The sequence below is a fragment of the Dipodomys merriami genome, unplaced genomic scaffold (assembly GCF_024711535.1).
Source record: "Dipodomys merriami isolate MVZ:Mamm:240054 unplaced genomic scaffold, mDipMer1.0.p SCAF_508, whole genome shotgun sequence".
In the NCBI taxonomy this organism is placed as follows: Eukaryota; Metazoa; Chordata; class Mammalia; order Rodentia; family Heteromyidae; genus Dipodomys; species Dipodomys merriami.
In genome coordinates, this window is record NW_027206078.1 from 286,856 (window position 1) to 392,740 (window position 105,885).

The window sequence follows — 105,885 nt, forward strand, 5'->3', positions numbered from 1 at the left end:
CTTGGCCAGGCCTCCTCCCCGTCTGTGCCGGCCATCCAGGCTGGACACCTCATCCCCCAGGAATGGCCTAGAAGCCTCTTCTTCCCCTGGGAGGTGGAGAAGCACAGCCCAGCTGATAAGGCACCTCCGTCCACCTGGGGGACGAGGTCAGATGGGTGGGCCTCTCTCTCCTGGGAGGGGGTGGGGAGAGCCGTGGGAGCCCAGACAAAGGCAGGGGCTGGCCTCCATTGCTGGGCCTCTGTGTAAGCAGAGGGGCAGGCAGGAGGAGTGGGTTCAAGCCAGCACCCTGCCTGGTGCACATGCGTCTGTGCACACACGCGCAGTCAAGCGTGCCCTACACCCATGGGCACAACTGCACGCACAGACCCACCCCCCTGCACATCCACATCCACACCTGTGGACACGTCCCAACCACACAGACACACGGACACGGACACATGTGCACGTGCTCACAGATCCAAAAACCCATCTGGACGCACAGGCGCGCGCCAAAGGGGACCGGGCCTACACACGGCCACCAGCGAAGGCCAGGTGTCCAGAGAGGTCTCCTGGACGAGGGGCTGTGCCCCCCACCCCTCACCCCCACCCGGGGTGGAGCGGGCCGGGCTGTGCCCCCCACCCCTCACCCCCACCCGGGGTGGAGCGGGCCGGGCTGTGCCCAGTGGCTGGCCCTGCTGTTCCAACTGGCCCAGGCAGCGACACTGGACCCAGCTGCCTTCGGCTGCCCTCGTCTGGGAGGAGCTGCTCCATTCACACCTCCTGTCCACTCGGCAGAGCCAGAGGCGGCCCAAGGAGCCCTCCCCTGCCTGCCTCTGCTCCTGTTCCTTTCCACTCCCTTTCCTCCATCCTTCCTTCTCCCGGTCCTCCTCCAACCTTCTTTACTCCACAGGCCCCCTGCCCCTCCTCTACCCAGAACCCCCCACGCCTCCTCCACAGGCCCCCCTGTCCCTCCTCTACCCAGAACCCCCCACGCCTCCTCCACAGGTCCCCCTGCCCCTCCTCCTCTACCCAGAACCCCCCACGCCTCCTCCACAGGTCCCCCTGTCCCTCCTCCTCTACCCAGAACCCCCCACGCCTCCTCCACAGGCCCCCCTGCCCCTCCTCTACCCAGAACCCCCCACGCCTCCTCCACAGGTCCCCCTGTCCCTCCTCCTCTACCCAGAACCCCCCACGCCTCCTCCACAGGTCCCCCTGTCCCTCCTCCTCTACCCAGAACCCCCCACGCCTCCTCCACAGGACCCCTGCCCCTCCTCTACCCAGAACCCCCACGCCTCCTCCACAGGCCCCCCTGCCCCTCCTCCTCTACCCAGAACCTCCCCCCCCCCGGCTTTTCCTGTCTCTTCCCACCAGGACCCTCCCTCCTCTTCCTCTGGTTCAGGCCCTTCGGCACCTCCAACCCTTCTGTCCTGCCTCCTTCTCCTCTCTTTCTCTCCACATTCTCCTCTCCCCTCCTCTCTTTCCAGGACCCCCAGAACCCCTGTGGAAGCAGCAGACTGAGGCTGGCTATAATTTAAAATACATTTATTTAGTGTTTCCATTTGTCTTGGGTTGTTATACAAAGCTGTTAAATAAATACATTCTCCGCAGTCACTCAGGTACACACCTACTTGCTACACAGATGAGGTAGAGAAATCAATCGGTTCACACAAGACTCCACACCAAGATGGCCCCCTCCTGTGTCTCACCCCGTGCTGCACGGCCCCATGGCCAGGGCCGCTGCCGGGGAGGCGGCCGGGCTGGCCGGCCCACAGCCTGCCCTCTGCTCTGCCCCACAGAAAAGCAGGAGAAAGAGAGGTCCAGCACGTGGGAGCGGCTGCTTCACTGAGCAAGACATTCTAACATACAGTTATATAGAAACAAACCAGCCAGCAGACATTTTCAGTCTGCCTTGTTAAAAAAAATACTTTTCTGAATATTCAGGACATAGAGCTAAGTGTTCCTATTTGATTTTTTAAAAATCCTTCCTTTGACCCAACACCCTTTCCCAGAGCCAACGGTGGCTGAGCTCCTCTTGGGAGAACGGGGGGAGGGCAGGTGGGGTGCTGCTCCCCTCACCCCCCGCCCCCCCCCCGCCTGTGCTGTCACACGCGGCCGCCCACACTCGCTCCGGGACAGGGCACTGACTGGGCTGTCATCTGAACCACAGGAGAATAAACTTTGCTATTTACACTATCCAAGAGGGACCAGGGATCCACATCCACATAAATATGTTTTCTTTTCAAACAGTCCCCCTTCTGCTTCCTGGACCCTGGAGTTCGGGGGGTCCTGCTCCTTTCTCAGTAGTTTCCTGCATCCATTCCTGCCTGCTGCCTTCCCAGACCCCAGCACACCCCCCCCCAGGACACCCATCTGAACAAGTCCAAGTCCAGAGTCTCAGGAGCCAAAGAGCCGCCGTACGGGGCCCTGTGAAGGGGCACGCTGGCTGTGCCAGCACCGCATGCACAGCGTACACACACTCACACTTGCGCGTGCACGCACACATGCGTGCACACACACACACACACATGCACATTCACACCAAACCAGGCCAGTGTAGGCACCCTCCCCCTGGAGAGACCGGCGCACAGCCAGAAAGAGCACGCTGTCTGCCTGGTCCCTGTGTGGCCCTCGGGGGAGGGCTTCCGGGGCTGGCCCCAGGAAATGCACTCCATGGCCCAGACGCGGGGCCGTCCGTCCATGGGGAGCAGAACAGGCGGGAAAAAGGGCTTCCACAAGCCTCAGGCTGTGGCTAGGCTTGCTCCTCATTCCTTCCCCAACATCACCTTGATCTAGTGGTTTCCAAGAGCCAGCAGGGAAGCAGGGAGTGTGGAGGGGTCAAGAGGGGGAGCCTCCCCAGTCAGCTCTGCTCAGCTGGGGTGAGTCCGAGGGGTTGCGGCAGCCTGGGGCAGCAGGGGCGGAAGGCATAATAATTACTATATTAAATAACAATAATTTAAAGGTCACTGTTACTCCAAAGAGAAGTGCTCCACCGAGAGGCGGGGCCTCCACGCCTGGGAACCTGGCGCGCACTCTCCTAGTGGTTTGGCTCTCTGAAGACGGTGCTGTGCGGGTGCGGGCCGGCACCCCACGGGCAGCCGTGGGGCTGTGAAGGTGCACTTTCCCCCAAGCTTCAGGAGGAGCCTGGGGGGGAGGGGCAAGCGACAGACCGGGGTCCTGGCCAGGGCCCACTCCAGGGACAACCTAGAAAGCATTGCTGCAATACTCTCGGGTCAGGAAGGAAGCTCAGGTCCGGGACACAAGCAGAGTGTCCGGGGCCAGACAGGTCCCAGCCTACGCCCGAGCAGGACCTCTGAGCTTTGAGAGGGGGCAGGGCCGACTCAGCTGGCCGGGGAGGCCCCCAGGCCTCGCGGTCTAGATCCTGTGTACTGCGCACAATCCTCCATCCCATAAAGCAGGGCTGGTCGGACCTCGGGGCTCAGCCCTCCCGGTGGGAGATCCTTTGTACTGTGTGCAACACCTATAACCCATTCCGTGGAGCTGGCCAGGCCTGGGGCTCAGCCCTCGCAGGTACAGACCCCTTGTGCCGTGTGCAATGCCTACACCTCCGGCGGAGGGGACTGTAGTCTCGCAGGCTAGGCCTCTCCCGCGGTGCGCCGTGCCTACGCCCCACGCGGCAGAGCTGCGGCTCTGGGGCTCAGCCCTTGCAGGTGTACACCTCTTCTCGCTGTGTGCACTGCCTGCACTCCACGTAGCAGCACCAGCGCACCTGGCACTGGCACGGCCTCGTCACCACCCGGCTCTGTGTGTTGTGGCCTCGGCCACAGCAAATACTCTCACAGTTCTTCTCGCGGTGGCACCTGCGGCCTGCAGTGCCTGGGGAGAAGCGGCCGGCCAGACAGAAGCTGGGGGAGTCGTCCAGGTGGACGAGCTCCGGCGTGTGAGGCAGGGGATCGCCCCCGCCCGCCCCCAGGGCCCGCGCCCGGGGCGGGGAGATGGCGCCCGCCTCGCCCGTGGCCTCGTTGGTGGTGCTGCCCACCTTCAGTGCCGTCTCGTACTTGTGCTTCAAGTGCTTGCCCACCTCATGGAAGGGCGCCAGCTGCCTCCAGCAGGTCCGCACGGTGCAGGAGCCAGACACGCCGTGGCACTTGCAGGTGGTCTCCACTCCGGCCTTGATCACCTGCGGGCGGGGCAGGGAGGCCGTGAGCGGCAGGCCTGGAGGCCCGGCCTGCAGATGGCCAGGGGAGGCTGGAGCTACCGCCCATCTGGCACCAGACCCAGACTCAGCCCCGGGCCAAGTCACCAACGACACACACACACACACACACACACACACACACACACACACACACACACACACACACACACGAAGCCCCAGGACCCTGGCTCCCTCCCTAAGGCCAGGGCTGGGCTCATCTTCCTGATATCCTGATATCCTCACCCACCATCCCAGTCCCACGGGGTCTCCCATGTCTGGTCTCCACACACTGTTCACTGGACAGGCAAAGACAAACATGACCTTCAGCTCTGGCTGGCGTCCTGACGGACAACCTCCTTACCCAAGTATTAAGACCAGCGGAGGTGTAACCTAAGCCAGAGCCGGCCAGGACCCCAGTGCGGGGAACACAGACATGCAGAAGGGCAGACTCGCACCTCCCAGAGAGAGTAACTCCAAGGGAGGACCGTCTGAAAGTGCTACCCCAGGAGAGCTCCCAGGCCAGTCCCATGGGTAGGCACAGAAACTCCAGCTATGGCAAGCTGTCGGGCATCGGAATCCTTCCCTTCCCCAAGCGGGAGTCCCACCTGCTCCCACAGGCCAGCTTTCCCCAGGGACCTCCTGACGCCCACTCCTGGGGTTCGTGAGGCTGCGGGGCTGAAGCAGGTCAGGAGGCCTCTTTCCAGGCAGGCCTGAGCCAGGCTGCTAAGCTCTTATACGCTCCCAGGAGGGCCCAGCTGGAGTGGGATTAAGAAATGCAACCCCCCCCACCTTCCTGCTGCAACTGAAGAGTCCCACTTATTAAAGATGTTTTGCTGAGAAACCTCGGACAAATTTAATTAAAACCTGGCTGCCTCAGGCCCAGCAGTCCACCGGAGCACTCTAGCACATTCTGACTTTTCATTAATACCTCACAAAAGGGCAAGGGGGGGAGGGAGGAGTCGCTGGGAAGAAGAGAGCCGCCAGGCCTCAGGGATTTGATCTGCCCTGGCGGGCCCACTCTGCCTGCCAGCCTTTGCCCAGGGAGGCAGAGGGAGACAGCATAGGATTGGTCAGAAAGGCGGAGTCCAGTCTCTAATAAGTGGGGGATCCCACTAAAGAGGAGCTCAGGGCAGGACTGGCTCTAATTACATCCCTTTTGTTCCCGGACTAGGGGTCCACAGCCCAGCAGGGACAGGAGAGGAAAGGCCCTCTGCTCTGGAGAGAGGCTCTGGCACTGCCCTTCTGTAGCCCTTTCTGACTGAGTCTGGGACCAGTGTGTGGTGGTTTGCGTTGTTCAGGGATGGTCTGGAGGTGCTGGCGCCAGGGTTAGGGAACTAATGTTCCTTCCCAGCCCCATGGGTCTGGGAGCTTTGTGGCTGAAAGTGGCACTGAAAAAAGCCAGGGCTCAGAACTTCCAAGGGCCTACTGGAGAGCCGAGGGAGCTGGGTATCTGTCCCCAGAACAGTCTCTACAAGAGACAGAGGCAAGGCAGGGGAGACCTGACTTGGGCGAATAGGTTCCCCCCCTCCCCCCCACATACACACCAACCGCTCCTCTGGGATCTCCTTCTGGCCACACTAGGGGCCACCCTGACTTAGGTCTTCAGTGACAAGAAGGCATGGTATCCTGGAATACAGACCACCAGCCCTCACATTAGACTGTCCAACTGAGAAGGCCCTCTGGGGGCCTTGGTAACCAGGGACAGAGGCACGGCAGCCACAGCTTACTGTGGCTCATCTCCAGGAGGAGATGGGGGCGACCAAGGCCCCTCCAGGACTAGTGAAATCCACTGCAAGCAGGACGCCAGGACCCGGGCTAGCACTGCACGGTAGCCTGTCCCTAGACGATGCCCAGGCCCCCTGCGCCCCGCCCACCCCGCTGCGCCCCCACCCCTGCGCCCCGCCCACCCCACTGGGCCCCCACCCCTGCGCCCCGCCCACCCCGCTGCGCCCCATCCCTGCGCCCCGCCCACCCCACTGCGCCCCCACCCCTGCGCCCCGCCCACCCCGCTGCGCCCCCACCCCTGCGCCCCGCCCACCCCGCTGCGCCCCCACCCCTGCGCCCCGCCCACCCCGCTGCGCCCCCACCCCTGCGCCCCGCCCACCCCGCTGCGCCCCATCCCTGCGCCCCGCCCACCCCGCTGTGCCCCCACCCCTGCGCCCCGCCCACCCTGCTGCGCCCCCACCCCTGCGCCCCGCCCACCCCGCTGCGCCCCCACCCCTGCGCCCCGCCCACCCCGCTGCGCCCCATCCCTGCGCCCCGCCCACCCCGCTGTGCCCCCACCCCTGCGCCCCGCCCACCCCGCTGCGCCCCCACCCCTGCGCCCCGCCCACCCCGCTGCGCCCCATCCCTGTGCCCCGCCCACCCCGCTGCGCCCCATCCCTGTGCCCCGCCCACCCCGCTGCGCCCCCACCCCTGCGCCCCGCCCACCCCGCTGCGCCCCACCCCTGCGCCCCGCCCACCCCACTGCGCCCCCACCCCTGCGCCCCGCCCACCCCGCTGCGCCCCATCCCTGTGCCCCGCCCACCCCGCTGCGCCCCATCCCTGTGCCCCGCCCACCCCGCTGCGCCCCACCCCTGCACCCCGCCCACCCCGCTGCGCCCCCACCCCTGCGCCCCGCCCACCCCGCTGCGCCCCCACCCCTGCGCCCCGCCCACCCCGCTGCGCCCCATCCCTGTGCCCCGCCCACCCCGCTGCGCCCCATCCCTGTGCCCCGCCCACCCCTGCACCCCTGCACCCCGCCCACCCCGCTGCACCCCCAACCCTCCAGTCCCCCACCGGCCCCGCCCACTCCTCCAGGCCCCGCCCCTCCAGGCCTTGCCCACCCTTCAGGCCCTGCCCCAGCCCCGCCCTCCCCTTCAGGCCCCGCCCACCCCTCCAGGCCCTGCCCCGGCCCCGCCTACCCCTCCAGACCCCTCCCTCCCGGCCCCGCCCACCCTCCTGGCCCCTCCCTTCCGGCCCCGCCCACCCCAGACCCCTCCCTCCCGGCCCCGCCCACCCCTCCAGACCCCTCCCTCCCGGCCCCGCCCCTCCCTCCAGGCCCCGCCCACCATCCAGGCCCCCTCCCTCCCGGCCCCGCCCACCCCTCCAGACCCCTCCCTCCAGGCCCCGCCCCTCCCTCCAGGCCCCGCCCCTCCCTCCAGGCCCCGCCCCTCCCTCCAGGCCCCGCTTGCCTTCACACCCACGAGGTTGTTGTGGAAGTCCACCCGCGCTCGCAGATCCTTGCTGGACCGCCGGCCCAGGAACTCCTTGACGAACTTGCTGCTGTACTTGAGGTTGTCCCCGCAGCCGCCCCACTGCCAGGCCTCCCTGTTCTCCAGGTCGGGCGCCTCGTCGCAGGTGCAGCGCTCCATGCGCCCGGCGCTGCAGGCCTTGGCCAGCGCGTGCGTCAGGCCGGCCGAGGAGATGGCGTACAGGAAGGCGGTCTCCTTGAAGCCTGCGGGACGGGGCGGGCGGGCCGGTCAGCGGGGGCAGCGGGGGCCTCGCCCCCCCCCCCCCCCGGCGGGGACATCTGTGCGGACACCGGGCACCGGGGAGCGCAGGGCGCGGGGCAATCGGAGCCCACGGGGGCCGCCAGCCACGGATGGCGCTGAGCCCCCCAGACCTCCAGACATGGGCCCGGCCTGAGCCCTGGCCCTGGGCTCCCTCTCCCTCCGGCCTCAGGCCTACCAGCTCCGGCCAACACCCAACTACACCTGACCCCTCGGGCCTACCAGCTCCGGCCCTCCCCAGCTGGCTAACACGCCACCACAAACTACACCTCACCTCTCAGGCCTCCAATTTGTCTGGGGGAGGGGGGCAGTACTGGGGTTTGAACTCAGGGCTTGGATTGTGTGTGTGTGTGTGCACATGACTCTGTTCTTGAACTTTAAGGCTATTAATCTACTACTTTGGCCACATCTCTTCTTTCAGCTTTTTTTCCTTGTTGGCTGAGGGCTTGAGCTCAAGGCCTGGGCACTGTCCCTACGCTTTTTCCATTCAAGGCTAGCACTCTACCACTTTGAGCCCCAGCACCATTTCCAGTTTTGATTAATTGGAGATACGACTCAGCCCCAGAGGCACCAGTGGCTCACGCCTGTCATCCTAGCTACTCAGGAGGCTGAGATCTGAGGGTCACGGTTCAAAGCCAGCCTGGGCAGGAACATCTGTGAGACTCTTATCTCCAATTAACCACCAGAAAACCAGAAGTGGCACTGTGGCTCAAGTGGTAGAGCGCTAGCTTTGAGCTGAAGAGCTCAGGGACAGCATCCAGACCCATAGTTTAAGACCCATGACTGACAAATGTTCTTTAATTTTTTAAACAATTTACTGTGTTTTTTGTTTATCTGGATAACTTTCTTAATGATCAATAAAAAAAGGTATCACCTTCCCTCTCCCCTGGCAGTTTTATAGAACTGTATTAAGAGTTTTTTATGTACAACTTTCTAAGAGTACAATTACAAATGATGCTTTTTTTTTTTTCCAAAAAAAAAAGTCTCACAGACTTTCCTGCCCAGGCTGGCTTTGAACCATGATCCTCAGATCTCAGCCTCCTGAATAGCTAGGATGACAGGCATGTGCTTGGCTTTTTTACACAAGGCTAGAGCACTACTACTTGAGCCACACCTCCACCTGGGGCTTTTTGCTAATTGGAAAATACGAGTCTCATGGGACTTTTCTGCCCCCAAAAACTATGATGCTCCGATCTTCAGATCTCAGCCTCCTGAGTAGCTACGGTTACAGATGTGAACCAAAGTCTCCGGTTTTTAAGCCGTCTGTGCAAAGTTCCGAGGTGGCTGCCCTTGGCCGCCTGGCGTGAGTCAGGGCGGGGCCCTGGGCCTGTCGGAGGCCCGGCACTCACCTCGCCTGAGCAGGCTGGCCCGGTAGCGGCCCTCCAGGGTGCAGTTCCAGCGCTCGAAGCGGAACTGGTACTGGCACTCCAGGGCGCTCATGCTCACGGCCTCCACCAGGGTCTCCGCCACGCCCGGGTCCCGACGGCACATGCGCCGCTGCTTGCGCTCCAGCTTCAGCCGGTCACAGGCCTTGTAGTGGGCCTGGGCCACCGCTTCCGGCTCCAGGGTCAGCGGGAGGATGGTCAGGGGCTCGCTGCCGGTCAGCCTGGGAAGAGCCGGGAGTGAGCCCTGGCCCCGGAGGAGGGGCTGGGCGGGTCCCAGGTCAGGGACCCGGGCAGGACCCTCACTGGCCCCCACTGCCCACACACTGCCCTCCTGGCTCCTGGACCATGAACATGGCCTCCACACGGCTGTCTTTGCTTCTATCCTGTCCCTGAGGGCTTCAGGGAGCCTGGCCACCACCCGCCCAGGAGAATAAAGACCCCATCCCAACACAGCTCTCCACGGGGAGCACAACCGGTGCCCTCTGCGAAAGGGGCCGAGCGGGGCCCAGCTGGGCCTCACCGCTGTCGCCGGCCGGTGCTGTGCCCTCGGCCGGTGCTGTGCCCTCGGGAGCGGGCCTGGCCTGCTCCCCTCTCCAGCCCCCTGCGTCCTGAGCAGGGAAGGGTGCAGGGGACAAGAGAAGGACGGTCCCCAGATAACCGCCCACAGGCTGGGCCCAGCGGACCCCAACGTTCCTATCAGGCCCAGAGCTCTAGTTACAGCTCCAGGCCTCAGCTTCTGCACCCTCTAGACACGGGCCCTCCCCCAGGCCCAGGCATCAAAATAACACCCTCCCCTGTCTGAGGAACACTCCCGTCCCAGACAGGCCCCTCAGGGTCTCCGCTTTAACCCCCACTTCCATGACACCAGCCCCAGCTCCTAGCCGAGGGACAGTCTTCTTGCCATTCCTCACATCCCTGCTCCACCCCACAACTCACAATCTGAGTTCTGGAAACCATGCTTTCACCCCAGGCCACACAACCCCAGACAGAGAGACTGGACATCCAGGCCCTAGACATGTCCACCCTCAGCCAAATATTCCTAAGCCTTGAGCCCTGCAGTCAGAACGGCACCAGCAAGTGAGCATCACTGGAGATCATCTGTCTGGCCCTAACCTCCTCTGCAAACACCTTGAAGTAGAACTTTAGCAGAGCTCCATGCAGGGGCCTCTACATGGGAACATGCAGAGGTGAGTGGAGGGGACTCAGGGATGCAGAGGGGAGTGGACAGGACTCAGGGATGCGGAGGTGAGTGGACAGGACTCAGGGATGCAGAGGGGAGTGGAGGGGACTCAGGGATGCAGAGGGGAGTGGACGGGACTCAGGGATGCAGAGGGGAGTGGAGGGGACTCAGGGATGCAGAGGGGAGTGGACGGGACTCAGGGATGCAGAGGGGAGTGGAGGGGACTCAGGGATGCAGAGGGGAGTGGACAGGACTCAGGGATGCGGAGGTGAGTGGACAGGACTCAGGGATGCAGAGGGGAGTGGAGGGGACTCAGGGATGCGGAGGGGAGTGGACAGGACTCAGGGATGCAGAGGGGAGTGGAGGGGACTCAGGGATGCAGAGGGGAGTGGAGGGGACTCAGGGATGCGGAGGTGAGTGGAGGGGACTCAGGGATGCAGAGGGGAGTGGACAGGACTCAGGGATGCAGAGGGGAGTGGAGGGGACTCAGGGATGCAGAGGTGAGTGGAGGGGACTCAGGGATGCAGAGGGGAGTGGACAGGACTCAGGGATGCAGAGGTGAGTGGAGGGGACTCAGGGATGCAGAGGGGAGTGGAGGGGACTCAGGGATGCGGAGGTGAGTGGAGGGGACTCAGGGATGCAGAGGGGAGTGGAGGGGACTCAGGGATGCAGAGGGGAGTGGACAGGACTCAGGGATGCAGAGGGGAGTGGAGGAGACTCAGGGATGCAGAGGGGAGTGGAGGGGACTCAGGGATGCGGAGGTGAGTGGAGGGGACTCAGGGATGCAGAGGGGAGTGGAGGGGACTCAGGGATGCAGAGGGGAGTGGAGGGGACTCAGGGATGCGGAGGTGAGTGGAGGGGACTCAGGGATGCAGAGGGGAGTGGAGGGGACTCAGGGATGCAGAGGGGAGTGGACAGGACTCAGGGATGCAGAGGGGAGTGGACAGGACTCAGGGATGCGGAGGGGAGTGGAGGGGACTCAGGGATGCGGAGGGGAGTGGACAGGACTCAGGGATGCGGAGGTGAGTGGAGGGGACTCGGATGCAGAGGGGAGTGGACAGGACTCAGGGATGCATTGGGGAGTGGACAGGACTCAGGGATGCAGAGGGGAGTGGAGGGGACTCAGGGATGCAGAGGTGAGTGGAGGGGACTCAGGGATGCAGAGGGGAGTGGAGGGGACTCAGGGATGCGGAGGTGAGTGGAGGGGACTCAGGGATGCGGAGGTGAGTGGAGGGGACTCAGGGATGCAGAGGGGAGTGGAGGGGACTCAGGGATGCAGAGGGGAGTGGACAGGACTCAGGGATGCGGAGGGGAGTGGAGGGGACTCAGGGATGCGGAGGGGAGTGGACGGGACTCAGGGATGCAGAGGGGAGTGGAGGGGACTCAGGGATGCGGAGGGGAGTGGACAGGACTCAGGGATGCGGAGGTGAGTGGAGGGGACTCAGGGATGCAGAGGGGAGTGGAGGGGACTCAGGGATGCATTGGGGAGTGGACAGGACTCAGGGATGCAGAGGGGAATGGAGGGGACTCAGGGATGCAGAGGTGAGTGGAGGGGACTCAGGGATGCAGAGGGGAGTGGAGGAGACTCAGGGATGCGGAGGTGAGAGGAGGGGACTCAGGGATGCGGAGGTGAGTGGAGGGGACTCAGGGATGCAGAGGGGAGTGGAGGGGACTCAGGGATGCAGAGGGGAGTGGAGGGGACTCAGGGATGCAGAGGGCAGTAGAGGGGACTCAGGGATGCAGAGGGGAGTGGAGGGGACTCAGGGATGCAGAGGTGAGTGGAGGGGACTCAGGGATGCAGAGGGGAGTGGAGGGGACTCAGGGATGCGGAGGTGAGTGGAGGGGACTCAGGGATGCAGAGGGGAGTGGACAGGACTCAGGGATGCAGAGGGGAGTGGAGGGGACTCAGGGATGCAGAGGTGAGTGGAGGGGACTCAGGGATGCAGAGGGGAGTGGACAGGACTCAGGGATGCAGAGGTGAGTGGAGGGGACTCAGGGATGCAGAGGGGAGTGGAGGGGACTCAGGGATGCGGAGGTGAGTGGAGGGGACTCAGGGATGCAGAGGGGAGTGGAGGGGACTCAGGGATGCAGAGGGGAGTGGACAGGACTCAGGGATGCAGAGGGGAGTGGAGGAGACTCAGGGATGCAGAGGGGAGTGGAGGGGACTCAGGGATGCGGAGGTGAGTGGAGGGGACTCAGGGATGCAGAGGGGAGTGGAGGGGACTCAGGGATGCAGAGGGGAGTGGAGGGGACTCAGGGATGCGGAGGTGAGTGGAGGGGACTCAGGGATGCAGAGGGGAGTGGAGGGGACTCAGGGATGCAGAGGGGAGTGGACAGGACTCAGGGATGCAGAGGGGAGTGGACAGGACTCAGGGATGCGGAGGGGAGTGGAGGGGACTCAGGGATGCGGAGGGGAGTGGACAGGACTCAGGGATGCGGAGGTGAGTGGAGGGGACTCGGATGCAGAGGGGAGTGGACAGGACTCAGGGATGCATTGGGGAGTGGACAGGACTCAGGGATGCAGAGGGGAATGGAGGGGACTCAGGGATGCAGAGGTGAGTGGAGGGGACTCAGGGATGCAGAGGGGAGTGGAGGGGACTCAGGGATGCGGAGGTGAGTGGAGGGGACTCAGGGATGCAGAGGGGAGTGGAGGGGACTCAGGGATGCAGAGGGGAGTGGACAGGACTCAGGGATGCAGAGGGGAGTGGACAGGACTCAGGGATGCGGAGGGGAGTGGAGGGGACTCAGGGATGCGGAGGGGAGTGGACGGGACTCAGGGATGCAGAGGGGAGTGGAGGGGACTCAGGGATGCGGAGGGGAGTGGACAGGACTCAGGGATGCAGAGGTGAGTGGAGGGGACTCAGGGATGCAGAGGGGAGTGGAGGGGACTCAGGGATGCATTGGGGAGTGGACAGGACTCAGGGATGCAGAGGGGAGTGGAGGGGACTCAGGGATGCAGAGGTGAGTGGAGGGGACTCAGGGATGCAGAGGGGAGTGGAGGAGACTCAGGGATGCGGAGGTGAGAGGAGGGGACTCAGGGATGCGGAGGTGAGTGGAGGGGACTCAGGGATGCAGAGGGGAGTGGAGGGGACTCAGGGATGCAGAGGGGAGTGGAGGGGACTCAGGGATGCAGAGGGCAGTAGAGGGGACTCAGGGATGCAGAGGGGAGTGGAGGGGACTCAGGGATGCAGAGGTGAGTGGAGGGGACTCAGGGATGCAGAGGGGAGTGGAGGGGACTCAGGGATGTAGAGGGGAGTGGAGGGGACTCAGGGATGCAGAGGTGAGTGGAGGGGACTCAGGGATGCAGAGGGGAGTGGAGGGGACTCAGGGATGCAGAGGTGAGTGGACAGGACTCAGGGATGCAGAGGGGAGTGGAGGGGACTCAGGGATGTAGAGGGGAGTGGAGGGGACTCAGGGATGCAGAGGGGAGTGGAGGGGACTCAGGGATGCAGAGGTGAGTGGACAGGACTCAGGGATGCAGAGGGGAGTGGAGGGGACTCAGGGATGCAGGTGAGTGGAGGGGACTCAGGGATGCGGAGGTGAGTAGACAGGGACTCAGGGCTGTAGATGAAGCATCAGGGCCATGGCAGGAAGGCCCGTGTGAGTCGGGAGGTCTCAGGATGTTAAGACCTTCACACAGGTGCTCAGGGACTCTCAGAAGGAGCTGGGCGTGGGTCAAAGGCCACATAGTGGACATCCAGGCCTGTCCGGTGACTGAGCTCGCCACAGAAGTCTCCAAGCCTTGGAGACCACAGGCCAACTGCCCACCAAGAGCGGGGCCATGGGAGAGCTGGGGAGGGAGACCCAAGCTCAGTGTGGCTCACGGGGCGGAGACTGTTCCCTACGAGGAACTGCACTCAAAAGACAGAGAAGGGCGGGCGGCAGCCTCCCGCTCCATGGGCCAGGCGGCCGGGCATCTAAGACAGCTCCGTATGGCCAAGGCGCTTGACCGGGGGCCAGGGACCAAGTGCAGCTGAGGCTGTGGCCAGGAAGAAGGGCAGAGGAGACAGGCAGAGGAGAAGAAGGCAGGGGAGAGGGGCAGTGAGGGCAGATTCCCTCCAACCCCCTGGCAAGTGCGTCAACTTCAGCATGGGGTGTGGGGCAGAAAACCCCAGGACAGCCAGCTCGTGTCCCAGGACCCTGTCACTGGGGTAAATTCGGGGTGCAGGGCTCTAGGAAGCTCTCATCCCACGGCAGAGTAACAACACACCAACGTGTGGGACCCAGATGGGGCTCGGGGGGTTGGGGAGCACCATGCAGAGGTCCCAGGCCGTCCCAGGCCCTGGGGGGTTCCGGCCATCCCGAGTGATGCGATAGTACGTGGGCCTCTGGGAGGAGCTCCAGACTACGGGGGAGCCCTTGTGACAGGGACCTCGGCTCCCTCCAGGCGAGGGCCCGGGGGAGGCGGCCAGAGCCAGGCCGCAGCCACCTCTAGTCTCAGAATCTGGGGCTTCCAACATGGACATCTGGGAGTGACATGCTCCTGAGATTCGCGACAGTGGTCCGAGCAGGCTGCGGCTGCCGCTTCTCTCTAGAAACACAGCCACAGCCAGGCGTGGCGGCTCAGTGTGGGGTGAGCCAGAGCCACCACAAATGCCAGGGAGATGTTTGCCTGGGCTACACAGCGAGTCCAGGGCCAGCCAGGGTGCGAGGAGGGCCCTGCTCCAAGACCAGCAACAACACCAGCCGTGAACGGGTCCCGTCCGCACCGATGGGAATACGGTAGAAGCTACTCTTTTGACTTTTGTTTCTTTTTTTTTTTCTTTCTTTTTTTGGGGGGTCCGGTCGTGGGGCCTGAACTCTGGGCCTGGGCGCTGTCCCTCAACTCTTCAGCTCAAGGCTAGCGCTCTACCACTTGAGCCACAGCGCCACTTCTGGGTTTTTCTGCTTATGTGGTGCTGAGGAATTGAACCCAGGGCCTCAGGCATGCAAGGCAAGCGCTCTACCACTGAGCCACCTTCCCAGCACCTGACTTTTGTTTCTTTTCCTGTCCCTGGGCCGACGCCACCCGGGATGGTCTTCCTTGGGGTTCAGGGCTAGCACTGGGGCTAACCGGCCGCGATCCTCAGCAAACCAGCTGGTGCTGCAATGAGCTTCGCTGCCGGTGTTCTGAGGCAGTCACCCAAGCTACCGCTTAATACTCTTTTTTTTTTTTTGGTCGGTTGTGGGGCTTAAGCTCTGGGCCTGGACACTGTCCCTCAGCTCTTCAGCTCAAGGCAAGCACTCTAGCACGAGCCACAGCGCCACTTCCGGTTCTCTGATGGTTTATTGGAGATAAGTCTTACAGACTTTCCTGCCCAGGCTGGCTTTGAACTGTGATCCTCAGATCTCAGCCTCCTGAGTAGCTAGGATGACAGGCATGAGCCACTGGCGCCCAGCTTGCTCAATACGCTTTAAATCAGCTGTGGGGCTGATCTGCCCACTGCCAGCCAACGTGAGTGCTGGGGCGTGTGTGAGCTCCAGGGCGGGGCTGTACGGCTCAGCTGTGGGGTGTGCCCGGGTGCTCGACGGGTTCACCTGGATACCGGCTCAGGCTGAGTCCACGGACATCCAGGGCTTGTACCTCAGATCACAGAAGCCAGGAGGAGAGGCCTGGATCTAAGATCCAGCCACCCACAGGACGGGAGGCGGGTGGCAACCCGTACAGTCGAGGGCACGCCCACCTCTCGAGCGCTCCACGAACGAGCCAACGAGGATGGGGGTGAAGTCCCCGGGAGGCACCCCGGGCAGGGGTCACCCAAAGCCAGCAGGGGGCGCGGGCCCGCCCCCATCCTCTCGCCTGCCCGGCCTTGCTGGCTGGCCTGGGGCGGCCAGCGTTCCCCCACACCACCAGACAGTGACGGCGGGTGGGCAGCCCGGGCAAGGCCCCGCCCGCTGGGCAGCTGCCCGCCTGGCCCTCGGGGGCGTCTGGCCTGAGGCACTGCGGCTCCACACAGCCGCCAGGCCGGGCACCAGCCTTCCGGGCAAGCAGCTCATCCTGGACAGAGACCTTCCACTCACTCCCTGCTACCTGTGCGACAGAACACGTGGCCAGGCCGTATTCCAACTTCCATTCCAGGGGGCTTCTCACCTCACAGCAGACACAGATCACCTCCAAAGGGCTGAAGACCGAACTGTAAATCCTGTAACTCCGAAGCAACTAGAAGCACGGGGTGATGCTTCCCAACACTAATCTCAACGGTGGCTTTTTTGGACATAATCTCAAACTCATACGTGATACGGAAAGTGGGCTTGCATCAAGCTAAAATGCTTCTGTGAAGCAAAGGAAACACAACAGAGTGAAGAGACAGCCCACAGAATAGAAAACCACTTCAGAAAGGGGATACTATCCAAAAACGACCTCACACCGGGAGCCTATCTAGAGGAATTCAATCATTGTTCACTGTGGCACTGCTCACAATAGCCAATGTAATGGAAGCAACCTCGGTGTCCACCCACTGATACGCAGATAAACAATAGTACAAAGTCACTGTGGAATACCATACAGCCTTCAAAAAGAGGAAATCCTGTCACAGTGACCACATGGATGGAACTAGAAATCATTATGCTGCATTTAATATCATAAGCCAAATACAGAAAGACAAGTACCACATGATCCCACTCCTAGTTGGAAGAATGAAACCGTTCAACTCTGAGGTAGAGAGAAAATGGTGATCATGAGGGGTTACAGAGATGCTGGTCAAGCTCTTGCTCTTCTTCTCTTGCTCTTGCTGCTCTTTTCTTGCTCTCTCTGTTCTATTCTAGCTCTCTCTCTGTTCTTTTCTTGCTCTCTCTCTTTCCCAGCCACGTGGAATGCCAACCTTGCCTGGTCCCAGCAGGTCTACCCCTTACCTGAATACCACGTGAGTGCTACTGTTCTTACCCCTCTCTCTGCTCTTTTCTGGCTCTTTTTTTCTCTCATTCCCAGGCCTTTCCCAGCCACGTGGAGTGCCAACCTTGCCTGGTCCCAGAGATGCTGGTCAAAAGATACATTCGTCCAGGTGAGTCGGGTACCAGGGCTCATGTTTACAATCCCAGCTGCTCAAGAGGCTGAGATCTGGAGGACTGCAGACTTCTTTGTTTTCACATCTCCCCTTCGCATTGTTCTTGGCTCCCCAGGGCAACGCGAGCCTTCAGCTCAGCACCTCAGCCGCTCGGCCCGACCCCCATGCTGCCAGCCCCTGGGGCCCGTGTGCTCACCCCAAGTCAAGATGACCTGCGCTCGCCCAGCTCCCTGCCCCAAGCTCCAGAGTCTGGCAGCCAGACACAGCCTGCCAATGTGGTGACCCCAAAGGAGGAAAGAGGGGAGAGTTGGGGTGGGTACCACGGAGCGAGACTTCAGGCCACTCCAGGAGGGAGACAGCGGCCATGGAAACAGCTAGCCACCCGATGCTTAGAAGGCCAGTGCAGTGCCTGTGTCAGGCTCGGACCTGGAGGAGGCTAGCTCCCGATGGCTATGCAGAACTGGACATCGGGGCCAGGTTAAAGTCGTCCTCCGGGGCTGTGTGCTCAGAATCTTTCACACTCATTGGTGGGTGCTGACATTGTCAACCGGCAAACTCAACTTGGTCAGGACCTCTCTGCCCCTCCTACCGCTGGCATCCCCGGGAATACCTTGCCTGCAGCTGTCACCTGTGTGCTTTTAGCTCTCTTCGCTTGTGTTCTTTCTGCTGGCCTCTGGCACCTTGTGAGTGTTCTATCTGAAGCGTTGGTATCAGGTAAGAATCATGGCCTCTTCACTATTTGGAAAAATCCAACAGAAACCGTCTAGAGCTGAGCTTTTCTTGGTGGAACAATGTCCATGCCAACCGAATCTTCCCCTCTTCCTTCTCAGTCCTTTTATTGAGATCTGAGTTATATGCCATAAAACCCTCCCACATCCACAGACACACAGAGCTGTCACGCTTCCACTGCCTCGTACGACAAGCCTCACACCTCCCGGGCCCCGTGACCGAAGCTCTGCTTCCGACACGGTGCACTGGCCTACTCTGGGTGCATCGTGAGTGGAGTAGCACAGGGGCTGTCCTTCTGTGACGGGCAATATCCCTCAGCCTCCTCCTCCAGGTTCATCCGCTTGTAGCAAAAGCCCAAACTCGTGTCCTTTCTAAGGTAAACGCAGGCCACTCGCTAGTGGATGCACTGGAGGGTGGTGTCCACTCTGCAATTACGTACTTGTGTGCACACTTTCAAGAGATGTGGAACTGAAGGGTCAAAGGGAGCAGTTATGTTTAAGCCTTTGAGGAGCTGCCAGCATTCACTTTCTTAAAGCCTTAGGAGACAATTTCCTCGGGCATTTCCCAGACGTCCTTAGGGAAAGCTGCCGCCTCCTCTGACTCTGCGTCTGGGCCCGTGTCTCTCTCTGTCTCTCTCTGCCCCGTCTTCCTTCAACTCCTCCGCACCAGGCTGACGTGCTTCCCCTGCGTCTCCCAGGGATTCTCTTTCTTTGCAGAACTGGGATTTGAACTCACTAGGCTGGTGAGTGACCGCTTGAACCAGGCTCCTGATAGCAGTTTTCTCAGTGCTCAGGCCTCACTAAAACATATTCAGTGATGCCGGATTCCCAACCTCAGGTGGCCGCACTGAGCCCGAGTCGCTGTTCCGCTCGCGGCTTCCTCCAGATTCTCATTCCGCCTCAGCCCTGGGTCGGCGTGCCCCATCCTTGCTGTGTCTACGCCCTGATGGGCATCTCGCCCGGAACCCTTCTTACAGCATGTGCCTGAGTGACACCCCAAGCAACCCGGCCTCATCCATCTAGGGCGTGGGGTACTGTTCCATTTCATCCAGTCTGCTGAGCACACTGGCCCTTTGGGGTTCCTCCTTCTGACCATTTTTAGGGGATTTTACATAAAGTCTTCTCTCTCTGCCTGCAGCTTAGCAGGCCTCCCCCTGCCCCGTCCCCGCCCCCGCGAATGGTCTCGCTCCCACAGCACTATGGAGGAGGCTGCCACTTGCCGTGTCTGATATCAGTCTGTCCTTTCTTGTCTGGGTCACTGGTGAATTATATGGGGTTACCTTTTGCGGTCCGTGCTGGGGGCTCAGCAAGGGCTCACCTGCGCCTCTGACACGGGACCCTCTCCCCTGCATGAGGGCCAGTCTTGCTTCCCCTGGCCCCGCCCACTGGTCGCCCTTAGGGTGCTGACTTCAGTGTTCTGTCCTTCTACTATGTTAGATTCCTGCACAGATGTATTTCCACTCTGCCTCGGAAGACCCGAGATAGCTGACTCTTCTTTACAGCTTTACCCAGGCCTGTCCGGCTCTCTCCCCAGACTTCCAGGGCCTTCCCGGGGCTAGATGTTTTCATCTGTCCACCTCTCCACACTGTACTCCGCATAATTTCTTCTGACCAGTCTTCCGGTTTGCTAATTCCCTTCAGCTGTTTCCAATCTACTTTTCTATGAATGTCTATTACTGACATTCTCTCCCTAGTTCTGTCTGGTGTTTCCAAACTTGCTGGGTCAGTTTTTGTGGTTTCTCCTTTACAGATATTCCAAACCTATCTGCTTCTGTTGTCATTCTTTCCTCGTTAAATTCGTCTTTCTGTTTTAAAACAGGCTTCCTTCAAGCACAGGGCATGCGATGCTTGCCTAACTGGGTCTCAGCCCCATTACTACACATGCCTAGTTATCCCTGACCAAGCTTCTATATTTGAGAAACTGTTGACAAAAATAATTTAAAGCATGGGGCTGGGAAGGTGGCTCAGTGGTAGAGCACTTGCCTTGCATGCATGAGGCCCTGGGTTCGATTCCTCAGCACCACATAAGAAAAAAGCCGGAAGTGGAGCTGTGGCTCAAGTGGTACAGCGCTAGCCTTTAGCTAAAGAGCTGAGGGACAGCGCCCAGGCCCAGAGTTCAGGCCCCACGACCAGACCCCCCCCCCAAAAAAGAAAAAGAAAACAACACACAAAAAAATAATTTAAGCCGGGCGCCGGTGGCTCACGCCTGTAATCCTAGCTACTCAGGAGGCTGAGAGCTGAGAATTGCGGTTCAAAGCCAGCCCGGGTAGTAAAGACCGTGAGACTCCTATCTCCAATAAACCACTAGAAAACCGGAAGTGGCGCTGTAGCTCAAGTGGTAGAGCGCTCGCCTTGAGCTGAAGAGCTGAGGGACGGCGCCCAGGCCCAGAGTTCAAGCCCCATGACCGACAAAAAAAAAAAATAATAATAATAATTTAAAGCAGAGGATAAAACACTTTAGTGGGACAAAATATACATAGTGGAAAACAAAATGCATGCCTACCCAGAACCAGGGGAAGGACTCTTACACTCTTATTTGAATGAGGGTGTTTGCAAGTCTAACCAAGGTAAGAAAGTTAAGGCAGAGTCATCCTGACAGGGTAAACCACTAAAAGGAAAAGATGCTGGGGGATAGAACCGAAGCCCCCAGAGAAAGGGCTGCAGAGACCCCACAACAGCCTATTAGCAAGACTTCCAGGGCTGGACGCAAATCGGAAGGAGGCGGATGCCACGTGGGAAGGAGCAGCCCGCGTGTGGGGACACGCCACAGAAGATCCTGGATGAGTCCTTATGTGAGCCAGTGAGCTCCTGCAGACACACCAGCCCCTGACACAGAGACCCCAAGACCAAGCGGGGTGTTGAACCATACAAGCAACTAGGTTATTGGCTACGTGTGGCTAGAACCTTCTTCAAGACCCTGCCTCCCCCTAGGGGCTTGAGACGCTGCCGGTCTCACAGCTGAGTGAGGCCTCCACCCCATCTCCAAACCACACTCACAGTTCCTCACTCAGCATCTATGCTTATTTCATCAAAGTTAAGGACATATATCCAGACTCACATACGTACACTCAGATACACATTCATGTCTGTCCATCCAGACACATATACGTAGGAACGTGCGCATACCCATGAACCCATGTGCAAACCAACACACTAGGATTCAGGCACACACACATAACTTGCAAATGCACATACACATGCATACATAGCCAAAGAGCCCATCATAAAATCTTGGAGACACATATACACACTCATGCATACACAAGTGCAGATGGGCGCACACAAATATGCATGTGCATACACACACACGTATGCACAAGCAAGTGCAGCTTTAGTTCCAGCAAGAGGACTGAGTTGAGTGGGGGACACTATCACTGCACCTGCAAACGTCCCCACAGATCTTCATGTCCTCTTGCACAACCTGGCAGGGTGTTGGTGTCCACACGCGGGGGAGACTGAGGTCAGGGCCTTCGGTGGTAGGGCCAGGGCTGGATCCCACGAGGGAAAAGTCAGGACAGGCCCAGCCCCTCTCCTGTGGAAGTGCCTCCAGTCCGCCGCAGCCCCTACCCAGCCATGGTGCTGACTCAAGGTGTGGCCCAACGGATTCCCATGCCCGCAGCACCCCAGGCTCCATCCCTTTCCTACGTTCAAGGTGCAGCCTTCCTAGAAGACGGAGGCCCACTGGAAGGAGCTGGCCGGGGCTGCCAGCTCCATTCTGCAAAGTCCTGCTGAGGCTCTGGTCTCTGCTCGGGGAAGCAGCACAGGGAGGGGCTACAGAACCACCTCCCTGACCTCTGGAGCTGGCCGTGGGGTCAGCACTGGCCCCGATGGAGCTGTGCTGACAGGCAGGTGACCAGAAGCCCCAGCCCTAGACTGACCTAAGAGCAAATCTGACTTACAGGGAGTCTGGAGGCCACACAGTCAGAGCAAAGCCGGGACACCACTCCTGGTTCCTCGGGCCAGGCCTCAGGCGCCACTCTGTGGCTGCCTAGTGACCAAGGAACCTCCTCTGTGCTCCAGCAAGGTGATTCTCTCCCTCAGGCAGGCGCTGGAGAGTTACAAGGCCCCAACGGTCCAGATTGGTTCACCCCAGGGCCACCCTGCCCAGGCTGTCACCTGAGCCACGGGCTCCGGCGGGACCTGCGAGCCCCATGGAGGCTCGCCAGGGCCCCAGCCGCCTCCCACAGCCCTTTCTCCTGCCAGTAGGTCTTGTCGTACTCGGCCACCCTGCTCGGGAACCCGTGCGCTCGGGGCCAGGGCGGAGGGAGCCAAGGGTGCAGTTCCAGCAGCCGCAGTGCCCTGAAGAGGAAACCTCAGCCCCGCCAGACAGCGTTTAATTTCTGTGTGAAACAAAATCAAAACAAATTCCAGCACTGAGAGACCAGAGCTGAGATTAACCCTCTGTCCTCCCCACGGTCTGAATCTCCACCCTGCGCGAGTCCACCTTCCAACCCGAGCGCATCCATGTGTCCCTGAGGGCTGAGCCACCGTCCGGTGCCAGACCTGCCCAGCACGAGGCGGGGGGCTGTGCAAAGAGAGCACCGACCGCAGGGTCCAGGACTCGGGAGGGCACAGGCCAGCTCCCTCGCCCACCTGCCCGCTGCTCACCCATTCTCTGCCCCGGGGACCAGCTGGACAGAGGAAGACAAACCACAGGCAGCCACTACCCCAAGAACCAAGGCACTGCCTAACAGGAATGTCCCCGTGTACCACAGAGAGGAGCTCATGTGTCCCCTCAACAGCCTGTGCACCCCAAGAGAGTGCCCTGGACCCCAGGGAGCAGCTGGGGCAGATGCCTGCGGGAGGCCTGCCTCCGTGCCCGGCCACCGAGGCCATGGCTCACAGAGGGCTGCTGACGGAGACAGGCAGCGCAGACAGAGCTGGAGACAGAGCTGCGTCGCCCCGTGCCGCAACCAGGAGCGGGATCCCCGCCCGCCAGGTGCCACATCAGCTGTGGCCAGGACACTGTGACCATGGGCCCAGCCCCCACCTCCCCATCTGCCAGAGAGGGCCACGAGCTCCTGGCAGCGTCTTGTCCTGGGCCAGACCTCCAGCCCACTTCCCCTGGCCGCCCGACCTCAGGTATCGCAAAGAAAAACAAACGCAGCTTGCGGCTTGCTTTTTCCACGGCCTTGTCCGCTGCTGGGCCACGGTGCTGAGCTGCCAGCTGGGAGGCTGGCTTTCCCCCTGTGTGGAGGCCCAGGCCAGCCGGGACCTCGCCAGGAGGGGCCGGGTGCCTCATCACGGGGCACATCGGCAGGTACATGGGCAGGCACGGCCAGGTGTCCCCAGCCCCGCCCCTGGGCTGCCGGGGCGTCCCTCACGCGGGGCCACGCATGCACGCACGCACCTGACCCTGCTCACCCCCCCCCCCCCGCCGTGGTGGTGAGTGTGCTCGCGCGCGCGGCCTGGCAGTGTGGGGTGGAGGGTGATAGCCACAGACGGCCGAAGTCAGGGGCCCGGCCCGACAGGCGCGGCACACTGGCCTGTGAGGTGACGAATTGGCAGAGGACCCCGAGGTTCAGACTGCAAGAGCCTTCAGCGGGGGTACACGGCACAACTCGGAGGAAACCCAAGGGGAGACCCTCTTCTGCCCCAGAGCTGCGCTGCTAGGGCCACGCTGGTATGTCTGGGCAGCGGTTATGAGGCTTCCCAGAGGGGAGCAACCAGGGAGAGCCGTAGGTAAGGCACGGATAGGTAGCACCGTCTACTTCACCCTGATGCCACATTTTGATTCCTAGCCAGAGAGACACCCCCTTTCCCCTCCCCCAAAGTAGGCCACCTCGGGTGCTTTGAAGGGCCTGGCTTCACCCAGCCACCAGGGAGCTCATGCCAAAGCCACCCACTGCCCCCAGACAGCCACGCCTCCTCTCCGCGTGCAGCAGCCTGCCGGGCACCAGAGGGCCCCCACCAGCACAATGCACAAAGGCGGCCGTGCCAGTGCGGGACTGTCAACAGGTGTCATTCGTCCTCTGCCTGCAAGGCGGGGCTGTGCGCCCCTCCCCCACCCCATCGCCTCCTCACTCCCGGGGTTCAGGGTTACGGCCTCCGTGGGAGAATCTGCGCTTGCACATCCTTCCCTAGGGTAAAAACTACCCACAGGCCTCGCTCGCGGGGCCAAACCCTGGGAACTGGCAACGGGCAGGGGCACGGCAGGGTCCCCCGGCAGCGGGGCCTCCAGAGGCGGTGTGGCACCCACCGAGGTCTGCCCGGCGTGGGCACCCACGCAGGCAGCAAGAGGCAGAGTGTGTGACACGGACAGTGAGATTAGGCCAGCTGTCTCCCTGTCCAGACAGCCGCCGGCTGTGCACAGGACATCTGCTCACACAGCTGAGGGGTACCAGGTGGTGGCCGCTTCCTCCTCACCTCAGATCCCAGCAGAGAGAGCTGCTGAACGCTACTCCCCATCCCCCCGGGAGCCCACAGACCCCGGCCCTGGCGTCTGGCTCCGGGCTGTGTTGGCAGCTAGGACACCACGTCAGGGGCCTAGGGACAGAGACAGGGCGTGCGCAGGCTGTGGTGAAGATGCCAGTACAGAGCGGAGAGGGGCGCCCACCTCTCCCACCTGCCGCTCACGCCTGCACGCACGGCCCCGTGCCGGGAGCAGCTGGGCCCCACACAAGGAGAGGCCAGGTGCCAGACCTGCGCTGCTCACCTCCAGTGTTCCCGGGAGTCTCAGAAGCTGTGGCCCACCCGATCCTCCCAAAGCCTGCAAGCCTCCTCCTCCACCCCCCGTCTTCCCTACCCACGGCGGGGTCTCACCTGCAAGGCCAATTCCAAGAGGCCTCCCCACTAGGTCTGGCCCTGCTCTCTAATGCCCTACGGCTTCCTGGGGTGTCTGGAGCTGGGGGACCCATGCAGAGCAGCTGCCCACAACTTCCAGTCTGTGACTTCCTCAACTCCTGCCCACAACTATTAACTCAGGAAGGACCTGACCCTCGGCTAAGCCCTTCCCAGCATGGACTGTCCCCAGAACACGTTTGTGTCAAGCCACCATTCAGCCCAGCCGTCTGCACCTTCAGACCTCCTGTCCTGCAACTTTTTCTGGCCTTCTCTGACCCCAGCAAGGGCAAGCTAAATGTTCCTGTCAGACAGGGGTACAAGGATCAAGCACCGGGGCCCAAGATCACACACAGGGACAAGGGGTAGGCTAGTCCCCTGGCCTGCTCACCTAAGCAGTCTCCCTCAGGAAGTTCCCTGAATACCCACAAAGGCTCTTGCAGACAGGAACGAACACACACACACACACACACACACACACACACACACACACACACACACACACACACACACACACACACACACACACACACACACACACACACACACCTAAGCAGTCTCCCTCAGGAAGTTCCCTGAATACCCACAAAGGCTCTTGCAGACAGGAACAGGAACACACACACACACACACACACACACACACACACACATACACACACACACACCAGAAGCTAGGCACAAGACAGGTACCTGAAATTGTCACTTCTGTGTGTGTGGAAATGAGAGTGCATCTGTATACTGAATAAGAGATAAAAGTTCTCTAGGGACAGATCCAGACTATTTAAAGTGCTCTTGCAATTTAATAACAAAAGACAATCTGACTAAAAATACAGGCAAAGAAATGGAATACATGCTTCTCTAAAAGCCACAAATAGCAAAGCTGCAAATAATAATTAAATAAAGCTACAAATAGCAAATAGCTATTTGTATTGCTACAAATAGAAAAAAGCCCACAAAATAATATTCAACATCATCAATCATCAGGTAAGTGTAAATCAAAACCACAACGAGATACCTCATCAAACCCACCATGAGGAGTAGAATTAAACTGGTGATAATATGGAGAAACTGGAACCCTGCACACTCCTGGTGGAAATGTAACATGGTATGGTTACTTGGGGAAAGAGTGTGCGAGCCCCTCAAAAGGTTAAACATGGACTTACCACAGGACCTAGCACTTCATCTCTAGGCATGTACACCCAACGGACTGGAAGTATACTTTCACACAAGGGGAAAAAAACAGTCACCAAATGTTCACAGCAACATTTGAAAAAATAAAAAGCAAACAGTGGAAACAGCCTATCAACTGATGAGCATTTTTCTGAGCCTGTAGAACAGTCATCCAATCGAGTGCAATCCAGGCACAAAAAGGAGTGAAACGTTGCTTTGCAGTACAGCATGGATAAAGCTAAAAAATATGACTCCAAGTGAAGAAAGCCAGACACAAAAGGCCACATAGTATGATTCCACTTATATGAAATGTCCAGAGTAGGAAAGTCCGCAGAGACAGAAAGGTTGGCGGTTGCCAGGGGCTGGAGGAAGGAGTGGGGAGTGGCGGCTTAGTGGGTATGAGGTTTCTGGGCTGGGGAAACTATTCTGGAATTAGATAGTGGGGATGGCTGTACAGTCTGTGAACACACCAAAAACCACGGCGCGGAGGGAATTTCCCGGGAGTAAGTTATATGCAGAACAAAAAGAGGGCCAGAATATTACCAAGAACCCCCCCCCCCCCCCCGGGTCCGGAGTCCGAGCCACCGCGGAGACCTGGCTGGAGCAGCCTGCAAGGACGGAAGCCCGGGTCCCAGCCCGGTCCCCGGGGGGCTCTGCGGGGTGGGGGGCCCGGTCCCCGGGGGGCTCTGCGGGGTGGGGAGCCCGGTCCCCCGGGGGGCTCTGCGGGGTGGGGAGCCCGGTCCCCCGGGGGGCTCTGCGGGGTGGGGAGCCCCGGTCCCAGCCCGGTCCCCGGGGGGCTCTGCGGGGTGGGGGGCCCGGTCCCCCGGGGTCTCTGCGGGGTGGGGAGCCCGGTCCCCGGGGGGCTCTGCGGGGTGGGGGGCCCGGTCCCCCGGGGTCTCTGCGGGGTGGGGAGCCAGGTCCCCCCGGGGGGCTCTGCGGGGTGGGGATTCCTGGGGACGGGCGCGGGGCGGGCGCAGCTCCCTCCGGGCTCCCGCCTGCGGCTCCTTCACACCGGGGCAGAGATGCGAGGCCGGCGGCCTGCCCCGCTAGCCCCCGCGCCAGGCCCGGGACGCAGCGGTCAGCAGCGCGGAGCTCCAGATGGAAGGGCCACCTGCTGACCAAGCCCGGCGCGGCCGCGGGGGTCCGGGCGGGCGGGGTGGCCGGAGGCCTCCGGAGGGAGGGGCGCGGCCGGGTTGGGTTGCAACGGGGGGGAGGGCTCCTGCCGCCACGTGACCTCCCCGGGGCCAGCTCTCCGCTCGGGCTCCCGGGCTGTAACCGGAGCCGCGTTCCTGCCGGGAGCCTCCGTGCCAGGCAGGGCCTCGGGCGGGGGAGGGGAGGGCCCTCCGGCCGGGCGGAGGCCGCCCGCACCCGCCGAGCGCCCGGCCCCAGCTCCCGCTCGGGCCCTGGCTGCCTCTCCGGACTCGGGGGCTTGCGCCCGGACACGGAGAAGCCCGGGGGCTCCCCCCCGCCGCGCCCGGAGACCAGCCGGGGACAAACACCACGGCCCCGGCCCGGCCTCTCCGCGGGGCGCGGACCCAGTACCTGCCAAGGCGCGAGGCAGCCCCGCTCCCCCGCCACCCGCCGGGCCCGGGAGCGGAGCCCCGCGGGCGGGCGGGCAGAGGGGCGCAGCCTCACGGGGACCGGCCCGGCCCTGCCCGGCGGGGCTGGGGCGCAGGACCGCCCCGGGGCGGGGGGGGGGGGCCGGGGCCGGGGCGGGGCCGCGCTCCGTGGGGAGCGGGCGGGGCGGGGCGGGCCTGGCGGGACAGCCCGGGCGTGGGCAGCGGGAGCGGGGAGGACACACACAAAGGGGCGCCCGCCCGGAGAACAGGATACACCTGCAGGCTCCGGTGCCCGGCCGCCCCGCCCCGCCCCGGCCCCGCCTCTCCCCGCCGCCCGGCCGCATTCCTGGGCCGACGGGGCCCTCTGCCGGCCGGGCGCCGCGCCGGCCCGGCCGGAGCACGGAACAGGTGACAGGGAGCGGCCGGGGCGGCGGGCCCGGGGCGGCGGGCGGGCACCGGGGACGGCGGGGCGCTGCCCCGCTCGGGGCCACCCCGCGCCCAGCGTGCCCGGCGCGGCGAGGGTCGCCCCTAACTGTCGGTACGGTGCGGGGGGGGGGGCACCGAGGCCGCGGGAGCCGCCGGGCAGGGCGGGCGGCCGGGCTCCCGTCCGCGCTCCCAGGCCCGGCCCCGCCGCCCCGGGCGCGACACAAACAACGTCCCCGCCGCGGAGCCCCGCCCGCCCCGTCGGGTGGCTCGGGGCGGCGGGCGCGGGGAACCTCCCCGGGGGCGCGGGCCGGTGGCAGGCCCGGCGGCTCCGACGCGGGACGGCCCGCCCGGCGCCCCGGGGGTCACGCCGCGCCCCGCGCCCCGGCGGGCGCTGCCCGGGGACCCCGCGCCGCCCCGGCCGCCGCGGCACCTACCCGAAGTAGGCGGACGAGGGGCGCAGCGCGGCGAGCAGCAGCGTCAGCCCGAAGGCGGCGGGCAGCCAGCGCGCCGGCAGGGGCCCATCCGGCATCTTGCCGCGCCGCGGCGGCCGACCATCGCGCTCCCGGCTCCGCGCAGGGCGCGCCGCGGCCGCCGCCCTCTTATAGCGCCCGCGGCGGCGGCCGCGCGCCGGCCGGCCCGGCCCGATCCGCCCCGCGCCGGGGGCGGGGCCACGCCGGCGCCGGGGCGGGCCGAAACCCGAGCCGCGCGCCGCTCCCGGGCGGGCCCGCGGGGCCGGAGGGCGGGGACGGCGGGGCGCGCGCGGCCGTGGGGACCCGCGCCAGTGGGGGTCCCGGATCCCCGCCGGGGGGAACGGGCAGCGGCCGCCCGGGGCCGGAGCGCGGGGGACGGGGACGGGGAGGGCGGAGCCCGGCGCGGGGGCGGGGAAACGGGGGCGACGCGGGCGGGCGGGACGGGGAGGGGGCGGGGCGTGGGAGAAGGGGCGGGGCGACATAGAGGGCGGGGCGGGGAGAGGCGGGGCGGGGCTACGTACAGGGCGGGGGGCGGGGCGATGGGAGGGCGGGGCGTGGGAGAAGGGGCGGGGCGGGGGCACGGTGGAGGGGCGGGGCACGGAGAGGCGGGGCGGGGCTACGTACAGGGCGGGGGATGGGCGGGGGCGGGGCGGTGGGAGGAGGGGTGGGGCGACATAGAGGGCGGGGCGTGGGGCCGGGGAGGGGCGGGGCGCGGAGAGGTGGGGCGGGGCTACGTACAGGGCGGGGGCGGGGCGATGGGAGGAGGGGCGACATAGAGGGCGGGGCGTGGGGCCGGGGAGGGGCGGGGCGCGGAGAGGTGGGGCGGGGCTACGTACAGGGCGGGGAATGGGCGGAGGGCGGGGCGCGGGAGGGCGGGGCGCGGAGGAGCCCGCGGGTGTCACCGCGGGGACATCTGCGGGACGGGGAGCTGGGCAGCCCGGCCAGGAGGGCTCGGAGCGAGCGTGGAGGGCGCCGGCGTGGGGCTCCCGGACCCGCGTTCCCAGCGCCGCCCGTGACCACCCCGGCCCCCGCGTGGTGTCACCCCGTCACTCGGGGACCCAGGCCGAGGACGCGTGGCCGGGCGCTGGGCCGCTGCGAGTCCGCCAGGCCCGGCCCGGAGCCCTGGCCGCCCCGCGCCGCGCTGAGACGGAGCCGCGAAAATCCACGGCCGCCACCGCACGGGAGGGCGGAGGAAGACGACGAGCGCCGCGACCCGCGTGCGCGCCACCCGCGACCCCGCGTGCGCGCCACCCGCGACCCCGCGTGCGCGCCACCCGCGACCCCGCGACCCCGCGTGCGCGCCACCCGCGACCCCGCGTGCGCGCCACCCGCGACCCCGCGACCCCGCGTGCGTGCCACCCGTGACCCCGCATGCGCGCCACCCGTGACCCCGCGACCCCGCGTGCGCGCCACCCGCGACCCCGCGACCCGCGTGCGCGCCACCCGCGACCCCGCGACCCCGCGTGCGTGCCACCCGTGACCCCGCATGCGCGCCACCCGTGACCCCGCGACCCCGCATGCATGCCACCCGCGACCCCGCGACCCGCGTGCGCGCCACCCGCGACCCCGCATGCGCGCCACCCGCGACCCCGCGACCCCGCATGCGCGCCACCCGCGACCCCGCATGCGCGCCACCCGTGACCCCGCGACCCGCGTGCGCGCCACCCGTGACCCCGCGACCCGCATGCGCGCCACCCGCGACCCCGCGTGCGCGCCACCCGTGACCCCGCATGCGCGCCACCCGTGACCCCGCATGCGCGCCACCCGTGACCCCGCGACCCGCGTGCGCGCCACCCGTGACCCCGCGACCCGCGTGCGCGCCACCCGTGACACCCCGCGCCGCCCGTGAGAGACCCAAGCTGCTGTTCGGGGTGAGCCAGGGAGGAGACGCCCGGGACAGTCACTTCCTGTTAGGGCTTTGGTTTCCCACCTGGAATCCACCCAGCTCCAGCCGCGGTCCTCCTGCTGCTGTGCTGGTCTCCTGTTCCAGCCGCGGTCCTCCTGCTGGTGTGCTGGTCTCCTGTTCCAGCCGCGGTCCTCCTGCTGGTGTGCTGGTCTCCTGTTCCAGCCGCGGTCCTCCTGCTGGTGTGCTGGTCTCCTGTTCCAGCCGCGGTCCTCCTGCTGCTGTGCTGGTCTCCTGTTCCAGCCGCGGTCCTCCTGCTGGTGTGCTGGTCTCCTGTGGTGCTCCAGCCGCGGTCCTCCTGCTGGTGTGCTGGTCTCCTGTTCCAGCCGCGGTCCTCCTGCTGCTGTGCTGGTCTCCTGTTCCAGCCGCGGTCCTCCTGCTGGTGTGCTGGTCTCCTGTGGTGTTCCAGCCGCGGTCCTCCTGCTGGTGTGCTGTGGTGCTCCAGCCGCGGTCCTCCTGCTGGTGTGCTGGTCTCCTGTTCCAGCCACGGTCCTCACTCCTGCTGGTGTGCTGGTCTCCTGTGGTGCTCCAGCCGAGGTCCTCCTGCTGGTCTCCTGTGGTGTTCCAGCCGCGGTCCTCCCTCCTTTTGGTGTGACCAGTCTCATGTCATTCTCCATTTCCAAATCCCCTGTGATGTCCTTTTCTTCTCACATCTTGTTCAGCCACTTCATGGGGCTCCTGCCACAAAAGGACACTGGAGGGGCCTTGGTGTGGCCCCAGAGACTTCCAACTGCAGGCTTGGCCCCTACTCCAGGAGAAGCGGCAGGAAAGGGATGGAGGAGGCAGGGAATGGGAGACCCAGAGCAATGGTTAAAGATCCCCCCCAAGGAAAATGGTATGTGAGATTGTAAACGTGTGCCACGGGGCACCGCAGGGCTGCCATCCAGGGAGAGTGGAACTCCATCACCTCAGCCACCCAGGGAGTCCTGAGGACGGAGCCAGCCAGCTGAGGATCAGAGCTGTGGTCCAGCCCCCTCAGGCTGCAGGCTAGTCGTGGTGGCCTACCAGCCACAGGCTCAGGAATGGTTGTGCTTTCTTTTCCTCGAGGTATATCATGTCCTAACAAGGGGGTAGGAGCAGCCTAGCTCTCAGCAACCCTGGGGAGTTTGTGAGTGCCCTGAACCTGGGAAGATGTCAGCTGATGAAGGCCACTAACCAGTTCTCCCTCCTTGAAGTGGATCTCAGGAGACAACACTCCCTCTGCTGCAAGTCTTCAGCGCATGCCCCACGGTGCCTGAATTCCTCCCCTAGGAAGTGGGTGACCGTCCTTCAAAGCATGAAAAATAGCAGGAGAACAATGCCTGACAAGAAATGGACTCATTACCTTCCTAATGTGCCTGTAGCCTTTGTACAGCATCTTTGAGAGAAAGTAATTTTTTAAAAAAGTGTGGAGAGGCCAGATGCTAGGGGCTCACACCTGTATCCTAGCTTCTCGGGAGACTGACATCTGTGGATTGCAGTTCAAAGCCAGCCTGGCAGGAAGGTCCATCAGACTCTGTTGTTGCTGTTGTTAATTGTTTTGTCCATCATGGGGCTTTGAACTCAGGATCTGGGCTCTGTCCCAGAGCGTATTCGCTCCAGGCTAGCACTGTACCACTTTGAGCCATAGCACCACTTTTCTTTTTTCTTTTGCCGGTCATGGGGCTTGAACTCTGGGCCTGGGCACTCTCCCTCAGCTCTTCAGCTCACGGCAAGCACTCTACCACTCGAGCCACAGCGCCATTTCTGGTTTTCTGGTGGTTAATTGGAGATAATAGTCTCACGGACTTTCCTGCCCTGGCTGGCTTTGAACTGTGATCTCAGATCTCAGCCTCCTGAGTAGCTAGGATTAAGGTGTGAGCCACCCGGGCATCTGTGAAATTCTTTATCTCCAGGAGTGTAGCTGTGCCTCAGGTGGTAGAGCATTGGAGCACAAAAGCTCTGGGAAAGCGCCCAGACCCTGAGTTCCACCTCGAGTTCCGCACGTGCACACACGCACACACAGAGCACGGAGAGGCCCTCGAGTTACCTGTGAGCCAAGTGGGGTGAAGGATGCGAGGCGCCTGCCCTCTCACTGAAACACCCGCTCCCGCTCCCACTCACCCGCAGGCACCTTCTAGCAAGGGCTCTCCTCCCCAGACTGCCACCATCAGCCCATCACCAGGGTGGGCAAAGGGCACTTGCTCCACAGCACGCACCTCTGTACCCCTTTCCTGTGCCTTGGATGAAAGTAGATGCGGAAGAGACAAACTCTGAGAGAAGGGCTTAGGATGGATGGAACAAGAGAGAGGAGAGGGAGGAAAACATTGCTGGACGATACGATGCCCACAGAAGCCACCAAGCACCAAGCAAATGGAAGGTGGGTTATCTTCAGAGAATTCGTGCACACACTGGCTAGGCCCCCTTCCTGTATGGAAGCTGGTACCACTCAAGGGAAGCAGCTTTTTTCCCCTAGCTTTTCTCAGCCAAGCCCGATGCAGGTGATTGGGCCTTGCATGTAGCGTGAGGAGGCTGACACTTCATGCTCCTTGAGTACACGCTGCTCTGGCCAGTGGGCAAGCAGTCTCCATGGGGCTTTCTTGGCCTGAAGGTTTGTCATTCGCACTGCAGCCACGCAGCCTGTGATGCCATCTGAATGGGGGGGGGGTCACGGTTAGGGGCCTTATACCAGGGTAACCATCCACTGGGAGCAGGTAACAATCAGATCTCTTGTGAACACTGGGCTCTGGCTCTGAACTGACATTCATTCCCAGAGAATCGAAGTGTCGCTGTGGCTCTCCTGGTAGAGCCGGCCTCCCCATCCATCTTGCTGCCGTTCACCCAGAGTGGGAGTAGACACCCTCAACCCCACGGGAAGTGCCACCCCGCCGCCCACCCAGCATTTGGAGACTGGGAATGAGCAGTGCTTCCCAAGGGACAAGCCAGGCATAGCTCAAGGAGGGCAACACCAGGGCAGGGGAGGGTACATATACTGAAATGAACCCCACTCCAGGAAGGAAAACCAAAACAAAAAGCCAGCGGTGTGAGTGTCTCACATCCAGTTCTGAAGTCTGAAGTCCGTCCATACAGCTGCAGGGACTTGCGCGTGCTGAGGCACATGGGGACGGGGAGGCTGTGGTGGATCAGAACTTTGCGTGAGCCCCTGCAGCAGCCGAGGGGAGGGGATGGTCCCCAGGACTCCAGGCCTGGCAAAACCAACCTCCCTCCCAGCTCAGGTCCACACCAGTGTCTCCTTCAGGCCTTGGCTGGATTCTGAATGCCTCGGGGAGTGGGGAGCTCTAGGCTTCTTCCTCCTCAGCTCGGACCCTTCTGAATCATGGCTGTCTCCATCGTATAGTACCAATAGGTTGGATTCACTCCACACGTGACAAGGGCTTGGACCCTGAGGCCCTCACAGAGGAAGCACATTGCTTGCAGGGTGCCCTAGAGTCCCTCCTGCTGCCCAACCCCAGTGCCTGACAAAGACCGTGCTATGCACAGTGCCCAGGATCAGCATTAGCTCCTACTCTTCCTCCCTTCCACCAGTCCAATGATGTGATCATCTCAGGCTCCTGCTGCCCAGCCAGAGGCAGAAACAGATGCAGAATCAGAGAATGAGGGCTGGGAAGGTGGCTCAGAGCACTTGCCTTGCATGTATGAGGTCCTGGGTTCGAGTCTTCAGCACCACATAAGCAGAAAAAGCTGAAGGTGGCACTGTGGCTCAAGCGCTAGCCTTGAGCTGAAGAGCTGAGGGACAGCGCCCAGGCCCAGAGCTCAAGCCCAATGACACACACACACACAGAAGAATCAGAAAATGAATGAGAAGGAAGAATGAATAAGAGGGATGGAATGAGAAAGAAGAACGGATAAGAATCTGAAAAAAAAAAAAAAAGGCTGACATTGTCCAAAAAGAAATGTACTTATTACCTGACTTATGGAACTATACCCCTCTGTACATCACTTTTATTATAACAATAAAACCATTTTAAGGATCTGAGGGAGACAGAATGAGAAGAAGAAGGTAGAGAGAGAAGCGGCATGAATTGGGCTGGAGACTCAAGCAGTAGTACACCAATGGAGCAAGCAAACTGAGCCCAGCCAGCAGGAGACTCAGAGCTCAAACCCTAGACCTGAGTGGGAGGGGGTGGGAGAGAAAGAATGAATGAGGAGGGAGAGAACGCATCAGACAAGAATGTAAGAAAATGAAGGAAAGGGAGTAAGAATGTGAGAAAGGAGAAATGACAGATACATGGGAGTAAGCTGGAAGATGGAGGAGTCAGAGAGAAAACCTACAGAGGACCAGAGCGCACCTCCTTCCCGCTGATAACCACTCACTTCCGCCGCCTGTTGGCTTCCCAGCACACGGGGATGTGTATTCAACTGAGTTCCAGGAGTCGCAAGCATTCCCTGCTCGGGAAGCCAGAGGGCCCACGGGGGGAGGCGCTGGCCCCTGCCTCGGGAAGCAGGGACCTATCTGGTGGTCCAGGAAGAGCAGAACAGGAGGCTATTTATCAGGAAAATTGCCTAATTGAGAAGGTTGGGCAGGAGGTCCCCTTGAGGGAGAAGGCAGAGACCGTGCGTGAGTCACTGGACAGCGTGTCAGGAGATGTGAACCCACCCAGACTGCCAACTGTGGGCAGAATGAGCTCATGAGCTGTGACGGGGTGTGAGCGAGAAAGCCAAGAACCTCAGAGCTCACACAAGCCGGGAACCTGAGCTGGCGAGCCAGGGCCCCACAGCTCCAGCTCCGCTGTGGCCACGCTGCCCTCTGCAGGCCAGTGAGAGAAGGGATCCGCATCTCAGACCAGCACCCCCAGCCGGAATCCTGTCTAGCACGCATTCCTCCTAGGGCAACGCTCAGCTCCAAACTTGGCCTGCGACAGATGCCAAACGGACATGCAGCTAATTCTTCATGATGGAACAAGCACACCGCACACCAGCTTGTCCTCTGTGAGCTGAGCATCAGAGATACCGATAAAAATAATGGAGACCCCTCGAAGCCTTCCTGTTTTGCTCCAGGAGTAACATCTTGCAAGGCTACAGAAGCACAGGTGTCACAGGTATAATCTGGTGCCTTGTTATATGCACTTACTCGGGTACATAGACAGGTTTAGTTCTATGAAGTTTTAACCCTTCATAAAGGTGTATCGTGTCCAAATTCCAGAGTCAAGATGCTCAACATTTTCATCCCCAAAGGATTCCCTTGCTGCTGTTTTAAAGACACATCCCAGCCCTTGCACCCAATAATATCTCCACCTACTATTTTTTTATTTCTAGGGTGCTATGTTAATGGAATTATATGCTATGTAAGTGAGCTGTGGGGGTCAATTTTTTCACTCGGACAATTCCCTTGTAATCTACTCAAATAGTGGTGGTTTTTCAATAGTTCCTTACTTTTCATTGCTTCTTGGTATAATTGTCCTCTGTATCTGTGGGAAGATTGGTTCCAGGAACTTCCTATGGACACCAAAGCCTGCAGATGCTCACATCCCTCATAAAAAACGTCACAACAATCAGCTGCTGGTGGCTCACGCCTGTCATCCTAGCTACTCAGGAGGCTGAGATCTGAGGATCACAGTTCAAAACCAGCCTGAGCCAGGCACCAGTGGCTCACACCTGGATTTCTACCTATTCTGGAGGCTGAGATCTGAGGATCGCCATTCAAAACCAGCCTGGGCAGGAAAATCTGTGAGACTCTTCTCTCCAGTAAACCACCAGAAAACTGGGAGTGGCGCTGTGGCTCAAGTGGTAGAGCACTTGCCTTGAGCTGAAGAGACAGCGCCCAGGCCCAGAGTTCAAGACCAACAAAAAACAAACAAACAAATAAAAAACAGCCTGAGCAGGAAAGTATATGATACTCATCACCAATTAACCACCAAAAAGCCAGAAGTGGAGGTGTGGCTCAGGGCAAAACAGCTCAGGGCAGATCCAGGCTCTGAGTTCAAGCCCTAGGACCACCCCCCACACACACAATTCTCATATAACCAACACATGCTCCCATCTAAATAATACTATGTAAATGTAAATGTAGTATATCAATTGCAGCCTACTGTGGGAATAAAAGTCTACACATTTTTTATGTCTGTGGCACTGAGGTTTGGACTCAGGACTTTGCTCTTGCGAGGTAGGTGCTACACTGCTGACTACAGTGTAGTCAGGCTACAGGAGAATATGTGTGTTTGGACACGACACATCCCTATGAAGGGATAAACCTTCACAGAACTAAACCTGCCTATCTACCTGAGTGAGTGCATACAACAAGGCACCAGATTACATCTGTGACACCTGTGCTGAGAGCCCCAGCTCTCTTCCACACGGATTTCAGCTCACTGTCAGGCACAGGCCTCACACCTTCCTGTTTTAGGCTTTCTGCTGTAGCTAGGATAACAGGCACACATTGCCACACCCAGCTTCCTTCACTGAGATGGAGTCTTACAGATGTTTCTGTCTCAGCTGTCCTGAAATCTTGGACTTTTCTGATCTCAGCCTCCCAAATAAGTAGGATGACAGGTGCACAGCATCACACCCACTGGTTGGTTGCAATGTGCATTGTAAATTTTTCTGTGCAAGGTGCTCCAAAGCTTTTGGCCCTTTGAATCTCACTTTACCAAGTGCACCCACCAATGCCCAGCCTATAAGTTGTGATCCATGTTTAGTTCAGTCCCAGGACACAGGACCCACAGATGCCAATAGCCAGCTCTCATCCGCTAGCTTTGTCCTCACCTTAACTAGCAGGCCTGTTCCCGAGGAAGGCCTGGCGCTTGGGCACAGAGTTCCCTGGCATTGGACAAGTCCATCTCCAAGGCCCGAGGAAAGGATGGAGCTGAGGGCCCACGAAAAGCCCCTTCACCCCCTGAGCCTCACCGCCAAGTTACACTGCGTTGTGGAGCTACAGTCACATGTGCCACAGCTTCCTTCCACAGACCCCAGGAAATGTGGGCTCCAGGAAGGTTTTACTTGAGCTGGGAAGAGAGGAGTATCTAGCACATCCATGCCCTCTGTATTAGTCAGCATTCCACCATGATGATGAATGAACCTATAAAAAGGACAGGAATGGTTTTTCTTATAGGGTAATGGTCAGTGACCTATTAGTGACCTATTTAAAAAGGGGGGGTTGGGGAGAGAAGGGGGATACCTGGACTGGAATATCAAGCAAGGATAGCACATCACACTGGGATCACAGAAACGCTGGCATCACGACCCAGGAAGCAGAAGCAAGACAGGAAAGCTGGAATCCCACAGTCCCCTTCAGAGCTGGGGCCCCAGGAACTCACACTCCACTAGGTACTGCCTCCTAAAGGTTCTATCCCCTAGCAGTACACCCTGGGGACCGAGACCTGAACGTGGGGGGCCTAGGGGCCAGACCGTCCGGTGCAGGTAGGGCCCACCTAGTAACGGGCCTGGGCCGTGGCCGGCTCTGTGAAGGCTGCCAGCTCTTCCTCTTGCTTGCCAGGGGCGTGCTGAAAGCAGGACAAAGCACAGCTGCCCCTCCCCCAGGGCCTTCTTGATGGCAGAGGCTGGGGTGAGGAAGACAACGCTGGTCCCAGCCTACCTGCATGGCTCAGTGCCCCTCACGGACTGTACGAACACCTCGTGTCTACCTCCACTCACTGCCCGCGCCTGGATTGGGAGTGTCCTTGGAAACTCGTGTGTTAGGAACTTAATCCCTGGTTATATTAATGGTACGTGGAGGCGGGATGCTAATCCATGATGGACGGGTTAATGGGCTGTGGTTATGAAAGGGAGCTCTCTCTGGCAGCTGCCCATCTCTCCATGTGATGCCCCCACCATGTGGTTATGTGGCAGGAGCCAGATGCCGGTGCCACGTGCTCGGACCTGCCAACCTCAGAACACGAGCCAGATAAACCTCTCCTCTTTACAAACGACCTGGTCTGCAGCACTCCATATGACAGAAAATGAACCAGAGGCTTCCAACTTTAACCGCTCCCCACAGATGGTATTGCTGACTCCCAAAATGGTATGAAGTCACATTGGTCACCAATACACGCATACACACCTTCGAATAGTTTATATCTCCAGACAAACCCCGACTGATATCCTGGGAAGTAACAAAGATGTCCTCAGAAGTCAGTCTGGGCTGCAGCAGGCATGAATGGTGCTGCTACACCATCAGTACCCAAAAGCAGAGCCCAGTACCCACATCAGTACCCTACAGCAGAGCACAGTACCCAACACCAGTACCCTAGAGCAGAGTACAGTACCCACATCAGTACCCAAGAGCAGAGCCCAGTACCCACATCAGTACCCTACAGCAGAGCACAGTACCCACACCAGTACCCTAGAGCAGAGCACAGTACCCACATCAGTACCTGAGAGCAGAGCACAGTACCCACATCAGTACCCTACAGCAGAGCACAGTACCCACATCAGTACCTGAGAGCAGAGCACAGTACCCAATACCAGTACCCTACAGCAGAGCACAGTACCCACACCAGTACCCTACAGCAGAGCACAGTACCCACATCAGTACCCTACAGCAGAGCACAGTACCCACACCAGTACCCTAGAGCAGAGCACAGTACCCAACACCAGTACCCGAGAACAGAGCACAGTACTCACACCAGTACCCTACAGCAGAGCACAGTACCCACATCAGTACCTGAGAGCAGAGCACAGTACCCACATCAGTACCCGAGAGCAGAGCACAGTACCCACATCAGTACCCTACAGCAGAGCACAATTCCCAACACCAGTACCCTAGAGCAGAGCACAGTACCCACACCAGTACCCTACAGCAGAGCACAGTACCCACATCAGTACCTGAGAACAGAGCACAGTACCCACATCAGTACCCTAGAGCAGAGCACAGTACCCACATCAGTACCCTAGAGCAGAGCCCAGTACCCACACCAGTACCCTAGAGCAGAGCACAGTACCCACATCAGTACCTGAGAGCAGAGCACAGTACCCACATCAGTACCCTACAGCAGAGCACAGTACCCACACCAGTACCTAGAGCAGAGCACAGTACCCACATCAGTACCCTACAGCAGAGCACAGTACCCACATCAGTACCCTACAGCAGAGCACAGTACCCAACACCAGTACCCTAGAGCAGAGCACAGTACCCACATCAGTACCCTAGAGCAGAGCACAGTACCCACACCAGTACCTGAGAGCAGAGCACAGTACCCACACCAGTACCCTACAGCAGAGCACAGTACCCACATAAGTACCCTAGAGCAGAGCACAGTACCCACATCAGTACCCTACAGCAGAGCACAGTACCCACATCAGTACCAGAGAGCAGAGCACAGTACCCACACCAGTACCCTACAGCAGAGCACAGTACCCACATCAGTACCCTACAGCAGAGCACAGTACCCAACACCAGTACCCTAGAGCAGAGCACAGTACCCACATCAGTACCCTAGAGCAGAGCACAGTACCCACATCAGTACCCGAGAGCAGAGCATGGTACCCAACACCAGTACCCTAGAGCAGAGCACAGTACCCACATCAGTACCCTACAGCAGAGCACAGTACCCACATCAGTACCCTACAGCAGAGCACAGTACCCAACACCAGTACCCTACAGCACAGCACAGTACCCACACCAGTACCTGAGAGCAGAGCACAGTACCCACATCAGTACCTGAGAGCAGAGCACAGTACCCACATCAGTACCCTACAGCAGAGCACAGTACCCACATCAGTACCCTAGAGCAGAGCACAATTCCCAACACCAGTACCCTAGAACAGAGCACAGTACCCACATCCGTACCCGAGAGCAGAGCACAGTACCCACACCAGTACCCTACAGCAGAGCACAGTACCCACATCAGTACCCTAGAGCAGAGCACAGTACCCACATCAGTACCCTACAGCAGAGCACAGTACCCACATCAGTACCCTACAGCAGAGCACAGTACCCACACCAGTACCCTACAGCAGAGCACAGTACCCACATCAGTACCCTAGAGCAGAGCACAGTACCCACATCAGTACCCTACAGCAGAGCACAGTACCCACATCAGTACCTGAGAGCAGAGCACAGTACCCACATCAGTACCCTACAGCAGAGCACAGTACCCACATCAGTACCTGAGAGCAGAGCACAGTACCCACACCAGTACCCTACAGCAGAGCACAGTACCCACATCAGTACCCTACAGCAGAGCACAGTACCCACATCAGTACCCTACAGCAGAGCACAGTACCCACACCAGTACCCGAGAGCAGAGCCCAGTACCCACACCAGTACCCTACAGCAGAGCACAGTACCCACATCAGTACCCTACAGCAGAGCACAGTACCTACATCAGTACCTGAGAGCAGAGCACAGTACCCACACCAGTACCCTACAGCAGAGCACAGTACCCACATCAGTACCCTACAGCAGAGCACAGTACCCACATCAGTACCCGAGAGCAGAGCTGGCAGCATACATTTGAGGAGCTGCCACCCTGTGGAGCCCCTCCCCACCCACAGTGCTGTCATGAGTCCCCCTCTAAAGGACTTAGGTCCAGCCTTCAGCCCAGTTTCGGGAAGGGAAGGAGTCAGGGTTGCTTACAGGAAGCATGGTGATCTCACAGAAGTAGGGTGCAGAACGGTGGGACAAGGATGGAGCAGGCTGTGTCAGGTGTACAGGAACTACAGGCAGGAGGAACAGGCTCCAACACTCTATTGCAGAGTTGCTAGCCATAACTATTGCCTACTCCAAAATGGCTAGAAGGGAGGACTTTAAATGTTCCCAACACCAAAATCAATGCATGCTTCAAGAGACAAACACTGCTGACTCCCCTGACTTTGTATACATGTTAAAGCAACATGGTGTACCTCATAAATATGTACAATTACTGGAGTGATTTAAAGCTTTTTCAAAAGCTCAGCAGAGATGTGCAAATTGAAAACAGTTTTGAAGAGTACCAATCAATGGTTTCAGAAAAAAAAAATCTAAGTTAGGGGCTGGGAAGTTGGCTCAGTGGTAGAGCGCTTGCCTTGCATGCTTAAGGTCCTGGGTTTGATTCCTCAGCACCACATGCAAAAAAGAAAAAAGCTGGAAGTGGCGCTGTGGCTCAAGTGGTAGAGCGCTAGCCTTGAGCTGAAGAGCTGAGGGACAGTGCCCAGGCCCAGAGTTCAGGCCCCATGACCGGACCCCCCCCCCCAAAAAAAAAGAAAAGAAAAAAATCTAAGTTATATCCTTAGCTTGTACCATAAGCAATTGTCATATGTATTACAGACATGGTAAAATAATAAGATATAGGAGAGCTTTTCAGTTGATTGCTTGGTGAAAATGCCCATTACATATATAAAAGGAAAGTTTTGGTATTGGCAAGAGTAAAATGATGCAATTTTTAGGCCATCTGCCCATACACCTGAAACATTTTAATTTCAGTTTTGACTCGGACTCTAACCATTTGAGCCAGAAAAGTAACAGAGATGCACAAACATTCTGATCAAGGCCTATGATCAAAGCATTATTTACAACAATAAAAAGTTACAAGCATTATAAATGTCCCCAAAGAGGACATCTGCTTTCAAATAATGGTTCCAAGAAAACATAACTGTTGAAAGACACCAGGAAATGTCTGGTTAAAGATGGTGGACAGATCCACACGCTGCTTTTTTCTTCCTCCAAGAGCTCTCTGAAAGGACAACAAATGAATCTGAAAGAAATAAGGCCCCTAGAGGCAAAGATACCAGAAAAAGCCCATGAGAGATGAAAGAAAGAGAGAGAGAAAGAAAGAAAGAAAGAAAGAAAGAAAGAAAGAAAGAAAGAAAGAAAGAAAGAAAGAAAGAAAGAAAGAAAGAAAGAAAGAAAGAAAGAAAGAAAGACAGAGACAAAGAAGGAAAGAAAGAAAGAGACAGACAGACAGACAGACAGATGTAAGTAATAACTTACTTGTCAGGTCAGAGACAGATCCTCAATGCAACATCCTGGGAATATGCAACAGCCAGGGCCAGAGAGAAAGTGGAATGGAGGACAGAAGGACAAGCCAGGCATGATGCTTCACATCTGTAATCCTAGCGCTTAGACCAGGCTGAGCTAAAATAAGAAAATAAGGGAAGGGGTGGGCAAGGGGGGTGAGAATGTTGAAAGAGGTGACACTGATCAAGATGCATTTTACTCATAAACTGCTCTGTTATATGGTACCTTCTTTATACAACTACTTAAAAGATACTAAATTAGTTTTTTAAATAATATTTTTAAAGCCAGGCTGTAATCCTAGCTACTCATGAGGCTGAGAGCCAAAGGATCATAGTCCAAATCCAAAAAGTCCTTAAGACTCCATCCCCAAAATAACCAACCAAAAAGCAGGGCTGGGAGCCTGGCTCAAATGGTGGAGCACTAGCCGAGCAAGAAAGCCGAGTCCAAACTTGACTCTCACAAAAAATGGGGTGATCCTCAACCTGTGATAGGACTACCTCTCAAAAAGCTCATCATAAACTGAAAATCTCATTTGGGCTAGAGGTGTGCTCACGTGACATAGTACCCAGCGTCAAACCCCAGAAACAGAGAAGAAAATGCATTGAATACCCCAATAACCCTACCATGAAGCTGAGAATATTTTAATTGGAGATTATGTGTACTTGCAATGAATGACAGAGACAGAGACACCCAATATGGTTGAAAGCGGCTGTTTCTAACCTAGGAGTCAGTTGGAAGATTCAGGAGAAAAGGGGGGATACTTACTGACTAGGAACCAGAAAAGCCTGGAGAAAACAGATAAAAGCCCTTTGGGATCGTCCAGGTCCAGTGGGCCATTGTGTGCTACACGAGGACAGTGTTCTCCTGGCTTGAGAGGTTCAGGCTTGTCTGCAGGCTGCACTGGGAAAGCTGGTGGCCTCAGTTTCCCTTAGGGAAAGCCTTCATACAAAGATGGAAGCGGAGATGCTGAGAAAGCCGACAGCCTCATGGGCCCACATTACTTTATCTTCTTGGAACTAAAGAGTGACAGAGTAGAAGGGCAGAGGCGTGGAGCCTGACCTCACCTCCCTTTGCTCCAAGGGCTGAGCGTGGAACTGTGGGGCACTGAGATCTCACTGTGCAGAGGGCTAGGCTACAGAGGAGGTGAGGAGGACACTCCTCGTCAAACACTGCTACCCTCCTTTGCTTTCTTCCTACTACCCCTTCCCTCCCGCCCCCACCGTCTCCCCTTTCTGAGCCAGGCTTTGGGGATCTCCTCCTGGTCACAGTTGAAGCCCAGGAGAACAAGAGTGGAGGGGAGAAAAATCGAGCACAGAAAGAGTTCAAGACTCATGAGCTGACGCCACGTCGGACCCTTGCTGGACAGAAGTCTCACAGAGTGACTGTGTAGCCCAGGCTGGCCTGAGACTCCAACGCACGCAGCCTTGCAAGTGCTGCGATTATCAGCACAGATCATTACAGATCGCAGGCGGCTGGCTTTTCTTTTTAAGGAACACACGCTAATTGCACATATTGGTGGAGAACTGTGATCTTTCAATACACAATAGAGTTTGCACTGATCAACTGAGATAATTAGCATTTCTCTTTCCTTATTATTTCTTAATGTTGGGAGGCTGAGTTCTACTTCTTCATAAAGTATATATTAGGTCATCCCATTGTGCTGTAGATACAACTTTCTTTTCTTTATTTCTTCTTTGTCTGTCTGTGTGTCTGTGTGTCTGTGTGTCTTTCTGTGCTGATCCTAGGGCTTGATCTCAAGGCTTGGGCATTGTCCCTGTGAGCTTCTTTGGCTCAAGGCTAGTGTTCTACCACTTGAGCCACAGTGCCACTTCTGCCTTTATTGGAATTAAGAATCTCATGGACTTTCCTGCACGGGCTGGCTTCAAACTTCGATCCTCATATCTCAGCCTCTTGAATAGCAAAGATTACAGGCATGAGCCATAGGTGCCCAACTGGCTTACATTTTTTTGTCAGTTGTAGGGCTTGAACTCTGGGTCTGGGCACTGTCCCTTGAGCTCTTCAGCTCAAGGTGAGTGCTCTACCACTTGAGCCATAGTGCCACTTTCTGGTGGTTAATTGGAGATAAGAGTTTCACAGACTTTTCCTGCCCAGGCTGGCTTTGAACCACAATCCTCAGATCTCAGCCTCCTGAGTAGCTAGGATTTCAGGTGTGAGCCACTGGTGCCCAGCCTTGGCTTACATTTTTATAGGTGATGGTTTATAACATTACACAAAGTACATTGTCTTCATGCAACCATCAGTGGATGAACACGTATGTGGCTTCATATCTTGCAATTCTGACTAGCGAGTTCTACAACCAACATAGGAAGATGGCATCTCTGTGATATTTCATTTCCTTTACATCTACATCCAGAAGTAGAATGTCATTTCTCACTTATGCTTCACAGATGATGACACCTACATCTCCTTCAGGGACTAAGTTGGATCACACAGACTCTGGGATGTAACAGGCAAAATTGTGAGATGGGTCATCTCCAAGATGCCAAAGCGCCACTCTGGCTACAGGAAAGCTGATGGCTAAGGAGGAGACATCACCAAATCCTTCCGTAACTGTGAAGAGAAGAGACACTGCTTCCAAAGGCTCCCATGTCAAGTGCTCCTTCTAAGCCTGTTTTCTACCAGCCTCTCCACAGGGTGGCAGTATTGGCTCGGAAGCAGAACCCTGGCCGGTGGACAAACACATATGACCCTGACCAGCCCCTCTCTGAGAAAGGATGGATGATCTCACACCTTGGTTTTATGGCTAAGATTCAAGAATCAGAATTCCAGGCAACTAATCTACAGAACTTAGTGGCCTATGCTCTCAGTCTAGGACTCTGGAACTCTATGCTGCTCTGGGGTTTTTGTGGGTTTTTTAATTCCACAAATCCTAATTTCTCCTTATTCTAAGATGCTCCATATATAGCTCCTTGCTTGGAGCATCGCAAGATTCCAAGATTCAAGGGTTCTCCTTAATCAGCTTCTCTGCGTCTTATGAATCCAGGATGGGCCCTTCCTGCCTTCCAAGGGCTCAGAAGTGCCATCCACCGAGATTCAGCACTTAGTTCCACAGGGGAGTCAGAAGCTGATACTGCTTCCTTAACTCTTGAAGCCCATTCTCCTCTGTATAGAGCCACAGCTCTTCGCCAGGAAGAGAGCTTCCACCCACGATGCAATGCTCGGTGGAAATGAGCTCAGTCCTTCTGCTCTGTGGCTGTGGCCACAATGGAGGGATGAAGCTGAGGGAAGGCTAGGACAACAGAGGGACCAAGGGTCGACAGCTCGCTCAACTGTTGCTTTCGGTGTCGTTCAGTGGTAGAGCAATCGCCTCACCCGTGTGACGCCCTGAATTTGATTCCCGGCCACTGAGGAGAGGAGAAACGATCCACTTGAGAGCTTGGGAAGCGATGTTTACCTACCCAGCCCTCCTGGGTAACACGAAGGTATAGACTGGGCCTGGGATGGGCTTCGGAACCAACAGGAGGCAGAAATGGAGGCCCTTGTAGGTGAGAATCCAGAAACCAGATCCTAATTTTTTTTTTTTCTGATTCTTTGCCACATTACTCTGAGCCAAATTTCTCTGTAAAAGTCAAGAGCTTGACTATAGGGTCTGCTATGGCTTGGATATGGTTGAGTCTTTGCCAAAGCTTCCTGTGTTGACATTTAATCCTCATTGTTGAATAGGAAGAAGGTGAAAACAAGCTACTACTGAAGTCCCCAAAGTGGAGCCTTTACTAGGTGAGTGGGATTGGATAAACCCAGCAGGGCGGAGCCTTACGATTGAAAATCAGTGACTTCCCAGGAGGAGGGAGAGAGATGGGCAAAAATTACATATTCACCGCTCAACCTATCCATGGCTATCTGAAGCCCTGTTCAAACTTGGACCTCCACAACTGTGAGCCCAAACCTCGCTTCCTTAAAACATACCCCCTGTGAGGTATAGCCATACCAGTGACACCAAGACAGACTCTAAATTGACAACCGCCAAAGGAATTGCAGTTTGAAAGGGAGAGCACCAGGGGAGCGAGCCGGCAATGAGGCTGGATCTTGAGATATCAGCCCCCTTCTCCACGAGATGCCCCAAGCTCCTGCAAACCCTCCCCAGCAATGCCAGACCACATGGAGGCTGGCTGGTGTGCCCTTCCTTTTCCATCATTTGGAAATGAATGTCCCCAAAGATGATCACGCATGAAGGCTGAGCTCACATTGACTCACTGTCTCCTGCTCAGAGGACATCACAAGCATGTGGAATCTGTCCAGCAGTTTTTCACCTCAAAGCCTTCTGAATTAAGTCCTGCAGCTTCTAAGTCCTGCAGTCAGAATCTGGATCTTGGATGTTCGTGCGGTTACAGAGACTGTAACCTTCAAAGGCTCTGAGTCCCAGAGATGCAGGGACTGCTTCTGCAACCTTGGGGTGCATGATCCCCTAGGACCCCTGGGCTGGGGAGAGTGCCAGGCCGGCAGGGCGCGCCCAGGGCGTCACACTACACACAACGGCGCAGCCTTTGAAAGTGCACACGTTATTTCCAGAGTGTCCATTCAATGTTTTTGGATTGTTGGCTAAAAGTAACTGAGACAGCAGAAAAGAAAAGCTCAGGTAAGTAACCACACACCCAGAAGGATCAGAACCTCGGAAGACGTAGGTGACCACATGGCCAGAGGTGGGAGGAAGACACTGAGGCGAGTCATGGGGTGAGGGGCAGAGACAGCAGTGCTAGGATGACTCGGGTGCAAGAAGAACAGGCCTTCAGACGTACCTGCTCTGCACGGGGGCTGGACAACATGACAAAACGCCTGTCTGAATAAAGCACTGTGGAGGCAGGGACAGCCAGGCCACAGGGTGCAGACGGTGTGCAGGCAGGGGGCCGGAGCAGCACAAACGGGCAGGCAGCCTCACTCCAGTGATACGGTAGCCCTGCGGGCTCAACACCTGCCTGCAGAAGGCATAGCGCTGGCGCGTGTCAGTGACGGCCCAGATAAGGTGGTGGAGGCAGACATTCACACCAGGGCTTCCAGAACTGACAGAGAAAGAGATGGAAATCGGGGCGGGCCAGGACAGTAGAGCGGTCACAGTCTGCAGCACGCTCATGGCTGTGACAGAAAAGGCATGCAGAGATGAACAGAAAGGCATGACAACCCAGACAGACAGACAGACAGACGAGAGCTAGGTCCTTGGCTGTGGTTGAGAGGGTCTACCACATTGGACCAGAAGCATGTGGCTGAATCACTTCCCTATGCCTCTTACTTCAGCGCTAGAATCTTCCAAGTGTGTGCTGTAGAGTATTTTCAGGGAGGTGCACCAATGCTGTTCATAGTACCGACTCTATTGGGTACAGGTAAGCTCATCTCAATATGAACGATGAGCACGCCTCTCAAAAAAAACCAACCATGTCTCAGCTGGGCCTTGGTGGCTTGCTCACACCTGTCACCCTAGCTACTCCGGAGGCTGAGATCTGAGGATCGCGGTTCAAAGCCAGCCTGCCGGAAAGTTCCTTTGAGACTCTCATTTCCAATAAACTATTCAGTAAAGGCCAGAAGTGGTGCCATGGCTCAATTGGTAGAGTGCTAGCCTTGAGCAGAAAGAAGCTCAGGGACAGCACCCAGGTCCTGAGTTCAAGCCTCAGGACTGGCAGAAAAATAAAAATTTAAAACAAAAACAAAACCATGTCTTGCCAGGCACTGGTGTCTCAACACCTGTAATCCTAGCTACTCAGGCTGTGAGACTCTTACCACCAACAAACTACTCAGAAAAAGCCGGAAGTGACATGGTGGTGATAGAGTGCTAGCTTTGGGCAAAAAATAGCTCAGAGACAGCACTCAAGGAAGGAAGACCGGGAGGGAGGGAGGGAGGGAGGGAGAAAGGGAGGGAGGGAGGGAGGGGAAAGAAAAGCAAAACCCTTGTCTCTGTGAAACTTGTTTTAGTGCTACTATCAAAAGCAAGTAACATACATCGATGTGGAAGAAGATATAAGCTGCTTCTGGTGAGCATATAGCTGCTGCTCTTCTTTGAGAATGAAATAAAAGTAACATGTATTGGTTAGAGGTGTGACTCAGTGGCTCATGCATGTACGAGACCCTGGGTTCCATATGCACACACGCACAGGTATGTATTTCTTTTAATTTGTATGAGTTATTTTCTATATAGCTACTGATTATTAAGTTGTTTAGACTTAATATATACTTAATATATACTAAACAATTAAGTGTTTCTTTTAGTCTGTATAAAGGGGAGGGTTTGTAAACCTCTGCCTTTGAACTCAAAGGACCCTCTTCTGTGGAGAAAGGGCCTAAGGAGGTCTGACCCCTCCTCCCAACCCAGCACACAGACCCGGCAAAGAGCCAATCACTGGACAGGCTCCGGGGTGTGGATTGAGAGGGCTATGTCTTGACTCTGGATCCCATTCTAGCCACATACATAAGTAAGGGGTTCTGTGGGGGGGGGAAATATATATATATATATATATATATATATTACCTTCTTCCACAGTTGGCCACTTGGGTCAGTTACAAAACCGTCCCCAGGGCTGGGAAGGTGGCTTAGTGGTAGAGTGCTTGGTTTGCATGCATGAGGCCCTGGGTTCGATTCCTCAGCACCACATAAGCAGAAAAAGCTGGAAGTGGGGCTGAGGCTCAAGTGGTAGGGTGCTAGCCTTGAGCTGAAGAGCTGAGGGACAGCGCCCAGGCCCAGAGTTCAGGCCTCATGACCGGAAAAACAACAACAACAACAACAACAACAACTGTCCCCATTGACAAGCCTTCTCAAAGGCCCCTCAGATGCTGGCCACACCCCGTCCAAACAGAAGTTGGTTCTACATTTGTATCCGGCAAATGGGAACAAGGACAGGTCTCACTAGAGTTCCAGTCTCTACCATGTAGTCAGCAAGCAATCGCCCTGTGACCAGGTGCACGTCTGTCCTGTTCCCAAGGGCGGGATCTGGCTTGGGGACATTGAAAGGTCATCTTCCCACAGGGAAACACCTCCAGACACCTTGTTCCGTGCTCAAGAGCAAAGCAGGCCTGCTGCAGGCTAGATGAGCGTCGGGCTGCTGGCTCCAGAGCACGGGTGAGGTGCGTGTCCGTAAACCAGCACTCAGACGCAGCTACGTAGCCAGACAGTGTGGAAACAAAGAATGGAAGGGATCTCGGAGGCTCAGGTGTAATGGACCCATTCCTCTCTTGTGAGAAAGCAAGAACAACCACCACGGCCAGGGGACATCAGGGCTCAGAGGAGACCCAGAAAACGGGCCCCTAGGTCTCACTGGTTTCCCATAACTTCCTAGCCCGGCTTCGCGTCCCCGGGGGCCCGACAGCCCTTCAAATCTGTCACACACCTGAGGCGCAACCAGCCTTGTACCCTTTCTCTCCCCTATCCCCACTCCAGACCAAACAAGCTGTACCGGGGCCAGAGCACAAACAGTGCTGGGGGTCAAGGCAAAGCCCCTTCCAGGGTGAAGGACAGAGTCACCCTGGCAGCCCCAGCCCAGCACCACACACCTGCCCTGACTCCACCGCCCCCAGGACGTCCTGAGGATCCCGGTCTCTAGGGATGGCGCGAGCCTTCACCCAGCTCACGACCTGGGAGCTGAGTCTCCGCCTGCACTCACTCCCAGGTCCGGCTCCTCACCTGCCCGCCTTTGCCAAGAGCGTCTGTGCCTTCTGTGCTGCCCACTCAACACCCACCCGCGGGTAGAGTGCTGGGGGGGGCTCATGGGGGAAATTAAGGCAGGTAAGAGGCCAGCTTGGGGGCAAGGGATAGGAGAGAAGGCTAGGGGACAGCATCCTTATGGAGACTCGCCCAAGCCCCACAAGGGCACTGGGTTCTGTGTGTGTCCACCGACAGCAGCCTCTGGGGTGCTCTGCTCCGGGACTCTAATCCCCAGGCCCCAGCACGGGGAGGTGGAGTTGGTGGGAGCCTGCCAGCCTCCACCCCATGCACAGCCCCGCTTCCCCCAGTAATGCGATAATTGGGTGGGATTTTCGCTGAGAGAGAGGGAAAGTCCAGAGCACTGTGGAGCCAGCTCCCTCCCTCCCTAGTGGGAGAATTTTTCCCTCTGAGGGTGAGGGGCATGTGCTGACTCAGAGGAGGGGTGGATGGGGACCAGACGTGCTTAGACTGAGCTAGATCCAAACACCGCGGAAAGGAAAGGGAATTCCTTCTGAAACAGCAGGGCGTCGGTCCGCATTTGGAAGGGCTCCTGATAGTCACCTGTCCCAAGGCTGGCGTTCACAGGGTCTTGACTCCCCAACTTCACAGGCGCCCGTTGCCGATGGGAAAACAAAACGGGGATGGGGTGGCGTGCTGTATGGGGTGGCCTGCCTTTGTCTCTCCAGCCTGCCACAGACCGGCAGAACAGCTGGGCCCACCCCGACCTGAAATGCGGATTGACCAGGGACCGTGGCCTTCCCGTGGGCCTCAGACCACACCTGAGACCCGGCTCAGGGCTGTGGAGCCCGGGGTCCACGCCACTGGCAACCGGAAAGCTGTTCTGTCTAGCTGCTGGTGCTGGAGCCAAATGACACTGACCAGAATCCCCGCTAAGGGAAAGTCTCGGCATGACTGTGAAGTGACCATTCGGCATTGGAGGGCCCTTCCTGCCCCTCCTGCTTTCACCAGTGACCCGTCCTTGGACTTGGATCTTCTCCCCAGACCACGAAGTTCCTCAGACCTTTCCCTGGGCTACAGTGGAGGCAGAAAGGGCGTGAACGTGCGCACAGGGGGCTGGGCGGGTGGCTCCATGGCACAGGCTTGCCTGGCACGCAGGAGGCCCTGGGTTCCATTCCTCAGTCCACAAACACAGAAAAAGCCGGAAGTGGTGCTGTGGCTCAGTGGTAGAGCGCTTGCCTTGCATGCCTGAGGCCCTGGGTTCGATTCCTCAGCCCACATAAGCAAAAAGAAAAAAGCCGGAAGTGGCGCTGTGGCTCAAGTGGTAGAGTGCTAGCCTTGAGCTGAAGAGCTGAGGGACAGCGCCCAGGCCCAGAGTTCAGGCCCAGGCCCAGCAAAAACAAACAAACACAAACAAAAGAAAAAGGCGCAAATAGGTTCTGAGCTGGGAAACGGATCCGCTGCTGGAGAGACAGTGGGGGCCACTTTCCCTTTCTAACAACAAAAGAGCAGAGCACTCACCGCAGCCGCCCGGGGCAGAGGAAGCTTCCCGAGCTGGGTCTCTGAGGATGCGCCCGGGTCGGGGCCTCGGCGTCTTTCCCTATCGAGGGGGGCGGGGTGGGGGAGGGAGGGAAGATGGGGGAGGAGGGGGGCGGGGGGGAGGGCCGGGAGCCGGCTTTGAACTCTCCACAGCCCAGCCCGGTGACTGCGCCCGGGGCCCCGCCGGCCCGGGTCCGCCTCCCGCGGTGAGGCGCGGGGAAGCCGCGGCCGGGACGCCGGGGACGGGAGCGGGCGGACGCCGGGTCCGGCGTGGGTGCCCGTCCCGCGGACGCAGCGCCGCGCCGCTCGGGGCGGTCGGGAGCTCGCGCGCCGCGCCCCGCCCGCACCTGGCCGTGCGGCCGCCGCGCCGGTTCGGGGCGCCCGGCGCTCCCGCCGGCCCGCGCCGCGCCCGGCCCCGCCCCGCCCGGCCCCGGCGGGCGCCCCCCGCGGCGCTGCCCCGCCCCCGCCGCCCCGGGCCTCGGCCCGCCGCCCGGCCGCCGGCCCACCTGGCGCAGCGCCGCCCCGGAGCCCGCGCGCCGCGCACACTCGCGCACACACGCGAGCCCCGCGCCCCGCGCCCGCGTCGGCCCGCGATGGCCGCGCTCGGATACTTCGTGGTGCTCTGCGGCCTGAGGCAGGCGCTGGGCAGCTACCCGATCTGGTGGTGAGTGGGGAGGGGTGCGTGGCGGGCGCCCGGGCCCGGCGGCGGCGGGGAGCGGCGGGGCGTGGGGCCGCGCGGCGAGCGGCGGGGGCGGCTCCGGGGCACCGGCCCTCGCGCACACGCGCGCGCGCGCACACGCGCAGCCCTCAGACAAGACCCAACAGCTCCGCGCGGTTACGTAAAGACGGCCGGGCGCGCGGGGCGCCCCGATCCGCTCCGAGCCGACCGCGGCTCCCGGCCGTCGGGGCTGGGAGCCCCGCGCGCCCCTCGGGAAGCCCGCGCCTCCCCCTCCCCGAGGGGGGCAGCGGCGGCCTCAGACCGCGGCGCGCGCGGGGCGGCGAGGCCCGCTCGGCTCGGTAGACGGAGGCCTCCGCCCTCGGGCCTCCGGTGCACGGCCGAGGGGAGCAGGAGCCGGCGGGCCGCGATCCCGACGCGGGACGGCCCCCACGCGCAGCCCGGGCCGCGGCGCGGGGCCCCGGCGGGCCGGAGGCCTCCGCACGCAGCCCGCGCCCCGCCCGGGAGCGCTCCCCGACGGCCCGCCCGGGATCGCGCGCAGGACGCGGAGGGAAGGGGCGAGCCGCGCGTCTGAGCCGATAATACCTTCTCCTCCGAGGTGGCTCCGGAGGGGAGCGGGGCCGCGGGCCGGGGGGGGGGGGTCGGTGGGGCGCGGCCCCGACGGCGGGCCGGGCCCGAGACCCCGCGCGGCACCTGCCGCGGAGCGCGGCCTCGCCGAGCGCCCGGGGCCGCGCGGAGCCGGGCCGCGCCTCCCGGAGCCCCGCGGGCCCGCTCCCGCGCCAGGCTTCTAATTAGAGCCGCCGCCGCGCATTCCTGGGCGCGGGAGGAGCCGCCCCGCCGCCCGCGTCCCCGCCGTCCGCGCCCCGCCGCCCCGCCGGCCATCTCCGTCCCGTCGGCCGGGGGTCCCGCGCGGCCCCGCACGGGCGCGCCACCCTCGCCCGGGCCCCGCGCTGCCCGCCGCGTGCGCCCTCGGTGCGCCCCGGGCGGGCGGGCGGGGAAGGGAACGGGGCCGCGCCCTCCTCTCGGTCCCCGCCCTGCCCGGGCCCAGGCCGGCCGGGACGAGCCCGCCCCCCGCAGCGGCCGCGGACCGGCCACGCGGCGCGGAGGGGAGGACAGGGCGGGAGGGGGGGGCGCCCGGGACCCGGCCCGCGCCGTCCCGCCTCCCCTTTCCCCCCAGAAGCGTCGCCCTGGGCGGGAAGGGCGTCCTGGGCACCGGGGCTGGACGCAGAGCGCGCGGGACTTCTCGGCACCGGCCACCCTGCCGGCTGACCACCCCACCGCCCCCCACCGGACACCCCACCGCCCCCCACCGGACACCCACCGGACACCCCACCGCCCCCCAAACAGCCACCCCACCGGACACCCCACCGCCCCCCACCGGACACCCCACCGGACACCCACCGCCCCCCACCGGACACCCCCACGGCCACCCCACCGCCCCCCCAACAGCCACCCCACCGGACACCCCCACGGCCACCCCCACGGCCACCCCCACCCTCCGCCTCCTTAATTGGCTGTTTCTATTTCACCTGCCCTCCCAGAAATGAAGCCGCCCGCCCCACGGCTCCCCCCGCCCCGTCCCCTCCCCGTCCCTCGTCCCCCCCACCCCGTCCCCTCCCCGTCCCTCGTCCCCCCCGCCTCGTCCCCCCCCCGCCCCGTCCCCGCCTCGTCCCCCCGTCCCTCGTCCCCTCCCCCCCGTCCCTCGTCCCCCCGTCCCTCGTCCCCCCCGCCCCGTCCCCTTCCCGTCCCTCGTCCCCCCCGCCTCGTCCCCCCCGTCCCTCGTCCCCCGTCCCCTCCTCGTCCCCCCCGTCCCTCGTCCCCCCCGTCCCTCGTCCCCCCCCCCCGTCCCTCGTCCCCGAACCCCGCCGGCCTCCTCCGGAAGCGGCTCGAGAGCCGTGGGCTTTTGAAGTCGGGGCGCCCGGGGCGGAGGCCGGCGGGAGGGGAGCGCGGGCCCCGGGGGTCCGCAGTGAGGCGCGGGGTGCGGGTGAACCGGGGGCGGGGCGCGGTGAGCCCGGTGAGCCCGGAGCGGGGCGGGGGACGGGGGGGGGGGCCGGGGGACGTGGTGCCGGGGCGCTGGGGGGGGGTACTGGGGCGCGGGGGGGGGTGCCGGGGTGGGGGGGTACTGGGGCGCGGGGGGGGTGCCGGGGCGGGGGGGTGCCGGGGCGGGGGGGTACTGGGGCGCGGGGGGTGCCGGGGCTCGGGCGTGGTGCCGGGGGACGTGGTGCCGGGGCGCGGGGTTGGGGGTGCCGGGGCGCAGGGTTGGGGGTGCCGGGGCGCGGGGCGGGGGCCGGGGCGCGGGGCGGGGGCCAGGGCGCGGGGTTGGGGGTGCCGGGGCGCGGGGCGGGGGCGGGGGCCGGGGCGCGGGGTTGGGGGTGCCGGGGGACGTGGTGCCGGGGCGCGGGGTTGGGGGTGCCGGGGCGCGGGGCGGGGGCCGGGGCGCGGGGTTGGGGGTGCCGGGGCGCGGGGCGGGGGCCGGGGCGCGGGGCGGGGGCCGGGGCGCGGGGTTGGGGGTGCCGGGGGACGTGGTGCCGGGGCGCGGGGTTGGGGGGTGCCGGGGATCCCGTTCCCACCACAGTGAGGTCACAACTGATCAGGCGGCCCTGGCGGCCCTGGCGGCCGGGCGGGCGGAGCAGGCGGCGGGGCGGGCCTGGACCGGGCGCCTCCCCCCTTTTCCTCTCCCGCCCCCTTTGCCTCTCCCTCCCAGTCCAGTCCCGCGGCCGGGCGGGGCCTCGAACTCAGGGCCTGGCACAGCCCGGGCGTTGTGCTGGGGGCCGGCACTCCAGGTCGGCCTGGGGTGACTAGAAGAACCTCATGGGCCTTTCCGCCGCCGCCCTCCCGAGCAGCTACAAGGGCCGGTGTGAGCCGCACTGCCTGGCTCCTTGTCCAGTGCTCTTTCTCTGAGAGCGTGAACAGAGACGTGTGGGGCCCAGCACACCCGCCCTCCTCCCCACCGGGTCACTGCCACTCCGTCCTGCTGACCGCATCCTATCACCTGCCCCGTGTCAGCCAGGGCCCAGAGGCCGGCCCTGACTGCCCCACCCTCTGCCCCAGGCCAATCTCCAGGCCTCCATCCCTGCCATCCTCTGGACGATGCCCCTTTCGCTTACTGCCACTTGCATTTCTTGACTCTCCCCTAAAAGAGAGTAGACCCCAGGGTGGCTCTTTCCTGACCAGGACCCCTCCCCTGGCCTGTCAGGAAGGCCGTCCGCCCTCCCAAGGCTCCCCCAGCCTGCGTGCTGATCGCAGCAAGCCGGTCCCTGACCGTGCAAACGCTGTTCTGCTTCTTGCCCTCCAGCGCAGCCTCCACGGCCTCCACGCCCTCACAGACAGACTGCCTCCTTGGGTCCGTTCCGCCCGACTGCTGGGCGTGCAAGAGACTGTGGAAAGGTGGCTGTGAGGCTCCTGATGCGAGATTCAGGAGGCGACCATGATGAGCAGAGGGTGGGTTTAGAGTGGAACAGAAGAGAAGGCCAAGGAAGGTGAGCTGAGCAGGGCCTGGCGGCCCCAAGGACCCAGAAAAGGTGCAGCAGATAGCGGGGCTTGCCAGACCACAGATCCAGGGGCCCTGACTTCAAGAGCTAGTTTCCCTCTCTCTTTTCCTTCCTCCTCTTTCCCTCCCTCTTTGTCTGGCATCTTTCTGTCTTTGTCTTTCTCTACCCCTTTCTCTGTGTTCTTACCAACTCTCAGTCTCTGTCTCTCTTGATTTTTGTTGGTTTCTGTCTGTCTCTCATGGTCTCTGCTTCTGTCTGTTTTTCTCTCCATCTCTTGCTCTGTTTTCCTTGATCTCTCTCAATTTCTCTGTCTCTCTGTCTTACACCACTTCCCAGGTTGGTAAGGTCAGTAGCCAGCAAATAAGATTCGCAAAGGGAAGCAAATCAAAACCCTAAGCTGACCTCCCCACTAGCAGTGCTGAGAATTTCAGAACCGCTGAGATGAACTGCCAGCAATCAGTTATACAGGCAGGGCACTATCAGAAACAGTCACAGGATTATTCCACACCAAAAACCTTGTCACAAAGCCACCAGTCTTATCTACTACCCTGGTCCTTGGCTAACGCCTCTCAGGACACAAAGTATACCTCCCCCATCTCTTCCTGCCCCTGCTGCTGATACCCGCAAGGAGCTAAGGGGGACTCTGTCCTCCCCATTGGATGATCTTCTGCTTCTTTGGCCTTGATGATACCTGTTCCTCTGTTTTAAATGACTTTCTGTCTCGTGGTCCTAAGTCTTCCAGGCTTTTAAGCAGGACGCTGGAGGATAGTCAGCAAAATCACAATGAATTCAGTCCAGGGAGGACTGATGACCGTGCTTCTCCTGGGTCCCCCTGGACCGTGGGAGTGGACAGTACCAGTCTCCTGCAGTTCCACCAACTTCATGGACATCAAAAGTAGAACTCACGTTTGCTGCCTCCAGACAGGCACCATGGTCAGGGCTCCTCTGTAAGTGATTAATCACGTGTCCAGAAAGAAATCAAAAGTAGAATAAGGTGGCCATGGGGGCTTGTGACATCATAGCAGCTCATGACATCATAGCAGCTTGGTGCTCCAATTTTTTAAAATGTATTTTGTAATAAAAGTTTGTAAATTGCAAAAAAAAAAAAAAAAAAAAAAAAACACCAACAAGCCAAATTCTTCTCTAACTAGTTTAAAACACCCTTGATACCTGCTGGCCAGCCTGAGATCACTCCGTGCGTAAGCAGAGTCCTTCCACAGACTACTGCCCTCTGAATTTTGTTTCTGGACTTTTGCACTTGTTTCTGTTCTGAAAAAAAAAAAATGGAAAAAGTTCCAGGAGATGAGGTGTTTGGAATCCTAAAAAGGCCTTTGGGGAAGGAGGATGTGACATCTGTGTGGTTTCAGAGGCTGGAAGAGAACCTTGTCGGTGATGGAACAGGAGAGGAGGCCCACTGAGCACCGCATAGAAAACAGGTTTCCTAGGAGCCAAGGTGATGCCAGTATTGCTACCTGAGAGATGGTGTGCCACCGAGAAGAGGCAGAGAAGGGACGGCTACAGATGCAGGTGGAGCAGCGTGGTCCCACACCCGACAGGAGCAGTACTCTCCGCAAAGCCCCACCAAAATTACTCCAAATATCGCAAGGCGCGGTCCAAGAAAATTTGATTTGATGGTAAGCTGTCAGACACAGAGGACACTTGTGGAGCTTCCTGGGCTGACTCAGAGCAGAAGTGCAGTCCTCTGGCCCCCACGGGGGGCCTGGCTTGTCACAGGGCACCTGTCCCTCCCCAAAGACACAGGGGCCAGCATCCCTGCACCTCCATCAGTAAGAGGACTTCATTTACTCTCCTTCCTGGCCTTCCACGGCTAATCATGCTAAGCAAGTGCATGGGGCAGGGTCTTTCCTATGAAAACCAGACCCTGCTCCTGAGTGAGGGCCACAAAGACACAAGCAAGTGTTTTCACCGCTCCCTTGTCTCCTTGCTAGACAAGTTCCCAGCCCTGAGGCCAGAAGGGACCTGGCCTCTGCCTCTGCCTCGGTCTCCCTCCCAGGCTTCCCAGGTGGCACCCCGGAGGTGTCTGATACATTGGTGCTTCCACATTCCTTCACCAGAGAAACGTGCAGCTGCTGCCCAGAGAAGCTGGCAGATACATGGCCGCCAGCAGGGCACGGGAGCCTCCCTGCCTGCCGGGACTCGCTCAAAGTATGTGTCAGTAATCCTGCTGTCCCGTGGGGCGGGGCGGGCGCTGGCTGGGGGGCTTCAGACAGGGCCTTGCAGCCAGCGCGGGGACTGCGGACCCGTCCCCACCTCCAAGGGCTGTGGCTCCCATCTCTGGAGATGCCACCCATGGGAAGAGACACCAGAACTTTGGGGTCTCAGCCAAGCAAGCAGCCCTTTATCCAAGTGGCTCCAGATAGCCCCCTTCCAGAAAGGACAGCTCGGGTCTTCTGCTGAGAGCCAAATAGCTCTGCACTCCGGTCTTAGGAAAGACGCTTCCTCTTGCCTATGGAGAGAGCCTGGGCTCAGTGGTTTGGGACCAGATGGATACGCAGAGGCCTGGCAATGCCAGCCCCTCCCGCCCCGCAGATACTCCTTGTTCCCTTGGGGCCTTGGCAGGGCCGCCGTGGCCTGCCTGTGTCTGACTCTGCTTACTGTGCCTGGGTCCGTGCCAGCAAAGGGCAGAGAAGATGAGCGAGGCACCTTCTGCCCCAGACAGTCAAGCAGGAGGTGTCCAAGGGCCAAAGGGTCCCAGAGAGGCAAGCGCAGGGCCACGGGCACACAGTGCTTCCTGGAGGGATCGGCTTCCAGGGCCTGGCAGCTGTGTGTCACCTGCTCCTGGGAGCGGTGAAGTGCTGGGGGCCATGGAGTGGACGACAGCCTGGCCACACCTCCTCCCGCTCCTTGACCCTTGCATAGAGTACATTCTGGCCACCTCTGTGTAGACAGGGAAGTGAGGGCCAGGGCAGGCTGTGGTGAGGAAGGATGCTACAGCCAGCCAGCGAGTGGTAGTGCGGGAGCCTGGGCTCATCCCCAGCACAGCAGAATGCCGCCCCGCTGCCCAGGCCTCTCCCTGAAGAGCCCCACCCGCAGCCCCACACAAGCAAGCAGGGTCCCCCGCTTGCTCCTGGAGTTCCCCCAGGAAATGTGCTTGCACAGAGCACGTCGACGCTGCCAGATTTTTGTGCAACAAGAAACCCAAGAGCTGCCAGTCCTCTGATGACTGGCTCGGGGAGAGGCTCCAGAGGGCCAAGACCCCCACGGCCAGAGTGTGGTAAAAGCCCAGCGGGGTGGCGCCCGTCCTTTGCCCTTCACCTCGGTCCCTGGGCACTGGTAATTGTGGAGCCAATCTCGTGATACAAAGACAGTAAAATTCACATGAAGCCAAACAGGAGCTGGAAGCCCTTGGCCCAGAGAGGCCGGTGCGGGCCCAGGCTGCCTGCTCAGCGTCCTGGGCCAGCCTTTCTTCCCCTGCATGTCACAGCCAGCGTCTCTGCTGTATCCCTGGCCAGTCGCCCAGTCTTTCAGCAGGAGCAGGGGAAGGAGGAGGGAGGAAAACCATTAGTGCTGTGGGCTATGGGCGTGGCTCACGTGGCCCTGACCACAGCCTGAAACCATGCGTCTAAGGACAGGGCTGCTTTCCAAAACAGCATTCTGCATGCTCCACACGGAAGGCAATGGACTCCTGTGAATACAGTGATCCAAAGAGAAAACTAGCAGCGTGCACGAAAACGAAGGCAAGACAGTATGAGTGACATCACACAAGCCTTTTCATTGGTGCAGGTTGTTTTGAATTTACTCACGGATACAAATCCAGCTCTGCTGTGGAGGCTTGCGTCAGCTGTTAAACATCTCTGCACCTCCGAGCCCTTCAGATGGTGCCCGTGCCACCGTCTCCTCACCTGGCCCTCTCTGTTGCATGGGCGGTGACTCCAACGTCGAGCTTCCAGAGAAAGCCTTGGAGCAGGACTAAGCAGGACCTCTCGGGAACAAGGAGTGGCACTCCACTTGAAATACTCGGCTTTTTTTTGGGGGGGGGAGGAGGGGGAGGTTAGGGGAGAGGGCAAGGGATCCTGCAGCTAAAGTCTAGCAGTTCAACCAGGTGGCAGCTCAAAGTGGAAGGTAGAGCCTGCGGGGACGCTGACCCCCACAGGGCTGGCCGGGAGAGGGGAAGGGAATAAATTCCTCACAGGGTGAATCACAGAGGCCAGGTGCAGAGAAATGGGTGCAGTTAGGGCGGCCCTGGCTCCCAGCTCCTCCGAGGCTGGGCAGGGCCTTCCTGTCCTGCTGTCCTGCTGTCCTTCCTGTCCTGCTGTCCTGCTGTCCTACCTGTCCTGCTGTCCTACCTGTCCTGCTGTCCCTCCTGTCCTGCTGTCCCTCCTGTCCTGCTGTCCTTCCTGTCCTGCTGTCCTACCTGTCCTGCTGTCCTACCTGTCCTGCTGTCCCTCCTGTCCTGCTGTCCTCCCTGTCCTGCTGTCCTCCCTGTCCCTGCTGTCCTCCCTGTCCCTGCTGTCCTGCTGTCCTTCCTGTCCTGCTGTCCTGCTGTCCTGCTGTCCTGCTGTCCTACCTGTCCTGCTGTCCCACCTGTCCTGCTGTCCCTCCTGTCCTGCTGTCCCTCCTGTCCTGCTGTCCTTCCTGTCCTGCTGTCCTGCTGTCCCACCTGTCCTGCTGTCCCTCCTGTCCTGCTGTCCTTCCTGTCCTGCTGTCCTTCCTGTCCTGCTGTCCTACCTGTCCTGCTGTCCTACCTGTCCTGCTGTCCCTCCTGTCCTGCTGTCCTTCCTGTCCTGCTGTCCCACCTGTCCTGCTGTCCCTCCTGTCCTGCTGTCCTTCCTGTCCTGCTGTCCTTCCTGTCCTGCTGTCCTCCCTGTCCTGCTGTCCTCCCTGTCCCTCCTGTCCTCCTGTCCTGCTGTCCTCCCTGTCCCTCCTGTCCTGCTGTCCCTCCTGTCCTGCTGTCCCTCCTGTCCTGCTGTCCTCCCTGTCCCTCCTGTCCTGCTGTCCCTCCTGTCCTGCTGTCCCGCTGTCCCTCCTGTCCTGCTGTTCCTCCTGTCCTGCTGTCCCACCTGTCCTGCTGTCCTACCTGTCCTGCTGTCCTACCTGTCCTGCTGTCCCTCCTGTCCTTCCTGTCCTGCTGTCCTGCTGTCCTACCTGTCCTGCTGTCCTACCTGTCCCTGCTGTCCTGCTGTCCCTCCTGTCCTGCTGTCCTTCCTGTCCTGCTGTCCTACCTGTCCTGCTGTCCCTCCTGTCCTGCTGTCCCTCCTGTCCTGCTGTCCCTCCTGTCCTGCTGTCCTTCCTGTCCTGCTGTCCTCCCTGTCCTGCTGTCCTCCCTGTCCTGCTGTCCTCCCTGTCCTGCTGTCCCTCCTGTCCTGCTGTTCCCCCTGTCCTGCTGTCCTCCCTGTCCTGCTGTCCCACCTGTCCTGCTGTTCCCCCTGTCCTGCTGTCCTCCCTGTCCTGCTGTCCTTCCTGTCCTGCTGTCCTCCCTGTCCTGCTGTCCCTCCTGTCCTGCTGTTCCCCCTGTCCTGCTGTCCTTCCTGTCCTGCTGTCCTCCCTGTCCTGCTGTCCTGCTGTCCTCCCTGCCTAGGCAAGTTCCAGACCTCACTGTGGTCCAGTGAGGGGCAGAGCTCTGGGGCCTGGCCAGGCAATGACTCATTGCACAGAGAGGATCTCTCATTCCCAACATTCACCTGGGCAAAAGGCAGCGGTGTAGCCTGAGCCCGGATTCCAGGGTCCTTCATGGTGGCCTTAAGTAAGGGCCCGCTGTCCCTGTCTGGATCCTTCCTGGTGGCCTTAAGTAAGGGCCCGCTGTCCCTGTCTGGACACTGATTGGCACAGCTGTGTGGAATTTGTGTGCGCCGTGAGTGAAGGAGAGGTTAGAACATCTACCAGGTGCCCCAAGGAACTCAGGTGGGAGCTCAGGGGGGGCACCAGAGGTCTAATGAGTTCTCACTGGACAGGACAAAGTGCAGGGTTCAGCTACTCGACGGGTCCACTGCCAGGGCCCAGGGCACATCGGTCCCTTCCCCTGCTCAGCACTGTCCTCCCTGTGTGATCAACTTTGCCCTTGGTAGGATCCTTAGGACTTCCAGTGGCCAGTGTGGGGGTTCATGACCTCTAGGGGGATGTCTCCTGGCCGACTCCTGGGAGAATCAGATGGAAGGAATCAGGAGAGACTGTGAAGGGCAGACACACTTTGCGTTAAGACTTACCTTAAAAGGGTCCTTGTCGGGCTGGGGATGTGGCTCCGTGGCAGAGCACTTGCCTAGCGTGCATGAAGCCCTGGGTTCAATTCCTCAGTACCACATACACAGAAAAAGCCAGAAGTGGCGCTGTGGCTCAAATGGTAGAGCGCTAGCTTCAAGCAGAAGAAGTTCAGGGACCATGCCCAGGCCCTGAGTTCAAGCCCCAGGACAGGCAAAGAAAAATAAAAGGTTTCTTGTCCACTGGATGTATTTGGAATCTTGGAGCATCTGAGCTAAAAGCTCCCTCGGAATCCAGTGGTGCTGTTGGGTCTGGGGTCGCTGGGAAGGCTCTGCTCCAGTTCAGTGACGGGGCTCTGGGATCCTCAGCAGCGTGTCTAGAGCAAGTCCATTCTGGAGGAAAGACTAGGTCTGCTGGTCGTGGCTACCACACTCGTGAAGACTGGCCTTGATGGACGCGGCGCTCTGTAGCTAGGAGACAGGTCGGCCTTGTGATGTGATGTGCGCTTCCTCGTGGGTTAGAGGCTCACAGATGCTCTTTTACACATGTCATTTGTGTTGAACTCGCTCCTGTATGCCATTTTGCATGAACGGCAGCTTAATTATGTATGTATGTATGTATGTCGGTCATGGGCTTGAACTGTAGACCTGGGCGCTGTCTCTAAGCTCATCAGCTCAAGGTGAGCTCTTTACCACTTGAGCCACAGCGCCACTTCCAGCTTTTTCTGTTGAGGTGGTGCTGAGGAATCGAACCCAGGGCCTCACGCATGTACAGCAAGCGCTCTACCACTGAGCCACCTTCCCAGCCCCTTAATATATTTTAAAGGCTTTGTGGGATCTTAAAACTGTGCAGAAGGGACTCTGGATGGGACTACATCCTGGAATCTTCTCTCCAAGCCTTGGCCTCCTATTCCAGGAGGCTCTGAACTGTGCCTGTGCAGGTTGTATGGTTGAAGGGAATTATGGATGGGGCCCGTGAATGGGTCATCCATGAGCTTCTCCTGCTGCTCACGTGGGAGATGGGGAGGTAAGCCTCTGGGCAGTAGCCAGTGGCCAGAGCCGGGGAGTTTGAAGTCACAGATGTATCTCAGGAAGGCTCCCTGTGGGAAGAAGGCTCTGAGGGCAGGAGGCAGGGCTGCAGGGCTGAGCTGACGGGAGGGTGCTCTCCCTGGAGCTCTGAGAAATGGCACCCCTGAGAGATGCTTTTCTTTTTCCTGGGGGCCTGAGAAGCTCAGAGGGTGCTAGAACTCAGGGGAGGGTGAGAACAATCCATTATGAATGGGGGGAAGGGAGAGGGTGAGCCTATTAGTTCTTGTCACTGTGGAGTGAGTACTCACAGACTGAGGGCCTTTCATAGCTCACTAGGAGTAGGTAGCACATCTGTATTCTCAGCTCTGGGCGTCAAGAGGCTAAAATCAAAGTGCTAGGAACAGCTTGCCTTCAAATTCATTGTATTGTTAGAGGTCACTTTGTGCATTTGTAAGACTGAGCCCCTGATTAGTGACCATCTGTGGCTTGGAGCCCCCACCCCCATGCTCTGTAGTCACTCTCTGGACCTAGACTCTGCCCCCCTCCTCCTCTCGCCATGTTGGGGCTAATCCTCGTCTTCAGGCCCCTCTGCCATCAGATTGTCGGCCTTAATTTCCGTCTGGAAAATTCTGGTGGAGTTTAGGGATCCCACGCATGGCTCTGGGGCTCAGGATGGGGAGTTGGGAGTCTTGACAGGTGGTAGGCTTGGCGAGCCCCGCAGTGCAGGACAGGCAATGGGCAGAGGCAGCTCAGTGTGCACTGTCTATGCAGACCGTGGCGGAAGAGTGCAGGAGAGTACGAACAGCAGATCAAGGCGCTGTTCTCACTCCATTCACCTTGAGGGAGGTGGCAGTTATAAATGGAGGTGACACCCTACCGCCAGAGCTGTGGTTTCCAAACCATCACCTCGAGAAGGCAGTAGTTCCTTTCATCCTGGCAGACAGTTGGTGTGGAGCCTGAGATGAGTAAAGGATTGATCCTCTGAATCATAAGCTTGTCCTCAATGCTTGTAGCCGTTCAGTTGGCTTAGTCTTTATAACCATTTTTCCACTTCTACTCTTTTTTTTTTTTTTTGGTCCAGTCGTGGGGCCTGAACTCTGGGCCTGGGCACTGTCCCTCAGCTCTTCAGCTCAAGGCTAGCGCTCTACCACTTGAGCCACTTCCGGCTTTTTTCTTTTTGCTTATGTGGTGCTGAGGAATTGAACCCAGGGCCTCATGCATGCAAGGCAAGCGCTTTACCACTGAGCCACCTTCCCAGCCCGTCCACTTCTACTCTCGATGCGAGTAATAGTAGTACAAAGAACTCTGCGTGTACTGGATGCTTACGCGGTACTCATGTTCCCTTGTTGCTGTGTTAATACAAAGCAGTTATCTGAGTGTGCGCTGCATGTCTGCAGTCTGTCCTCACAGCTTGGGAAACAAAGGCAGGAGGATCACAAGGTTAAGGCCAGACTTGGTGTACAGGAAGAGGTCTTGTCTAGGGCGGGGTGTAGTGGCTTACGCCTGTAATAACAACTATTAGGAGACAGAGATTTGGAGGATTATAGTTCAAGGCCAACCCAGCCAATAAGGTAGCATGGTGCTGTGCAGCTGTAATTCTGGCTGTTGGTGCTGTGCAGCTGTAATCCTAACTGTTGGTGCTGTGTGGCTGTAATCCTGTTGGTGCTGTGCGGCTGAATCCTAGCTGCGTCAGAGGCTTAGGTAGAAAGGTGGCAGTGTGACACCAGCCCTGGGCAAAAACAAAAACAAACACAAAACCCAGAGATTCTATCTGAAAAAGTAAAGCAAGAAGAGTCTGGGAGCATGGACATTACCCTGAATTCAGAACCCAAGTACCATGAAAAAAGAGAAAGAGAGGGCTGGGAAGGTGGCTCAGTGTTAGAGCGCTTGCCTTGCATGCATGAGGCCCTGGGTCGATTCCTCAGCACCACATAAGCAGAAAAAGCCGGAAGTGGCGCTGTGGCTCAAGTGGTAGAGTGCTAGCCTTGAGCTGAAGAGCTGAGGGACAGTGCCCAGGCCCAGAGTTCAGGCCCCACAACCAACAAAAAAAGAAAAAGATAAAATAAAAAACAGGGTTCAGGTATAGCTCCATTGTGGAACACTTATTTAGCCTGCACAAGACCCTGGATTCAATCCCTGTCCACAGAATGAAATCAACAAACAAAACAGGAAATTACTGAATCAGGAGTTTCATTTTCACCATAAATGTGTCACTCCATCTGTTCCTCTAACCGTGTTTATTCGTCACTGGTGCCTTCTGGACATAAAGCGGCCTGGTGGACAGAGCTCTGGATCATGCAAGACTTCACCCTGTGCTGGTCTGGTTTCCACTTGAGTTGCTATTAAGCAACAGCATCTACTGAATCATCCTGACTGCTCATCCGGCGTGGCTCCCTGCCCTTCCTCTTGGTGTGTTAGGGATCGTGCACAGAGTCCCTCTTCTCTCAGGACTTTCTCTCGGTGCTCCTGACACATTTTTAAAAAACAGGGGAGCCTCCTTGGCGTGCTGCAGTCAGCCAAACACTGACACCCCCAGTTTTTGCGTGTATTTCCTAAGAACTTGCTCTAAAAATAGGAGCTGTGGGATGAAGCACCGTCGGGGGTCCCCTTTTCAGGAAGCCCCCCAGAGCCGCCTGCTGCCGTGAGCACTGGTGGACTGAGAAAGGCTCACACCCTTTTCCGCGGGGGATTTCTCCGGCTGCGGGTGTCGCTGCCCGCGCATTCCCACGTGCTGATGTTCTCAGGAGGCCCTGAGGGGGAGGGCCAGGGGGGCGACAGTCTTTGGGCGGTCAGGACTTTTTATATGATTTAAAAAATAACTCAGTTGATTCGTCCAGCCTCCTCTAAGATCTGAAGGCTTAGTCAGCCCCATCGGCCCTGCCCTGTCCCCAGCCCCCAGCTCTCCCCCCGCAGGACTTCCACCACCTGGGTGGTGGGAGAATGAAGGAGGCAGGGGCCATGCCCCTCTCCCTGGCCTTCGTGAGCTGAGCCGGAAGGATCCGGCAAGGCTTGGTTGGGTCCAGCTGGAGTTGTCCACACCCGGCCCGTGGCCCTGGGAGATGGCGAGCAGAGGCCTGCCCTGGGAAGGGGAGCAGGGGAGCTGACTCAGCGCACCCAGGAAAGGCGCTGGAAGAGGCTGTGGACCGGAGTTCCCGCCCTGCCCGCCTGGGAAGCACTCTTCCCCGCCCAGCCGAGCAAAGGACCTGACCTTCCTCGGGCTTGGCCTGGCTCTGTCTGCAGAGGTGCAGGATTCTGGGGCTGGGGCAGAGCACCCTCTTGCCATTTTACCTCCCTGCCCCCACCATTGTGAGACCTGGCCTTTGGCTGTGATGGTGGAGACCACCTGCCCTTTGGAACTGGCCACTGCCCTGGGCTGTTCCTGCTTTGAGGACAGTGAAAACCAGGGTGTCTGTCTGTCTGTCTGTCTGTCTGTCTGTCTCTCTCTCTCTCTCTGAACCAATAATGATTGTTTTCCACTTGTTCAAAGTCTCCAAGTCAATAAACCCATTCCAAGAGTAAACATGTTCCCTCTTATAGATGACAGACAGATGAACAGACAGCCTCTTCCCTGCTTTCCTGGCAGCTATGAGGATCTGAAGAGGAAAAGAACAGGTCTCAAGAGTGTGAGACAAACCATTTCTGAAACAATCTGAGCTTTGAGCGGTAATTTGCAAACGCTCTTCCCCCCATGTTCCATGGGAAACATTGACGATATTCAGGAAAGATGTAGACCTTGGACCGCAAACAACTCCATATCCATACCTCACAATTGACTCAGGCTAGTGTATCCTGTACACTTCCCACCACCGCCACCGTTGTATGGTTCATGTACACATTGGCCTTCTCCATGACCGACGGCTCGCGCGTGCCCACCCCCTTCTAGCATTCTCTGTGGAGCGGGTAGAAGGGCAGCATGCTAGGGCATGAGTGAAGGACAGAGCCTAGCAGAGAAGTCTTACTGAGGGTGCCCCACTGTTCATCCCTGCTTGAAAATGGAAGCCCCCCATTCCCACAGAGAGATCAGAGGGGACCCAAAGGCACAAGGTCTCTGTGCTCTGGTCATATAAAATTATAGTTATGGAAATGAAAACAAGGTTCTTTCCCATCTTGTTTGTCATTTATCTGTCTTTGGGGAGGGGTTAGGGGGTACATGGAGAGACAAAGGGTGAACGAATGCAGCAGTGGCATTTACTACATACGCTGTTGAAAATGAACTGTGCAACTTGTGGACAGGAATGGGAGGAAAAGACTGGGAGAGAGCAGGGGAAGGGGCAATAATGTCCAGAGAGAAATGTACTCTTTACCTGACTTATGTAATGGTAACTCCTCTGTATATCATCTTAATAATAACTCATAAGTAAGCCTCCGGGCTGGACATGGTAGCACATGCTTGTAATCCAGCCACCCGAAAGGCAGCAGGGGGAGGATCACAGTACATAGCTGCTCCAGGCAAAACATGGAAAAACAAACTAAAGCAAAAAGACCAGGGAGCCTGTCTGCCCATATGGGGAGCAAACAACCAACCAGAATTCCTGTCTCGGTCAGACCAAGTTGGGTTTTTTGTTTTGTTTTTTTGTCAGTTGTGGGGCCTGAACTCTGGGCCTGGGTGCTGTCCCTCAGCTCTTCAGCTCAAGGCTAGTGCTCCACCACTTGAGCCACAGCGCCACTTCCGGCTCTTTCTGCTTATGTGGTGCTGAGGAATCGAACCCAGGGCCTCATGCATGCGAGGCAAGCGCTCTACCACTGAGCCACCTTCCCAGCCCCAGGCTGAAGTGTTGATCCTCTCATTTCACCTCCCCACAGACCCCTGAGGCACTTCTGCTGAGACTCCTGGGCTCTCCAAGGTGCACAGTTTGAGAAACACTGGCCTTAACTGTCCCCCCCCTCCCCACTGTCCTGTACTTCCTGCAGAGGAGCGGGGTGGGCTGGGGACAAGGAGGGTGGGAGAGCCCGAGGCCTTGCCCAGCTCTGGCACCCCTCCACGCAGCGCCTGTCCCACCGGTGGGCGCTGCCCAGCCCAGCTGCTTGGCTCTTCTCTGAACTGCTCGCTGTACTCATGACTGCCTGTGAGGTTGGTGCTCCAAGTCACATCTCTGAGCCCAGGAGGAGCCCAAGCTTGCAGGAGAAGGGAGGTCAGCAGCAGGGGGGGCATAGACACCGGGAGGGAGCCCTCAGCAGAGAGCAGAGTGACACTCACTGTTGAAGAGTATTTCTGAGATCCAGGGAACCTTGTGCTGTTAGAGTTCCACACGTGGGAAGGCCCTGGGACACGATGGCGGAGGGCTGAGGAATGGAAAGGGAGGAGAAGGTGAGGTTCATGTGTGTGGTGGACGGAAGCAGGCAGGTGAAGGGCAGGTGGGCCTGCAGAGGTACACCTGGGAACTTGGGACGGGCAAAGCATCCGCTGAGCAAAGCATCCGCTGAGCGCGGCCAGTGAGGCCGACCTGCGCTTCCCTTCCTGGTCCAGCCCCGTCTGAGCTCTGGGCGCTTTCCTTCCTGGTCCACCCCCCTGTCTGAGCTCTGGGCGCTTTCCTTCCTGGTCCACCCCCCTGTCTGAGCTCTGGGCGCTTTCCTTCCTGGTCCAGTCCCCTGTCTGAGCTCTGGGCGCTTTCCTTCCTGGTCCAGCCCCCTGTCTGAGCTCTGGGCGCTTTCCTTCCTGGGCCAGTCTCCCTGTCTGAGCTCTGGGCGCTTTCCTTCCTGGTCCAGCCCCCTGTCTGAGCTCTGGGCGCTTTCCTTCCTGGTCCAGCCCCCTGTCTGAGCTCTGGGCGCTTTCCTTCCTGGTCCAGTCCCCTGTCTGAGCTCTGGGCGCTTTCCTTCCTGGTCCAGCCCCCTGTCTGAGCTCTGGGCGCTTTCCTTCCTGGGCCAGTCTCCCTGTCTGAGCTCTGGGGCCCCTGGCCCTGCCCATCGTCTCTGTCATCCTCACGGGCAAGGGGTGCCGATCCTGGGCCCCCATGCCGCTCAGGACTCTGGGCAGAAAGGTTTCCTTCTTCCTGACAAGTGTCACTCGAGCCACCCAGACCTGCCAGCAGAGGCACGCAGGAGAGGTCAGCAACCTGCTGCCACCTGCAAGTGCCTCCTCCGAGAAAGACCAGAGACAGAGGGGCAGGTCCTGGAGAGGAAGGGCCAGGGCTCTGAGAGCAGATGCACCCACTCAGCTTGCACCGGGCTGGCCTTCCCAGAAATGCCAGGGGTTCTCGGATGACTGTATGTGGGAGAAGCCTGGGCAGGCGATGCCTGGCTGTGGGACCCACAAACAGCAAATGGATAGAGGAGAGAAAAAGCAGGCCCGCCCTGCAGTGTTCCCCTGGATTCAGACAGCTCGTACCCCAACGCCCCTCAGTGGCTGCCACCCACCCCTGGGCCTTCAGTTCTACTCTGGCATTTTGCAATGGCTTCTTGGCCAATGCCCCAGGATGAGAGGCTTCTCTGGACCTTTGCGAAAACAGAGGCCTCATTTCATGCAGCAAATCCTGTCTACTGGTGTCTTTAGCTGAGCTGAACACACAGTCAGGGCTTCTGTGTGCCTGGCCTCTTTTTTTTGTTGGTCATGAGGCTTGAACTCTGGACCTGGGCGCTGTCCCTCAGCTCTTCAGCTCAAGGCTAGCACTCTACCACTTGAGCCACAGCGCCACTTCTGGTTTTCTGGTGGTTTATTGGAGATAGAGTCTCACGGACTTTCCGGCCCCAGCTGGCTTTGAACCGTGATCCTCAGCTCTCAGCCTCCTGAGTGGCCAGGATTACATGTGTGAGCCACCGGTGCCCGGCTGTGGCCTCTCTTTAAAGTCAGCTTTTCCTTGTGGTGGAGGAACTGTCTACCAAATGCACTCAGGACCCCCGAAGAAAAGGGTCCACCTGCCCCCCAGGATCATTATCCCGAACTAACTGCACCGCCTGCTTGTCCCCCTGCAGGTCGCTGGCCGTCGGGCCTCAGTACTCTTCCCTGGGGACCCAGCCCATCCTCTGCGCGAGCATCCCAGGCCTGGTGCCCAAGCAGCTGCGCTTCTGCAGGAACTACGTGGAGATCATGCCCAGCGTGGCCGAGGGGGTCAAGGCTGGCATTCAGGAGTGCCAGCACCAGTTCCGGGGCCGCCGCTGGAACTGCACCACCGTCAGCAACAGCCTGGCCATCTTCGGCCCTGTGCTGGACAAAGGTACCAGGCGGTCAGGGTATGCCTCCACTCTAGCAAGGGTAGCACCAGACACTGGATGTCCACCCTAGGGGGCTTGGTAAACTTGGAGAGAAACAAACCAACAACCAGCGAGTTCCTCAAAATGTAAGAGCAGAAGGGAGTCCGCGAGGCCTTGGGGAACGGTGGCCAGGCAGAGCACGGGGCTGCGGGTTGGTTTGAGGGAGGAGAGGACAGCAGAAGAACTGGGTGTTGGTTAGCTGCTACCAAAGAGCAAATTATCCTAAAATGTAGTGGTTTTAAGCAATAATTATCATGCGCTGACCTCCTGCCACTGTGGTCAGAGCACAGCAGCCCTTGGGTGGAGCTGGCTCCATTCCTCAACACACGCCATTCATGAACATGTCCCTGTGAGGCTGCCAGACACCACACGGGGGTGGGGGGGGGTCCTTACACAGTACCTGGGACCCCAGGGTAGAGACCTAATAAGAAGGAGAGAGACAAGACGGCAGGGTATGGTGGATCATGCCTGTAACACTAGCTCCTTAGGAGGCTGAGATCTGAGGATCGAGATTCAAAGGCAGCCCAGGTGGACAAATCCATGAAGACCAGAAGGGGAACTGTGGCTCATGTGGTAGAGGCCATCCTCAAGTGAAAAAGCCAAGTGAGAACACAGTGCCCTGAGTTCAAGCCCCAGTACTGATGTGTGTGTGAGAGAGAGAGAGAGAGACACAGAGACAGAGAGAGACAGAGAGAGAGAGAGACAGAGAGAGACAGAGACAGAGAGACAGAGACAGAAACAGAAACAGGCTGGAGGTGAAAGGCTTCCATACCTTTAAAAAATCATGTAGTTTTTAATCTTTCTGAAACCCTTTTAACATATTCGCAGAATGTGTTTAACATTGTCTCAGAATCACACTTCTTTTTCATTATAAAATATTTTCAGCATCCCAGAGAGAAACCCATGCCCACTAAGCACTCTTCCCAATTCTTTTTCCTCTCTGGAAGAGCTGTTTTCCATCCATCCCTGCAGATTTTCCCATTCTGGATATTTTCTGTTATTGTGATTACACAATATGTGACCTTCTGTGTCTGGCTTCTTTCACTAAAACTTAGCCTGTCTTTGTGCTTCATTCCTTTTATTTTTAATTTATTTATTATTATATTTACTTATTTATTTTTTGTCGGTGGTGGGGCCTGAACTCTGGGCCTGGGCGCTGTCCCTCAGCTCTTCAGCTCAAGGCGAGCGCTCTACCACTTGAGCCACAGCACCACTTCGGCTTTTTCTGCTTATGTGGTGCTGAGGAATAGGACCCAGGGCCTCATGCATGGGAGGCAAGCACTCAGCCACTGAGCCACCTTCCCAGCCCTTCATTCCTTTTCATGGCTAGATACTCTTCCATTGGGTGATTGAGCCCGTGTGCTTGCTCACTCGCCAGTCATCTGAATTGTTTCTGCCTTCTGGATTTTGCGAATAGTGCAGCTGTGAGTATTCTTGGGCAAACATTTCTTTGAGTATTTTTTCAGATCTTTTGGGACATATAATTATGAGTAGAATTGCTGACTTAAATGCTGATTCTTGTGTGTGTGGTACTGGAGTTTGAATTCAGGGCTTTCTGCCTGGTAGGCACTTAATTCATACCTTACAGACCTTTTTCTGATGTTATTGTTTTTTAGATAGGGTCTCATGTATTTATTTACCCTGTAGCCAGCCTCAGATTGCAAACCTCCGACCTATTCCTCCCAGACAGCTGGGGGAGCTGCTGCATGTCTGTTGGTTGAAGTAGAGCTTTCAAACCAGGCACCCACAGCTCACGCCTGTAATCCCATCTACTCAGGAGGCCGAGCTCTGAGATCAGTTCAAAGCCAGCCTGAGCAGGAACATTCACGAGTCTCGTATCTCCAATTACCCACCAGAAAGTCAGGCGTGGAGCTGTGGCTCAAGTGGTAGAGCTCTAGCCTAGAGCAAAAAATCTCAGGGACAGTGCCCAGACCCATAGTTCAGGCCCCAGGACCCCCCCCCCCACACACACACAACAGAGCTCCCACTGATTTTCTGTCAGAGCTGCCTCAACTTTCCATCCTCCCATCATTGCCTCCTAAGTAGCTGGAATTACAGGTGCACAACATCATGCCTGGCGCTCGTTACTCTTTTTAAAAAACCATCCTAGTGTATGTGAAATGGCATCTCATTGTTTTATTTTCACATTCCAATAGTTAACAGTACTGAGCATATTTTCATGTGTTTATTGGCCATCATGGGTCATCTTTAAAGAGGTGTCTACTCAAGCCCTTTTTTTTTTTTTAATACTGGGGCAAGTACTCTAACCAGTTAAGCCTTACCTTAGCCCTTATTCTTTTCCCAAACCAGACCAGCACACTCCTACCTCCTAAGTAGGTGGGATTACAAGCATGTGCCACCATGCCCAGCATGGGGCATTTTGCCTATTTCTCGATTGAGTTGACTTTTTACTATTGAATAAGTTCTTTCTACCTTCTGGATACCAGATACTTATCAGATATAAGATTTGCAAATACTTCCTTTCATTTTGATAGTGGCCTTTGACGCTCAAAAATTACTTTGGTTAAAATTGTTGTGAGATCAAAATAAATGTTGCCTAAGCTCAGGCCTCAACAATTTGTAGCCCTGCTTTGTCTGTGAGTTTCATGTTTATCGCTTATGGTCATCTGTCAATCTATTTAATTTTTTAATTTGCTTTGCCATGCGGATACCCCACAGCCCCAGTACTATCTGGAGGGAAAAAGCTCCCTCAGACATACTTTGGATGGTCATGGCACTCATGTTGAAGATCAGTTTGTCATACAGTTACTCTGGGCTTTCAATTCCACTGGTTAATACATTAGTATTTTGTTAATTTCTATATCATTTTATTGTAGCTTAATAGGATGTTTTGAAATCAGGCCATGTGAGTCTTCTAAATTTTTTTTCTTTTTAAGATTGTTTTGGTTATTTGGGATCCTTTGAAATTCTATGTAGACTTTTAAGCTCAGGCTCTGCATTTATGTTTTTAATGGAATTATATTGACTCTGTAGGTTATTGTGGGAAGTGTTCCATCACAACTCTATTAGGGCTTCTAATCCAGGAATTCTGCTGTGTGTCCAGAGCCCCATTCCATTGCTTCAGTGATGTGTCATAGTTTGGGCCCATGCTTTGTGCCTCTTGCTTAGTGTCAGCCTCAGTGTTTTGTTTTGTTTTTTCTTTTGAAGCTGACAGTCTTAAGAGTTTCCTGAGTTTGAGATGTGCCCTGTGCCCTGTGTGAATGCAGATATCTCTGCCTCTTCCTTTCGTTTCCTTTTCTGGCTGATCCCTGCAGCTAGGACATCCAGTGCCATGTAGAACGGAAGTAATGAGAGTAGCCTTTTGCCACGCATTTCAGGTTGGCTGTGGGCTTTCATATGCCCTTTGTCCTGGAAACTTAGCCCTTTGAGTTGTAGTGATTTTGAGGAAAACCCTCTATCTGGAACATCACCGCTGTAGGATCGTGGGGGGGGGGGCAGAGAGCGATCCCCAGGGCAGGGTCAAGATGCTTTGTTCCAGAGCAAGCTCCCCGCAGCCTGCTTTCCCCAACTAAGCCCCATGACTGGTCGGCTGGTGCGGTGAGAGCCCTTGGAACTGAATCGCTTCCTAAACGCTGGTGGCCGCAGGAACCTTGCAGGGTCGCTGCATATCCACTCATAGTGCCTGCGTCTACAGTGTCTGCGTGTGCACTCATAGTGCCTGTGTCTGCAGTGTCTGCGTGTCCACTCATAGTGCCTGCGTCTGCAGTGTCTGCGTGTGCACTCATAGTGCCTGTGTCTGCAGTGTCTGCGTGTGCACTCATAGTGCCTGCGTCTGCAGTGTCTGCGTGTGCACTCATAGTGCCTGCGTCTGCAGTGTCTGCGTGTGCACTCATAGTGCCTGTGTCTGCAGTGTCTGCGTGTGCACTCATAGTGCCTGTGGGGCTGCAGTGTCTGCGTGTGCACTCATAGTGCCTGTGGGGCTGCAGTGTCTGCGTGTGCACTCATAGTGCCTGTGTCTGCAGTGTCTGCGTGTGCACTCATAGTGCCTGTGGGGCTGCAGTGTCTGCGTGTGCACTCATAGTGCCTGCGTCTGCAGTGTCTGCGTGTGCACTCATAGTGCCTGCGTCTGCAGTGTCTGCGTGTGCACTCATAGTGCCTGTGTCTGCAGTGTCTGCGTGTGCACTCATAGTGCCTGCAGCTGCAGTGTCTGCGTGTCCACTCATAGTGCCTGCGTCTGCAGTGTCTGCGTGTGCACTCATAGTGCCTGCGTCTGCAGTGTCTGCGTGTCCACTCATAGTGCCTGCAGCTGCAGTGTCTGCGTGTGCACTCATAGTGCCTGCGTCTGCAGTGTCTGCGTGTGCACTCATAGTGCCTGTGTCTGCAGTGTCTGCATGTGCACTCATAGTGCCTGTGTCTGCAGTGTCTGCGTGTGCACTCATAGTGCCTGCAGCTGCAGTGTCTGCGTGTGCACTCATAGTGCCTGCGTCTGCAGTGTCTGCGTGTGCACTCATAGTGCCTGTGTCTGCAGTGTCTGCGTGTGCACTCATAGTGCCTGCGTCTGCAGTGTCTGCGTGTGCACTCATAGTGCCTGTGTCTGCAGTGTCTGCGTGTGCACTCATAGTGCCTGCGTCTGCAGTGTCTGCGTGTGCACTCATAGTGCCTGCGTCTGCAGTGTCTGCGTGTGCACTCATAGTGCCTGTGTCTGCAGTGTCTGCGTGTGCACGTGTGCACTCATAGTGCCTGCGTCTGCAGTGTCTGTGTGTGCACTCATAGTGCCTGTGTCTGCAGTGTCTGCGTGTGCACTCATAGTGCCTGCGTCTGCAGTGTCTGCGTGTGCACTCATAGTGCCTGTGTCTGCAGTGTCTGCGTGTCCACTCATAGTGCCTGCGTCTGCAGTGTCTGCGTGTCCACTCATAGTGCCTGCATGTGCAGTGTCTGCGTGTGCACTCATAGTGCCTGTGGCTGCAGTGTCTGCGTGTGCACTCATAGTGCCTGTGGCTGCAGTGTCTGCGTGTGCACTCATAGTGCCTGCGTCTGCGCGGCTTTCATGCGTACCTGCACACCTTAGCGTGTGTACACATGTGAGTACATGTGCCTTCAGATGTGCAGCACATGTGGCTTGGAGAGTGTGTGTGTGTGCGCGTGCCGTGTGCAGAGTCTGTACCTGTGAATGCTCAATATGCATGTGGAGCAGTTGCTTTGCACGTGAGTCCTTGGGCTCTGTCGTGGGCATGGAGCCTTGGGAAGCGGAGACAGGTGTGGCACACACATGGCTGTCAAGATACCCCACACGCGAGCACGGTCATGTGGGTGTGCTGCTCCATGCCAGGGGTCACTTCCCATCCACTGGGGCCTGGACCACAGCAGCCTGACTCCAAATTTCCCAGAAAGAATGGGGACCGCGGCGGGGAGGCCCTAGGGCACCACGTGGCTGCCGTGTGGAGGGTCTGTCTGTGCAGAGAGGACAGGCCAGGGTGGGGAGGGGAGGCAGGCTGCTCCTGAGGGGGCCACTGGGGGGCCGTGGGGGGCGTCAGGTCCTTGAAAGTTTTCTTCAAAGATCTTTTGGACAGCCCCGCAGACTCTCCAGGGCCAAGCCTGTTGGATGTGGGCTGAGGGCTGGGGATGCCCTATTCCTCTTATCCTCTTTTTAAAAGCTGCCCTGAGCTGGAGTCTGGACTGCTGGAGCTTGCCATCCTGCTGATCTCTCCCAGCCTCCGAGAGCAACTTGCACATCTGCAGACCTATCTAAGCTCCACCCTGTTTGTAGCCTCCATGCCCCCTCTCCAGTCCCCTCTGTGCCCCCTCCCTGCCCCTCTCCCTGCCCCCCTCCCTCCCTTTTCTGCGACTAACAGAGCTCCCCGACCCAGTATAATAGGAAGGGAGCCTGTGGGGGTCCTCCTTCCTGTTTACCTGCTTCACAGACTCAGAGAGGACTAAGAATCCCCCAGGTGCTCTAGAAAGAAGCTGACTTGGGAAGCGGCCATTGTGGACACACGGCCCCTCCCTGCTTGCCTGTCAGCCCCGGCCGTAATCAATCTGATTGGATTAGGATCAGGGTGACCCTAATCATGTCAAAGGTCACCCCAGGCTTTGTGGCAGGGACCACAGGGTGGCTGGCCACCCTGCTGAGCCGGCCTCTAGAGCGGACTTTAACATCCACTAGCCAGCTGTGCGGGAAGGGGCCAGCCGTGCGCACTGGCAGCTGTGTCTGTGTGGGCAGGTGGCAGGTTAGCGATCCTGTCTATATCCATGCGTGTGTCTGTCGCTGTGCATCTGCGCACACTTGTTGCATAGATGTGTGTAGGTGCGGGACTTGGTGTGGTGTGTGCACGTGTGTTGCATGTGCATACATGTGCTGTGAACATGTCTGGGTGTGCTTGTGTGTGCACGTCCATGGGGTGTCCGTGAGGATGGGTAGGAGTGTGTGTTCACCCCCCTGCTCCCGGTCTGCGGGGCCGCGGGGGGCTCTGGGAGACGCTGCCGGTGAGGAGTGCGGGGCGCGCGGGGCGCGGTGCCTGGAGGGCCAGCTGGGCAGCGGAAGCCCGGGACACTGGGCAGGGAGCGGGGAGTTTCCAGGGCGCCTCCGGAGACATCGTCGCTGGGGCCGGTGGGGTGGAGCCCTTAACCCTTCCAGGGAGGTCCGGGGGGCCTGGCACCCAGCCTGGGACCCCCGCGCCCCCGCGCCCTGCGCCCGGCCGGGGACCCCCGCGCCCTGCGCCCGGCCGGGGACCCCCGCGCCCTGCGCCCGGCCGGGGACCCCCGCGCCCTGCGCGGGGCGGGGCTGCGCGGGGGCGCCGGCGGGCCTCGGGGTGGCCGGGCCCTCGCGTGCGCGCGGCCGCCGTGGGGGGGCCGCGGGCGCGCCCCCTGACCCCGCGCGGCCGCCCGGCCCCTCCCCGCCCGGCCCCTCCCCGCCGCGCCGGGCGCGCCGCACAATGTCCGCGCGCCGACGACAAGATTAAGCGCGGGGCGGCCGGGGCGCCGCGGCGGTTCACACGCCCTCCGGGGAGCGGAATGCGGCGGCTGAATAGGGATTTCCCCGGGGCCCGACGGCGCGGCGGGCGGCGCATACCTCGGGGTTGCCATGACCGGCCGCCGCCGCCTAATCGCCGGCCATTGTGGGGCTAACGCGGCGTGGCCGCGCCGCACAAAGCCGGATTCCTGCGCGCGGCGGGGCGGCGGGCGCCCGGCCGCGCCGACTCGGGGGCCGCGACCCGCGCTCGGCGGCCCCGCCGCGCTTTGTGCCGCGAGCGATTACCGACGGCCGGCGCGGCGCCCCCTCGGGGCCGGGGCGGGCCGGGGCGGGGCCGGGGCGGGGCGGGGCCGGGGCGGGGCGGGGCCGGGGCAGCGGAGACCCAGCCGGCCCCGGCCTGCGCCTCGCGCCTGCGCCTCAGCCCCGCCTCCGCTCTCAGCGCGCAGCTAGAACCCGAGTCCCGTGCTCATGATGATGCACCCCAAGTCCCATGCTCATGATGAAGGACCCCAAGTCCCGTGCTCATGATGATGCACCCCAAGTCCCGTGCTCATGATGGACCCCAAGTCCCGTGCTCATGATGATGCACCCCAAGTCCCGTGCTCATGATGGACCCCAAGTCCCGTGCTCATGATGATGCACCCCAAGTCCCGTGCTCATGATGATGCACCCCAAGTCCCGTGCTCATGATGCACCCCAAGTCCCGTGCTCATGATGGACCCCAAGTCCCGTGCTCATGATGATGCACCCCAAGTCCCGTGCTCATGATGATGCACCCCAAGTCCCGTGCTCATGATGGTGCACCCCAAGTCCCGTGCTCATGATGATGCACCCCAAGTCCCGTGCTCATGATGATGCACCCCAAGTCCCATGCTCATGATGGACCCCGAGTCCCGTGCTCATGATGCACCCCGAGTCCCGTGCTCATAATGGACCCCGAGTCCCGTGCTCATGATGATGCACCCCAAGTCCCATGCTCATGATGGACCCCGAGTCCCGTGCTCATGATGCACCCCAAGTCCCGTGCTCATGATGGACCCCGAGTCCCGTGCTCATGATGATGCACCCCAAGTCCCATGCTCATGATGGACCCCGAGTCCCGTGCTCATGATGAAGGACCCCAAGTCCCATGCTCATGATGGTGCACCCCAAGTCCCGTGCTCATGATGATGCACCCCAAGTCCCATGCTCATGATGAACCCCAAGACCCGTGCTCATGATGATGCACCCCAAGTCCCGTGCTCACGATGATGCACCCCAAGTCCCATGCTCATGATGGACCCCAAGTCCCGTGCTCATGATGATGCACCCCAAGTCCCGTGCTCATGATGGACCCCAAGTCCCGTGCTCATGATGATGCACCCCAAGTCCCGTGCTCATGATGATGCACCCCAAGTCCCGTGCTCATGATGCACCCCAAGTCCCGTGCTCATGATGGACCCCAAGTCCCGTGCTCATGATGATGCACCCCAAGTCCCGTGCTCATGATGATGCACCCCAAGTCCCGTGCTCATGATGGTGCACCCCAAGTCCCGTGCTCATGATGATGCACCCCAAGTCCCGTGCTCATGATGATGCACCCCAAGTCCCATGCTCATGATGGACCCCGAGTCCCGTGCTCATGATGCACCCCGAGTCCCGTGCTCATAATGGACCCCGAGTCCCGTGCTCATGATGATGCACCCCAAGTCCCATGCTCATGATGGACCCCGAGTCCCGTGCTCATGATGCACCCCAAGTCCCGTGCTCATGATGGACCCCGAGTCCCGTGCTCATGATGATGCACCCCAAGTCCCATGCTCATGATGGACCCCGAGTCCCGTGCTCATGATGAAGGACCCCAAGTCCCATGCTCATGATGGTGCACCCCAAGTCCCGTGCTCATGATGATGCACCCCAAGTCCCATGCTCATGATGATGCACCCCAAGTCCCGTGCTCATGATGGACCCCAAGTCCCGTGCTCATGATGATGCACCCCAAGTCCCGTGCTCATGATGATGCACCCCAAGTCCCGTGCTCATGATGCACCCCAAGTCCCGTGCTCATGATGGACCCCAAGTCCCGTGCTCATGATGGACCCCAAGTCCCGTGCTCATGATGATGCACCCCAAGTCCCGTGCTCATGATGATGCACCCCAAGTCCCGTGCTCATGATGATGCACCCCAAGTCCCGTGCTCATGATGGTGCACCCCAAGTCCCGTGCTCATGATGATGCACCCCAAGTCCCGTGCTCATGATGGACCCCGAGTCCCGTGCTCATGATGAAGGACCCCAAGTCCCGTGCTCATGATGATGCACCCCAAGTCCCGTGCTCATGATGAACCCCGAGTCCCGTGCTCATGATGAAGGACCCCAAGTCCCATGCTCATGATGATGCACCCCAAGTCCCGTGCTCATGATGATGCACCCCAAGTCCCATGCTCATGATGGACCCCAAGTCCCGTGCTCATGATGATAGACCCCAAGTCCCGTGCTCATGATGGTGCACCCCAAGTCCCGTGCTCATGATGATGCACCCCAAGTCCCATGCTCATGATGGACCCCAAGTCCCGTGCTCATGATGGACCCTAAGTCCCGTGGTCATGATGATGCACCCCAAGTCCCGTGCTCATGATGATGCACCCCAAGTCCCGTGCTCATGATGATGCACCCCAAGTCCCATGCTCATGATGGACCCCAAGTCCCGTGCTCATGATGGACCCCAAGTCCCGTGCTCATGATGGACCCCAAGTCCCGTGCTCATGATGGACCCCAAGTCCCGTGCTCATGATGATGCACCCCAAGTCCCGTGCTCATGATGGACCCCAAGTCCCGTGCTCATGATGAAGGACCCCAAGTCCCGTGCTCATGATGATAGACCCCAAGTCCCGTGCTCATGATGATAGACCCCAAATCCCGTGCTCATGATCGTGCACCCCAAGTCCCATGCTCATGATGAAGGACCCGCTCCAGCGGACCAGTGAGATAACACCAACCACTGACCGGCATCGGCCTGCTGGAGCCCTGTCCCACCGTGGCCGTGTCTGGGTGAGAAGCCGGCGGGGATGCTCGCTGTCATCAGTCCCCCAGAAAGGGCTCTCCTCGGGGCCGTGTTCCCTCCCTGAGCCGTGGCCGACTTGTATTGTCTGTGGTCACCAACCACGAAGGGACCCAGGTGAGGGTCCCGTCTGAGTCTGGGGTTTCATGGATGAGGCCTTGCCCTGCCCAGAGCAGTGGATGCAGGCCCCGGGTGGCCTTTCAGTGATCTGTTACCCTCGAGTGGCCGGGAAGTCCCAGGATCCATTCCCTGTCCACCTTCCCCAAGGGGTCAGGCTGAGCCACCCCAGAGCGCCGCTGGCTACAGCCTCTGCCCTTGTCACATCTGAACAGCCGTCTCCTGGGACAGTCCTGCCTCCGGAAGCCCCCAAGGAACGCTTTCAGGAGCCCCGGGCTATCTGTCTGTCTCTAACCAGGCCTGTGCCCACCACCTTCCCCTCTGGAGAGAGGACAGGGCAGCAGCTCCCCCTGGGCCGGGGGTATGGAGCCGGGCAGGTGGGCTTCCCGCCCAGGCATGACTGCAGCCATGGAAACACCTCGTGAAGCTGTGGAATCCCGCCTGAGAGCCAGAGCAACCTCTCAGGACTGCTTTATCTGGGCAGCTGGAGACCCGTGGCTGGCTCTCTTGGAGTCTTTTTCCTGTCTGGACTCCTCTGGGCCATTCTCTCCAGAGCAGGGCTGCCTCTGGGCTGCACTCTGGCAGGATGCTCCCTGCAGAAATGGCCTCTTGGGTCATCTCCCTGGGAAGCACGGTCCTACCGAGGCAGTTGGTGCTCCAGTGCTCCGCAGGGCACAGTCGGCGCTTCATGGTGAAAAGTGAGACCATTTGTGCAATCCATCTTCAACAAATACGAGTTTGGGAGTAAATCCTTCCTTTTCGGCATCCAGAGAGCCTTTCCTGAAGATAACGGCAGTTGTTTCTTAAATATTTTCAGCTTCTCACAAGAAAATACAAGTATTTGGCTGACCTCTTTCATTCCCCAAATCATCGCTGGTTCTTGACAAGCCCATGAAATCCAACTCCCAAAATAGGAGATTTGCTGAGACCCCTCTAAAGCCCAAGTCCTGAGTCTCAAAGGCAACCAAGTGCGGAGCCTCGTCCCATGGCTCCTGACAGGAGAGCTGGATTGCCCTTGGCTGTGATGCCCCACTAATGACTCTCCCTTCTTCCCAGACACCAGACTCCCTTGATCCTCCATCCACGTACCTATCCATCCATGAGCACCCTTGAGTCTATCATCCACCTATCTACCCATCCACCAATTCACCGATCATTTATCCTTCTAGCCAGTCACCCATCTACCTACCCATCTCCCTCCCATCTAACCACGCGCCATTCTCCCATTCATTCTTTGCACCTGTCGTCCAGGCATTCATCCACTCTTCCATCACCCACGCCTCACCTATCCGCCTGTCTACGGACTACTTCAGGCTTGCTCTGGATCCCATGCTGCCAAGCCAAACTGCGTGTTTTCCCCCCTGCTGTCCTCTCTGTGCCTGTAACTCCTAAAGACAGGAAACGCACAGAACCCACAGCAGAGGACCTGATGTAAGCCAGCAGAGGCTCCCACCCAGGACAGAGAAGGCTTTTCTTATGGTGAGGGAGTCTTCTCAGCTGACAGTGAACCTTCCAGTCTCTTTAAATCCCACTAGAACCGTAGCTCCTTCAACTTTCATGAAGCCTAGATTGCTGGAAATCGTACTTTATTGAGCAGCAATCCACGTTCTCAAAGTTGATTTTCAAATCCTGGTTCTTAAGAGTAGGTACATCACGTTTTACTCATCTCATATTCCTAGTTCTGAGCCTAGTGCCTGGCTCATTATGGGATGCATATCTTGGATGAGTGGATGGATGGAAGGGTGGGTGGACTGATGGATAATTGACAAGTGGATACTGGTTGGAAGGAAGCATAGGTGGAGTATAAATACACAGATAGCAGACGAATGATGAGTAGGTAATAAATGGATAGTAAATGGCTGGGTGGTAAATGGTGGATGATGGATTTGTGATGGAAAAAAGGAAGGACGCAGATAAATGTTATTTTTTATTAACTCAATCACTATTTTCTAAATAAGACCACAGCAAGGGATCTGGTGAAGATGACTTTCCCAATTAGATTTGCTTTTTCTTTGGTGTGGTTTGTTGATTGGTTTGCTTTTTTTAAATATCATACCTTGTGCTGAACTCAAACTCGATCTTCCTGCCTCAGCCTCCCTTCCTAGATGCTGAGATTACAGGAGTTCACTACTGTACCTGGCTTAGAATTTGTTTCTCTTGTGGAGCAATCATGTCACATAATTGGCTTTCTTCTTCTTCTTTCTTTATACTTGATGGCCGTATGGGCAGAGTCTTGGGTCTGAACAGAGCAGGCTTTCACTAGCTCACAAAGTTCATCCTGGCTCTGCTCCAGGCATCTGGGCCAAATTGGCAGCATCTGCGTGGGCCCGGTAGCCTACAGACTGCTCTTCCACTTTTAATTCCCAACAGCCCTTTGGGAATAAGACCTTTCTCTGCTAGTTGAGATGATCCGCTTGTGTTTCTGAAGTATGGACCACGTCCCGTTACAGGTACCTTTGTCCCCCATGCTAGCTGCCTCTGTTGTGTCCCTAGAAGCAGAATCCCCTAACAAAGGTGTGGTTTGTGGCAGAGACCTGGCCGTGAGACCTGTGTCCTCACTCGGCAATCTCAGGGCTGTTCTGTCTGTCTGTCCTGTTCTACTCCCTGCAAAAAGAGAAGGCATTGAGGCAGGAAACTGATCGCAGTGATTGCCCCTAAACCTTGTGGAAATTTGATAAAAAGCCTTTCCTTCTACAGGAAAATGTGTGCACTCTAAGAGACACCCTGGCTGGGCACCGGCGGCTCACGCCTGTAATCCTAGCTACTCAGGAGGCTGAGATCTGAGAATCGCGGTTCAAAGCCAGCCCGGGCAGGAAAGACCGTGAGACTCCTATCTCCAATAAACCACTAGAAAACTGGAAGTGGCGCTGTAGCTCAAGTGGTAGAGCGCTCGCCTTGAGCTGAAGAGCTGAGGGACAGCACCCAGGCCCAGAGTTCAAGCCCCATGACTGACAAAAAAAAAAAAAGAGAGACACCCTGTAGTTTCTGCTCACAGCCCGGGGGGAGGGGGGGCGTACCCACAACCCCCGCTGGAATTGGTCCTCCCAGGACCAAACCCCTGTGGCTGGGAGTGTCACCTGGACCTTCTGGAGACATGTCTTCTTGAGACATCTCCTTTCCTCTTTTGAGATCATTTTAAACTTGCAGAAGCCCTGCGGGAGTGGTGCCGCACTCACCCCTACTGCAGACATGGTGCACACCCAGGATGAAGCCTCAAAGCTGAGTCCCTCCCATCCCGAGTCTTTGTCCTAACTCGAAGGCCGCCCATCTTCCCACCACGCCCCCTTTTCTGCCTCGAATCTCATCTCAGACCCCTTGTTCCTTTACCTCACCATCTCCCTGAGGTTCCTCCAACCTCCCCTCCGTTCCCTGGAGTTTCTGAGGAGTGTGGGCAGACTCGAGACTGCCGAAACTGGGTTCATCAGGTGTTCTGCATGCGCTGTGCTTTTGTCTTTTGGCTGGAGGGTGGGGTAGCGTGAGGGTTTGAACTCGGGGCTTCCTGCTTGCTCTGCCAGTGCTCTACCTTGTGTGCCACTCAGCGAACACAGCTTTGTGCTGGTTATTTTGGATATGGCGTCTTGCAGAATTTTGCCTGTGGTGACTTTGAACTCGTCCTCTGGATCTCAGCCTCCCAAGCAGTTGTGAGCCACTGGCAGTGGCCAGGCTAAGAGTTGTTAACAAGAATGCCTTCAAGTGAATGCAGTCCCACTCAGGGGCTGGTGATGCCTCCACCCTGAGGACATAAACTCCATCCATCGCTGAAGATGATATCTACGGATTATCCAGTATAGCTTGTAGGGACTAGTACCTTGGGAAACTGCAGAGAAATCCATGGATTCAGTTCCAAATCAGAACCCTTTGCCAGAACCCACCGTCTCATGTTTATCTGCCTGTGGTTTGCAGCCTACACTCCTACAGGGCCTCGCAAGCAGGTCTTGTGAACACATGTGCAGAGGTTTCTTGTCTCCATCTTTTGGGACCCAGCTGAAGGGCAGCTCCAGGGTTTCCTCAGCCTGGAGAGCCTTTATCTGGAAGGAGACCTTCTCTTCCTCTAAAGTCCCAGGGCATCCAGCTGACCCTTCGCTCTTTTGCTCAAGGCTGGTGCCCTGTGACTTGAGGCACACCTCCACTCTGGCTTTCTTTGCTAGTTAGTTGGAGATAAGAGTCTCTTGGATTTGTCTGCCTGGGCTTTGAACCGGGATCATCAGATCTTAACTTCCTGAGTAACTAGGATTATAGGCATGAGCTACTGGCGCCCGGCTCCCCTCCTCTTTTGGCAGGAGAAACTGAGGCTTAGTGGGGAGGGACGCCTGCCCAGTTAGCTGGTGACAGAGCCAGGTAAGAATCTGCTTTTGTCTCTCCAAGTTTTAAGTCCTAGCTCCAGTCTCCCTCCCCTGCCTGCCTTTCTTCAAGTGTCTGTCAATCCTAGCCTGTTTTCCTGAGTCCTGATAAGCAAAAGTTTCCAAAGCCTTGTTCTGGGCACGGCAGGGTGAGGCAGAGCTCTCCGGGTCTGGGGCACTGGCGCCATCTCCTAGGGTCACCCTCCCTGGACTCATCTGGCTAGGTAGGGTAGTTAGAGCTTCAGATAGCAGATTCCCTGTGCTGGGAATGGGAGAAAGGAAAACAGAAGGAAGAGTGAGTCAGGTGTCCAGGATGCAGTTCAAGCCTCCTGCCTGAGCTGCCCTGGGAAGGGCGCCAGGGAAAGCCAAGTTCGACAGCCCACAGGCTGCTTCGCTCACTGGTCCTAACCCAGCCTCAGGGGTTCACGGGAAGCAGCTCTGGAGGGGTCAGGAAGGACAGATGCCCAGCTCAGCTCAAGAAAGCAGGAGGAGGCAGCCTAGGAACAGCAGGAGGAGAGGAGGGTAGTCGTTGGTATCCAGCGAACGCAGGCATTTGTTCAGCCAGGTTCCGGGGTGATTGCAAAGGGTGTGACTGGTCTGTCTGGGGGTGAACATTTTATATTGGAAAATGAATGTTTTGGGGCATCTTGGGAAGGTGTAGAGGAAGCTGCTACGGGGCTGGGTCTGTGCTGGGGTTGGTCTGAGGACCTGCATGATGTGCAGCCTCTGCTCGCCGCCGGAGGGTGGCGTGACTTCTCCTGTGTTCTCTGCATGGAAGTGAATGTGCTCTTTTTTTTCTCTTTTGTCGGTCATGGGGCTTGAACTCTGGGTGCTGTCCCTCAGTTCTTCAGTTCAAGGCAAGCGCTCTATCCCTTGAGCCATATCACTACTTCTGTTTTTCTGGTGGTTAACTGGAGATGAGTCTCACAGACTTTCCTGCCCAGGCTGGCTTTGAACCGCCATCCTCAGATCTCAGCCTCCTGAGTAGCCAGGATTACAGGCGTGAGCCACCGGCGCCCAGCTGAATGTATATTTTTTTATGCTAGTTCTGTGTGGATGAGTATCAAGCTTCCTGAGTGTGTCAGAGTATGTGCACAGTTGCTCAGTTTCCTTGTTCTTCCTGCCTGCAATTAAGAACACAGAGTCCCCAGGACTGATCACTCAGAACTCGGCTGGAAAAACCCTGGGGAGCAATCCCCCTGCCCATCCCTCTAGGAGGAAGGCTTCTCGGTGATACACATGAGGCTTTGTGTAAGGAAGGACTCTCATAAACGCAAGGATTCTACTGTCTAGGAGCCAGTGATGCACCCTTGAACAAGAGGGTTCTGGCCCAAGAAATCCATAGCACACCCGCTCCCGGAGACCCACGCTCTGGGGCCTCAAGCCCAGAATGTTCTCAGCTAGGTCAGTAAAATCTGTGTTAGACAGCAGTTCAGATTCTCATTGGTCTTGCTCCTGGGGCTTCCTCAGCTTGCAGTACCTTGGTTATCACTTAGCACAACCATGTCAGGTGACAATGGAAAGAGTGTCAGTGACAGCCAGACTGACATGGCCCCACCCCCACACCCTCCTGCCCCGAGCCCACGGCTACTCACTGCCACGGCGGAAAGTTTACACACCCTAGAGGCCCAGCCGGTCCTTCATCCTGTCTGGAGAAGCCCCCTCGGGTCTGAACGCTGCAAAACCCAGCCACCCCACATAGCCGGGGCCTGCTTCACTTAGTGGCCTCCAGGTCTCTCCCTTCATGGCTTACCAGCGTTTCATTGTGCATAACACAGAGCCATCAGAACCAAAACAGGATGGCGCTTAATCAGACACATAGAATAGAAGTCTCAAAAATTCATCTACTTTTTTTTTTTTTTTTGGTGTTTTAGGTCATGGGGCTTGAACTCTGGGCCTGGGCACTGTCCCTCACCTCTTCAGCTCAAGGTTAATGCTCTACCACTTGAGCCACAGCTCCACTTCCGGTTTTTGGGTGATTAATTAGAGATAAGATTCTCACAGACTTTCCTGCCTAAGCTGACTTTGAACCACAGTCCTCAGATCTCAGCCTTCTGAGTAGCTAGTATTACAGGCATGAGCCACCAGTGCCTGGCTACTTTTTTTATATGTATATATTTTTATATATTTTTACATTTTATATATATATATATATATAAGATATATATTTCCAACAAAAGATGCCAAGAACATAGTAGAGAAATGACAATACCTTTGATAAATAGTGCTTGGAAAATGAGATAATGACATCACATGCAGAAGATTGAAAGTCAACTCCCAAATCTCTCTTCATACATAAAAATCAATTCAAACCAGGCACCAGTGGTTCACACCTACAATCAGATCTAAGGATCATGGATTTAACAACTGAAGCAGAAAAGTCCATGTGAAGACTCTTATTTCCAATTAATTACCAAAAGCCAGAAGTAGAGGTATGGCTCAAGTGGTAGAGTTCCAAACTTGAGGAAAAAAAAAAAAGCTAAGGAGCTGGATGCTGGTGGCTCACACCTGTAATCCTAGGTACTCAGGAGACTGAGATCTGAGGGTCAAGGTTCAAAGCCAGCCCAGGCAAGAAAGTCTGTGAGATTTTTTTTTTGGGGGGAGGGGGTCTGGTTGTGGGCTGAACTCTGGGCCTGGGCGCTGTCCCTCAGCTCTTCAGCTCAAGGCTAGCGCTCTACCACTTGAGCCACAGCACCACTTCCAACTTTTTCTGCTTATGTGGTGCTGAGGAATTGAACCCAGGGCCTCATGAATGCAAGGCAAGTACTCTACTTCTGAGCCACCTTCCCAGCCCCTCTGTGAGACTTTTATCTGCAATAAACTACTCAGAAAAAGCCAGAAGTGGCGCTGTGACTCAAATGAGAGGACACTAGCTTTGAGCCAAAGAAGCTCAAGGACAGAGCCCAGGCCCAGAGTTCAAGCCCCAGGATTGGCAGGAAAAAAGGAAAGAAAAAAAAGCTGAGGAATAGTGCTCAGGCCTCAAGTTCAAGCCCCAGTACTGGCACACGCACACCTGCACACACACGCACACCTGCACACACACACACACACACACACACACACACACACACACACACACACACACACACACACACACACACACACACACACACACACACACACACACACACACACACTCAGTTCAATCTGGATTGACTTAACATATGACCAGAAACTGAAACTACTGCAAGACAGCTGAGAGGAAATGCTTCAGGACATTGGTCGGAACAAGGATTTTATGGGTGTGACTCCAAAAGTCTCGGTGTGCTCTCCTGCACCTTCTCCGCCACCCTCGAGTCCTGGCTCATGGTGGCTCAGCGGGGACACCCCCTCTCCCTGCAGCCTCCTCAGCAGACTCTGCTCACCCCCACTCCTTCCTCCACAGCCACCCGGGAGTCAGCCTTCGTCCACGCCATCGCCTCAGCCGGTGTGGCCTTTGCGGTGACGCGGTCCTGTGCCGAGGGCTCCGCAGCCATCTGTGGCTGCAGTAACCGCCACCAGGGCTCCCCCGGCGAAGGCTGGAAGTGGGGGGGCTGCGGCGAGGACATCGAGTTTGGTGGAATGGTGTCCCGGGAGTTTGCAGACGCCCGGGAGAACCGGCCAGACGCCCGCTCGGCCATGAACCGCCACAACAACGAGGCTGGACGCCAGGTACGTCCGTGGCGCCCCAGGGCCCCTGGGCAGCGCAAGTCCCTTTTGTCCCGTGGGTAGAACGGTGGGCTGGAGGGGGACTGCTCACTCCGTCGAAGGATTTGTGAAAGTCAGCACGGCCCAGATGCACCCCAGTATCCAGCACATTCCCGTAAGAGGTCAAGGCCACCCATGGACTTCCCCCAAAGGAGGGTCGGGTATGGGCCTGGCGTGCAGAAGCCCCTGGACCTTATGGAGGAGGAGAAAGAGAAGCAGCCACAGAGCAAGGCAGGAATGTCAGTGACGAAGAAATACACAATGGTGAGCAGACAGGAAGAGAAACAGAGCGACAGAGATAGATGGGTGGGTAAACATATAAACTAAGAGAGATATACAGCTAGAAGAGATATTAATAGAGATGGTTAGTACTTAATAGAGAGGTGATTGACAGATGATTGATAAGACATAGATAAGATGGATGAATAGATTGATTGACTGATAGAGTTTTATAAGCCTGTATAAAATAAAGGAGACACAACTTCAGGTGTTTCTACCCTTCAGTTTAGAGTCTAATCAGGCTTTGCCCCTGGCATTGAGGCTTCCGGAAGAGAAGGGCTGAATTTCCATATGTAGACAGACTTTGTACTTGGGCAGCTCATCCTTAGATTGTGCTTAAGTGTCAGACCAGAAAATCTCTGCTTACCCTTTCCAGAAATAAAGGTAGATACATGAATGTTGTCATACCAGACCCAAGAATTAACTCTTAAGAGATGAGAAATTTGAGACCCATGCAGAAATTTCCAGTATCAGATATCTTTAAGAAGTAGAGATGAAGCTGGGCATTGGTGTCTCACGCCTGGAGTCCTAGCTATTCAGGAGGTTGAGATCTGAAGAGCAAAGCTTGAACAAGCCTTGGGCAGCAAATCCAAGAGACTTATCTCCAGTTAACCAGCAAAAAGCTGAAGTAGAGGCATAGCTGAAGTGCTAGAGCATCAGCCTTGAATGAACAAACACAGACAATGCCAAGTCATGGCATGAGAGAGAGGGGGGAGAGGGAGGAAGGGAGAAGGAGGGAGGGAGGGAAGGAAGGAGGGAGAGAGAAAGAGAGAGAACAGAAAATTTTTTCCTAGAACTAAAGTTTTAGAGCCATAGGCCCAGTAAGTGACTGGAAGATCACAAGATAGTGTGTGAAATTCAGAGCTAATCGTAACAGAAACTCTTCAAGCTGCAAGAAGAATGTCTGGGTTTCATGCAAATGATCAGGAATCAAGATGGCACCAGACTTCCCAGGAAGAAAAACGAAAGCTAGAAGAAAATTGGGTAGTAATATTTTCAGGACTGTGAGGGACAAAATGATTTAAACCAAGAATTTGATGTGCAGCTAAACTAGCAATTAGGTATCATACTGAATTAGAAAAGACTCGTTTTCAGACGTTCCCATTTCACAAAACTTACCTGGGGCCCTGTTCTTGCAACAAAGCTATCTCCAAGAAGATGAGATGGACAGAGCTGAGACAAGCTTGAACATCTCAAGTTCAAGACAGAACTGAGAAAATTTAGTCAGGGGAGAATTAGGGGCTAAACCAGTGGCAGTACATTAATATCAGTAATAGGAAAGGAAATGTCATCATAATACAGCAAATACATGTAGGAAGTGTAGGAAAGTGATGTGAGAAATTCAGTTTTCATCCTCCATGGGAGAGGCCAATAGGTATTGCCTAGCACTCAAAACACAAGCAGTGGCAAGACAAGAGTGTTACAAGAATAGGAAGTATGGGCTGGGAAGGTGGCTCAGTGGTAGAGCGCTTGCCTACCATGCATGAGGCCCTGGGTTCCATTCCTCAGTACCACATACACAGAAAAAGGCTGGAAGTGGCACTGTGGCTCAAGTAGTAGAGTGCTACCTTGAGCAAAAGAAGCTAACGGACAGTGCCCAGGCCCTGAGTTCAAGTCCCAGGACTGGCATCATCATCATCATCATCATCATCATAATAATAATAATAATAGCCGGGCACTGGTGGCTCACGCCTGTAATCCTAGCTATTCAGGAGGCTGAGATCTGAGGATCCAGGTTCAAAGCCAGTCCGGGCAGGAAAGTCCATGAGACTCTTATCTCCAATAAAAACCACTAGAAAACTGGAAGTGACACTGTAGCTCAAGTGGTAGAGCTGAAGAACACAGGGACAGCACCCAGGCCCAGAGTTCAAGCCCCACAACTGACAGAAGAAAATATAATAATAATAATAATGTGTTGCAATGGAGCTGGGAAGGTGGCTCAGTGGTAGAGCGCTTGCCTTGCATGCCTGAGGCCCTGGGTTTGATTCCTCAGCACCACATAAGCAGAAAAAAATAATAAAGCCAGAAGTGGTGCTGTGACTCAAGTGGTAGAGCGCTAGCCTTGAGCTGAAGAGCTGAGGGACAGTGCCCAGGCCCAGAGTTCAGGACCCACGACCAGACCCAAAAAATAAAAAAATAAATTAATTAAAAAAATAAGTGTCGCAAGGTCTTTGCTGCTTGGCTGAGACAGAATCCCTGGGATTTTTTTTTTCAGCAGGTTTCAAGCATTACTGACCTTTTTTTTTGTCGGTCATGGCACCTGAAGTGGTGCTAAAGAATCGAACCCAGGGCCTCATGCATGAAAGGCAAGCACTCTACATATCATATATATATTATATATATGATATGTTATATATATATATATATATATATATATATATATAAAAAACTTTGAACAGAATAAAACTAGAAGAAAAGAATCTGAAGTAGAGAAGGGAAGTATGCTTCTTCTTTGGGAAAATGTGACTACAAACAAGAGGAACATGAATATTTGACAAACGACTAGGCAGAGCAGAGCAGGGCCAGGGGATCACTCCACCCCTGACTGTGATCAAGAATAACAGAGATAAAGAAGTGGCTAAGAAGCCAGGCATCAGTGGCTCACGCCTGTAACCCTAGCTACTCAGGAGGCTGAGATCTGAGGATCACAGTTCAAAGCCAGCCCAGGCAGGAAAGTCCGTGAGATTTTGATCTCCAATAAAGCTCCATAAAACTGGAAGTGGCGCTGTGGCTCAAGTGGTAGAGCACCAGCCTTGAGCTGAAGAGCTGAGGGACAGCGCCTAGGCCCAGAGTTCAAGCCCTATGACAGACAAATAAATAAATAAATAAAAAGAACTGGCTAAGGGAGGGGCATGAGGCAAAGGTAGATCTGGACCCAAAGCCTAGCCAAAGCTTTAAACCACTGGAGTCACAAATGTGAGCTGCATAGGCAATTATAAATTTTTGAGTAGCCATATTGAAAGAATAAACAGGCCAAATACACTTTAAATGCTAAATGTAAGTAAATATCAGCATTTGTTTGCTTTTCCTTGCTATAACAAAATCCTGGGTAACTGATACAGAAAAGCAGTTTATTTAGCTGAGAGTTTTGGGGGTAAAAGTCCACGGCTGACTTGGCTTCCATGACACCTGGTGGAAGGCAGCGTGGTAGGGGCACAGGGGAGAGGAGAAATCACTTGCAGAAACAGGAAGCCAGAGAGTGGGTAGGAATTGGTCTGGCTTTCCATAACAACCCTCTCAAGAAACCCAACCTGGTTTGCTTTCATCTTTCCCTCCATTCAGAGATCCTGTAGAAATAGAGTGAGTCAGGAGGATTGGTAGGAAGGGAGCCTTTGAGCCTGCCACTACTGAGGTCTGTGTATTAGGGAACACTGTCACCATCGGGAAGATGGTGGCCCTGGTTTCCTGGAGAAGTTCTTTGCCTGGGACTTGGAGTAACTTCATGAAGTAGGGAGCTTCAGGCAAAGATAAAGGCCCGTCAGGGATAAGTATCAGGAAGCAGTGCTTTCAATGAGCTAACAATTTCCTGCCTCATTTTTAAATTTAAATTTTTAATTGGCGCATAGGAATCGTCACATACACTGTGACACTCCAAAACATATATACAATGTATAATGATCATATCAGGGTAATTAGCATTTTCACACCTCCAACATTGGTTATTTGAGAATATTCAAAATCATCTCTGCTTGTCATTTTGAAATCTATGTTGTCCACTGTAGCTATAGACCATGAGGAAGTACTCCTCTTAGATCCCACTTCTCCAAGCTCCCACACCTCCTAACATCTAGGGACCCCTCTTCCAGTATGTTGGGGCACAACAACATCCAAACCATAACAACCAAGTAGCCAACATGCTATCATTGCAATAATGCAGCAATATTAATCATGATTGTGATAGCCTGCATCCTCCTCTTATGCTGAGTCTTAGGATCCAGTATGTGGTCTCCATTAGGACCGGCTGCCTCTCAGTATCGTGGCACAGTGCCACGACAGTTCTCATGATACCTGCTCTCCTCAACCCTGCTGCCCTCTCCAAGTCCCTACCACCACCACATATACACCAAGAGATGGTGGAGGATTTTGTTGCCCTCATCCAAACCCCAGCCACTGTCCAGGTCCTAGGCCATCCCAGAGCCCAGACAGAGACGGCTCCCAGTGCCGCTGCCCCAACCTATGAGCACCTGCTCTGGGTTCTCTAATTCTCCCATCAGAAAGAATCGAACTCACATCCTCAGACCACGATGCTCCTCCAGCTCCCTCCTTCCTTCCCTTCACCCCACAGATGAGGGAGGGGAAGGCTGAGGCCTATGTCGGGAGCCTCCAGTCCTTCGGAAGCCTTGAGTCTGGCCAGGAACTACATCCATCCCCACAGGCTCCCCTAGGAGCCAGAGAGGAGTCCCAGGGGGCGTGGTGGCCTGCGGAGATGGGGCCCTGGGTTGGCTATGGCCATGATAGGGGGCCCCGGCTGGCCACGCCCCGTGGGCAGGGATCGCCCGCCCCCCTCTCACTGGCCACGTCCCGTGGCCAGTGATTGGACCAATCCCCCCCCGCTGGCCACACCCAGTGGGCAGTGATTGCCCCGCCCCAGCTGGCCACGCCCCGTGGGCAGTGATTGGACCACTCCCCCCACTGGCCACGCCCCGTGGGCAGTGATCGCCCCGCCCCCGGCCGGCCACACCCCGTGGGCAGTGATCGCCGGCCCCCTGCTGGCCACGCCCCGTGGGCAGTGATCGCCCGCCCCCGGCCGGCCACGCCCCCGGCCGGCCACGCCCACCCCGCTCACGTGCCCCCTCCGCAGGCCATCGCCAGCCACATGCACCTCAAGTGCAAGTGCCACGGGCTGTCGGGCAGCTGCGAGGTGAAGACCTGCTGGTGGTCGCAGCCGGACTTCCGCACGGTGGGCGACTTCCTCAAGGACAAGTACGACAGCGCGTCGGAGATGGTGGTGGAGAAGCACCGCGAGTCCCGCGGCTGGGTGGAGACGCTGCGGCCGCGCTTCACCTACTTCAAGGTGCCCACCGAGCGCGACCTGGTCTACTACGAGGCCTCGCCCAACTTCTGCGAGCCCAACCCCGAGACCGGCTCCTTCGGCACGCGCGACCGCACGTGCAACGTCAGCTCCCACGGCATCGACGGCTGCGACCTCCTGTGCTGCGGCCGCGGCCACAACGCGCGCACCGAGCGGCGCCGCGAGAAGTGCCACTGCGTCTTCCACTGGTGCTGCTACGTCAGCTGCCAGGAGTGCGCGCGCGTCTACGACGTGCACACCTGCAAGTAGGCGGGCGCGCGCCCGCGCCGCGCCCCTGTGGCGACCTCGCCTGCCGGAGGGCGGGGCTCCTGTCAGAGCGGGCTCCTGCCTGGGGGCGGGGCTCCTGCCTGGGGGCGGGGCTCATATCAGAGCGGGCTCCTGCCTGGGGGCGGGGCTCCTTCCTGGGGGCGGGGCTCATATCAGAGCGGGCTCCTGCCTGGGGGCGGGGCTCCTTCCTGGGGGCGGGGCTCATATCAGAGCGGGCTCCTGCCTGGGGGCGGGGCTCCTGCCTGGGGGCGGGGCTCCTGTCAGAGCGGGCTCCTGCCTGGGGGCGGGGCTCCTGCCTGGGGGCGGGGCTCATATCAGAGTGGGCTCCTGCCTGGGGGCGGGGCTCCTGCCTGGGGGCGGGGCTCCTGCCCGGGAGCGGGGCTCTCCCAGGGGGCGGGGCTCCTTGCTGGAAGGCCCAGGCTCGGGCTCCTCTCCAGAGGGTCCCGGGCTCAGACGGCAGGTGGGGGGCTGCCCCGGGGTGAGGCCCCTCTGCCTCCCCGCGGCTCGGGCCCCGGCTGAGGGACGTGGGCGGGGCGCCCCGCGCGGAGGGCTCCGCCTGGAAGCGGGCCTCGTCCGGCAGGGGAGGAGCGGGGAGCAGGGCTCCTCCCGCGGGCTCACGCCCGGCGCGAGCGTCGGTGCCGGGCCGGATCCCGAGACCCCGGGGCGCCCTCCGGTGCCCGCCCGCGCCCGTGCCCGGACCTCCGTCGGTCCCTCCGTGACCCCCCACCCCTTGACCCCCGTCAGCCCCCAGGCCACTCACTGAACTGTGTAGTTGGGGGCAACAGGGCACGGCCTTGCTGCGCACGGGGCCGCAGCCCCGACGCGCGGTTTCTCCCTGGGCCCCGCCGCCCGCCGCCGGGCTCCTCGCTCTGTCTGCTAGAAACGCCGCCCGGACCCCGGCCGCCCCGACCCCGGCCGCCCCCGGACCCCGGACGCCCCGACCCCGGCCGCCACCGGACTCTGGCCGCCCCCGACCCCGGCCGCCCCCCGATCCCGGACCCCGGACGCCCCGACTCCGGCCGCCCCCGATCCCGGACCCCGGCCGCCCCCGGACTCTGGCCGCCCTGGACCCCGGCCGCCCCCCGATCCCGGACCCCGGCCCCGGCCGCCCCCGGACTCTGGCCGCCCTGGACCCCGGCCGCCCCCCGATCCCGGACCCCGGCCGCCCCGGCCCCGGCCCCCGCGGCGGCTCCGTGTCTTTCTGTGAAAGAGGCCGCTCAGGCGGGGCCGCGCGTCGCCAGCGGACAGTAAAGCGCGGACGCAGCGTGGTTGGTGTGCGGGTGTTGCCATTTGTCACCGGCTCGCGGTCTGCGGGCTGCTGCGCGGGCCGCCCCGCACCCGGGCGAAGGCCTGAAGGAGGCGCCCCGGGCCTGGCCGGGCCCAGAGTCCCCACAGCCCCGGAGCCCCCACAGCCCCGGAGCCCCCACAGCCCCGGAGCCCCCACAGCCCCGGAGCCCCCACAGCCCCGGAGCCCCCACAGCCCCGGAGCCCCGCAGCCCCACAGCCCCACAGCCCCGGAGCCCCCACAGCCCCGGAGCCCCACAGCCCCCACAGCCCCCACAGCCCCGGAGCCCCGCAGCCCCGGAGCCCCGGAGCCCCGCAGCCCCACAGCCCCCACAGCCCCCACAGCCCCACAGCCCCCACAGCCCCGCAGCCCCCCGCAGCCCCACAGCCCCGCAGCCCCACAGCCCCGGAGCCCCGCAGCCCCACAGCCCCCACAGCCCCACAGCCCTGGAGCCCCACAGCCCCCACAGCCCCGGAGCCCCCACAGCCCCGGAGCCCCCACAGCCCCGGAGCCCCCACAGCCCCGGAGCCCCCACAGCCCCACAGCCCTGGAGCCCCACAGCCCCCACAGCCCCGGAGCCCCCACAGCCCCGCAGCCCCCACAGCCCCACAGCCCCACAGCCCCACAGCCCCCGGAGCCCCACAGCCCCACAGCCCCCACAGCCCCACAGCCCCCCACAGCCCCCACAGCCCCACAGCCCCACAGCCCCACAGCCCCCACAGCCCCACAGCCCCCCACAGCCCCCACAGCCCCACAGCCCCCACAGCCCCACAGCCCCCCACAGCCCCCACAGCCCCCACAGCCCCACAGCCCCACAGCCCCCACAGCCCCCACAGCCCCGCAGCCCCCGGAGCCCCACAGCCCCACAGCCCCCACAGCCCCACAGCCCCCACAGCCCCACAGCCCCACAGCCCCACAGCCCCACAGCCCCGGAGCCCCACAGCCCCACAGCCCCCACAGCCCCACAGCCCCCCACAGCCCCCACAGCCCCCACAGCCCCACAGCCCCACAGCCCCCGGAGCCCCACAGCCCCACAGCCCCCACAGCCCCACAGCCCCACAGCCCCGGAGCCCCACAGCCCCACAGCCCCACAGCCCCCACAGCCCCACAGCCCCCACAGCCCCACAGCCCCCACAGCCCCACAGCCCCCACAGCCCCACAGCCCCCACAGCCCCCACAGCCCCGGAGCCCCACAGCCCCACAGCCCCACAGCCCCCACAGCCCCACAGCCCCCACAGCCCCACAGCCCCCACAGCCCCACAGCCCTGGAGCCCCACAGCCCCCACAGCCCCGGAGCCCCCACAGCCCCGGAGCCCCCACAGCCCCGGAGCCCCGCAGCCCCACAGCCCCACAGCCCCGGAGCCCCCACAGCCCCACAGCCCCGGAGCCCCGCAGCCCCACAGCCCCGGAGCCCCGCAGCCCCACAGCCCCCACAGCCCCCACAGCCCCACAGCCCCACAGCCCCCACAGCCCCACAGCCCCCACAGCCCCACAGCCCCACAGCCCCACAGCCCCCACAGCCCCGGAGCCCCCACAGCCCCGGAGCCCCACAGCCCCCACAGCCCCCCACAGCCCCCACAGCCCCCACAGCCCCACAGCCCCACAGCCCCACAGCCCCACAGCCCCCGGAGCCCCACAGCCCCACAGCCCCACAGCCCCCACAGCCCCCACAGCCCCACAGCCCCCGGAGCCCCACAGCCCCACAGCCCCCACAGCCCCACAGCCCCACAGCCCCACAGCCCCCACAGCCCCCACAGCCCCACAGCCCCCGGAGCCCCACAGCCCCACAGCCCCCACAGCCCCACAGCCCCACAGCCCCACAGCCCCCACAGCCCCACAGCCCCCACAGCCCCACAGCCCCCACAGCCCCACAGCCCCCACAGCCCCGGAGCCCCCACAGCCCCACAGCCCCACAGCCCCCACAGCCCCCACAGCCCCACAGCCCCCGGAGCCCCACAGCCCCACAGCCCCCACAGCCCCACAGCCCCACAGCCCCACAGCCCCCCACAGCCCCCACAGCCCCCACAGCCCCACAGCCCTGGAGCCCCACAGCCCCCACAGCCCCCACAGCCCCCCACAGCCCCACAGCCCCACAGCCCCACAGCCCCCACAGCCCCACAGCCCCCACAGCCCCGGAGCCCCCACAGCCCCACAGCCCCACAGCCCCGGAGCCCCCACAGCCCCGGAAAGAAGGGATGAGGCGACCAGCCAAAGAAAGGAGGCGCCGGCCCTGAACCGGCTCCAGCCCGGGCGGATCCGAGGACTGGAGCAGAGGCACGGGGGACGGAGGGAGGCGGCCAGGACCGGACGCAGCCCTGGGCCTCAGGAGAAAGGGCCGGAGTACGTGGCGGGAAGGCCAGGCTGAGTACGTGGCGGGAAGGCCAGGCCGAGTACGTGGCAGGAAGGCCAGGCCCCAGTACGTGGCGGGAAGGCCAGGCCGAGTACGTGGCGGGAAGGCCAGGCCCCAGTACGAGGCGGGAAGGCCAGGCCCCAGTACGTGGCGGGAAGGCCAGGCCCCAGTACGTGGCGGGAAGGCCAGGCCCCAGTACGTGGCGGGAAGGCCAGGCCCCAGTACGTGGCGGGAAGGCCAGGCCCGAGTACCTGGCCGGAAGGCCAGGCCCCAGTACGTGGCGGGAAGGCCAGGCCCCAGTACATGGCGGGAAGGCCAGGCTGAGTATGTGGCGGGAAGGCCAGGCCGAGTACGTGGCGGGAAGGCCAGGCCGACCGAGGCAGCGCCCGACCCAGCCCTGCAGCTGACACCCTAGTGCTCTGCGAACGTGCCGCGGCCTGGGGCTGTGGCCGCGGCGCCTGCCTGCTGGTGGTCTGTAAGTGCAGACCAGCTGGACCCTGGCAGCACCGCCAGACCCGAGTGAGTGGCCCCCGGCGTGCCTTGAACCTGCCACTCAGCAAGGGGAGGGAGGAGAGGTGAACAGAGATGGTCTGATCTCAGGGGTGCCCAGGTCCAGGGCCTCCGCCATGCCAAGCCACCGAGAGCTCCGAGCTGGTCGGTGAGAAGGTCACTGGTGGTCGCACCTTCAAAACTGATGCTGGACCCGCAGCCAAGGCAGATGCTGCTGTCCAGCCCCACGAAGTCTCTGTTCTCCCTGCCCATCCCCATCCTGCCCCTGTGGCCTGATGTCCAGCGGACCCCAGCGGACCCCAGGACAGTACGTGCGCAGGGAGCAGCCCTACCAAGGCCCACATCTAGCACAGCCGCTCCTCATGGCCATTCGCAGCCAGCTACCAGACAGCCTCAGGACCACCAGAAGACACCTGCTTGCTTCTTCTTCTCCTCCTCCTTCCTCCTCTTCCTCCTCTCCCTCCTCCTCCCCTCCTCTTCCTTTTTTTTTTTTTTTTTTTTTTTGGGTCCGGTCGTGGGGCCTGAACTCTGGGCCTGGGCGCTGTCCCTCAGCTCTTCAGCTCAAGGCTAGCGCTCTACCACTTGAGCCACAACGCCACTTCCGGCTTTTTTCATTTTGCTTATGTGGTGCTGAGGAATCGAACCCAGGGCCTCATGTATGCAAGGCAAGTGCTCTACCACTGAGCCACCTTCCCAGCCCCTCCTCTTCCTTTTTCTGTCATGGGGCTTGCACTCAGGGCCTGGGCACTGTCTCTGAGCTTTTTCACTCAAGGCCAGCACTCTACCATTTTGAGCCACAGCTCCACTTCTGGTTTTCAGGTGGTTTATTGGAGATAAGAGTCTCATGACTGGGGCTGGGAAGGTGGCTCAGTGGTAGAGGGCTTGCCTTGCATACATGAGGCCCTGGGTTCGATTCCTCAGCACCACATAAGCAAAAAGAAAAAAGCCGGAAGTGGCACTGTAGTTCAAGTGGTAGAGCTCTAGCCTTGAGCTGAAGAGCTGAGGGACAGCGCCCAGGCCCAGAGTTCAGGCCCCACGACCAGACCCCCCCCCAAAAAAAAAAGTCTCATGACTTCCCTGCCCAGGCTGGCTTTGAACCTCCATCCTCAGGTCTTGGCCTCCTGAGTAGCTAAGATTACAGGTGTGAGCCACCGGCACCTGGCTTGATGTTCCTTCACCATGTCCTTGCCCTGACGGCTATAATTATTTACCCATGAGTCCTGGAACTGGTAGGCCCTTTCGGCCAACAGAAGGGGAGGGAAGAAAGAATGCCAGAATGCAGCTTCTTGAGGGACAAAGGCATTCTCCCCACCCCCCCAGGGAACAGGGGGCTGCCTGGCCTGGGAGAGTTTAGGACCCCAGGCCCCAGGGGCTGGGAAAGGGGAGGGGGGGCTGCCCTGGGGCAGAGGGCAGCTGCCGTCCACACCCTAGGAGGAGGCTGGGCCCTGCCGATCAGGAAGCTGATGCTGGAGACCCGGCCTCAAGGGAGCTGCTGACCTGCCGCACTCCCCCAGCCCAGGCCCGCGGGGCCCACCCCGCCTCGTGTCCTCCAATAGGGCTGCCGGAAGGCAGGTGTGAGCAGGCCTGGATCCCAGCAGATATGCCTCCCCTGCATCCTCCAAGGAACACACCGGAGGCCCTGCATAAAGGTGATGCACATGCTCAGCGCCACGGGGCCCGAGGGTGCCCTGGCTCTCCACCCCTCATCCCCCTGGCTGCTGCCTCTGCCTTGCACCCTGTGGTGCTCCCAGAAAATTCCTGGATACAGATCCATGGCCTGCGTCAGCTCTGTTCACCTTGGGAACTGTACCCGCCCTCCTCGGTCACACACAGCCTCGTCTCCGCAGGGACTCAGCACACAAGGACACAGGGATGAGCGGAGCCATGAGAACTGAGGGAAGGCTGGTCTGGAGGCACAGAGTGCGTGTGAACAGTGGGAGAAGGGTGTCGATCCTGTGAGGGGCATCAGGATCAGGCAGAGTGGGAGTCCTGCCCTGTCCAAGTCCCCCTGGAGATGCACACTCTCAGACCGCAGAGCCCCCTCCCCCAAATCCTTAAAAAGTCAGAGGCATAGCCAACTAGGTGGTTGGGGAACAAGTATTTTGCCAGAAAGCCTCAAGCCTCTGAGGGAGAGGGCTGGCCATTGCTTGCCATGGCTCATTGGGGAGGAGTCTCCAGGCCCAGGAAGGACCCCCGTTCACCTTCCAAATCCCTGCACGTCTCCACACCCAGTGTGAAAACAGGCCCCAGCATTACTCCCAGGCCTAGCTCTTTCCCTTGGGCCTTGGGGCCTGCTGCACTCCAGTGGTGTACATTCCAGGCCGGCCATCTGCTCACTGGCCCTCAGGTCTACACTAGGCCCTGACCTCCTACCAGAGAAGACTACGAGGAATTTCCAGTGGGGCCCCGGGTCAGAGGGGACTAGACAGCTGTAGATGGACGCTCTATAAAGAGGGAGCTAGTGACTGCGGGTGTAGGGACAGCTGGGACAGAGGACAGGCTCCCATCTCCCTCCTGAGAAATGAGTCACTAGGTGGGAGGAGAGAGGGCCCCGGCCTCCGCAGCCTGCAGAGCCCATCCTGGGCACAGCCACAACCGGCAGTCCCGGGGCTGAGCAGGAACCTCAGCCAAGCCTGTCCAATGGGCGCAGGGCTCCTCCGAGTCGGAGACACCCTAATTGCCACCTGCTCAGGCTCCAGAGCCAGGGGCACCCCAGATGAAAGGGACAGACCGACTGGGAGGCGGCAGGACGGCGGACAGTCACAGGTCCCGGGGACACTGGAAGTCAGCCCAGTAGCAGCAGGGTGCCCAGAGCTCCTGAGGGGCCCAGGAGGTGTCGCACAGCTTTGGGGGTGCAGAGCCCACTTGCCTGGGGAAAATGGGGTCCCACCTACCTCTGAGTGACAAGGCTTGGAGACGCCAGCACCCAGGCTCTGTATCCACTTGCTGGGCCCACAGAGGGGTCACACCAGCCCGAGGAGACACTGAACCCAGGGAGCCGGGGGACCTGGGGTCTGCAGCCCTGCGTGGGCATCACCAGAGGTGGTCTCTGCCATTCCTGGGCTGGGTAGAAGGCCAAGAGCAGGCCATCAACAAGCCCAGGGGCCACAAGCAGAGTCTCACTAATGGCCGTGGGGGTCTGGGAGGTGGAACCATCACCTCACTGTCCACAGAAGCCAGCCCTGGCTCTATGAGCCTCAGTTTCCCTTCTATGCCAGAGGTAATGAAATGAATGCTTCTCCCTGGGGGTCTTGCTGGCCTGTAACGTCGCCATTCACGGACCGCTCTGAGGCCCTGCTGGCCATGAGTTCAGCATACATACCCACATACCCCATCCCGCCCCCCCTCCCCTCTACCCCCCACCTTGGGTTCCCACTCAGAAACAAGCCTGCAGTCAAGGGGGCCTCAGAAGCTGCCTCTCTGGGGGTGTTTACAGCCCCTCCCCTGCTCTGGAGGAGGAGGAAATGAGGTTGGTGGGCCTGTTCGCAGGTAGTTGAGACAGCCTTCGAATAACCATATAAAAGGGCCGGAGGCTGGGGCTCCACCCCGGCAGGATGCCCCTAGCACAGCCCCCTGGGAATCTCACACTCTATGGCTTTGAAGTCCCAAAGGGGGTATAGCCAACCCCCACCTTTGCCGTCTCTGACACCCCTCCCCTGAGCTCCCACTTTCTGGGTCCTAGGGCCTCAGTTTCCTCTTTAAGGATGAGCCCAGAGGCTGTCATCAATGCCTGGCATCTCCAGGAAACTTGGAGTTGTTTGGGAGCCTCGGGGTAGCAGGTGTGGAATCACTCTGGATCTTCACATAGGAGCAGGGCGGGGGGGGGGGGGGGGGGGGGGCCCTGTGCACAGACAGAGCAATTGCAGAGCAAGGAGACCCAGTCCCCTGGCCTCAGGCTTCAGCAGCTCGTCCTAGCCTCTAGGGATCCCTAGAGCAGCCAGGAATCTGGAGCAGTCCCTGGGGCCCTCCTGAGAGGTGATGCCCAGAGCTGATCCCTGGTGTAGAAGGCTAGGGAGGGAGGGAGTTGGAATTTGCTGGTTTCACAGGCCCACTGATCTGAGGACCAGGATGTTATAGCGTTGATGCCAGGCCCAGTTTGCCAGGGAGTGGATTGCCAATTCTGAATCCCAGCAAGGCCATCCTGGCTACAATGATCCACCAAGAAAGTAGCCCCATGACCTCTCTCCGCAGAACATAGTCCAGAGGTCCTTCAACGCCTCCCCTGGCCCGTTCCCTAGGGCATCTCACCTGCAGTGGTGAGCATGCTCTGGAGCCAGACTTCATCATCAGGTCAGGCTCAGTGCTGGGCAAGACTCAGCTTGAGAACACAAATGATGGAACCCCCGGTGGAGGGCTCACAGAGGGTCTGTGGGACCCAGGGTCCTCCCCTCTCCATCCGGGGACCGGCCATGGTTCCGGCCTTCTCACACACAGGCCCTGCCCTCCTGCGCTGTTTGCCAGGGAGCTGACATTCCTTCCACCTGCCCAGCGGGGCACAGAACACAGCCCGGTCTTGGAGTGTCTGGTACCTGGCTCCATCCTAGGGCCGTGGGGATTTGGTCCCACACTAGGGCCCAGCCTCCCTTCTTCCCTCCCTCCCTCCCTCCAGCTCTTCCTTACAGCCACACCCCAGCCTCCCAGACCCTCACAGTAGCTTCCCCTACCACCTGGACGGGTGCTGGCATGGATTCCCCATTCCTCTCCCAGAAACCCTCTCTAGGGGAAAGGGAGATCACAGCCTCATCTTGAACAATTCCTGTCCTCCAGGACTGGAGAAGGAACTTTGTCTACCCCCCTCCCCCTGCACTAGCCCAGCCACCTGGACAGAGATATATTCACCCAGAATTCAGCCTCAGTCTGGAGATCTGAGTCTTAGGATGCTGAATTTTCAAGGTGCTATTCAAGGCTTTTCTCTGGGTTACCAGGTGGGCTTCTGGGAGTAGTCAATGGGGTGGAAGTGGCTGTTTCTGTAGCCCTGACATCCTCCTATAATTTTGAGATGCCATCCTTGCAGTGGCCAGGGGCCTGGCAGCCTTGGAACTTGGTTGCCCTGCCCTGCCCTGCCCTGGGAGGCAGCTGGGACAGGAGCTACAAGCTGTCAGAAGGTGTTAATTGCTGTTTAGCTCTGAGCCGGCTTCTTGCTCTTGTCCCCCCCCCTTTTTTTATTTGAGCTTCTAGAACTCATGGTAAATAGTCATTTGGCTCTCTGGGCCCTGCAAATTGGTGTTTATGGTGTGAAGATGAGGAGGACGCAGGAGTTGTCCACCCAAACACAGGCTGGCTTCAGGGAAGGGGGAAGGGAGGGAGGCGGGGGGTAAGTAGTACCGGACACCCCTTGCCCCTTCGAGGTACAGCTCTGGGGCCTGCAGTTGATCCAGCAGGCTTTCTGCCTGTGTAGAAGGGAAATTCCTCCAACAAGAAGCTGTGAAAGGGCTGGGAATGTGGAGAGTGCTTGCCTAGCGTGCATGACGCCCTGAGTTGGATTCCTCAGTACCATACAAACAGAAATGGCCAGACGTGGCACTGTGGCTCAAGTGGTAGAGTGCTAGCCTTGAGATGTGAGAGCTGGGGTAAGGCCCAGAGGCAAAGTCTATGCTAGGCATGCAGGAAGCCTGCGTGTTCCCTGACAGAACAGACACACTCTGAGGTTCACAGGCCCCGGCACACACCCTCTCCCGACCACACAGGTGAAAGGCGCACTGCAAACAGCTAGAGGGGGTCTTGGTGCAGGAGGGTGCGTAGAGGAGCTCCAGGTCTGAAGAGGTGGACGCAGGTCCTGTTAGGAGGCAGCCAGGCAGGCAGCTGCTGGCAGAACCCCTGGCTCCCTGTGTGGCAGCTCAGTAGGTCTCCCCGCCCAGAAGCTCCACCTGGCATGCCTCGGCCTCACGCTGAAACCTTGCTATCCCTGGCAGAGGGGTTAGATGCTCTGTTGTCCCATCGTTGCCATTCTGATAAAGCAAGCTGGAACTTTCACCTAACACACAGGCATGCAGGGTTCTTTTTGATCGGTCATGGGCCTAAACCCTGTCCCTCAGCTCTTCAGCGCTCTACCACTTCAGCCACAGCACCACTTCCGGCTTTCTTTTTCTGCCTATGTGGTGCTGAGGAATCGAACCCAGGGCCTCAGGCATGCAAGGCAAGCGCTCTACCACTGAGCCACCTTCCCAGCCTGACATGAAGATTTAGAGATGCAAGTCCAATACCTCTAGAAAGGCCATTTAGCACCTGATATTGGAAGTGGATCCTGGAGATTGCACATGCTTCTTTCCTGGCTGCATTTTGGTCCAGATTTGAGGTTCTTCAGGAGATAGGGTCCTGGTAGGCTTCTCTATGATACAGGGCTGTACCTCTTCTGCTCCCCAGTTTGTAGTTCTCAACCTAACGCCTCACATTCTGGACCTGCAGAGGAGCCTCTGGTCCATAGAGGAAGAAACGGAGCCCCAGGCAGACAAGGCTACTGGTGTCTTTCATCCCACCTAGAACCTTCACACCTGCCCCAGCCTCAGGTGTTCGCTGATGTCTGCAGTAGTCATCTCACCATTTCCGAGAGAGTCCCAGTCCTCTGATCTCCCTTCCTTCACGACCTGTTCTATAAGCCACTAACCCAGGCCTGAGTCCAGCTCCCTCGCTTCACGGTGCCTTCTGGACTCCGGAAGGGCCGACTTGCGCCTTACTGCAGGTTAGACGCTGTCGGTGACCGGTGGTGAGGAGAGAGCGCGTGGGGATGGTGCAGGTGCGGGTAAGCATGGCGCCAGTGAGGAGAGCACTGCGGATGGCAGGGAGAGCCAACACAGGCAGGTGAAGATGCTGAAGGAGAGAGAGGCTGGGCAGGTGGAGGAGACACAGCTGAGCACACTGAGGGTGGAGCGGAGCTGAGGTGAGGACAGCGGCAGGTGAGGCAGGGGCTGATGGGAAGGCTGCCGGGGAGGAGGATGCAGTGGGACAGTACCTCCAGCGCACAGTACCTCTAGCACACAGTACCTCCAGCGCACAGTGCCTCCAGCGCACAGTACCTCTAGCACACAGTACCTCCAGCGCCGGTGCAGGTGGAGTTGGCGCAGGGGTGGTTTTTGGTCACTCCTGCTTTCCCTGTCTCCCAGCGTAGCCTGGCATGGAGGTAAAGAGGTGGTTTTTCACCGGGGGCCCAGTCCCTTCCCTGGGCCTGACTGACCCCGGGCAGGCCAGGTTCCAGCCCCCCACACGCTCCAGAACACAATCGGTACCAGCCAGGGCCGTCCTCATTGCTCTCTGGTCCACCCTGTCCAGGAGCCGCGGGGAACAGCCCTGCACCTCCCCCCGGGATCCTGGGCTGGACGGGCAGCCCCTGCTCCTGGACCTGGACCTCCTTGGCCCTGGAACAGAGGTCTGCCCGGTACTCACCTCGTGGGCTCACCAGGAAGCATGCCAACACGCCTCTGAGCAGCCTCGGTGTGACCCGCTTTTCCACGGGCTGGTTTTCTGCATTTTTTTCCCTCTCAAGGAACGGAAGCCACCCGGTGGTGCTGGCTGCCCGGGGTCTCCCCACACAACCTGCCCATCTGCCTGGGCTCACGGCCTAGCTGTGGGGGCCTCTGGGCCTGGAGGACACTCCACGCGCTGTCCAGATAGATGCCCTGGCCGCAGGTGGGCAGCACCCTGGAGGGTCCATTAGGACGCTTCACGGCTCTCCCATGTTTCTCCTCTGCCCCTCCTTCCCCTTGTCTCCCTCATTTCAGTCAAATCCACAGGATGTGTTGAGTGTGTGTCCACATGTCAGTGTTAGGACTTGAACTCTGTCCCTTAGCTTTTCCACTCGAGGCTGGGGTTCTGCCACTTGAATCACAGCTCTGCTTCTGACGTTTTGCTGGTTAATTAGAGATCAGAGCCGCATGGACTTTCCTGCCCAGGCTGAATTCAAACCATGATCCTCAGATCTCAACTTCTTGAGTAGCTGCGATTGCAAGCGTGACCCATGGACACTGAGCCCCCAGATCTCAAGGGCCCCAGTCCTGAAGAACACCGCACCTGAAGGTAGAGCAGCCATCCCTTTGCCCCACTGCCTGCCGAACGGGCCTCACCTGTGTGCACTTAACCCTGCAACACCTCCTGGGAAGTCCAGCCACGCCCTCCCCAGCAGTCCTGAGCAATAGAGATTCAGGGGCCAGCACAAGCAGAAGCTGGAAAGCCCCTCCTAAGAAACAACGCCCGTCCAGTTGTGGACCCCTACCGATCTCGCAAGTAAAGGCAGGGAGTTGGCAAGAGGAGGTGTCAACCCAGGATGGCCCAAGAGCCATAGACATACCCCAACAGACCCTGTCTATTGTTCC

The 105,885-nt window shown here is 58.7% G+C and overlaps 2 protein-coding genes across 2 annotated transcripts; one reads left to right on the forward strand and one right to left on the reverse strand.

Moving 5' to 3' along the window:
- Positions 1-1,519: 1,519 nt before the first annotated feature.
- LOC138810732 (protein Wnt-9a) lies at positions 1,520-28,409 on the reverse strand. The gene is made up of 4 exons (XM_069997925.1): positions 28,272-28,409; positions 8,976-9,232; positions 7,309-7,571; positions 1,520-4,117 (listed from the first exon to the last, which is right to left on the reverse strand). Exons 1-4 carry the CDS (start codon positions 28,364-28,366, stop codon positions 3,635-3,637), a joined length of 1,098 nt encoding a protein of 365 aa, XP_069854026.1. The 5' UTR covers positions 28,367-28,409; the 3' UTR covers positions 1,520-3,634.
- A 23,382-nt stretch (positions 28,410-51,791) lies between these two features.
- On the forward strand, positions 51,792-93,416 carry LOC138810748 (protein Wnt-3a). The gene is made up of 4 exons (XM_069997951.1): positions 51,792-51,867; positions 69,464-69,705; positions 87,555-87,820; positions 92,937-93,416. Exons 1-4 carry the CDS (start codon positions 51,797-51,799, stop codon positions 93,414-93,416), a joined length of 1,059 nt encoding a protein of 352 aa, XP_069854052.1. The 5' UTR covers positions 51,792-51,796.
- The last annotated feature ends 12,469 nt before the right edge of the window (positions 93,417-105,885 follow it).

Excerpts from the sequence above, each read along its gene's own strand:
- LOC138810732 (XM_069997925.1), bottom strand. The coding sequence starts at position 28,366 with ATGCCGGATGGGCCCCTGCCGGCGCGCTGGCTGCCCGCCGCCTTCGGG. Across the intron at positions 9,233-28,271 it reads CCCTCGTCCGCCTACTTCGG|GCTGACCGGCAGCGAGCCCC; the intron begins GTAGGTGCCGCG and ends GGCTCTTCCCAG. Across the intron at positions 7,572-8,975 it reads GGCCAGCCTGCTCAGGCGAG|GCTTCAAGGAGACCGCCTTC; the intron begins GTGAGTGCCGGG and ends CCCGTCCCGCAG.
- LOC138810748 (XM_069997951.1), top strand. The coding sequence starts at position 51,797 with ATGGCCGCGCTCGGATACTTCGTGGTGCTCTGCGGCCTGAGGCAGGCG. Across the intron at positions 69,706-87,554 it reads CGGCCCTGTGCTGGACAAAG|CCACCCGGGAGTCAGCCTTC; the intron begins GTACCAGGCGGT and ends CTTCCTCCACAG. Across the intron at positions 87,821-92,936 it reads ACAACGAGGCTGGACGCCAG|GCCATCGCCAGCCACATGCA; the intron begins GTACGTCCGTGG and ends CCCCCTCCGCAG.